General features: G+C 43.8%; 2 protein-coding genes across 4 annotated transcripts; one reads left to right on the plus strand and one right to left on the minus strand.

Annotated features, from left to right (window-relative positions):
* The first annotated feature begins 10,033 nt into the window (after positions 1-10,033).
* LOC133447408 (F-BAR and double SH3 domains protein 1-like) lies at positions 10,034-52,639 on the plus strand. The gene is made up of 21 exons (XM_061726080.1): positions 10,034-10,054; positions 15,490-15,587; positions 16,503-16,548; positions 18,212-18,285; positions 21,335-21,479; positions 21,572-21,708; positions 22,828-22,891; positions 25,555-25,683; positions 30,280-30,402; positions 34,642-34,737; positions 39,134-39,250; positions 39,932-40,036; positions 41,329-41,484; positions 43,250-43,378; positions 44,143-44,226; positions 45,223-45,389; positions 49,189-49,279; positions 50,452-50,559; positions 50,637-50,796; positions 50,906-50,973; positions 52,507-52,639. Exons 1-21 carry the CDS (start codon positions 10,034-10,036, stop codon positions 52,555-52,557), a joined length of 2,169 nt encoding a protein of 722 aa, XP_061582064.1. The 3' UTR covers positions 52,558-52,639.
* Positions 52,640-61,353: 8,714 nt separating this feature from the next.
* Positions 61,354-88,661, minus strand: LOC133447302 (uncharacterized). 3 transcript variants are annotated; one of them, XM_061725943.1, is made up of 6 exons: positions 88,531-88,661; positions 69,289-69,498; positions 65,496-65,558; positions 64,095-64,158; positions 63,205-63,378; positions 61,354-63,102 (listed from the first exon to the last, which is right to left on the minus strand). In XM_061725943.1, the coding sequence occupies exons 2-6, from the start codon at positions 69,482-69,484 to the stop codon at positions 61,365-61,367; spliced, it is 2,235 nt and encodes a 744-aa protein (XP_061581927.1). In that variant the 5' UTR covers positions 69,485-69,498; positions 88,531-88,661; the 3' UTR covers positions 61,354-61,364. The 3 variants fall into 3 exon arrangements, with proteins under 3 accessions (XP_061581927.1, XP_061581926.1, XP_061581928.1); XM_061725942.1 differs by lacking the exon at positions 88,531-88,661 and adding an exon at positions 78,395-78,432; XM_061725944.1 differs by lacking the exon at positions 88,531-88,661 and having other exon boundaries at positions 69,285-69,400.
* Between the last annotated feature and the right edge of the window lie 19,766 nt (positions 88,662-108,427).

Raw genomic sequence — 108,427 nt, forward strand, 5'->3', positions numbered from 1 at the left:
AAATGCAAAAAGTCATCAGGCCTGAACTTGTGGAGAGTACTGGGAGGGCAACAAAACAAGCTGATTCCACTTCCAACATACAGCATGGATGGATATGGATAAGAGATGGGGGAGACTGAAAGAAAGAGAAAGCAAAAAGAAGCAGACACATTACCTACAATGTGAGGAAATTTAAAAAAATCAGACACTAATAAGTGCCACATTACTTTGAATAATTAAAAAACATCTACAGTGTTTGCACATACAGGATAATGTTTAATATCTTGAATATTAATCATTACTCTTAAAACAGTAGTAATAATTTACAAAATAAGACATTACTGATAACCTTCAGTAAAATTAAGACAGCAGCTTACTTAAAAAAGGCTCCAGCAGGTCTTGGGTTCATCTTTGCTTGACTGGTTTGGTGCTTGACAAGCTTTCTCTTCAGCAGATCTTCTTCCCTTTGCCAGCCAGGACCTTACATAACTGTGCGGCTCAAACTGCTCTAATGGTGGCCCATTGCATTTCATGAAAATCAGATTTGAAAGCCTCCTTATAGCAAGGGAGTTTCTTTTGGCAGAAAGGATGTCGTTCATGCTGCTGAAGGCTCGCTCACATTCACTTGTAGACACAGCAATGGAGTTGACAGCTTTAAGTAGGGGCTTCAGGTCTGCTGGTATCATAGATCCCCGTTGCTCCTTGTATTCCCGAAATCCTTGGATGCTTCCTCTTCTCTCTACTTTAAGCCTGTGACACAAGCGGATGACCTCTGCATCACCATACTGTATGTCCAGCTTTCCCTCAGGCCATTTGTCTGGCTGAAGAACCATCATATCCTTCATCATCTGGTCTTCACTTGTTGGCAAGGAGCTTTGTGTGCTGACATGTGAGGAGGTAGATGGAGTCATCCTGCATTTTATATTTTCTGCCATGCTGCGAAAGAACTGCCCAGCATTGATCTTCACAATTCTCGCATTTTCATGAAGGGCCACATTCATGAAAGACTTTTCTCTCTGAGCTTGAAGAACAGCCTCTGTGTGTGGACCTGATAATGATACCATGGATTCGAACACTCGGATCTGTCTAGCAAGCAGCTTCTCTGCTTCAGGAAGTGTCATGTCTCTCTTTTGGAGCATCCTTGAGAGATCACTGAGCTCTGTGAGGGCATCGTACATGACTCCAAGATTGAAAACAAAGGACACAGAGGTGAGAACATCATGGAGTCCCTTGTATTTTGCCCTTTCTGTTGAATCCCTGCTCACATCATTAGCTGCAGTAGAAAAGTGCACCTGGAGCACTTTGTAGCTCTCCCAAACTGCTCTTACAGTTCTTTCACTTGAAGCTACCCAGCGGACAGTCAGGACACGCCCTATGACAAGAAGACGCTGGCCAATGCTGTGTGCACACTGAGATAACTCCCTCTGGTTTTTAGGGGAAGCGTGATATAGACTGTATAGCTTGTCAAAAAAAATCTTGAAATGGTTAAGTCCACTGACCTCCTTCACGACATCTCCAACAGCCAACTCCAGACGATGGTTTGAGCAATGCCACACAAACAGGTCTGGAAATCTTGAAGAAAGCTGTGTAGCAACTCCAGCTCTTCTGCCCAGCATCACAGAAGCTCCATCGCATGCAAAGGCTACTAAACACTCGCCCAAAAACTGGTCATCGAATCCATGTTTGTGAAGACATTCCAGTAATGTCTTTGTGATGTTATCTGCTGTGGTCCCATCCAACTCAAGCAGCTCAAAAAAAATTGTGTCTGGTTCTTTGTTTGCAATAGCAGCTCTCAGGCAAACTACCAACACGGACTTACCACTAATTGTGGTGGACTCATCAATCAGCAAACAGAGTTTTCTTCTATTTTTGATGATGTCATCAACTATTTTCTTCTTCATGTCTGTTGAAACATGGTCAATAATTTCAGCACAGGTGTTGTTGGAGTGTAAAACTCTGCCCATGCTGACTCCATTTAACTCTTGCAGCCTTATGTCAGTTGGCATATCAGTAAAAGGACGCCTGTGCCTACCAATTTTGTAAGCTGTCCTAAAAACTCTGCAGGTTGTGTCATATTCAGCTTTGTGCATATCTTGAATATGTTTAACCATTTCATTGTCTGATGCCATCTTTTCAATTTCCACTGCTTTTAAATGGGATCTTGAATCTCTGTGCTCTTTGATTTTCTTCCGCAATGAAGATAGTTTTTTCCCCTTGTCATCCCCAAATGCATTGATTAAACACCCAATCCACTCGCTTGACAACCTTAGACCTTGCTCTCTTTTAATACCCAGTGTGCCGGCTTTGTGACATACCTTGCAGCCAAGTTTTCTGTCTTTGGCAAAAAGCCAGTTATTCTGTGAGCAAAAATACTGCACTTGATCCTTTGACCAACAGTCTGGCCACTCATCATCTTGTCTGATGTTATTGACGTCTCTTTCAGAAGCGGTATCAGTGGTTGTTTGCACAGCATCAGGCTCCACGTTTGATGCGCTTTTGCTAGATTGCAACGTCTGAGCCCTTTTTTTTGATGTAGTGAGGGGCTGTTCGAGAGCGCTGTCGTCATTCAATTCTGATCCGGTCCGTGTCCTCTTTGATCCTTTCTGGAGCCAGGCCAACATCCCAGCCATGATCGTTTTCCCTTCACGTTTCCTTACTTGCCCTAAAACACTGTAAACAAGTCTACTATAGACCGCTTTCCGTGTTTGTATACAAGTATGACGTAGCCATGCTGCGCGCGCATTGTTTTTTTTTTTTTTTTTTTTAAACATTTGTTTATTGAATTTTCACAGAAGTATACAAAGCAGAGGTAGTTTTGTAGTTACATGCAAACTTCCAGTACAACCCAGTAAATAGAAACCTTATAAAAGAAAAGACTGCGCGCGCATTGTTGAGGCAGAATAGCGGCGTTCATGTCAGTTTACACCAGCCGATTGCGCGCCTTTACGTCTGTACGGCAAGCTTTGAGCATCAAAACACCTTAATCAACAAATCCAACCTGTAGAGTCTACAGGTTGGATTTGTTGTATGGGTTGGCAACCTCAGGCACCCGTGCAGGGGTGGACTGGCCATCGGGCCCGACCCGGTGGGCCGATGGTGATTTTGGGCCCCAAAAACTTTTTTTTTTTTTTTTTTTTTTTTTTTTTTTTTGGCCCGGGCCGGCCCAAAATCACCATCGGCCGGCCCGATTTTGGGCTGGCCGATTTTTTTATTTTTTTTGGCCCGGGCAGGCCCATCGGCCCATTTGATTTTGTTTTTTACCTGACAACAACTGGTACCACTGGCCGATTGGTTATGATGAGTTAGATTGGTTATGGGCTGAAGTCTCGCGCCCCAAGGGGCCTCGCGCCCCAAGGGGCCTCGCGCCCTGGGCCGTTTTTTTTTTTTTTTTTTCAAATTCTTTTTTTTTTCAAACTTTTTTTCGTTTTTTCCCTTATAAATATCAACAGTCACGTTCCATTACAGACCTAAATGTGTACTAGTCTGTGCATATCAATAAATATATGTGCAATGATGCGCGTGTCTGTTGTTCAGTACAACTGCGTCAAACCAAGCGCAGACACAAGGTGCTCTGATCCAGACGGGTGGAGTTGGAACAAACTGTCACACAATGTCGAGAGAACGAGACAGAATCACGAAATTTCCATCAGGGGATGAAAAAAGAAAAAAAACTAAAGAAAATGGAAGAGTTTAATGCCTCTCTGAAAGGCTCGTTTGATAAATTTGTTACAAAAATCACCGATCCAACCGGGTCTCAAGCAGCCGTGGGGCCCCGCGTCGAGGCAAGCCAAATGATGATGAGGCAGGGGAAGTTATCCAGTATTTTGCTAATGTGAGAGTTAAAATTGCGCATATAGACACCCGATCCGACCCGAAAAACCCCAAAAATTTCGTGCGCGCTCGCTACGCTCACGCGCGAGGGCCCCCCCCAGCCTGAAAATCACAGGACTTATCTGTGATGGTGAAAGAAGTCAGCAGTATGAATTTGAAAGATGTGTGAGCCTCCCTTCATGATAAACAGAGGGGGAACGCATTCTGACAGCAGTATTTCACGCTGTCAGAATGCGTTCCCCCTGTTTAAAATGTGTTAATATATCATTGTAGATATCTGAAATGTTCTTTTTGACTAGGAAGAATTGAATTACAGATATCTGCAACACATATCCAGTCTAGCTATTAAATGTTAAAACGGCTTGCCATACAAGTTTGCTGGTCTACTCAGAAACAGTACTAAGTACATCTATAACGGGACTGGGGGGGATGGTGTAGGTTTAGGTTTATTAGACAAGAACATACACACCAACAAGACAGTGTACAAGCGGTGTCACAAGAACGTTTGTTTTCATTCATAGGCTTCATTTTCTTTCCATCAATACCTGGTGGGCCGGTCTAGGCTCAAAATGCCCGGGCCGATTTTTTGTCCCAGTCCAGCCCTGCACCCGTGCCATGATTGGCACGCGGCAATGAACGTAAAGGCGCCGTCTACACACGCGTAACCTACGCCGTAGGCTACGCCGTCGATTTTACGCGTAACCATAAATCAGCCTTTATTCACCGCACCACCCGCCCGGCGCTCCTGAAAGAAACTCCTAAAATAAAGAGTAAAAAAGGCAAGTAAAAGATGGGTGATTACTTGTAATCTTCCTACGTTTGTACTAAACAGAAAACAAGCTTGATATTGTGATATTTAAATGTTCTTCTATTTTCTTCCTTTCGCTTGCCGCAGGTTGAAAGCGCTGTAGGAAACAGTCATGATGAGGAATGGATCCAGTAGTTGAAATGAGAAGTTATCTCTATGATTCCTCCTCATTTCACCACAAAAACCATAATAAAGTGGCAGAAAGAAATACTATCCTATTATTATATAGGTCCCGGAACATCGGACGGGAGGGAGAGAAAAGGTCCTGTAAGTGGGGAAAAAAAACAACAATTAATAACTGCGTGTGACTCAAACAGGGAACAGCGTGGAGTGAGTGGCGTGTGGTGTTAAATGCAGCAAACATGTCAGCATGTCAGATCATTACTGGGATGTGGGGAAAAAGCAGAGTTTAGGCAAGTTAAGGCAGCAGACACTCTATTATTGTTATTCTAGCTTTCCAAAGTGCACCAGATTGATGCATTTAAATGCATTATGCTCAAAAGATTTCCCGGGGGGGAACGCACTCCCCCGAACCCCCCCCAGCGGGAGAACTGCCGGTGGCCCCTCTGCTGCTAAACAGGTGAAACTAGATGTAAGACCAACGGGACTTAGTGCAGCTGAATTGAAGAAGCTTGTTGCAGGTTATATTGTAGTTCAAGTCAGAGAGAGCTGTATTTTGCCTGACGCAATGTGCATAAATTTAAGACTGAAAATAATAAAAACAAGTTAAAAAATAGACCGTTTCATTTACTTATTGTCATTTAATTTTATATGGTGGAATATGCACAAAGAATAGAATTAAACTGAAAGTTCTATTGTTTTATTGTTCTATTGTTCCAGTAAAGTGTATTCAGGTACTCAAACACTCAGTTATCTATCTGTTCAGAATTTCCTCAGCCTGGCAGGATGGCAGCCTCTGGTGGACAACCGCCACAACCACAACTTCATCACAATCCCCAATCACTCCAACCATCTGCAGGTGCTTGCCATCACCCCCGCCCTAATCAGCCCAGGTGTGCTCACATACAAACATGGACTCAATCCCCACACACACACACACACACCCTGAGCTTGTGAGAGCAGTTAATAAAGCAAAACCTTCAGCTCCAGGTGGAGATCAGGTCAGCTATGTAATGTTGAAAAACCTTGGACCAAAAGGGATGGCTAAAATGTTACATTTGTATAACAGAGTGTGGAAGTAAGGGAAGCTGCCAAGCGTGTGGAAGGAAGCAGTGGTAATTCCAATTAGGAAGCCTGGGAAAGATCCTTGTAAACCATCAAGCTACAGGCCGATTGCATTAACTTCCAATATGTGCAAGATTATGGAAAGAATGGTTACAGAAAGATTAACTTACTACCTTGAGAAGAGAGGTTTGCTGACGAGCTGTCAAAGTGGTTTTAGAAAAGGTAGGAGTACTATGGATGCAGTAGTAAGACTTGAAAATGAGATTAGAAGGGCACAAGCAAATAAAGAATCAGTAGTGGTAGTCTTTTTTGATATTGAAAAAGCCTACGATATGATGTGGAGAGAAGGTTTGATGATCAAATTACATGGGATGGGAGTTGGAGGGAGAACCTTTAACTGGATAAAGAATTTTTTATTTGACAGGAAATTACAGGTCCGAATAGGATGTGAGATGTCGAACAAATATATGGTTGGGAATGGGACTCCGCAAGGAAGTGTTATTAGTCCTCTACTGTTCATAATCATGATAAATTATGTTTTTTCAAATTTTCCATCAGATATTGGCACTTCACTTTTTGCTGATGATGGGGCACTCTGGAAAAGAGGAAGACACATTTGAGGGATGTTGGCCAAGACTTTTAATAGTGTTAAAAGCATGTTAAAAATGATGTCACAATACCTTTAAGAAGGTCCAGCCCCTGGTCTTGATCGGCTCCGACAACTCTCACTTGATCTCACTTATAGAGCCAGTGAGAAGAGGTCTTCTGGGTGGCCCCATGGCAGTGCGCACCCAGCTGGGATGGACACTCCAGGGCCATGAGGGTCTCCCCGAAAGTTGCCCCTCGGCTCATCAATGCCTGTTCACTGCTCCTCTCAATCCATCTGATTCCTTACTTGGCCATGTTGAGAGGCTATGGAAGCTAGATGTCCTCCCCTTTCGCAATGAGAAGCAAGTCACAAGGTCCCAACAGGACAAACAGGCTATTGAGATCCTGGAGGCCCGCACAGTGAGGGTGAATGTTGATGGCATTGAACGCTATGCCACCCCCCCCCCCCTTCGAATGCCCAATGCTCCTCAGCTGAAGGTCACCATGGAGACCGTTAAGCACAACCTGCTGAGTACGGAACGGAGGCTCCTAAAGGACACGGATAAGGCAGCCATCTACAGTACGGAGATATCCAAGTTGGAGGAAGCAGGATATGTCAAGAAAATACCCCTGGATGCTGTCCACAGCTCAGCAGAATCATGGTACTTACCACATCACCTTGTCCATCACAACAACAAAAACCGACTGGTCTTCAATTGCTCATTCCGATCCCAGGGCATGTGCTTGAACGACCAACTGCTGCCCGGTCCAACGCTGAGCCCTTCCCTCATTGGGGTCCTTCTCCGCTTCCGCCAATATCCTGTGGCTGTTAGTGGGGATATCAAGGGCATGTTCCACCAGGTCCGGCTACTGCCAGAGGACTGGCCCCTGCTCAGATTCCTGTGGCGGAACATGGACCGGGAGGTGGCGCCTGCCGTCTATGAGTGGCAAGTACTGCCCTTCGGCACCACAAGCAGCCCCTGTTGCGCAACCTTTGCCCTCCAGAAGCATGTACGAGATAACTGTGAAGGACAGGAGGACATCAGGTTGACTGTGGAGAACAATTTCTATGTAGACAACTGTCTGGCCAGCTGCCTCAGTATCCCAGAAGCGAAAGGCCTGGTGGATCGGACCTGTGGACTTCTAGCCTCTGGTGGCTTTCAGTTGCGACAGTGGGCCAGCAACCACCAAGGTGTTGTGGAACACTTGCCTCCCGAAGCCCAGTCACAGAACCTGGAGCTCTGGCTCGCACAGAACCGGGTTGAGCCCGTTGAATCCACTCTGGGCCTGAAGTGGACATGCATCCCAGACTTCGATGAGCGGCTGCTCCACTCGGGATCGGAGCGAGTCTTTGCCGAACTCCGCAGGCATTACTGGATTCTACGTGGTAGGCAAGCCGTGAAACGCCACCAATCATCATGCCCTGACTGCCATCGTTGGCGCTCTAAGCCTAAAGTCCCCCTGATGGCTGACCTACCGCCTGCACGTCTCAGGCTACTGAGCCCCCCTTTCCGTTCCACCGGGGTCGACTGTTTTGGCCCCTTCATGGTCAACATCGGACGTCGTACAGAGAAACGATGGGGTGTGATATTCAAGTGCATGACGACCAGGGCGGTGCATCTCGAACTCCTCAATTCCCTGAATATGCATGCCTTCCTCCTCGCTCTCAGGAGGTTCATCTCTCGCAGAGGGAAACCGATGGAACTGCATTCTGATCGGGGTACTAACTTCCGTGGTGCTGACCGAGAGCTACAGGAGGCATTCCAGGCCATGGAACCAGAACTCCAGAAAAAACTATGTACCTACCAACTCACCTTCAAGTTTAACCCTCCAAACTCTCCTCATTTTGGAGGTCTCTGGGAGAGGGAGATTCGCTCCGTCAAAACAGCACTCCAGGTCGCAATCGGCCACCAATCTGTATCGGAGGATGTCCTTAATACGGTACTGACTGAGGTTGAAGGAATCCTTAATTCCAAACCACTGGGATATACCTCATCCGATGTGGCCAACCTGGACCCTGTGACTCCAAACATGCTCCTTATGGGGCGGCGTGACTCCACTCTACCTCAAGTGACGTATGCTCCTGAGTCCATGGGGCGGCGCCGTTGGCGCCAGAGCCAAATCCTGGCGGACCAGTTTTGGTCACAGTTCATCCGTGATTACCTTCCAACTCTACAGTGTCGGAACAAATGGCTCACAGCAACTGATAACCTCAAAGAGGACACAATAGTCCTTGTCATGGATCCCCAAGCGTCTCGAGCACAATGGCCAATCGGAAAAATCACAAAGGTCCATCTCAGCCTGGAAGGAAGTGTCAGATCGGCAGATGTCATTATCCAGGAACGGACCTACACTCGCCCAGTAGCACGCCTCATTCCGCTACCACCACTGCTACCCTGACCTCCTTCAAATTCTCTGGATAATCACAGCAGCCGGGCTGTCGTGGGGGCGGCTGTTCAGAATTTCCTCAGCCTGGCAGGATGGCAGCCTCTGGTGGACAACCGCCACAACCACAACCTCACCACAATCCCCAATCACTCCGACCATCTGCAGGTGCTTGCCATCACCCCCGCCCTAATCAGCCCAGGTGTGCTCACATACAAACATGGACTCAATCCCCCCACACACACACCATCAGCCCTTCAACATCTCAGGACAAACCATGCGTCTCTGACCTAAATGTAAGCCTTTAATTATGATTGTGTTCTGTTATGCTCTAAGATATATATTTGATTTCCCTGCTTTATTTTATCCTTTGACTTAATGCTTATTGTTTGCTTATTGTTTTATTCAATACTAATATGTATTATTCCTTTCTGTTTTCCACTCCTCAGACCATGGTTCTGGGAAAATAAATGAAGTAAAATGGATTCCCTTTCAATGTCCTCTCCTTTATGAACTATAAACTTTTGGGTGGTCAGCATATTATTCATATCCAGCAATAGACTTTTCTACACTATCATTCAATAATGTACATATCTCATATCTCGCTCAGAAAACAAATTAACTGCTGCCCCCTGCTTCTCTCTGCTGCCCCCTGCTTCTCTCTGCTGCTCTCTGCTGCCCCCTGCTGCTCTCTGCTGCCCCCTGCTGCTCTCTGCTGCCCCCTGCTGCTCTCTGCTGCCCCCTGCTGCTCTCTGCTGCCCCCTGCTGATCTCTGCTGCTCTCTGCTGCCCCCTGCTGCCCCCTGCTGCTCTCTGCTGCCCTCTGCTGCCCCCTGCTGCGCTCTGCTGCTCTCTGCTGCCCCCTGCTGCTCTCTGCTGCCCCCTGTTGCTCTCTGCTGCCCCCTGCTGCTCTCTGCTGCTCTCTGCTGCCCCCTGCTGCTCTCTGCTGCCCCCTGCTGCTCTCTGCTGCTCTCTGCTGCCCTCTGCTGCCCCCTGCTGCCCTCTGCTGCCCCCTGCTTCCCCCTGCTGCCCTCTGCTGCTCTCTGCTGCCCCCTGCTGCCCCCTGCTGCCCCCTGCTGCTCTCTGCAGGCGCTCCTGCAGGAAACCGCGGTGAGAGTCAGGCTGAGACGGCAGGAGAGATAAGGACAGGCAGAGGGCTGCACATGTGCGTGTGGGGAGGTGCTCAGGAAGCCCTGCTGAAAACTACTCAGATAGTGACGGACAGCCGAGGGCAGACACTGATTTCAAGCTTCCCAGCATGCAGCCACCACCCAGAAAGGTAAGTCAGAGAGTGTGACATGGAAAAAGAGGGAGGATGATAGAACTGTTAGAACATGTTCATACCTGCTGCTGTGTCACTGTGTGGTGGCGACTGTCAAAGGACATGGTCAGAAATGTCTCAGACAAAGAAAAGATGCAGTTTGAAACATAACTGTTTGTATGTGCGACCCTCTAGAGATTCCTGTCAGATGTGCAGCTCGAACTTCTTTCTTTTTGTCATCTGGACTTCTTTTTGTTTTAATATTAAGTAAGGCCCAGTCCCAATCCCCCCACTACCCTTACTTTTCAGCATAACCGCTAAATTGTGCGCGTTCCCGTGAGGGTAGTGGTGTCCCAATTCCTCTTTCATCTAGGGGGAGTGCACATATCGAGGGCTAGTGGGCATCAATCTAGCCCTACAGAGCGAGTGTGACAGACTCACAAGAGGGAACCCAAGAGCGAGACAGTGGTGGAGTGAAGAATGAATTTATTTAAGGGAAGGGGAAAAAGGGGGTCCGGTTAGGGCAGAGGTGGTTGCTGGCACGGGGAATGGCTGGCGTGGGGAGGAGAGGACGATGGAGGGCTGAGTGGAAGCCAGGGGTAGCTTGGAGCTGGAGGGTGGCTGGGAGAACAGGCTGGTTGGAGCTGGCAGATGATAATGGTCCTGGGGAACAGCAGAAAAAAGCAGTCAGTAAACAAGCTCAAAGAACAGCAAGAATTTCAACTAAGGTTTTCACTGGGATCGGCCTGAAGTGCGCACCACGGAGGTTTGACAACAATCTGGCGAGGAGTGGTGGAAAAGCCAGTGTAGATATACTGCAGTGGTGATGAGTTGATGGCAGGCAGGTGTGGAGACTGAGGGAGCAGATGAGCTGATGGCAGACAGGTGTGGAGGAATCCAGGAGCTGAGTGTGAGTGGCAGATGACCACACAAAACAAAACACAGGGAGTGACACAAGGAAACACAAGGGAGGGGAGAACACAGGGAAACACAGGGGAAGAGGGAGGTACAGCCATGGCTGTAACAGCGAGGGTTTTCAGATGCTGACTAGCTGACCGAGGGCTAGAAAAATTCCCCAGAATGCTTTTCGTCGTCATTTGCAGACTGAATCAAACGAAAAAACATGGCTTACATTTCTTATTTTTTTGTGAATAAAATCAATATTTTGAGTTAGTTTCTGCATAAAAATGCGTTTTGATTATATTTCTAGCGAGAAATATATGTTTTACTTTCATAATATTCACTCAGTGAATGTATATAATCACTCACTTGCTCGTTTTTCAGACCTCGCCAGAATAAAGGCTGATTTATGGTTCTGTGTTACACCAAAGCAGACCTACAGCGTAGGTTATGCGGCGACGCGCTGCGTACGGTACGCGTCGCCGCAAACCCTGCGCCATAGGCTCTCCGTCGATTTAACGCGGAAACATAAATCAGCTCCCGAGCCGGCGGCTCTAGATAGCCCCCGAAAACATTGGATCAAATTTCTTGGATAAACCGAGCCCAGGTTGGGGACGCCTGAAAAAATATTAAAACTTAATAAAGTGGCATATTAACAGCGCTACAGCAGAAATTAAGACTTGCTTTTAGCTCTGGGCTTCCTGATATGGTGTGACGTATGTGCAAACGTAACTACGCAGTCGCTTACGTACCCGAACGTAAACCACGCAGTGACGGAGCAAGCAAAATTTAGGGGTGGTGCTGAAAAGTAGGGGTAGTGGGAGTATTGGGACTGGGCCCTGGGAAGATTTCAAGTGCCCTAAAATCTGTGGCTTCAATTTTAGGGGTAATGGTAGTGTGTAAGGGCTAGTGTTAGAAACTAGGTGGTGTATTGGGATTGGCCCTAAATGTGCAAAAAAAGGTTCCCAGATAAGCAGTCAGTATACAGATTCCTCCGCTGCAGTCATGTTTGTTTCTGACCTGCTAGTGGAACGTCTCGGTCCCCGATCCAGAACCTGTGGGTCAGGGACCGCACGGGTCATTAGGAACCTTGTCTGCCCAGAGAACATCTAATGGTGCTTTTATACTAGTACCTACTCAGCGTGACTCCACTCGCCTCCACTCGCCTTGCCCTCGTTTCTTTTCAATACCCAGAGCAGAAGTAGGAGGTTGGAGTGAAGCTGCTGTGACGTATTTGATTGTGCATCTAAAGGAAGAAGACAACAACACTAAAGATGTAGAACCTGGAGGAGATGATAGATGTGCTGCTGGATCTGTGGCTTGTGTTTGATACCAAGTTCAAAAATGAGAGTGAGAGAAGCTTCAAGCGGCAACGCTTTTTTTTTTGTATGTTTGTCCTGGCACTGCTGAAAAGTCAGCTGGAGCCGTGAGCAGCTATGAAGAGACAGAGCTCCTGGTAGATCTGGTCGTTCCTTATCTCCGTCTAGATCCCTTTTTAATTCTCTCCTCAGCACCAGGTTTATGAACATCTGCACCTCAGAGTTGGATCATGAAACAGACTTTTACTGCCATTGCTGGTTGAATAAAATGAACCAGAATCCGTCAGAGTCTCTTTCTCTGATTTCCTCCTCCTGACTCAGACGTCTGACTCCAACCCCCCGACCAATCGGTGGTCTGTAGTGTGATGATGTCAGATACAGCCGACTCAGCAGCTTAGAACCTCGGCAGAATAGTTACAGAAAAGTATCTACTAGGCACGTTAGACCACGAGTGGGAAAGAACCAAACCGAGGCGAGTCGAGTCGGGCTGAGTAGGTACTAGTGGAAAAGCTCCATTAGGTGCGTAGAGGAGTGTTTCAGATCAGGCTCCTTGCCCTGTATGTTTAGATGTTTTCCTGATACAGCACATCTGATTCAAATAAATACGCCACCTCATCTCTGCTCTCCACTCACAAAGTACTGTACATATGCAGATCCAACACGTTCACGTAGAGCTCGGAAAGGAAGACTCTAAAGAAGCTGCTCCATCCTCCTGCAGCGGGTTTCACCATGGGTGAATTCAAGTCAGAGAAAACAGCTCCCTGGATGGGATGATTGTAGGATTTGGATGGTTGTCATGGTGGGGATTGTTTGTGGTATTGTTTTGTCCGATGTCTTTTAACTTACTGCTGGCTTCCTGTTCTCTCAACGAGACTCACACCTGGTAAAATAAACAATATCAAAAATCCTCTTCAAGGTCTGCAAAAGTCTGTTTATGACCAATTATCAATTTAAGTCTACGCACGGAAACCTTTAAACCAGGGATTCCCAAAGTGGGGTGCGCGCACCCCCAGGGGTGCGCAAGCTGCCTCTAGGGGGTGCGCGAGATGAAAAATGTAATGGCGGTCTGATCATTTTTTTTTTTTCCACACAATAAAGATGTGTAAATAAACATTTCCTTTGTAAAATTTTAAATCAAAAACTGCAATTTTAATGAATAAATAAATGCAGGCTATTCAAAATGCACGTCTGTAACGCCCGAAATGTAATAATGCCCACCATTTTTTCTGTAATTATTCTGTAGTAACTGGACTCTATCTACCAAATGAATTACGTTTGCTTAGTTTGTTTTGGTTTCATCAATTTGTGCAAATGGAGGAGGAGGAGAGACCTCATCTCATCATGTGCGCACTTCGGGTTTGCGCGATTCGGGTTTAGGAGCGCACCTCGGTGGCAAAGCTCTATTCTGGGGTGCCAATGACGTGATCTGTAGTTTGCATTATTCGTTTTGCAGAAAATGCAGAAAACGGCCTGATGGTTTTATTATAAAACCATCAGGCCAACCTTAAGCCAAATAGTCGCCTCAGTGGCAAGTTTCTTTCTGCAGTCAATCACTCGATTCTTTCTCTCTCTTCCTCTCTTCTTTTTTTCTACCTCTCCATAAAGTTACCGTCAATCCAAAACACTCGCGCTGTAGCGCGCGCTCGAGAGGGCGCGCATTGGAGCTGCAGCCTCATACTAGTGTGTGTGTCGGGGAGGAGAGAGGGGGGCGGGTGAAGGAGCAGAGGGGCGCCTATAATGACGTGCTGCTGTTATTAATAATATACATTACACACAAACGCTGTTAAATACAGAAAATGCACATTTCAAATCTTTTTCAAACATGAGCAACGAGAGGCTCCTCAGTCTCTCTGTGAGCGTCGTCGCTCTGACGGCTCTGGTCCTGTTGACGACTAAAAAAAGGCTCCACGGAGCAACTTGTAACAGGCAATGCTATCAGAATACGATGCAAACAGTTAATCTTGGATAACACATCTTTGTCGCAGGAGTCTAAGACTTCAATAATGGTCAATAATTGATGAGTTGTCTGAAGGCTGATTTATGGTTCCGCGTTACACCGACGCAGAGCCTACAGCGTAGGGTACGCGGCGACGCACACCGTACGTTGTGCGTCGCCGCATACCCCACGCCGTAGGCTACGCCATCGATTTAACGCGGAACCATAATTTAGGTTTAACAGTCCAGCTGCCGCGACACATCGCCTGACGGGGGGTTTTACATGCAAAAATAAGATTTTTTATTTTGAATTATTTTGAACATCATGATTACATACTAATAGCCTAGATTTTAAAATACAACATGTTAGTAAGACTATACCAAAAAACAAAAAAAAAGCATCAAATTTTTGGGTGGGGGATCGGGGGTGCGTCAACCGGGTTGAGACATAGAAGGGGGTGCGCGGCTAAAAAAGTTTGGGAACCGCTGCATTAAACCATAGACAGCAAAGGGTATCAAGGGCCAGGAATGGCATTTAGGCCTGTGTGGAAAAAATTGATTTTCCGATTCTAAATCGATTCTTATATTAATTTCTGAAAATTGATTCATGTGTCTAAAGATCGTTTTTTTTTTTCATCATTACATTACAACTTTTGGTATTTTTTTGTTTATACCCAAAAAAGAATGTTTTGTTGGACACGAGAATAACTAGTGCCATGTTTTTGCCTTTAAATATGTTTAAAAGGTATGAAAACATTCAAGTTTTCAGGTATAATTGCATAAATTGTCTATATTTCATTACTTTACTTTACTGTCTTGGGGTTACATTTGCATAAAATGCTAAAATTCTAATTCTCAAAAATTAAAAACTGAAATAGACCGAAAAAATGGAAAAAATTAAAACGGAATGTGGGAAAAAATAAAAGCGATTTCATCCGTCTCTGTTTCCTCCCTGGATCTGTTTGGTAATTCTGACCCACATGATGTTTCTGAAAGCAGTTCTATCAGCATTCTGGGAGCTGATTGGTCCTTACAGCATCATTAGCTGCAATACTTTGTTGCAGAACTACAGTCATATCATTCATGCAACAGCTGAAAAAACAGTTTTAATAACAATAACCGAAATCAATATCGGAATCGAATCGAATCAAATCTTGATAATCGATTCTGAATCTTAAGAATTGGAATCGAATCGATTCTTGACATTTGAATTGATCCCCAGCCCTAGTCACATTCATGTGTTCATACCGTGCTCACCTGTACCTCCGGGGTTTGTTGGGGTTTGTGACCTGTCTGCAGGTAAAGGAGAGCCAGCAGGTGAAGCTGGTGTTCTCAGAGCAGCTCAGCAAACTGCAGACCAAGCAACACCAGGACTCTGAACTGCTGGAAGAAATCAGGTGGCCGTTCTTATCTCAGCGGACCTCGGGGGTTGGAATCAGAGTCCTGCACGGGTCCAATTTTCAAGATCCGCCCCGCCCCGACCTGCAAACCCGCACATCAGCCCAACTAGTACCGCAACCCGATCCGACCCGAAACACGACCCGCAGCCTGACCCGTAACCAGGATTTAAAGTCATCATTTTGGGTTATATTAATATTAAACAGCAATACAACACAGTTCAGCTGCCAGTGAGTGAACAACAGCCTGACTTCACCTCCATCATCAACCCTCTTGTGTTCTTCTCCCAAACGAGTGTAAAAGACCTCGTTTGTTACGTTTAAAGCTTTTAAACTTTGAATCTCTGACTGTGTAATAGAGTTACTTCCTGTCCAACCTTGAGCGACGTTCAGCAGTTACGAGCCGCTACGTCTCGTGAGGAGAAAAGTAATCCATCAGGGAAACTAGATGGTACTCTCCACTCCGCAGCTTTACTCTCACGTTTTCCGCCATTTTTGTTTTGCTAACCCGGAAATGGTTGCACGCCTGCGCGGCAAATGACCCATAAATGGCACGGTACAAGCTGCAGTCACAGCCTTACAACCAGATTACAATTTATGTTTTTATTTTATTGTATTTATTATTTTATATTAATTCTGATGTGTCAATCCGACCCGCATGCTATTTTTTACACTCAGATCCGAAACAGGAATTTTTTATTTTTTAAAAAACCACCCGCAAATCAGCTGTTTTTTGCACAGTACCCGACCCAGTGCAGGACTCTGGTTGGAATGACACCCTGCCGCAGCACCCATCAAGACAGTCAGCGATAGCCAGATAAAACAATAAACCCAATAAAAGCCGTGTTGGATTACAAGTTGATTCTGTGCCAAGTGTTTTTTGATTCAGTTTTGTTGTGTTCTGTGTTCCCCAAGGTCCTTCAGTAAGCAAAGAGCAGCTATAGAGAAGGAGTATGCTCAGGTGAGTACACAGAAATCTATTTTAGTCCACCGTTGGTTTCTGGCACCTTTTATTGTTTACTGGAAAAGCTGCATTCTATTGATTTGAGGTCCTATATTGGTATCTGAGTGCTTGTTGCTCTGCCCTGCATCTGAGCCCCCCCCCCCTCTGTTAAACCATCAGTGCAAAAACAAACATTGGAGGCAAAAATAAATGGACAGGGAAACAGAAAAAAGGTGAAGACATGGAACTGACGTCAAGACTAGAAAATACCTCATGGTGCTCGGATCGTTGAAATGCTAAGTGGATGTCTTAGGCAACAGAAATCCAGGTGGAAGAAAGAAGAGATGGAAGAGGAATCATCATGGACAGAGAAGCCACACATGGCTTGTTTCAGATTAGATTAGATTAGATTAGATTAGTCCTTTATTCATCCCTCAGTGGGGAAATTGGCTTTGTGCAGCAGCAGTACACACATGCAGTGAAAGAAGGATGAAAAATGCTGACACTGAGTAATACAAGCCAGATTCCACCATACCGGACAAGACCTCAGCTGCAGACTGTGCAAAGATACCCCAGAGGAAATGCAGGACATAACGGAGGGATGTCAAATTCTGGCAGGTCATGCATTCATTCAAAGTATCTGGAATAATGTACAGGAACATCTGCAGTGAGAATGGATTGAAAATCCCAAAACCAAGATGGGCAACACCTCCAAAAGCAGAGCAAAACTTAGTTTGATTGCACTTTATTTCAGTTTTTACATTAATCAAACCCATCGAAGTCCTCATCCTCTGTTTCTGCATTAAAGAGCTCCGCTAAATAGAAAGAAGAGTTTCCTCGCTGTCAGAGTCACTTTCCGTGCCGTGCGGCGCCTCGGAAATGCCGGCTTTTGCGAAAGCTCACAAAATAGTCCCAGCAGACACGTTAGCCCACGCATCAACAATCCATCTGCAAACTGTGGGATAACTTGCCCGGCACTGCCTTCCACTCTTGGTGAAACTGTTCCCCCTCAGTCATCCATCGCTCCCACGCTGCTGCAGCCTACGCCGAAGGGTACGGGACGACGCGCACGTACGGTGCGCGTCGCCCCGTAACCTACGGCGTAGGCTACGCTGTAACCTACGGCATAGCCTACGCTGAAGGGTACGGCGTCCGCCGTACCCTTCAGCGGACGCCTTACAATAATACAATGGGCGCATTGCGTCATCGGCCACGCGAAACATTTAAAAAGAAAAATAAGAAGTTTACATGCGCCTAATGGTCGTCAAAATACGGTATAATTACCATGTGTACAGGGATAACCCTGTATGCTCACGCATGGAAACAGATTATTCCGAATGTTTCAGTAACCGGAATATTTGGACTGCATGTAAACGTAGTCATTGTTCTGGCTGACAAACTTAAAAAGAAGTAGCAAGAGCCAATGCCATCGCATGTAACAGCAACGTCAAGAAGGTGGAACACAAGAAACTGGAGGAAATAGACAAGATGTGGACGGTGAAGACGACATTGGTGCCAGTGGTGGTTGGAGCCCTCTGACCTGTGACCTCCAACCTGGGAGAGTTTCCTTCTGATCTGATCGCCATCAGAGTACAAGGAGAAAAAAATAGATCCGGAAAAAACACACACATGCTTGAAATGTCTTTGTGTTGGTTTGTGAAGTTTCAAACTGCTCTTCAAGGCTCTACAGAGATTGGCCGTCCAGCACCAGAAGCGAGACTGGCAGAGAGGAAACACAGACGCCGTCACATCCGGGTAAAGAACACTCACCAACATGTTCACAAGCGCTTTGGTCAATGTGCCGTTGTTTTGCAATGATAAGCTTAAAATCGTATCCGACCAAATCAAAGTAATAATATATATCATTAAATGATTATAGTCAGAATGAAATCAAATTTGCATTATGAGTTTCCTATATATAAGTTTTAACCCACCCAGCTAAACATAAATGACAGAGACAAGCGCATGACCTCAAAATAAGGAGAAAAGTGACATTGTGTTCTGCTTTGAGAAGACAATGTTTATGTTAATGTCTAGAGCAGACCAGTTTAATTAGATGCTCTAATGAAGTGAACAAATCATAATGGTTTACAGCAAACCACAAATACAGGATAACCATTTACACCAAATCACAAATACAGGATAACTGTTTACACCAAAACACAAACGCAGGATGACTGCTTACACCAAAACAAAAACACAAATTCAATTCGGTCGCTGCCGCCGTTTCCTTTGCCGAGATCGCAACCAAAGCAATGTTATGATCTCCTCTTCTTCCAATGTTAGGAGGTCAGCATATAGCAGACATCCCAGGGCTCCAGACTAACTTTTTTCACTAGGAGCACAGTAGCCCCTAACTGAAAATTTTTAGGGGCACAATCAGAAATTTTAGGAGCGCACATCGTTTATCGACACGCTAACCAAATGTTTACATTTCAAACTACATTTCAGTGTATTAGTAATGCGTATTTCATAATAGATTAATGAATCACCACAATGTGCTGTTTCAAATGCAGTGTTACATTTTATTGTGCATTTTTAAAGATGCCGCAACATAAAGTAAACTGACAGCACCATTGCTGTCATTATATATAAAAAAACATACATTCACATGATAAAAAAGTGCTTGGTAACAAAGTGCTTAGTAACCTTTCAGCCATGAATTTAACTGTTAAACACAGTACTTAACAAATGTACAAATATTGGGGGTACTGGCCAATAACATTTCCCTACTTGTGTCTTTACTAAAACCCTGAACTTACACCAGTCGACCAAATTCACTGCTTTCACTCAAATAACTAAGGATCTTACCAAGAAATATTCTTATTTCTAACCTAAAAATGCCATTACACCTGATAACACACATCACTTAAAAGGTTAGGTGTTTTTCCCACATGTTAAAATTTAACTTTCATTTGTGTCAAGCAAATTTTAAGTTCTAGTTAAGTTTTAAGTTAGAGTTTTGGCAGTGTTCAAAATAAAATGATGAGACCTGCTGTATTGGAGAACATTTTCTTTTTTTTTTTTTTCTTTACCGGGTGAAGGCTGATTTATGGTTCCGCGTTACAACAACGCAGAGCCACGCCGTAAGCTACGGCGTGGCTCTGCGTCGATTTAAGGCGGAACCATAATTCAGGCGGGGAACATATCGGAGAACAACCAGAAGAATATAGAGTGGATTAAAAATAAAAGCACTGAGCTACATGTGTCTCCCGTCTGGGCCACTGCAGACTCATTGCCTGAGCAAGATGTTACTAAAACCAAACATACCCGCTGTCTCTTTCTTATGTGCGCGCCGCGGCGGCAGCGTGTTGTGTCGCATTAAATGTGGTCCGGGCGTAATACCTGCTTTGAGCTGGTGAAATTAAACGAAAAAAAAAAAAAAAAAAAAAAAATAAAGAAATAGATCCCCCAACTCATTCCCTTTCACACTCATTGGCCTGCAATATGCGGGTTCATTGACGCACCCCTTCCATATTTAACGTGTAAAAAAAAAAAAAAAAAAAAAAAAAAAAAAAAACACTGGCAGATATACTGGTCGCACGTGTGCGAGTGGACATGAAATTCAGTCGCACATACTCAAATTTTGGTCGCAAAATGCGAGCATTTGGTCGCAGTCTGGAGCCCTGCATCCACACAGGCAGGTGGAAGCAGCAGTGGGATGATCATGGGGGGGACTACAGGTCAGCATGCAGCTCCTGAAGCTCCGGCCTGCAAACATGCACAGAAGAGAAAAGAGGGGGCAGACCAGCACAAATACAGGATAACTGGATACCTGTTTACAAATAGAGGATAACTGTTTACACCAAAACACAAACACATAGAGGATAACTGGCACTGCCCCTTGTCAACCTTTCCCCGACCCTGCACCTAACCTGGGACTTGCTGATTGGGCCGGAGCTTCGGGAGCTGCATGCTGGCCTGCGGTCCCCACCTCTGGTCATCCCGTTGCTGTTTCCACCTGCCTGCTGTGTGCTGTTGACCTCCGGCAGGAGGGTCCCCCCTTACGATCCAGGTCCTGGTCCAGGTTTCTTCCCTCCTAAAGGGGAGTTTTTCTTGCCACTGTTTGGCTTAAGGTTTTTCTCCCACTAGGGGAGTTTTTACCTGCCATTGTTTATGTAATAATTGCTCGGGGTTTATGTTCTGGTCTCTGGAAAGCGTCTACAGACAACTTTTGTTGTATTAGACGCCATATAAATAAAATTGAATTGAATTGAATAACTGTTTACACCAAAACACAAATACAGGATAACTGTTTATACCAAAACACAAATATAGAATAACTGTTTACACCAAAACAAAAACACAAATAGACGATAACTGTTTACACCAAAACAAAAATACAGGATAAAATATAGTTTATTGGACTTCCAACCATTGACATTGTATTTTTTCATCCTCCCTTCTCTCCCTGCTACAGATCTTGGCAGATGTTGCACATGGTGAGGGAGGGAAATGTTTAATCTGGCTGTGACAAAGAGACAGTTGTGCATCCAATACATTCAGCTGTTTTTTAAGATGCCTGGTGGAATATGATGCCATTATCACAGGTTAAATTTAATGATTATTGTGTCTATGAGAAGTCCATCCACTTCGTATCCACTGGGCAGAGAGTCCTTATGTTCCCCGAGTGGTTGTGTGGTCTTCTCAAAGAGATTCTTAAGCAAGTTAATTATGCCGGATAACTGTGCATCTAAGAAGCATTCCTGTGATAAAGCAGAACTGTTTCGTTGTTTGATACTCCGCAAGAATGGATGGTTGAGTCATCTGAGGCAAATCCAGTGACAGTGTGTATGATTTTCAGGAGTGTGTTTGGTGTGTGGCGGTCTCTGGTAGATGCCACAGCTCACACCGCTGCATCACGACTTGCTGCTGCAGAAGAATACCGCAAACTGATCGGACTAGCCTCCAGAAGTCTCCACAATGCCAAGGACATTCGGGCTAAGAGAGTGAGTCAGAGAGGTTCAGACACACCCGAGTCCCTCAGAAGCTCAGCAGATGTATCCTCCAGAGGAATGACCTGAGAGTGCATGTGTGTTAGGGCCTGGAAAGACTGCAGAGGGTGCAGGGGGAAGTGGTGGAGGCGCTGCGGGAGCTGCACAGGGTCAAGAAGAGCTACCACCAACTCAGTCACATCACCAACATAGCCAGAGAAAAAGCTGCAGATGCACAGACCAGGTTGGTGTTTATGTTGTCCTATTTATCCTCCACACACACACCACACACCACACACAAGGAACTGGATGTACATGCAGGTTCAAGAGGCCATCGGTATGGCAAGCCGTTTTAATATTTAACAGCTAGACTGGATATGTGTTGCAGATATCCGCAATTCAAATCTTCCTAGTCAAAAAGAGCATTTCAGATATCTACAATTACATTCTTCCTGTCCACAATTGTCATTTCAGATTTCCACAACGTCATTCTGTCCAGGATAAATGACGTCTCTTTTGTCATTCATGTGTTTGGGGTTTCTAATTACAGATATCTACAATTCAGTTGCAGATATCCGCAATGTGAATTAGGGATATCTGCAACTGAATTAAGACTAGCTGTAATTCCAGTTTCAGATATCTACAATTTAATTCTGACTTCTCATAATTCCAGTTCAAGATATCTTTAATTCCCCTCAATTCAAGATATCTACATCATCCTTTTTAGATATCTTAAATTAAGTTTTGACTAGTCAGAATAAAGTTGTAGATATCTTGAACTGGAATTATGACTAGTCAAAATGACGTTGTACATATCTCAAACTGGAATTACAGATTGTCATAATTTAATTGTAGATATCTATTATCAAGTTATGGATATCTTGAAATGAATTTTAATTAGAGATATCTCAAATTGGAGATATCTTTAACTTCCATTCTGCCAAGTCAAATTGAATTGAAGTTTTGACTAGTCAAAATGACATTATAGATATCTTTAATGACAATTCTGATTAGTCATAATGTAATTACGACTAGTCAAAATACAGTTGTAGATATCTGCAATGTTAATTCTGGATAGTCAATCTTAGCCATTACATGTTAAAAAGGCTTGCCATACACCGGTCCATCGTGGGGCTGAATAAGAGGAAAACCTCAAATCGTGTCACTGAAAACCAAAAAAAACATGCACTAAGCTTTGCTTGACCAACAAACCAGTAATAATGTTATGTACCCCGCATTTCACGCAACACGTGAAATGTCACAAGATGGACCAATTACAATATTTTGGTATCGTGTTTCATGTAATATGTTATATCTATTACTTGTGTCTTATTTGAAGCGTATGTGTTTCTCTGCGTTCCAGAGCTAGAAAGAGTGAGCATGGGATTTTCCACTTCAAAATTGGACTACAGAAAATGACGGCTAAGGTGAACGAGTAGAAGCATTCCTAATGTTCCGGAGTGCCGTCTCTTTTTTGTGCTGTATATTACATTTCTTTTCTTTTCCTTCAGACTGTGACATCTGTGTTACTTTAGTCGCTGTGATTTCTTTATCACGTTTGAGTACCAGTGGAAAGTTGACGGTATTTAAACATGAACTGAAGTTCAGATGTGTTCACATTAAAGGATACTCCTGCTTTTATGGGTTCACTTACTCTTTGTGCCAGCAGCCTGCAGGTTTAACGGATGTGTTCAGTAGAGAAATTATGATTGATCGTGCGTTATCAGCTGGAGAACTTGTTATTGTTACTATTACCATAAAATAATTCAAATTGTCAGTAAAGAAACTAACAACAATAGATACATATAAAACTTATTTAATTATTATTAAATAAATAAATAAATAATGTAGATAGTATATGTATATATATATACAGTATATATATATATATATATATATATATATATATATATATATATATATATATATATATATATATATATATATATATATATATATACAGTGGGGAGAACAAGTATTTGATACACTGCCGATTTTGCAGGTTTTCCCACTTGCAAAGCATGTAGAAGTCTGTAATTTTTATCATAGGTACTCTTCAACTGTGAGTGATGGAATCTAAAAAAAAATCCAGAAAATCACATTGTATGATTTTTAAGTAATTAATTTGCATTTTATTGCATGACATAAGTATTTGATACATCAGAAAAACAGAACTTAATATTTGGTACAGAAACCTTTGTTTGCAATTACAGAGATCAGACGTTACCTGTAGTTCTTGACCAGGTTTGCACACACTGCAGCAGGGATTTTGGCCCACTCCTCCATACAGATCTTCTCCAGATCCTTCAGGTTTCGGGGCTGTCGCTGGGCAATACGGACTTTCAGCTCCCTCCAAAGATTTTCTCTTGGGTTCAGGTCTGGAGACTGGCTAGGCCACTCCAGGACCTTGAAATGCTTCTTACGGAGCCACTCCTTAGTTGCCCTGGCTGTGTGTTTGGGGTCGTTGTCATGCTGGAAGACCCAGCCACGACCCATCTTCAATGCTCTTACTGAGGGAAGGAGGTTGTTTGCCAAGATCTCGCGATACATGGCCCCATCCGTCCTCCCCTCAATACGGTGCAGTCGTCCTGTCCCCTTTGCAGAAAAGCATCCCCAAAGAATGATGTTTCCACCTCCATGCTTCACGGTTGGGATGGTGTTCTTGGGGTTGTACTCATCCTTCTTCTTCCTCCAAACACGGTGAATGGAGTTTAGACCAAAAAGCTCTATTTTAGTCTCATCAGACCACATGACCTTCTCCCATTCCTCCTCTGGATCATCCAGATGGTCATTGGCAAACTTCAGACGGGCCTTGACATGCACTGGCTTGAGCAGGGGGACCTTGCGTGCGCTGCAGGATTTTAATCCATGACGGCGTAGTGTGTTACTAATGGTTTTCTTTGAGACTGTGGTCCCAGCTCTCTTCAGGTCATTGACCAGGTCCTGCCGTGTAGTTCTGGGCTGATCCCTCACCTTCCTCATGATCATTGATGCCCCACCAGGTGAGATTTTGCATGGAGCCCCAGACCGAGGGAGATTGACCGTCATCTTGAACTTCTTCCATTTTCTAATAATTGCACCAACAGTTGTTGCCTTCTCACCAAGCTGCTTGCCTATTGTCCTGTAGCCCATCCCAGCCTTGTGCAGGTCTACAATTTGATCCCTGATGTCCTTACACAGCTCTCTGGTCTTGGCCATTGGGGAGAGGTTGGAGTTTGTTTGATTGAGTGTGTGGACAGGTGTCTTTTATACAGGTAACGAGTTCAAACAGGTGCAGTTAATACAGGTAATGAGTGGAGAACAGGAGGGCTTCTTAAAGAAGAACTAACAGGTCTGTGAGAGCCGGAAGTCTTACTGGTTGACAGGTGATCAAATACTTATGTCATGCAATAAAATGCAAATTAATTACTTAAAAATCATACAATGTGATTTTCAGGATTTTTTTTTTAGTTTCTGTCACTCACAGTTGAAGAGTACCTATGATAAAAATTACAGACTTCTACATGCTTTTCAAGTGGGAAAACCTGCAAAATCGGCAGTGTATCAAATACTTGTTCTCCCCACTGTATATATATATATATATATATATATATATATATATATATATATATATATATCATAGAAATAAATGAATATGAATTAAAAATGGTTATTGTTGCAAACTATGATAACTATACATTGTTTGAATTTGTTGATGTTATAAAATGTATGAATATGTATTGTTTTTATTCATATCTAAATCTTAAATGGAATTACTTTTTATTTTTTCTTTATTTTCTGTTTTCCCTTTCTTTTTTCTATATGCTACCTCTTTAGGTTTGCTTTTAATTTTTTATTGTAATGTACTGTGTATTATGGGAAGAATAGCTGCAGTTTTGCTGTAGCTCTAAAAACTCTAAAACTATAAAAAAAACTCAAACAAAGATCAGATCTGATTTGATCATAAATTAATACAAGAAACCAGTTAATTGAAAACAAACCATCTACATTCTGTCTTACCATTGCAGTATGAATGTACATGATTTTATATGACATAATTGTATCAGTTGTTAATAAATATTCACGATAAGACATGCCTGTGTGTCTGCAGCTCGGTGCCCGGCTGAAAGAGTGTGACGACCGTTTGACTGAAGTCCGTAACGAGTATCTCCTGACGTTAGCGGCGGTCAACACCCACCGGCAGCACTACCACACTCATGACCTGCCACTCATTATGGAGGTAACGTACACTCAGACACCTGCCCGGGCCCGGACGCCCAGCCCTCCACCACAACGGCTCACAGTTATTAACAGGTGTTTGTAGTAATGTGATCCCATCAGGTTTCTCCAAAATGATGTTAAATAATTTCAAGTTAGGGCCAGTCCCAATTAGGGATGGGTATCGTATGCATTTTCATCGAATCCGATTCCTATTTCGAATCCTCATTTCGATTCCGATTCTTTTCGAATACCGATTCCGATACCAGGGATTAAAGCAAAAAAAATATTTTTGACTGAAAAAAAATTTTCAGGCCAGTTCATATTCCCCCGTCATCTATGCACTGCACTTACTGTGAAAACCAGGTTTTTTCTTGCTTTAACATATATAAAGTGGTCTCCCCTCAGCCTGCCTGTGCTGATTATAAATAATATAATATATTACAAATAATAGCAGTGACCAAAACAGCTGCAGAAATACTGCAGGAATGACATAGCAGCAGTTAAATGCAGCCTTCTGTAAGCTTTAAATATCCACTGGGCTTACATCAAATACATCAAAACACAACAATAAAAACACTTTTCTGAACTTATCAATATGACTCTGTCCTTCACAGGATAAGTAAAATGGATCACTGCAAAAACTCACAATCTTAACAAGAATATTTGTCTTATTTCTAGTTAAAATGTCTCATTTTAGTAAAAAAATCTCATTACACTTAAAACAAGACTCATCACTGGAAAAAACAACAATTTTCACCTGTTTCAAGTAGATTTTCACTTGAAATAAGTAGAAAAAACAAGATTTTTTTTGCTTGTAATGAGAAGATTTTCCTACTTATTTCAAGTGAAAATTGGAAAAATGGATTTGGACCGTTTTTATTTCAGGGGGGATGCCACCCCCCCTCATCCCCCCTCTACTCGAGTACTGCCTGTAGCTATATTCTACATCTGGGCTGATGTGGACGTACAGATAGCAGCAGAGGATATTTCAGTTGCTATATGGCTGTCTGTCTGTACAGTCGGGCAAGTTCAATGCTATTAAAGCACTTTAAATCAAAGCATTTAGTTTTTTTTATATAAAATAAATACATTTCTATGCAGTTTAGAAGTTTTGGGGATGTCCCTTTTTGGCGCCTGCACTGCTGAAATCAGGCGTTCATTATTTATATTTCTGAAAGGTGGTAACCCTAGAGGCGACCTGCCGGGGGCCCGCGTTAACGGGTCCCCGACGGGCGTCGCAGCTGGGGAGATCCGCGAGAAGGGCCCGGCGCGCGTCCAGAGTTGCCGCCGCCATCCGCCGTACCCGATCCCCCCCACCGGTCCGCCTTCCGCGCGGTGCCGGACACCGCCCGACACCGCCCCGCGAAAACCCCGCCCGACGACGCGGGGACGCCGCAGGACGAAGGCCCCGCCACTTACAGCGCAGCCGCGGATGTGACGGAATACTCAGAGCGCGCGCGGGGGGCGGGGGGAGAGAGAGAGAGAGAAAAAAAAAAAAAAAAACTCCCAGGATTCGAAATGAAGATTCGAAATGCGCATTTTTAAACGAATATCGAATTTTTGGATTTCGGTTCCGGTTCCAAAATTGGAACCGGGTTTCGGTACCCATCCCTAGTCCCAATTCCCCCCCTACCCCTACTTTTCATCCCTTCCCCTAAATTCTGTGCGTTCCTGTGAGGGTGGTGGTGTCCCAATTCCTCTTTTCACCTAGGGGTAGTGGGGATAACGAGGTTTAGTTTGTATCAATCTAGCCCTTCACAGCGAGGGATTTCAGATACTGACTCGCCGACCGAGGGCTAGAAAAATTTCCCAGAATGCTTTACGTCATCATTTGCAGACTGAATCAAACAAAAAAACATGGCGGACATTTTCTCATTTTTAGTGAATAAAATCAATATTTTTAGTTAGTTTCTGCATAAAAATGCGTTTTGATTACATTTCTAGCGAGAAATATATATCTTACTTTCATAATATTCACTCAGTGAATGTACATAATCACTCGCTTGCTCGTTGTTGCGTTGTATCTTCGGATCTCGCCAGAATAAAGGCTGATTTATGGTTCCGCGTTACACCAACGCAGAGCCTACGGCGTAGGTCACGCGGCGACACGTGCCATACGGTGCGCGTCGCCGCGTAACCTACGCCGTAGGCTCTGCGTTGGTGTAACGGGGAACCATAAATCGCCGGTGGCTCTTCTCATCTCCGAAAACATCGGAGCAAATTTCTTAACAGGTGTTATTTGGATAAACTGAGCCCAGGTTGGGGATCTTAACGGTTAAAGATAAAAAATAAAGTGGCATATTAACAGCGCTACAGCTGAAATTAAAACAGCTTTTATCTCTGGGCTTCCTGATATGGTGTGACGTATGTGCAAACGTAACTACGCAGTCTCTACGTACCCGAACATAAACCACGCAGTGACGTAGCAAGTGGTGTCCCAATCCCTAGGGAAGATTACAAGGCCCTACCCTAGTGGCTTCATTTTTAGGGGTAGTGGTAGTGAGTGAGGGCTAGTGGTAGTGAGTGAGGGCTAGTGGTAGTGAGTGAGGGCTAGTGGTAGTGGGTGAGGGCTAGTGGTAGTGAGTGAGGGCTAGTGGTAGAAAGTAGGGGGTGTATTGGGATTGGCCCAAACTCTTTATTGTTGTCTTGTTGTGTCACTGTGCACCAACAACTTCATGAAGAATCTCGTTGATGCAGTATGACGATGCTATGGCACTCACAGAGCTGCTGTCCTCTTCTGGCTGACTTTCTCTTGGCCTCACATATATGAGTGGGACAATTTGATTTTAGAAAATCAGGTTTTCTAAACCTTTACTGGATTAAGGAGATCCAAATCCATTTTCACAGCCATTGACATTCTACTGAAATAGTGACTTAAAGAAACTTTGTGCAAAGCAGGACACTTCATAAAATGAAGAACATCATCGACGACCCTGAACTTCCTCTTCACCACACAGTGACTCAGCAATGGAGTGTCAAGTCAGAGGCTTCTTCAATTTCGCTGCAACACAGACCGCTACAGGAGATCCTTCACACCTCTACAGGAGATCTTTTAGACCTCTACAGGAGATACTTTAGACCTCTACAGGAGATCCTTCAGACCTCTACAGGAGATCCTTCACACCTCTACAGGAGATCTTTTAGACCTCTACAGGAGATCCTTCAGACCTCTACAGGAGATCCTTCAGACCTCTACAGGAGATCCTTCAGACCTCTACAGGAGATCCTTCAGACCTCTACAGGAGATCCTTCAGACCTCTACAGGAGATCCCTCAGACCTCTACAGGAGATCCTTCAGACCTCTACAGGAGATCCCTCAGACCTCTACAGGAGATCCCTCAGACCTCTACAGGAGATCCTTCAGACCGCTACAGGAGATCCCTCAGACCGCTACAGTAGATACTTCAACCTCTACAGGAGATCTTTCAGACCTCTACAGGAGATCCCTCAGACCTCTACAGGAGATCCTTCAGACCTCTACAGGAGATACTTCAGACCTCTACAGGAGATACTTCAACCTCTACAGGAGATCCTTTAGACCGCTATAAGGGAACCTTCACACCACTACAGGGGAACCTTTAGACCGCTACAGAATATCCTTCACACAGCTACAGGGATCTTTCAGACCACTACAGCAGATCCTTTAGACTGGTAGAAGGGATCCTTAAGACCAGGGCTCGGCAACCCTAGAGACCCTCTAGAGCCGCATGCGGCTCTTTAGCGCCGCCCTAGTGGCTCCCTGGAGATTTGTCAAAAACGTTTGACCCTTTTTTTTTCCTTTTTTTCTTCTTTTTTTCCTTTTTTTCTTCTTTTTTTCCTTTTTTTCTTATTTTTTTCCTTTTTTCTTCCCTTTTCCTTTCCTTGTTAATCTCGACATTTAGATTTTTTTCTCAATATTTCGACATTTTTTATCACGATTGTACTTCAACATTAAGCTCAAAATTTCGACTTTTTTCTCGAAATTTGGACTTTTTTCTCGACATTTCGACTTTTTTATCACGATTGTACTTCAACATTAATCTTGACATTTCGACTTTTTTCTCAAAATGTTGACTTTTTTTCTCGACGTTTCCATTTTTCCCCCAAGTGCATAATTAAAAAAAAAATCTTCCCCCAGTTATAACTAATATAGATACATGCAGCATGTGTTGCCTTCATTCTAAGGCTTATACAAGACTTTTCATTTTTTGCGGCTCCAGACATATTTGTTTTTTGTGTTTTTGGTCCAATATGGCTCTTTCAACATTTTGGGTTGCTGCCCCCTGATTTAGACCGATACAGGAGATCTTTCACACTGGTACAGCGGATGCTTCCTGCCCACTGCTATAAACCTCTAAAAGGATTCTCTGAAGAGTCTTAAACCATGAAAGCTACTGCTACAATTAATTTCCATACGGGAAATAATTAAGTATTTTTGAATTGATCTGAACTGAATTTAACAGATAAACAATGCTCCTAGAGGATGTGAGCATTTGTTAGTACAGTATACTGTGCTGTGTGTACATTTGAACTACAACGATATCGTTCTATCAGTACAAATTTAGTTTGAGTAAAATATTTGTGAAACCAATTTCACACGTGAAAAATGACTTCAGTCCTCTACTTTCCTCGCCAGCAAATGGACGGTGATGTTTATGATAATTTAAGAGACCACTTCACCCTTCTGTGTGGGACAGAGATGGACAGCAGTCTGGCTACGCACAAGCAGTTCAGCAGGATATGGGACAGTGTTGCCAAGGTACGTATGTGTGATCGTAGCCGTACAAACGAGAGATTTCTCTTCCTGTACTTGCACGCTGGACCAGCTGAGTGTACAACAGCAACACATTTGTGATAGGGGCACAGAACATTTAGCAGTGAAGCACTGCAATACAATAAAACTTTATTGTCACTCATTATTATCATTAGACCCACATCCACAGAGATGGCTGGAGCTAGTTCCACTGTATAAATCAGGTAACATGAAGAGAACCAGATTCATGTGGTTAAGAAGGGAGCTGTGTTCTATATCCATGTGGTATTTTTCACCAAGACCTCAGCAAGTTGTGTCAACTTTTGATAAAAGAGCATACTGTCACAGTTGTGGAGGATAGAGCCCAGATGCAGCAGACCAGGAGGCAGGAGTTACAAAAAATGTGTGTTTCTTTTAACTTGAAAGAAACAAAAGCACTGCTTAGCAGGATTGCAAAAAACAGGGGCCTCATTTATAAAAGAGTGCGTAGGATTCATACTAAAAGTGCATGTAAAGCCAAAAGCCAAAAATGGCGGGCGCAAAAAAAAATCCGGATCTATAAAACACTTGTGTTTATAAAACACTTGCACACGATGTTCGCTTTATAAATCACAGTCCAGCTGGAAGGTTTCGCAGCTGAATTCGCCTCATACCCCGCCCTCTACACGCCCACTTTATACCATAAATGGGCAATGCAAAGTAGTATTTGCATATGAATGAGCCTGCTGAGCATGCACAGCGCCACCTGCAGTCTGTTTCTGCTGCGTCAGGATGAATGAGACGTGTCGAGCCACCGTGCCACTAAATTTCACGGAGACTGAGATCTAGATGTTGTGGATGAGGTGGAGGACAGGAAAACCACATTATTTGGTGGTCACAGTAAAAGTGGAAAAAGTATATAGATAGTATAAAATAAAGCGAGTGAGTGGCAGCACGCCGTTGCTGCGCTAAACGCCGTGAGTGCCCCGGCGCAACAGGGGGGACATGTCCCCCCGTCTTTTCAAAATCATGTTTTTGTCCCCCCCACTTTTTACAGTTTAAAAACTAGCGGTAGGATCAGCCTGTAATTGCAAATCATCAAGACACTGTGCGAAGGTGATGTGAGAACGGCCCGGCAGCCCCGCTCCCGCTCCCGCTCCCCCTCCTCCCCTCTCCCCTCAGTGCTGCTCAAGGCTGATTTATGGTTCCGCGTTACACCAACACAGAGCCTCCGGCGTAGGTGTGCGTCGCCGCGTAACCTACGGTGTAGGCTCTGCGTCGTTTTAACGCGGAACCATAATTTAGGCTTACGCCCGCGCGTAAAGGTTTCACGCGTGCGTAAAACTCATTATATATATATAAAAAAATCTGTGTCCCTTTAGGGGCTCCGTAGAGCCCCTAAACGCTCTACGGAGCCCCTCATTTGTTCTGTCCTCAGTCACTCTACGGTTGTCGCGGTGGGTGAAGAGGAGGTTCCCGGCGTGTCCTGCACCGCGGCTGCAGCAGCAGCACCAGAGTCCTGACTGACGCTGAGCTTCAAACACAGAGGACACGATCAGCGCTATTATATTATAAGTCTTATATGTGATGACATTATTAAGAATATGACATGAATCATTTCACCACCTCACCACCTGCGTCGCCAGTTCCCCATATCTTAAGCATGTTCCTACCGTACCGTTGCCGTAGGGATACGCAGATTTTTCAGTTAGTTTTTTCTTTTTAAATCCCAACCTTTGGGTAGAAGGTGGCTTGCGCATCTTTCAAGCCCTGTTTTGTGCGCAAGCAAGCTTTATAAATGAGGCCCCAGAACATGATAAAATCCAAACTAACCTGACCTGACATATGAAGGAAGGAAACAGTATGGACCGGCAGGGAGCAAGGTAAATAGATATAGCGTATTTTCGCAACCATACAGCGCGCCGTGTGGAAAGGCGCAGTCTCAGTTATGTGTGCCATTTCTGTATTTAACACACACACACAGCGCACCGAACGAAAAGGCGCCGCCTACACACACAAATGGCATGATCGGGCTGATAGCAGGAAAACTGCTCAGCGAGCCGCACGAGCCGGGCGCGCAGTTCTCTGGCCACTCTGGCCCGATCAGCGCGATCGGGCTGCAGATGAAGCCCGACGGACTGAGTCCTGACAACTGTTCCACTTTCTTCGCAGTCAGAGTCACTTTCCGTGCCATGCGGCCCCTCGGAAATGATGCCGGCTTTTGCAGCCAAGCACAACAGTAAACGATGGAGCCCGCCGCCGGGCAGGCCGACCTCCCCTCCCCGGGGACTCGTCGGCTGCCGCTCGGCCAGCGGTTTCTCCGGAACGCACAGTATTTCTCAAAGCGCTCCAGAGGGAGCCGCGGTGAGAGCCCCCGACAACACACATTCAGCGCACTGCGTCATTGGGCGCGCGGCACATTTTGCATTTCCCGCCTAATGGTCACGAAAAAATACGGTACACCGGTATAACCTGACCTCACCAGACAGTCACCAATCTAGCCTTGACTCATGGTCGTCAACTGTGGGTGGAAACTTAAGTGTATAAAGAGATGGTTGACAAACTATCGTAACTTCACGTTTACTTTTTCTCCACATTTCTGGTGCACTGCTTCCCAACTTAAACACATCTGATGAAATGGAAGTTCATAAAAAACTCTCTCTTTGTGACCCTTCACACATCTCATTCCATCGTTGCTCTGACGCTTCTAACGGCGGGAAAACTGACTCCTGCAACTAGACATGAGACATTTCTCACCTCCTTTGAGACGCCTTTGGGAGAGAGGTGGAGGGGGAGGGGATACCGCCAGTGTAAACAACACACCTGGATATGGAATGATAGAGGACATTTCTACTCTTTCTGTGGGAGGAAGAGGAGTAAAATGTCCCTGAACTTTACAAACAGAAATGTAACATGAACACATTCATGAGGCAGCAGGCGAGGTAACGGCTAACCCTGGATTCACACTCAAAGAGCCACCGGCGTCATAGGCGTCCGGCTGCAATTCATTGTCTATGAAAGCGCTGCGAGAGGCGTCGGAGGCCACGGAGGCCAACAAACTTATTTTATCAGGAATTAATATATTTAATCCAGCAAACTGCCATTTTTGCTGATTTGAATGCAGTTTTTACCTGAACTGATCATGTTAAACAGTAACTGATGGTTGAGGAGCTGGAGGGTCTGAACTATTTTATTTGCTACATCGATCCAACGCAAAATAATTAAAACCCGTGCTTATTAATCACAAAACACAGTTTAAACATCATGACCAAATCCTCTCCGACCCGTGGTGTCAGTGATCACCGCAGACAGACTGCAGCTTCATGATGGTTGGTGTTGATCCAGGACCAACCTGGTTAAGGATCAAACTCACTCTTATTTACACGGAAATAACGCTGAAATATAAAGAAGGCTTCCAAAAGTGTGATCCATGGTGAAAGAGGAAACTGAAGATGTGCAGCTATGTATATATATATATATATATATATATATATATATATATATATATATATATATATATATATATATATATATATATATATACATATATATATATATATATACATATATGTAGAGCAGGGGTCGGCAACCCGCGGCTCTAGAGCCGCATGCAGCTCTTTAGCGCCGCTCTAGTGAGCTCTAGAGCTTTTTCAAAAATGTTTGACCTTTTTTTTCTTCTTTTTTTCTTCTTTTTTTTCTTTTTTCTTCTTTTTTTCCTTTTTTCTCTTTTTCCTTCCTTTTTCCTTTCCTTTTTAATCCCGACATTTCGACTTTTTTCTCGACATTTCGACTTTTTTCTCGATATTTCGACTTTTTTCTCGACATTTCGACTTTTTTCTCGAAATTTCGCCTTTCGCCATTTGCCTTCATTCTAAGGCTGATACAAGACTTTTCATTTTTTGCGGCTCCAGACATATTTGTTTTTTGTTTTTTGGTCCAATATGGCTCTTTCAACATTTTGGGTTGCTGACCCCTGATGTAGACTATATGCACTTTGTTCCTCCAGTTCTGCAGCTTGAAGGCCTGCTACTGCAGGCGTCGGCAGACGTTGGTGTGAATCTACCATAACACTTTCACAGATGTTTGCTGGAGCTCACGGGTATCTGAGCTTGTTTCCAACGCCCGTGTTGAAAACGTCCCCATGCTTTTGTCCGCTTGGAGAAGGTGTTTCAGTGGTTCATGACAGCTGTCAAAGAGGCTGGCAAAGGTTGCAATGATGTTTTTCTCTGTGAAGTTCATGTTTTCCTTTTTCTTTATCTCTGTCAGGTGACCAGAGAGAGGAACGTTCAGCAGTTCCTGCAGGAATCTGCTTCTTTCACCGAAGCGTGTGACTTCAGCTTCCTTCCTGCTGCACTGGATCAGGTGACACTAGGCCTGTGTTGAAAAAATCGATTTTCCGATTCTAAATCGATTCTCATAATAATTCCTAAAAATCGATTTGTATGTCCAAAGATCGATTTTTTTTCATCATTACATTACAGCTTTTGGTATTTTTTTGTTTATGCCCAAAAAAGGAATGTTTTGTTGGACACAAGAATAACTGGTGCCATGTTTTTGCATTTAAATATGTTTAAACATATGAAAACATTAAAGTTTTCAGTTCTAATTGCATAAATTGTCCATATTTAATTACTTTATATACTGTCTTGGGGTTACATTTGCATAAAATGCTAAAAAACCAAATTCTCAAAAATTAAAAACCAAAATAGACCGAAAATGGAAAAAATTTAAACGGAATGTGTTAAAAAATAAAAGCGATTTCTGTTTCCTCCCTGGATCTGTTTGGTAATTCTGCCCCACGATGTTTCTGAAAGCAGTTCTATCAGCATTCTGGGAGCTGATTGGTCCTTACAGCATCATTAGCTGCAATACTTGCTGTTTAATCTCAATATAATACTAGTAGTAATATGTTGCAGAACTACAGTCATATCATTCATGCAGCAGCTAAAAAACTGTTTTAATAACATTAACCCAAATCAATATCGGAATCGAATCGATTGGATCGAATCAAATCTTGATAATCGATTCTGAATCTTAAGAATCGGAATCGATTCTTGACATTTGACTGGATCCCCAGCCCTGGCAGGTTCTATGGAGGCCAGCGGTTTTGAAGGTTTTGTGAATTTGAAATAGTTTGGGGGGTGAAACGTGGCTTCGTGGTTGGGATTGTGATTAGATTACGGTAAAACACAGACTAGACTACGGACTAGAGTTCAACATTCAACCCCTCAGCTGCGTTGGTTGGCGCTCGCTTTGGCATGAGGTCAACGCCTTGAAGACGCCATTATTCAGATATGTGAGCGGCTCCGCCTGGATTCAGGGTCCCCGCTCTGAAGCTGAGGGAAGGGGAGGAAACACATGTTTAGCTTTACATGGGCATAGAAAGACATAGGGGTAAATCCACAAAGAACAGATTGCGCCCGCAAATAGCGCTGTGAATTGCGCTGCATTAGCGCCCGCAATTTGCCCCGCTTTAAGGTCCTATTCACAAAAGATTTTGCTCTAATGATATACCGGAGCAAACACGCCCATAAAGTTTTGCGGCTGAGTGCAATTTGCACTTGTCTGAGTGAGCGGAGCTGTTTCCAGTGTTCTCCATATTTCAGCACACAGATTGGTCCCTAATGAAAACTGCAGAGAGCACAATAGCCTCAACTTTCACGTATTTGTACTAGTATTTCGCATGCAGATAGATAGATAGATAGATAGATAGATAGATAGATAGATAGATAGATAGATAGATAGATAGATAGATAGATAGATAGATAGATAGATAGATAGATAGATAGATAGATAGATAGATAGATAGATAGATAGATAGATAGATAGATAGAACTTTATTCATCCCCAAAGGGAAATTCAACCGTCCAGCAGCTCATCAAAACATAAACATAAAAATCAACCACACTTCCATTCAGACAATACAAGCACATTCATAATATTAAAATAAACATATAAGGTTTTTAAACAAATATCATGTAAAGTGCAAACTAAAATATAGTCCAGTTGTGGCAGAGGTGAGTGTGTGAAACTGATTTCAGGACGAGTTAAACAGTCTTATTGCTGCGGGGACGCAAGGATCTCCTGAACCGCTCAGTGCGCAGTGAGCGGAGGCTGCGGACCCGACCGCTGCAGGCAAAGCAGCAAAAAAAAAAAAAAAAAAGCAGCAAAAAAGAGTGCACTGGCCACCATCGTGTGGTAGAACATAGCCATCATCTCCACACACACATCAAAAGACCACAGTGTCTGTATGACATAAGCTAATGAAATGTCAAATGTTAAGAGGCTGTGCGCATTTATGCACAAGGCACAGCACCAGTAACTTCATTAACACTGGATCGGGATCAGATCAGGATCTAATGGTAATTCATGTTCTTTGTTTTGCTACACACACCTACAGGTCAGCTGTTAAACACACACATTCTAGATTTATATGTTTATATGGTGGAATTGTTTGTAATAAAGCAGCCCCTTATGTATGGATGAATCCTGAACTCCGTCCTGTTACTTTTATTTTTAAATCCGATAAGTCCACAACCCCACTTGATCTGACTGTCTACAGTCATGTCTGACTGTAGACAGTCAGACATGACTGTCTACAGTCATGTCTGACTGTAGATTTCACCCTTAATATCATTCAGTATCACACAGGCTTGAATGACATTGAAGAGAGAGAGAAACAGAGAGATGAGGAGTGACGAGTGAGTTTGCGCGCAGTTTAATACACGCTTCTGAAACACGGTATTTGCTCCACTATTTTTGCGTGTGGCAAATAGCGTTGGCCTTTCTGAATTAGGCGCTTTTTGCAATGAGACTTATTTGCATAGAAAGGGGGCAATTTTGCGCCGAATGTACGAATATTACCTAATTTGCATGCATGCAAATGGCACCGGCGCAGACTGCCACTATTTGCTTGGCAGCGCAGTTTGTGGAGCAATTCACCCTTTGCGGGTGCTTTGTGAATTAGACGCTCTCTTTTTGTCTCATTTGCACCGGTTTAGCGGCCGCAAAAGCCGCGCAATCCTTATGTGGATTTGGCCCATAGTCTATTGCTGATTTGTTGAGTTTTAGCAGCGTTAGGCTGGTTTCCTACTCTACCTGAACTTGTTTTCAGATTAGATAAAGATCCTCTTGTTCAACAAGTGCAGGATTTAAGGGAAATAACTGACTAAAACATGAACATTTGACAGTATAAAGTTGTCCATGACTGAACTGATAAGGTAACATGGAGCCTGTTTCTGTCCAAACGTCTCCAGCGATGAACCACCAAGATTAGACGAGGTTTAATTTCATTTCATTTAATTTATTCTTTATTTAATTCATTAAAAGAAAAACTAAACGGTTCAATATAATTACAACAAATCTTTCCTTGAATGAAACAGAAAGAAGACTACCGTATTTTCGCGACCATAAGGCGCAACTTTTTTTTTTTTTTTTTTTTTTTAAATGTGCCGGGCGCCGGGTTCCGGGACCGGGACCGGGACCCGGGACCCGGTCCAGCGCGAGGGAGCAGACGGGGAGCGGGACCCGGGACCGCCGCGGTCGGGATTTTTAAAAGAAAAGCGTTCCCTAAAGAGACTTTTCCAGCCAGAGTGAAATGAAAAGGGCTGGATGGATGAGGAGATGATCAGTGGCTGAGACAGGTTTATGTGCAGCAACCCAGGGGTTTTTTTAAATTCTTTAATGCAGAAACAGAATATGAACCTTTGAAGGGTTTGATTGATGTGAAAAGTGAAATAAAATATCAAACTAAGTTTTGCTTCCGCTGTATTTTTAGCGCGTGTGTGTTCTGCAGCGTGCGTGTGTGCAGCTCGTCTCCGTAGACGGCGCCTTTTGGGTCGGTGCGCCATATGTGTGTTTTAAAACCAAAAATGACACACAAAACTGAGGGTGCGCCTTTCCACACAGTGCGCCATATGGTCGCGAAAATACGGTAAGCTTATTTTATCTGTCCCTTTTTCCTAAGAAATCAAATTTCAATTAATGTAATAATAAAGAAAAAGAAAAAGAAAAACAAATTACCCAATTTAAAGACAAAAACAATTTCCAATAAACGTAATTTAAAACACAAACAAACAAACAAAAAAATAAAACCAAAACTAAAACAAAGTTATAAAATAACACAAAATAGTTGCCGTCAAACACAGTCGTATTATTTTTTGATTAAAAGAAAAAAAATATGACAATGAAAAACAAATAATAAAAAAAGAGAATAAAAAGAGAGAGAGAGAAAAAAAAAAGAAAACCCACCTAACTTAACAATTATCATGATATTTCTTCATCAAACTGGCTTTTATTATTATTTTAAATGTAATGTTTGATTTGCTGTCTTTGGCTTCTGTATCCAGATTGTTCCATAAACTGATACCTTTTACAGAAACACAACGTTCCATTAATTTTGTCCTGAATTTTGGTTTTTTAAAGACCTCTGTTCCTTTTAAGTTATACTTATTTTCTCTTTTTTCAAATTGTTTCTGTATATTGATTTTCAAAATTTTCTTATGAGCTTTTCACATAATTTGCAGAATTGTGTGGTTCCACTAATTCAAGACATGTGAACAGTTTTAACTGAAGGAATAATGGATTTGAAGGATGACTATATTGTTTTCTACTAATTATTCTTAATTAGTAGAAAGAATTATTCTTATGGCTTCTTACGGTTCCAGCAGGCGTGTGGGCAGTTTACTTCACCTACACAACCTGGACGTGCACGTTTGTGTAGGGATTAAGTGTGTCTATCTGTCTTCTGTACACACAGGCGTCTGTTCTGCAGGACATCTCCACGTCAGGAGAGGAGGGCTGTCTGATGAAGGAGGCCAAAAAATGGGCTGCCAGGGCTGCCAAAGACTACAAGATTGTTGCTCATGGGGAGAGGGTGAGACTCCTGGACTTCTACTCAGTCTCAGGCCCCGTTTACACGTAGCAAAAACTGTGGTGTTTTCATGCGTTTTGGCCGTTCGTTTACACGAAAACGAAGCTCAAAGTCTCCAAAAACTATCAGTTCTGAAAACTCCGGCCAAAGTGGAGATTTTCAAAAACTCCTACTTCACGTTTGCTTGTAAACGGAGAGAAACAGACATTTAGGCTTCAGAACGTCACATTATGCAACAGAAACGTTTCCAGCGTCATGTGTGCGACCTGTGTTTAATAACAATAATAATTAAAGCTGCAAACAGCGATGAACGGGCCCTCGCACCCTTGTGTACGTTCAGGCGTGTTGCAGTGGAAGCTTGTATGACTTGCATGTACTGTAGATTCTTCAGGCCTGGACAAGTTCCACAGCCCAAGCCTAGGTCCCAAGGACGGCCTCCCGAACTGTCTCGCCGGTCAGCCCGACCGGAACTTTGACCATGTGTTGGCCTGAATTGTAAAAGACATAATCCACTCGCTCCTTTCTCTTTTGCCCATTTATAAATACTTAAGACTAGAAATTAAAATCTGGATGAAGCAAATGAAAATACCCAGTTGTTCCACCCAGACAGGTGTAGTCTATTCAGGTGTGGGAAGGATGAACAAGGTCTTGATTTCTCACGCCGTTGTTGCTGACCTCTGTCAGGTTCTGCAGATGTTGGCGAGCCGCCTGAAGCTCTTGTCCGGGGAGACGGGACTCAGTGTGGAGCAGAAGATAGCAGAAGTTCAGGAGAGCACCAGGAAAGCCAAGGTAGGTGCTTCTTAGGGGGATGTTTCTTTACGGGTCGAGAAGAATCCAGCATCCGGCAGGAAGTGATCCAGAAGCTGTGTACTTCAACATTATTCTCGACATTTCAACTTTTTTTCAACATTTCGACTTTTTTCTCAAAGTACATAATGAAAAAAAAAATCTTCCTCCTCTAAAATATTATTTTTATTTTTCTCCTGCCTGGCCCTAATACTCTTCCGTAATCCTCCCGTGTTTCCCGTGCAACAGTGGTTTCACTTGACACTTTATCAGGAGTTTAGTGTGGCATCAGCATCAGCATCAGCATCAGCGTCAGCAGGACTCCTTCCTCTCTGCACTCTGGTGCTGCATCGTCTCAACTGGTCTTTAAAGAAGCAGCCTTTGTAATCAACAGAGCAGAACCTGTAAAAGGGGACTTTGGTTGAAATGATCTGAAAATACTTCATCCTTCATTCATGTTTTCTGCTCAGTTCTAACAGAATGATTACGCTCTCTGGTTATTTAAAGGAGCTGTATGTAAGAGCAATAATAAAACGAATCATAAAATGACCCTGATATGTCAACAGACATTTAAAAATCATGTTCATTTCAAATACTTATGTCACTGACAACAGCACTCAAGCCAGGATATTCCAGTTTAAAAAGAGGAGTTGCAGCCCTCAACTGATGTTTATGTTGTCATTTTTTGTTTTGGCCTGAAGCTCCACCCTCCACCTATCTCCCAATCACCAAGTCAGTATTGTTTCTGAAGCTCCACCCTCCACCTATCTCCCAATCACCAAGTCAGTATTGTTTCTGAAGCTCCACCCTCCACCTATCTCCCAATCACCAAGTCAGTATTGTTTCTGAAGCTCCACCCTCCACCTATCTCCCAATCACCAAGTCAGTATTGTTTCTGAAGCTCCACCCTCCACCTATCTCCCAATCACCAAGTCAGTATTGTTTCTGAAGCTCCACCCTCCACCTATCTCCCAATCACCAAGTCAGTATTGTTTCGGCATCCGGGTTGCCAGCTCGGCTCTAATTATGGCAGCCATGGCAGCCTACGTTCCTGCTGCATTCTGCAGCCTACCTGGCAACCTCTGGTCGGGGGGAGGAGGGGAAGGGTACACGCCGCTCAACAATATTTTGAAAGTGACTGCAGTACCAGTTTTGGACATTTCTTACAGACGGCTCCTTTAAATGCAGAGCTTATGTTTGGAACATTCAAGCAGTTCTGCCTCCAGATGATGTTGGAGGACTGACTGCTACGTTGTGAGTGTGTGTTTCCCTGACGGAGAGGCCTGGTGTTTCAGCTCAGCGGGGTGAAGGCCGAGGCTCGCCTGGCGCTGCTGGCAGAGAGCGTGGCAGGAGTGGAACGCTGGCGCCGCAGCGCCATGGACCAGGCAGAGGAGGAGCTGGAGAGGGAGAGGAGGCTCAGCGAGCAGCGGAGGTCTACAGGGGACTTTTCAGTATGCACACACACACACACACACACACACACACACACACACACACACACACACACACACACTCGGATTTCTGATCGTATAAGACATCATTCAGACTTTTAAACTGAATGTAAACACCTTAAAGCAGCACTATGTAACTTTTACACCTTAATCTAATATTTCATCATCATCATTGTGATGGAACATCAACTTCCAACAGGTTTGATGAACCTCTGTCATGGTCTGAGGGGTCTGTATCTCCTTCACTGGCACTATGTAACTTTGAGGAGCATGGTAGGAACCCTTCCACACTAAAAAACTACACATTTTTACGGCTTTGACTGCTTTACGGCATACGTCACTTCCCCCTCCTTCCCCATTCGTAGTCCAGACGAAAGCTGGGCGGGGCGTGGAGCGCAGAGCTCAGCAGAAGCTGGTGTCATGGCCGAAGCAGCGGAAAAACCCAAGAAAATAAAAGTTTTATCGGAGAAGGCGAAAAAAAGAAAGCGGGAGAGTAACAAGCTAAATACCCAGACAAGAATAAACATTGTCCCGGCGTTCACTCGCTGGCGTGAGCTGAAAGATGAGGAGGGATGTCCGACAAGAGAGACACAATTGTTATGATACAAATGTAAATGTAGAGTTCTATGTTCAATAAGAATCAACATTAGAATGTTTTCTAATTGTTTTCAATATTTTCACATTCATCTTGGGTTCTAGTATTTTTCCTGAGAACTGTAAAATTGTGCAGGGCTGATCTGCAAAATATAAGGAATGGGCATTCAGTTATTCACAGAACATTATCTGTCTGAAACAGCACAGGGGGCGGGGGTGACTTCACTAATAAAACCAAGTTGAACTTAGTGATTTTCAACTTTGTCATATTATATTGTTTAGCCAAAAATAGATACATTACCTCTTCACTATCCATCCTGCAAACGACCGCTGAAAACAGAAAAGTAGTTTTGAAAGTCCGTCCCGTCTTCTCTCATCAAAACAAATGCAGAGACGGGGACAGGAGTTTTCCGGCAGTACGCGCTGGTGCTCATGGGAAATGTAGTTCTTTCTGGTAAAGCATTACCGCTTTTGTCCAAAGGAGCCGCCAAACTCAACAAAAGCTGAAAGTTACGTTGTGCTGCTTTAATCCAATCTACTTCGGACCTATTTCAGACCTATATCGGACATTTAATAATAGGATAACAACACCGAGATAATCCATTCATAGTCGGAATTTTAATGCCATGTATACGGAGATATCGGATATTGCAGTCTGCGCATGCTGGAGAATTTCCTCTGGGGCTTCACCCGGAAGTGAAAGGAGACGCGTCGTTCTTCTATCATCACTGCAGCCAAAAGATCTGTTGTTCTTTTCATAAACATAACTAAGAGGTACATAATGCACGAAATGTACGTTGCTGTAGCCTCGCCCAGGTCCTCGTACGACATCTTTTCTTGTTGTTGTTAAGTGGAGGTCAACCGGAGGTGGCTCTTTGTTGAAATGGTTACCATGGTTACAGCGCCACCTAGCATCACGGAGTCAGCCATGCTCTGGACATTTATCCCATTCTCTGAACAGAATGTAAACTCAGACAAGTGATTGGGTCTTCTGGGTGTCTTCATTACGATCAGAAATCCCATTTATTTGCTGCATTTAAACATACTGACACACGCACAGGCACGCAGCTTTTCCTGAATCAGACCTGAATCAGACCTGATCCAGGTCTGATTCAGGTTCCACATGTCCCTGGTGTCTAAATTCATGACCAGGATCTTCTTGTGCTTCCAGGAGGACGAGTTGGAGCTGACGGACTTTGAAGACTACGACGACGATGGCGGAGACATTTTTGTGGAGCCTGTTTCAGCCTCGGGAGTGTGTGTCTACCCTGCAGCCTGCAGAGTCACGCTCACCTATCAGGTCAAGAACTACAGCAGGATCTGACACAAGCAATGCAGCAAAAACGTTCCCAGCAGTAGTCAGTGTTGAAAGTGTCAGGCTCTTGAAAAGATACTTGCTGACTCATCCTTAGCCGCTATTATACGGAAGAGTATTAGGCCAGGCAGCAGAAAAATAAAAGTTATATTTTAGAGGAGGAAGATTTTTTTTCATTATGCACTTCGAGAAAAAGGTTGAAATGTCGAGATTAATGTTGAAGTACAATTTCCAGAAAAAAGTCGAAACGTCGAGAAAAAAGTCGAAATGTCGAGATTAATGTTGAAGTACAATTTCCAGAAAAAAGTCGAAACGTCAAGAAAAAAGTGAATAAAGTTTAAAATGTTGAGAAAGAAGGCGAAATTGCGACTTTATTCACGAAATTTCGACTTTATTCTTGAAATTGTATTTCAACAGTAATCTCGACATTTCGACTTTTTTCTCGAAGTGCACAATAAAAAAAAATCTTCCCCTCTCAAATATTTTTTCTCCTGCATGGCCCTGATACTCTTCTGTACTAGTTTATCCCCCATGTGGGGAAATAACAGAACATCAACCATGAGGAAGAGGAGGATAACAATTCAAACTCAACGAGAGGTTAACAACACAAACGTGAAGTTTTTACAGAGTACAGCTTGGGAAGTAATCAAACCTGGGTTAAAGATTTCTATGTTTCCTTTCTTTTGGTGCGATATGATTTGTATTTCATTGAACCAATCTGAAGTAAGACAGATTTGCTCCGTGGGTAGGCTGGCCAATCAGACGAGCTGTCAGTCACAGAGGGGGAGGAGCTTCAAGTGTTGGAAGATGGAGATGTGGAGGACTGGCTCAAGGTAACGCTGTCCATCCTTTTACCTTCAGCGGGGTTTATCTGCTGCAATGCAACTCTCAGACACAAAGGGCCAGTCCCAACCCCCCCTAGTCCTACTTTTCAGCACTACCCCTAAATTTTGCGCGTTCCCGTCTTTGCATGTAGGGGTAGTGGACATAACGAGGGCTAGGGGGTATGAATCTAGCCCTTCAGAGTGAGGGATTTCAGATGCTGACTTGCCGACCGAGGGCTAGAGAGATTTCCCAGAATGCTTTATGTCATCATTTGCAGACTGAATCAAACAAAAAAACATGGTGGACATTTCTTATTTTTTAGTAAATAAAATCAATATTTTGAGTTAGTTTCTGCATAAAAATGCGTTTTGATTACATTTCTAGCGAGAAATATATATTTTACTTTCATAATATTCACTCAGTGAATGTACATAATCACTCGCTTGCTCGTTGTTGCAAAGTCTTTTCAGACCTCGCCAGAATAAAGGCTGATTTATGGTTCCGCGTTACACCAACGCAGAGCCTACGGCGTAGGTTGCGCGTCGCCGCATGACCTACGCCGTAGGCTCTGCGTCGATTTAACGCGGAACCATAAACCAGCTCCCGAGCCGGCGGCTCTTATCATCCCCGAAAACATCGGGTCAAATTTCTTAACAGGCGTTATTTGGATAAACTGAGCCCAGGTTGGGGATCTTAACGGTTACTTTTACACCTGAAAAAATATTAAAACTTAATAAAGTGGCATATTAACAGCGCTACAGCTGAAATTAAAACAGCTTTTATCTCTGGGCTTCCTGATATGGTGTGACGTATGTGCAAACGTAACTACGCAGTCGCTTACGTACCCGAACGTAAACCACGCAGTGACGTAGCAAGTGGTGTCCCAATCCATAGGGAACATTACAAGGACCCTACGCCTGTGGCTTCATTTTTAGGGCTAGTGGTAGAAAGTAGGGGGTGTATTGGGATTGGCCCAAACTCTTCATTGTTGTGTCACTGTGCAGGTTAGCAACTCCCAGGGCCAGGTGGGCTACGTCCCTGAGCGCTACGTGCACTTCCTGTGTTTCCCGGCAGACGACCCGGCTCAGCTGGACCGGTTCAGCCCCGCCTCCCCGCCCGGGGGCCGAGAGGAAGCAGGGAGTAGAGGTGAGCTCTGGAATCCCAGAATATCGTCCCGGTCTGTCTGTCTGTGCAGAGGACGGTGCAGACGTTACGGTCGCTCTCCATCATTAGTCCGGGACGTAGACGTTTGGCAAATGTGACTAATACAGTCCTGGCAAAGTCAACCAGGGCCGGTCCAAGCCTGCATGGGGCCCTAAGCAAAATGTGATTTTGGGGCTCTCTATTACTGCCAATAATACTGATTATTGATCATTCACACACCCACTATAAACTTATGTCATGTTCTTCCCTGTCATTACAAATACACTTGTAAAACTAGATGTAAGAACTTTTAGTTGTAGTTAGAATGTAATCCACAGTGATTAAGACCATGGAAGCTACAACAGATTAACAAACTTGCAGAAAAATCTTTCAATTAATATTGATCAAAGTCAGCAACGTCCCCTACTGGCCACACAGAGAAGCAACAGGTCAAAGGTCAGAGAGCTGCACAGTTGCAGCAGTGTTGTTTCCATCATCCTACTGTCAGCCTGGCAGGTTTTTACCATCTATGGTTTTTAATCTGAAATGGAGCAAATTCAGCTACAAGAGCGGCCTGGGGTTGATTTACACTTAATATTTAAAGTGATATAGTACTAAGTGATACTGAGTGTCATCTACAGTGTAGGCTACTAAAAGAAACAAAATAATCAAACAGATCATTCATAAACCATTTACTGTAAACACGTTATCTACTTTATTTCTGGTTTTAAATAAACTGCAACAAGTACAACAACAAAGTACTACAAAAAGTAGAACTATAATTAAAATCACTCAACTTAGTCTGTTAACATACTGTAATATTGTTTATGTAACAATATTAATTATTATGTTTTTGTACAATAACATACATTTTGATAATGTATGAATCATCACTCACACATAAAAAAATAATGTTATTTTTTATTTTTATTTTTTTTAACTCTTGGGGGCCCCCTAGTGGTCACGGGGCCCTAAGCAGCTTATGAAACATAATAATACTTCCAGCAGAACACTAGATGGCCCTCATCAGAGCTGGTAGAGTAGCCAAAAATTGTACTCAAGTAAAAGTACTGTTACTTCAGAATAATATGACTCAAGTAGAAGTAAAAAGTAGTCATCCAAATAATGACTTGAGTAAAAGTAAAAAAGTACTTGGTGCCAAAACTACTCAAGTACTGAGTAACTGTTGAGTAACGTGTGATTTATTTTTTTAACACAACCATTCAAACAGACAAAAGTACAAAATAATCATCTTCAGGAAAATTAAATCAATAAAATAATAAAATACATGAAAATTGATAAAAAAATTAAAATAGCTTAAAAGAATGACCTTAAAGTAAATTCAAGTACTTAAAATAAATAAAATAATAACAGAATAAAAAAATAAATTAAGCACAAGTAGCGCAAAATTTCCAGCCTTTGTACTTTTCTTTTTTAACCAGAACTAGAACAAACATGAACTCATAGAAACTCTGTGTGTGTTTGAGTCTGTGTAAATGTGACAAAACATGCAAAAACAAACATTTTTCCCAAAGAATCACCCAGTGATGTCATGAGATTGACGCGTATGTGGATAAAAGGGATAAAAGAAAAGTAACAGCTCAACGTAGCCTAATGTAGCGGAGTAAGAGGAACAGTTTCTTCTTCACAAATCTACTCAAGTAAAAGTACAAAGTATAGTGATTCAAAACTACTCCTAAAAGTACAACATTTCCCAAAACTTACTCAAGTAAATGTAACAAAAAATGTTACTACCCAGCTCTGGTCCTCTGTTCTCTTCTGGACCATGAGACACCAAACCTGCCTGTTTCTGTTGCTAATGGTTACACATCTGCACATCCCCACCCAGTGAAAGCTCAGAGCAGCCTATTACCCATAAAGCTTTAAATATTGTACATGTCAGGTTTGGAAAAAGATCCTTTTTTCTACTTCTACATCAAACGTATGAGACACTGTGAAGGAGGGTTGCTGGGCTGATGGGCTGATGGGAAATCTCACCTCTCTTTTGGCCCGTCGCCCACTGATAAACGTGATTGTCCCACAAGCTCAGATCAGATATCATGTGATGTTCTGTTCTCCCTTTGCGTTGAGTCCTTCCTGTACGTTATCACCGTTTAACAGTCAGCCAAACTCAGGTGACACTACACTTGAGCCAGGATTAGAGCGTCTTGCTCCCTTTATTTCCTTTCTTATATGGTGAAATACCACGAGTGAAACTGCAACAGAAAATAATACATAACTCAGTTTCCTTTTCAGTATGTCCCTAATAAACAGTGTTGAATTATACCTTTAAAATATAACACAAGAATTGCGCACCAAAAATAGCCATTGACAATAGGCTTATACACTATCATCGTTAGCAGCAGAGGTGGTAGTAACCAGTTCCATTTACTCCGTTACATTTACTTGAGTAAGTTTTGGGAAATGTTGTACTTTTAGGAGTAGTTTTGAATCACTATACTTTTTACTTTTACTTGAGTAGATTTGTGAAGAAGAAACTGTTCCTCTTCCTCCGCTACATTAGGCTACGTTGAGCTGTTACTTTTCTTTTATCCCTTTTATCCACGTACGCGTCAATCTCATGACATCACTGAGTGATTCTTTGGGGAAAATGTTAGTTTTTGCATGTTTTGTCACATTTACACAGACTCAAACACACACAGAGTTTCTATGAGTTCATGTTTGTTCTAGTTCTGGTTAAAAAGAAAATTATAAAGGATTGAAATTTTGTGCTACTTGTGCTTAATTTATTTTTTTATTCTGTTATTATTTTATTTATTTTATTATGTATTAAAGTACTTGAATTTACTTTAAGATTATTTTAATTTAAGCTATTTTTTATAAATTTTAATTTATTTTATTGATTTAATTTGCCCGAAGATGATTATTTTGTACTTTTATCTGTTTGAATGGTTGTTAAAAAAATAAATCAGACGTTACTCAACAGTTACTCAGTACTTGAGTAGTTTTTTCACCAAGTACTTTTTTTACTTTTACTCAAGTCATTATTTGGATGACTACTTTTTACTTCTACTTGAGTCATATTATTCTGAAGTAACAGTACTTTTACTAGAGTACAATTTTTGGCTCCTCTACCAGCTCTGGTTGGCATACAATGTGGTATCACACGCTTGCATTAGCCCATTACATTAACTTCTTGCATGACTTATCAGTCAATAAACATATGTTGTCACACTAAACTTAATATTCCTTAATCATTCATATACTTATACACTTTATGAACTTACAGCCATGGCTAATGTAAACACTACGGAGCCTCTGATTACATTTCAAAATAAAGGTCCAGTTATCTTTAGAAATATAACTAAGTATAAGTGTGTGTCTTTTTCTTACCACAATATTAATGCAACACAAACAATTCAAACATGTCAAGTATCTTAAACTATGCACTGCAAAAACTCAAAATCTTAACAACAATATTTGTCTTATTTCTAGTTAAAATGTCTCATTTTTAGTAAAAAAAAATCTCATTACACTTAAAACAAGACTCATTACTGGAAAAAACAACAATTTTCACCTGTTTCAAGTAGATTTTCACTTAAAATAAGTAGAAAAATCTGCCAGTGGAACAAGATTTCTTTGCTTGTAATTATTTCAAGTGAAAATTTACTTGAAACAGGTGAAAATTGTAGTTATTTTTCTGGTAATGACTCTTGTTTTAAGTGTAATGAGATTTCTTGAGTAAAAATGAGACATTTTAACTAGAAATAAGACAAATATTCCTGGTAAGATTTAGATTTTTTGCAGTGTGAAAACAACTGTGATATTTAGCCTGATGTTCCTGTCTTTGGTCTCTGTGCAGCCAGAGCTCTGTACGCCTACCGGGGTCAGAGTGCAGAGGAGCTTTCCTTCCAGGAGGGGGCGCTGATCCGGCTCACACGCCGTCGACAGGGAGCGGTCAGTAAAACTGTTTCTGTACCGTGTTGTGATGTTTGAAGTGTAGGGTCACGGCCGCCGATAGGGGGGGACAAACGGGTCTGTTGTCCCGGGCCCAGGGTAGGGGGGGCCTAGAACTGAAGAAATGTTTTTTTTTTTTTTTTTTAATTCTCATTAAATTATGGAATCATTTTTCAAAATGTTTCAAAATATGCCTATTTGTGGAAGAAAATATGTAGTATTTGAGTTACATAGAAGCTTGTTATTTGTTTTCTTAATTGTCCTTGTGGTCAAGAACCCCCAACACAAAAAAGTTTCGGCCGCTGATCAAAATTTGACGTTATCATTTAATTCAACCATTAGAATGGTCAAAATGTCCGGTCAGCACAAGTCCGGTGCTCAGAAAAGAAGAGAAAAGAGAAGAAGAGAAGAAGAAAATAGAGGCTTCAGAGATTCTCTACACAAATATTTTAAAAAGGTGGTGACGGTGAAGCTGGAATTAATAAAGTCAGCGTAGAGCAAGGTAAGAAACAGTTACAACGTTTACCAACCTTGTAACTTAACCTAACTGGCTAGCTCTAATGTTAACGTCCATTAGCTTGTATAAAAACCTGAAGAGCAGAGGGAGAGGAGAGGAAGAGGAGAAGGAGAGATCCGTGCGCAGGGGGGCCCATCTTAGATTATTTTGTCCCGGGCCCCGGCAGGACTGTCAGCTGGCCTGTGTAGGGTCATAAACTTGGACACTGTGACCATAGACATATATCCGTATCCGCTGCTGTGATACGTCAACGTCGCCGCCATATTGGATGTTCAAGACTGCGCTGTAAACTAATACAAGTAAATGGACTTATTTTCATAAAGCGCCTTTCTACAAAGAAATGTACGTTTTACGTCTCATTTATTCATTCACACACGCACTAATATACTTGGAAACAGTTAGGCACCAAATATAATATATTTAATTTTCTCAGATGGCAAAAATAAGAACTTTATTGATCCCACATAGGAGTAATTCATGTTATATCAGCTATAGAGAACAAGGTAGTGCCGAAAAACAATATACATCCCCCCTCACAAAAATGAGAAAAAATTGTGAAACATATTTTCTCATGTTCGGTTCAAATGCTTCCTCTATCCTCAGAAGGGTTCAAAGGTCAGGAAACGTCCGTGCACTTTGCTGTTCTTCTCCCTAGGTGGACGACGGCTTTTGGGAGGGAGAGTTGGATGGAAAGAGAGGAGTCTTCCCGTCCCTGGTGGTAGAACTGGTCCAGAATGAAGGAGAGGAACAGGACGGAGAAGAGGTGACACTGGTCTCTCCGGACAGCTTCCACAAGGAAAACTGCTTCCACATTTACTTTATTCTCTTTATTCTCCCCAGCCTCACCAGACTCCCAGCAGGCCTCCCTCGTCTCCCCCCAGGACGACCTCCTCAGCTGCCGGGGAGATTCCAACAGGTGGTTGTTCGCCCCCTGGTGGTCTGGAGGACTCACAGCAGGCTGCTCCCTCAGACGTGTCCAGGCGGACAAATAAGAGATTAGGTAGGATTGTGTCAGTGTTTGCTCTCTGAAAAAAGTTTTCATATCTTTATCTTATTGTATTCCCTAAAATATAATATTTTAGATGCTCATGGTTCACACTGTTGCCCAGCTGTCCCGTCAGAAGATAGAGGCAGTGGACAAATTCCTCCGGAGGTCCCCAGTGGGCAGCTGAAACCAGTATGTCTGTATCTAACACATGTGTAGTACGGAAGAGTATTCGGGCCAGGCAGGAGAAAAATAAAATAATATTTTAGAGAAAGATTTTTTTTTCATTATGCACTTCGAGAAAAAAGTTGAAATGTCGAGATCAATGTTGAAGTATTGTTCCTGGATTTGCATGCAATATGGTTGTGAAATGCATCTGCATTTCATGGCAACAATGTGTGTAAATTTAGGTGAGGTGAACTGTAGAATAATTTTTATTATAATTTGATATAGGTATTTTGTTCATTGTTTTGGTTTAAATGTTGAGACAGGAGGAACCCTTAAAAAAAAATGAAAAAAATGAGAAAAAATGTTAATGAGAAACAGGGGTGGGATTAAATAAGTTTTCTTCTTCCCACTCCCTTTCGAGTGTTAACAAATTAATTTGTATTTTGAACCTGCACCTGGTAAACCTGATAAAGGTATTTGTTTAATTTTCTGTTGCATGCAGGTCACTTATGTTAGGTTGTATTGCTCGAAATAAATATGAATTGAATTGAAGTACAATTTTGAGAAAAAAGTCGAAATGTTGAGAAAAAAGTAAAAATTTGATGACAATATTGATTTGAATCACATATCACACATATGCAGTTGTATAACTTCAGAAACGTCCCCTTAACGTTCCACTCAAAGGATGTAAGTTAGTTAGTTAGTTAGTTAGTTACAGTAGTTAGTTAGTTACAGTAGTTAGTTAGTTAGTTAGTTAGTTAGTTAGTTAGAGCTGCTGCTGCAGAGCTGTCAGTCACTCAGCTAACTGGATTTGATGGACCAGAGGAGACATTTACACTTTATTCACCAAATTGTATTTCAACTTTATTCTCGAAATTTTAACTTTATTCACAAAATTTCGACTTTATTCCTGAAATTGCATTTCAACATTATTCTCAACATTTCAACGTTTTTCTCATTATTTATTTTTTTTTTTTATCCCCGATTTTTTTTTTCCCATTTTATCACCCAGTGCTCCTACCTAAGTCAGTCCTGGGCATTTCTCCCTCTACCAACCCCGGGAGTTCCTGCACTGAGCTCAGGTCTCCTCCTTAACCTGAGCTGTCCCCACCCGGACAGGGTGGGGTTTATCCGGCCGGACGTAGCGCGTGGAAGGATCACATTATTCTGGCCGGATCCTCCCCACCCCATCTGTTCCCCGGTTGGCCAGAGGGGGCAGTATAGCCCAGGACTGTTGCATGTTTTTGTGAGGGTAGCTCACATTGCTACCCAAGGGAACATGGGGAGAACATGCAAACTCCACACAGAAAGATCCTTTCACCAACCCCACCCAGGGTGTGGTGCTGAAGTCATGGGGGAACTAACACGCACTTCAGCGCCCACAGCGACCCCTCAAAGTGCACAGTAAAAAAAATCTCTCAAATATTTTTTCTCCTGCATGGCCCTAATACTATTCCCTACATGTAGCATAAAAGCTTCTCTTAAACAAAATGAGTGCCCATCTTGGAGCTAAATGGAGGACTAATCCATCCATCCATCCCCCTCTTGTTTCCCCAGTGTCGGCCGCCCCCTCCTCCTCCCACACAGAAGCTTCCAACTCAGTGGTGAGACGAGTGCACGGCGATTCCGGACAAAGCAAAGATTTTTGTTACCCTTTATGGCCTTGAGAGTTTAAATCATAAACAGCTAAATCCTTACCCAGAGAGAGACGGACCTCTGTAGAGAAACAGCTGTATAAACAACAGTATAAATATGTGCAATGTATAATTCTTATCATTTAAGTGGATTTAAAAGTGTTAAAACACCTAACAAAGATCATTAACTATAAAGCTTCAGTATGACTTTTTTATTGTAAGCAGTATGCTGTTTTTATAAATAAGGACCAAAATTAAATGTGTATTTTCCTGTTTTGTATCCAAACCAGTGTTTTTTGCCATTAAATGACTGTTGATGACGTCTGTGTGGTTCTTTAGGGAGTAGTTAGTGCACTACTCTGACCGGCTGTTTTTATGGTGTTGATATTCAGCTTGGACCAGACAACGACTGGGACGGGTTAGCAGCTCTAGTGTTCATTTGATTCAATTCAATTTTATTTATATAGCGTCTAATACAACAAAAGTTGTCTCTAGATGCTTTCCAGAGACCCAGAACATGAACATGACCCCCGAGCAATTATTACATAAACAATGGCAGGTAAAAACTCCCCTAGTGGGAGAAAAACCTTAAGCCAAACAGTGGCAAGGAAAACTCCCCTTTAGGAGGGAAGAAACCTGGACCAGGACCAGGCTCATAAGGGGGGACCCTCCTGCTGAAGGCCAGACTGGTGGGTCAGGGACGGCAACAGCACAGCAGGCAGGTGGAAGCAGCAACGGGATGACCGGGGGTGGGGACAGCAGGCAGGTGGAAGCAGCAACGGGATGACCAGGGGTGGGGACCGCAGGCCGGCATTCAGCTCCCGAAGCTCCGGCCCAATCAGCAAGCCCTAGGTTAGGTTCAGGGTCGGGGAAAGGTTGAGAAGGGGCAGGGCCAGGGAGAGGAGTCTTGACGGACAAATCTCTCCCTCGCCTGCCCAGGCCGTTACCCTGCCCCTCTCACTCCCACGCTGCAGGATCCGGTGTTGTGCATTCAGAGACCATGTACAAAAGAGAAAAAAAAAAAGAAAAGGGGGGCCAGCACAAGAAACTACAGGAGCGATGGACAAAAATGATAGCTATGAGATACCGTACTTAAATAAATAAAAATGGAAATGGAGAAGAGAGGATCGGATAAATCGTGTTACATCCACCTATCTATCCATCACCATCCATTCATGTATCCATCCATCTTCCCATATATACATCCATCCATCCACCTATCCATTCATCCATCCATATATACATCCATCCACCTATCCATCCATCTTTCCATACATCCATCCACCCATCTATCCATCCGTCCATCTACTGTATCTATCCATTGACGTTTGCAGAGATTTTCTTCTTTTTTCTCTGTTTGTATATTAAAGAAACACAAATCTATACAGACGCACGTCAGAGACGGAGCAAACTTTTAATCATGTACGTTTGAGGAGAAGTCAGCAGCCAGGAACATGAAACGGTCTCCTCGTCCTGCAGGAAGAAACAAGAGCACGCTAATCACGTCAATGACTAATGTTTGTAAAAGGATAAGGAGGACAGGATGTAAGAAGGATTTAGTTGAACATTAAAACACCGGTAACTCATATAAATGTGGACATGTCCCTTTATTTACTGTTTACAGACAATCACTGAAGTTTACACTTTGATTGACAGAAGTAGTGGCTCCATGCGTGGGGGCTGCATGCACTGGTGTCAAAGAAACATTCACACATTCCCAGAGACCTGTGCTACATGACGGCTACTGAGAGCTCTTTACGTTTGCATCATTTTGCACTCTTTATTTTGGGTTGCAGTAGCATATACATGATAAGATTCATTTATTTAGTTTTTCACGGCTCTAAAAGGAGTCCACATAGAATATAAGCAAAGACAAAGAAAAAAACACTCCTTTTATACATACTTTCACTCACAACATGGGTTAAAAAGTAGGTGCCCTTTTATCCTTTAACATGGAAATATATGAGCCCTTCTTTCGTGATATAATGCCATAAATATGATATAGATATAGAAATGGTGAAAGAACTGCAGCTCTGTGTCTGAGAAGTGCGTCCCGCTGGATCAGGGGTCGGCAACCCAAAAAGTCTTGTATAAGCCTTAGAATGAAGGCAACACATGCTGCATGTATCTATATTAGTTATAACTGGGGGAAGATTATTTTTCATTATGCACTTTATTATGCACTAAGTCGAAATGTCGAGAAAAAAGTTGAAATGACGAGAAAAAAGTTGAAATGACGAGAAAAAAGTCAAAATTTCGAGAAAAAAGTTGAAATGTTGAAAAGAAAAGTCAAAATTTCGAGGAAATAGTTAAAATTTCACTTTTCATGAAAAGTTGAAAATGTTGAGAAAAAAGTCAAACTTTTGAGAAAAAAGTCAAAATGTCGAGATTAAAAAGAAAAGGAAAAAAGAAGAAAAGAAAAAAATGGAAAAAAGAAGGAAAAAAAGAAGAAAAAAAAGGAAAAAAGAAGAAAAAAAGAAAAAAAGGTCAAACGTTTTTGAAAAAGCTCCAGGAGCCATTAGGGCGGCGCTAAAGAGCTGCATGCGGCTCTAGAGCCGCGGGTTGCCGACCCCTGCGCTGAATGAAGTCAGTCTGATCACAGAACAGCTCAAATGAAGATTCATGGGAAAAGGGAGGACAGAGAACGGGGAGAGGAAGAGAGGCAGAGTGAAGACATCCTGCTTGATTTCCCACAAAGGCCCGGAAATATCCTGGACCTCTGACCTGAAACCTCTGCACTGTTGCTGCCAGACTCTGCTCCGACCCCGTCTCCAGTGAGGAGGACAAACCGGGCTCAGCGCCAGAAAGGCAAATCTCAACAAATACAGATTCTTGCAACAAAGTGAAGGAAAAGAAAGATCCGGTTTGCACAAGTGACCTGTTCACGTGTTGTCTGTGTGGCGGCTGGACGTTTACACTCCAGCATGTGATTGTGAGGATGCTTTTGTGGAGGGATTTGAAAGGTTGTAATATCATTTAGAAGTCCTCCTATTTAGAACATACGGAAGAGTATTAGGGCCAAGCAGGAGAAAAATAAAAATAATATTTAAGAGGAAGATTTTTTTTTTCATTATGCACTTCAAGAAAAAAGTGGAAATGTCAAGATTAATGTTGAAGTACAATTTCGAGAAAAAAGTCGAAATGTTGAGAAAAAAGTCAAAATTTCGTGATTTCCTAACTGGATTTGATGGGCCAGAGGAGACATTTCCACTTTATTGTATTTCAATATTTATATTGACATTTTGACTTTGCATAAAAAAAAATCCTCCCCTCTCAAATATTTTTTCTCCTGCATGGCCCTAATACTCGTCCGTAAGAACAAAACATCTGAGATACTTTGAGAATAAATGTATGAAAAACAAGCTTGCATCTTAAATAAATAATTAAATTAAGGTACTGAGTCCCACAAGAACCTCTTCTTCTGGACACGGCTCCCATTGGGCTGTTTGAGAACGTTATATTAACATTATTGCTAATTCACTTTACCCTGGTTATTTTCCAGCCAGTTCTGCAGCTCGTGAATAACTACAAACAAGTCTACAAGCTGTCATTTTTATCTTTGGCTTTCATCTCTCCTGATGCAACTCATGTTCTATAGCAGTTTCATCCTGGACAGGGGAGTGGCATGCCAGGGCTCCCTACTGGCACTTTTCCACTAGTACCTACTTGGCCCTACTCATCTCAACTCGGCCTGGTTTCTTTTCCACTACAATTCAGCACCTGGAGCAGAAGTAGGAGGTTGGAGAAGCTCCTGTGGCGTATTTGATTGTGTATCTAAAGGAAGAAGACAACAACACTAAAGATGAAGAACCTGGAGGAGATGATAGATGTGCTGCTGGGTCTGTGGCTTGTGTTCAATATCAAGTTAAAAAATGAGAGTGAAAGAACTTCAAGCAGCAACGCTTTTTTTTTTTTTAGTTTGTCTCGGCGCTGCTGAAAAGTCAGCTGGAGCCGTGAACAGCTATGAAGTGACAGAGCTCCTGGTAGATCTGGTCGTTCCTTATCGCCCGACTAGATCCTTTTTTAATTCTCTCCTCAGACACCAGGTTTATGAACATCTGCACCTCAGAGTTGGATCAAACAGACTTCTGCTGCCATTGCCTGTCGAATAAAATGAACAAGAATCTGTCAGAGTCTCTTTCTCTGATTTCCTCCTCCTGACTCAGACGTCTGACTCCAACCCTCCGACCAATCAGTGGCCTGTAGTGTGATGATGTCAGATACAGCCGACTCAGCCGCTTAGAACCTCGGCAGAATAGAAAAGTATCTACTCGGCACGTTAGACCCCTGGTGGGAAAGAACCAAACCGAGGCGAGTCGGGTCGAGGCGGAGTAGGTACTCCGCATTGTTTGCAAGACCTGATAGTGCCTTATGTTCCTGGCAGAGCTCTCCGTTCTCAGAGTGCAGGTTTACTCGTAGTTCCTAGAGTATCCAAATGTAGATTTGGAGGGCGGGCGTTCTGCTATCAGGAACCATTACTATGGAACTAACTTCCAATCTGGGTTAAGGAAGCTGACACCACCTCCACCTTTAAAACTAAACTTAAAACCTTTCTGTTTAGTAAAGCCTATAGTTAGTGTTTAGTAAACCTCTAGCTGCTGTTGGTAAATCTCTAGGTAGTGTAAACTCCAGTGTGTTAGAGTCCATAGTCATAGTTGCAGCTATAGAACAAGACTATAATAGTTAGTCTCAAATATAGCTTCGCGGTAGATATGCTGCTATAGGCTTATGCTGCAGGGGGGACATCATCCACTGAGCGGTGCCTCTCACCCTTCTTCTCCTCTTCCCTTCCTCTCTTCTCCATTTCCATTTTTATTTATTATAAGTATCTCATAGCCATCATTTTTGTCCATCGCTCCTGTAGTTTCTTGTGCTGGGCCCCCTTTTTTCTCTTTTGTGCATGTTTGCAGGCCAGAGCTTCGGGAGCTGCGTGCTGGCCTGCGGTTTGCATATGGTTTTAGGATACTTTTTAGCCCAGAAAGAGAACAAAAAGAGAAAGAAAATGCTCAAGTTTTTATTCTTTTGTATTTAAGTGCAACTTCAAATAGTGTCAATCACAACATCCCGCTCCGTTGTTTAGACTATAGGATTGGAATTACGGTCATTTGCTCACTTTCAAAGCCTTAAATGTCTTATTGAGATCCAAATTCCTCAATGTTAGTTATTCCCAGGATGGATAGTGGGCCTTCAGACCATTAGAGCTTATTTATGGAGCTTGCTGTCCGCTAAACTCTCGAGCTGCATAAACGTCTCCTTAAGACTTTACTCGTTGTAAAAATCTTTGGGAGTCTATGGTCTAGTTAATTCGTTGGGATGACAGTGGGGTTAGGCATAAGGCAAGGCATACCCTAGACAAGACTGGGGTGGGCGCAAATAAAACAACATAAACGCTCAAACCCAAATGAACATTGATGTTTTTTGACTCTGGGAGGAAGTCAGAGTGCCTGGAGAAAATGCAAGTATGTAGTAGGCGAGCATATCAAGTCTGCACAGATTTAAACCAGTCACCTTCACCTTCATTGTTAAGAAAGCTTTGCATGGACAAAGGTTTATGGTTTATCATTATCATTGTTGCTATACATGAACTAGTCTCCCGGAATGATGAGATATTAAAGACATGTCTTCTGTACACTGAATGGTTCGTTATGTGAATATTTATCCAGGATGCCGGTTTTGTGTTTATTACCAAACAAGTTCCATGTCTCAATTTCTTAATAAACAAACAAACGTACCCCTTATTTTTCCCCATTTTTCACCCAGTGCTCCTACCTAAGTGACAGTCCTGGGCATTGCTCCCTCTACCAACCCCGGGAGTTCCCGCACTGAGCTCAGGTCTCCTCCTTAACCTGAGGAGTGAGCCTCCCCACCTCATCTGGCGCCCCGGTTGGCCAGAGGGGGCAGTAGAGCCCAGGACTGTGTGCATGTTTTTGTGAGGGTAGCTCACATTAGCTACCCAGGGGAACACAGGGAGAACATGCAAACTCCACACAGAAAGATCCTTTCACCAACCCCACCCAGGGTGTGGGCGCTGAAGTCATGGGGGGGGGGGGGGGGTAAACATGCCCATTTGAGGTGCCTGCACTACCAGCTGCACCACTGCGCCCACTCCTACATGTCTCTAAATATCTGAATATCAATAGGGATCTAAATCACCTGGTAATGTTTAGGGGATCTAAATCATCGGGTTCTGTTTAGGGATCTAAATCACCTGGTTATGTTTAGGGATCTAAATCACCTGGCTATGTTTAGGGATCTAAATCAACTGGTTATGTTCAGGAATCTAAATAATCGGGTTCTGTTTAGGGATCTAAATCATCTGGTTATGTTTAGGGATCTAAACCATCTGGTTATGTTTAGGGATCTAAATCATCTGGTTATGTTTAGGGATCTAAATCATCTGGTTATGTTTAGGGATCTAAATCATCTGGTTATGTTTAGGGATCTAAATCACCTGGTTATTTTTAGGGATCTAAATCACCTGGTTATGTTTAGGAATTTAAACCATCTGGTTCTGTTTAGGGATCTAAATCATGTGGTTCTGTTTAGGGATCTAAATCATCTGGTTGTGTTTAGGGGATCTAGATCTCCTCGTTATGTTTAGGGATCTAAATCATCTGGTTCTGTTTAGAGATCTAAATCACCTGGTTATGTTTAGGGATCTAAACCATCTGGTTATGTTTAGGGATCTAAGCCATCTGGTTACGTTTATGCACTAAAAACTGTTACATTTAGTTGGAAAATGGCTTTCCTTAATACAACCACATTACAAACCATGTTTATCTTTTACTGAATGACTCCCTAAAGCAACAAACTAAGCATGAGAGAAACCTAACCCCAATAAGTTAGGGTGACAGTTGTACCGGACGCTTCCCCCCTGAACCTTTCTTACAACAGTCAACAGTAAAATGAATGGCAGTGAAAGAAATAGTTCACCTGAAGACAGTGACACCTGTTACGGATACTGACTGTTCATTTTTACACCATCCTCAACAGCAGTATATACATAGTTCTGCATTTACTTACAATCCCATAAATGTTTTTTTGTTGAAAAGATGTTCACATACGTTAGGGTTAGAGTTAGGACAATATTAGCAGCATGGCTCAACAGATGAAAATGACAATTTTCAATCTCTATTCAGTCAGCCAGTGATAGTAACCCAACTGTATAAAAACGATTTCAAGATATCTATCCTGATGCACACATTAGGAATATTAATTCATATCAATGGGCTGGCAGAACAATTTTTTAGACGTTGTGGTGTTTCAGCATTTGCCAATTACAGGCTGACATTTTCAACCTGTTGATGCAACAGTAGCACATTTTTAATTTTTTAACGTTTAGTTGCTGTTATTTCTTCACACGTAAGCCCCCACAAGGTTCTGGGGAAAAAACAAATACACATTTTCACTCTACACATGTAATAGTGGATCATTTATCCAGATTAACTAAATACTGATTATATTAATTCATTATATTAGTATGTATATTATATGTGATTGTTCAGACTGGATTTGTTGAACTGGGTTCTCGATGAACGTTTAGGTCTTGTGACCTAAAATATGACCTACAGCATCATGAGATGCAAAAATCCAGATAAGGATTCACAAACTATCAAGCACCACTATAGAAAAGTCTCAAGACGTCAACATTTATTACAACCCATTGTGAAGAGAATATATATATCAGAACAAAGGTTATGCCACTCAAACAAGCATGTAGAGACATTTCAAGGTACCAGTGGGAGATGGGAGATGGAGTCGGTGGTGAAGATGGAGCCGGTTCCTCTCTCAGTGGGAGATGGAGTCAGTGACTACGTTTACATGCAGTCAAAATTCAGGTTATTGCTAATATTCCGGTTACTGAGACATTCTGAATATTCCGTTTACATGGTAATTAATCATTCGGGATATCTCGATCAAACCAGCAACGCGGAGAACATCATGACGCAATTACCGTCATTTCTGCTTCTTCTTCCTGTATCCAAATTCAAAACAAATGCTGCTTCGCGCAACTTTTCGCTCACCTTCTTGTAAATCTCGCTATCCCGAAACTTTCTACCGTCTACAAATGCAGAAATGTTCATATCCTTCATTACATTTATGAAGTGATTAGTCTCCTCCTGGTCTTGCGTTTCTCCGTGTTTAGAAGAACTTCCTGGACTCAAAAGACCAGGATTCCTTGTGAACAGAGCATGTGCAGAAAACAAATTCCTGTTCCGTATGATGGGGATATTCCGTTTGGTGTTTACATGACCCAATATTCAGGTTTTAAAAGGAGTAACCCAGGGGTCATATTGGGGTTTTTAAAAACCTGAATATGAGCAAATTGGGGTTATTCAAAGGGGTTATTGGTGTTTACATGGCCGTACAAAACCAGGTTATTGCTAATATTCGGGTTTTAAAAGGGTTATTGATGCATGTAAACGCAGTCAGTGTCTCTCCCAGTGGGAGATGGAGCCGTTGACTCTCCCTCTCCCCCTTCCATGGCTAAAATCTAAAACTTGATTTATAAAAAAAAGAAAGACAAAAAAAAAACCTTCAAAAATTATTATCTCTAGTCCAAAGAGTACATTGTTTAGTTTGGAAGGTTGCAAAGCTGACCATTGTCTTCATCAGGCTGGTCATTTAACTTGCCAGTCCAGTCTCCTACAAACATGTTCATTATAGTGAAAATATCATCAAAGATCATAACGATCTTTGATCATACTATTATTTGTCCTCTCTTAACCTTCACTGAGTGGTACCACTTTCCCCCCCCATTCCCCCCCACAGCTTCATCTCTCAATCCTGTTTTGATTGCATCTGCATCATATAGTTCTCCTTCCTTTCAGCTCCTTCCACCTGAGTAACCTTGCAGTCTCTAATATCTTCCATCTCCATCAGGTCATCATTGTCTTTCGTCAGCGTTGGCCTAACCTCCATCCCTGACCTTTCTTTGCTCTCACTCTCAGGTTCTTCAACACTTGAAACAGAAAACTTTCCTTGTTGACTGGCTGCTGGACCAACTGTCCTTCTCTCATGTTCAGAAGTCCTTCCTTTCTGATCTGTTATAGACGTAGGAGTTCCTTCGTCCTCCACCATAGTGACAACAGAAAACTCTCTCTTGCTGTCAGGGCTGGCTTTAACAATAGTCACACTACTTATTCTAGTGCTTTCAGGTGAGGACGGGGACGCCGGGCCGAAATGCGGCGAAGGCAAACTGCTCAGTTTATCCTTCACCGGCTGATCGGATGGAGAGGAAAAGCCAGAACCTTTAGGATCTCCTGTTGCAACTGGGGAAAGTTTAGATGTTTTCAGAATCCCAGGTCTCTTTATTTCTATCTTTTCCTCAGTTTTTGGGATTGTGCTTCCTTCTGCTTCCTGCACCTTTATAGCCGATGAGCTGGAAACATTTCCTTTGATTACAGGTGTTTCAGATCTTACACTTAATGACTTCAGGGTAGGACGAAGGTTTTGGTCATCACGAGAAGGTGAGAGGGAGAGGGACTGTGCTGGGCTGCCACTTGGCCCCAAGGATGAAGATGACCTACATTCTTGGCTGGACATTTCTTGAGGCAGCAAGAGTTTTGGGCTTGGTGCGGGGCCAGGGGAGAAGGCAGCTTGTATTCCCTCTGATGGCACGTTGTCTGACGTACTTTGGAGGCTTGGTGACTCGGCCAAGGAAGCAAGGGGAGATGAACCTAAGCTTATCAAATGGAGGCCAGTTCCAAAGCCTGGCTCCAGGTCTGGGCTGGAGCTTGGGTCAGGGGGAGTTTGGTCAACTGAAAAACTTTTGGTAGAATGGAGTTCAGTAGGCATCACAGGTATGAAGCCTGGAATGGACGTTGGAATGGGGGCAATGGGTGTAGAGGTCTGTAGAGGTCCAGGATCGTATGCTTCTTCCATCTTTAACATCTTATTGTCAACATTTACTCTCCTCTCAGATGAAATAGTAAGGTAACTTGGGGCAGAAGCTACTGTGGTCCCAGTAGGAGTTTTGGTCATGGTGTTTGTCGGTTGAGGGCTTGCTCCGAGCTCAGAACATTCCTTGGGACTGGAGCTAGGACTGGAGGCCTTTGTCTTACTTTGAATAGAAGGAGATGTAACGTTACCTGAGCCTTTAGCATCACATTGAGCTGAAACAAGCTCAGGTTCGGACTTCGTACCAGGTTTTATAGAATGCTCAGGATCAGCTTTGATTTTCGCTGTCCGTCGAGGTTCCTCCAAAACTACAGGCTGCTGGAAACTAAATTTTACCTCTCCGAACTCCCTCCCCGTCGCCTCTTTTACTCTTACACCTGCAGGGTCACTTCCCCGCCTCAGTCCAAATATGGTAACACTCTTTTTTCGTCTTCCCGCAATTCCAGATAATCCGTTGGCACCTTCTGAAGGCCGGCGAACCTCTTTGAACATACTTCTCAGATTATACCCGCCCTCCTTTCTGTCCTCGCTGTCCTGGGATCGGTCCAGCTGGTCCCCTGATGTAGCCAATGGAGTAGCACCACCATGGAGCCTCTTATCAGTGTGTATCACTCGAAATCTGAGAGGATAACGATACATTGATAATGTAGTTTTCCCATCATTTGCTCACATGGCTACTCCACCCTGAACTTTACAAAATCAATGGATTGTACACTGTTACCTTCCAACAGAGAACACAGTTTGCTCCCAGGGTCGTTTGGTGCGAGGCGTTCTGCTTTGTCTGCGGCCCTTTTTAGCGCGACCCTGCGCACAAAGGTGGCAGGTGTTGTGGTCGGTGCCTGAGTGGACTGTATGAAGATGGGGAGGAATACCGCCAATGGACTCTTTGCGTAACCTGGACATGAACATCAATAAGATTTTCAAATTAAAAATTAAACCATTACCCATTTTGTGAAAAGGCTTACGTTTAGATTAAATGTAGTAAAATAAAAAAGACAAGAATATCAAGTAATAATAAATAACTAGAATAAGAATTGTACAAACATTGTGACGACCCCTAACAAATACGCTCTGGGTTAGTGGATAGTTTCACCCTGAGACCCTGCTCCATGTGGAACGCCTCACATTTTTTGTGAATTTTTTGTAAATGTGTGCAGGAAGTATATAGGCTACTGGGGGACTGTTTTGCTTTATGTTGCAATTATCAACAGTTTTCTTGAATAAATAGAATAATTGTTTCCCGAATTGTTTAATTATGTTCTATAGACTACTGATATTGAACATAAGAAAGTCATGCCAGTTATACATCAATTCAATTCAGAAATATTTTTTTATTTAAGGAAATCAATCAAGAAAAAAAAGAAAAAAATATAATTAAAATTAGATAAGAAATTGTCTCTGGGTGGATTTTATTTTAAGAAAAAGTGATAAAGTCCATTTTTCATTACATCTGGCTCCATATTATGAAAGTTAGCTGGAGTAGATTTGAAATGATCACATTGATCATGCTGTAGGTGACATGGAGCAGGTCATCCTTTGTTACATACACTTGTAATACCCCATTCACAAGTTAAAAGAATCTGTGAAACAGGCTAATCTGAATGGGCTTACCTGGGGTCGTGGCGCACGCACACGTTCTGGTTCACAAACATCTCATTGAAAGCCTCCATATTGGCTGGAGGGGACAAAAAGAATGTCAGTTATAAATCTGGTGACTATTCATCCATATAAAGACAAGTCTTTGTTAAAAAGAGACTTTATCAGCACTTTAGAGCATAGGACTCCCACCTAAAAACCTCTGAAAACACTTGTTGCTTTACGCGAACCAGCGCTGTCTAAAAACATCTAGAGTACCAAGCAGCGTCCAACTTCACCCAATCCTTCGGTCCATGCTGCAGTCCCCCTACTAGGATGGTAGACTTTGCTTCTCGAAGTGAGCCACAACTGCCTCAACACTACTTTGAAGTTTAAATTTAACCCATAGCTCCATAAAAGCAGCAGAAATGAACGCAGGTGAGACGAAAAGGTGGAAAATGCCCCAGAGCATCATGGGAGGTGACTCAACTGCGCATGCTCTATGGGCCCCTTAACGCGGAAGTAAACCCGGAAGTCAGAAATGTTTTCGGCACATGCGCTGGCTGAGCAAAATGCATTGAAATGAATGGGCGGCCATTTTTGGTCTTCCATCCAGTTCTATAATACATCCATGGTTCATTTACACGAAAACGGAGCTCAAAGTCACCAAAAACGATAATTCCTGAAAACTCCGGCCAAAGTGGAGTAAACAGAGGGAAACGGACATTTAGGCTTCAGAATGTCACATTATGCGACAGAAACGTCACCAGCATCATGTGTGCGACCTGTGTTTACAATTTGTTTGGCAACGTGTCATTTGTTGATGTTTTTTTCCTGGATAGCGATTGGCTAGCATGACTTTATGCTTCTCGTTACACTGCCCCCTGTAGGTTTGGCATACTCATAGCACCCTTTAACAGCGTATTTATGCAGGTTTGTGTAAATGATGGTATTTTTCAAAACGTAGAGGGGGAAATATCCGTTTTTGTAAATACCCGGCTATGTGTAAACGTGGCCTAAAACCTCTAAAGAGCAGAGATTTCTCAGACTCCTGGGCAGCGACAACCCCTGGCTAAAAGGTTGTTTTAAAAAGAAATGTAGTCAACCCTTCATCGAGAGAAAAACTATTAACAAGTGGGAAAACGTTAAAGGTGGAGCCCAACTCTCCCAGGAGTGGACATCCCAGCAACTTCTCACGCTCAGTTATACAACCCAAGGTTACATCCAAGACTTTGATTATAATCCAGTTTTAGTGGCGCTGGATGACCATCAGGTGGACCTCCGGCTGGAAAATATTGTGCATGATATAATAAAAGCTTGTATTAACATTTGATTCTGTTCACTGGTTTTCTTATGGAGCACCAGATAAACGAGGCAGAGGAGCAAATCAATCATCTGCTGATAAATGAAGCGGAGCGTTGTTCTGATGTGTCTTACCTTCATTTTCCAGGATACATTTCAGGATTTGCTCCACTGTGTCCTGGTTTTCTTCGTGCTCACCTGCAGGACATCAAAACAACACACATTAACGAATGAAGCCCGTCGGGCAGACGCTGCCGGCCCTCCCGGTGGACGGCAACCACGCGTTCATCAGCACACGTGCTTTTCATCTGACATGCAAGTCAAACTAAATAAGGTCCTGATTATTAAACTATACAGACCCTAAGTTCAAGGTTGTTTGTTGTATAATGGAAGCAAAGGATTTGCTAAGAAATTTTAACATAGTTGGCGTCGTCGGTCCGGTATGTCCGATCGGTCTGGTCTGTCCAGTATGTTCGGTCTGTCCAATATGTCTGGTCTGTCCACTCTGTTCGGTCTGTCCGGTATATCCGGTTGGTCCAGTATGTCCGGTCTGTCCGGTCGGTTTTGTCCGTCCGATATGTCTGGTCCGTCCAATCGGTCCGGTCTGTCCGGTGAGTCCATTCGACCCGGTCGGTCCAGTATGTCTGGTCTGTGCGCTCGGTCTGGTCTGTCCACTCTATTCAGTCTGTTCAGTATGTCCGGTCGGTCCGGTCTGTCCACTTGGCCCGGTCGGTCCGGTATATCCGGTCGGTTTTGTCTGTCCGGTATGTCTGGTCCGTCCAATCGGTCCGGTCAGTTTTGTCTGTCCGGTATGTCTGGTCTGTCCGGTCAGTCCACTCAGCCCGGTCAGTCTGGTCTGTCCGGTCGGTCCAATATGTCCGGTCTGTCCGTTCTGTCCGGTATGTGCGCTCGGTCTGGTCTGTCCGGTCTGTCAAGTACCGTAGATGACCATTTAGTAGCCCGGGCGTTTAATATGCTAAATCCACTTGGACCCCAGGCGTTTATAAGAACCAGGCGGGTATTTGCACCAGGCTACAATTTATTTTTGCAATGAGCAGCACCAGAGTAGACCATTACTTACAAAGAACATATGAGATCACCATAGTACCACTGGAACTAAAATTGTACACACTGTACACAACACAACACCTCACGACGAGCTCCCGATCACGAATCGTGTGCTCGCAAGAAAATCAAGCGTGTTTGAAATCCTGGTCTCTCCTCGTGAAGGAATCACAGTTGAAGCAGCTACGACCAGATTTGACTCATCCTTTCACAGAGAGCATGCACAATCTCTGATGTTACGTCAAAAACTATTATTTGTAGTTTAAGTTTTGCAAATTCACATTACAAATCATGTTTTAATGGCAGAAAAAAGAGCGCATTTCCACGTATGGCGCGGGTCGCCGCGTCTGCGTTGGTGTAACGCGGAACCATAAATCAGCCTTCAGTGTGTGTGCTGTCTGCTCTTCAGAAAACCTCTTTTTTCTCTTCTCATTTTGCTGGGACGCCGGGTTCCTCCGCCGAGACACAACTTTTGCGGTACGCGTTCTTTGTTGTGTCTAAAAATGATTCACAGTGCACACACCCAATCAGAAACGGTACAGATATTTTGGGATTTTAATATAAAAAAAAATAAAATTATAAATAATAAAGAATCCCCATAACTGATGAACTGGAGCTGATCAGAGCTGATCAGAGCAGTATGAACGATACTGTACACAATACAATGCAAATACAGTGTTATTACCAGGTTATTACCGGTAGTCGCCCGGGCGTTTAATTGAACCAGCGTTTATTATGCCAAATGGGCTCGGACCCCGGCGGCTATTAGAGCACAGGCGCGTATTTGCGCGCGGGCGACTATTTGGTCATCTACGGTATGTCCGGTCTCGTCCACTCTGTTCAGTCTGTTCAGTATGTCCGGTCGGTCCGGTACGTGCGCTCGGTCCGGTATGTCCGGTCGGTCTGGTCGGCCCGTGTTTACAGGCGTGCTCACATCTGAGTGCGTTTACGTATCCGAGTGCTTAAATACACACGCTCGTGTCGGCGAGTGTGAGCTTATTCTTATTTAGGTGCAGTGGATCAAAGCTGGAAACAGCGAGCCGGCTCTGATGCCCGCTGCTGTTCTGTGCTTCACCACGTCTGTGATCAATTTCTGTGAACAGTCTTAATCATCACATGCTGCAGGGAGTTTTTGCTAAGGCCTCTTTCAGTTAATTACGTGGGTTTCTTATCACGTCTGCTTCAGCAGTAAGGTCTTGCTGTCTCTGCAAAGCCCTGCTGATGCTGCTGAACGGCAATTAACCGCCATCAGACAACAACAACCCTGAGGATCTTCACACTTGTGGTTTGTATCTCTGAATCTGGAGGACGACTGAAGGCAGGCCATTCATCATGGAGATGGTACTCCCAGAGAACACTGTTGCTGTCACACCGCCAACTGAGGAATCACAAGCTTCTCACAGTGTATTGGCGTTATGACGTGATACGACTCCCACACGTCCACGAGTCCACTAATTCCATGGTGCTGAATCAGCATCCGCAGAACAAATACAAAGACACTTTGGGGGGGGGGGCAATAAATCTTTCACACGAAAAATCGAAACCATGTAGGTTATAAATAAAAACCTCCATTTAAAAACTGCATTTTGTGTTTACTTGTGTTATCTTTGTCTAATATTTAAATTTGTTTGATGATCTGAAACAATTAAGTGCGACAAACATGCAAAAAAATAAGAAATCAGAAAGGGGGCAAAAACTTTTTCACACAACAACTGTATGTGTCAGGATTTAATGAAATTGTTAAAGGTATGAGGGGTTTTACTATAAGATTCTACACTGGTGGTTGCTGGAACACATCCTGGTTTGTATGACTGGACTGTTTAGCTGATTTCTTCTTTAGGGGAAGACAATGAAGAGAAAACTGAAGGGTTCCATCCTGTTTTTCTCAAAGTTTTAGTGATCTTAGGTATTTGCTGAGTTAACATCTTAAGTAAGAAACAATCAGCAGGATATATATGGCTGAAAGTGTTACATGTTTAGGTTTCTTTCCCCACATATGTTTTCACAGATAAGGTTCAACATTCCACACCTATAACGTACAAAACACCTCCGTTTTCAGTATAAATAGGGCTGGATCGATGACCACTGTGTGCATTTCTCTGCTACCTCTGTGGATTGAGAAAAGTGTAACTCCGGAAAATATTGTGCATGATATAATAAAGCTTGTATTAACATTTGATTCTGTTCACTGGTTTTCTTATGGAGTGTAGCACCCTATAATGTAATAATTTCCTGAAAATGTAAATTTAATAAAATTTGCACTTAACTCAATCGAAAATGTAAAAACCCAATAATGTAGTAACTTCACCAATAATGTAATAAAATATCCAGACGGATATTTTAATAGTTTTTACTGATAATGTAATACCTTATTACATTATTGGGAATTTATTACATGGAACTCAAAGTCTGCAATTTAACCCAATAGTCATTCAGTTGTTTCAAATCCAGCGTATATAACATGCTTAGATACTTAAAATTCAAAATGTAGAACTCTGGACTGAAAATGAACATATATATTACATTATCTTTCAAGTTTTACATTATCAGTTTTGGAAAAAAAAAAAAAAAAGACCCACCTGAAAATGTAATAAATTCCCAATAATGTAATAAGGTATTACATTATCGGTAAAAATTTTATTACAATAGCAGTCAGGATATTTTATTACATTATTGGGGAAGTTATTACATTATTGGATTTTATTACATTTTTGATTGAGTTAAGTGCAAATTGTATTACATTTTCAGGCGTTATTACATTTTCAGGAAATTATTACATTACAGGGTGCTGCATGGAGCACCAGACAAACGAACACGCGGATCTTTCATGTGTTCATGTTGACTGTCATCCGTTCTCACCTACCATCCTCATCCTCTCCAAGCTTCCCCTCCTCCTCTTCTTCCTCCATGTCTCCGGTCCGGCAGCGGTAGCCCTTCTTCTTGAGCAGGTGGCAGATTAGGAAGCCCAGCAGTCCAGTCATGAAGAAGAGGAAGACGACCAGGAAGATCATGTAGGGCGGAGGCGGCTCCCCCACCCCGGAGGCCTTTAGATCAGTCATAATGCTGCTTTAATCTGAGAGGAAGACAGAACAGATCGTTTGTCCGCTGTTTCAAGTTTCAATCTTTCATGTGAGACCGCGTTGGGGAGCCGAGGCTGCGGGGCCTTCTGGGGGGGGCGCCGACACCTTTAGGGCTTACCGTAAAACAAGACCGAGCTACGGCAGTTCGTGACTTATCTTGAGAACCACGAGGAAGAGTACGGAAGGTATTAGGGCCAGGCAGGAGAAAAATAAAAATTATATTTTAGAGGAGGAAGATTTTTTTTTCATTATTCACTTCAAGAAAAAAGTCGAAATGTTGAGGAAAAAGTCAAAATGTCGAGATTAATGTTGAAATACAATTTCGAGAAAAGTCGAAATGTCGAGAAAAAAGTCGAAATGTCGAGAAAAAAGTAAAAATTTTGAAAAAAAAGTAGAAATGTCGAGAAAAAAGTCGAAATGTTGAGATTAAAAAGGAAAGGAAAAAATAACACTTTTGAAAAAGCACCAGGGAGCCACTAGGGCAGCGCTAAAGAGCCACATGCGGCTCTAGAGCTGCCGAGTCTAGAGTTGCCGACCCCTGATTTAGAGGGACCTCACTGATGACGTGTTGTGAAGTTGAGCGGCTTGTGTAAAGAGGTGAGCTCGTAGCCTCCAGCTCTTCGCTCACCTCTTTTCCCCTCCATTGTTTTGCCTCCCTCTTTTCCCTTAGCTTGGATACTTCACAAACGTGCCATACATCAGCGTGAGTGGCGGAAGATTATACGAGTCATGGGAAAAGAGTATCAGAACAAAGCTGACAACGAGAAGCCGTTGGTGGCTAGCTCTAGCTGGCTAAATCGAAGACACACAATAAGATTTGGGTTGAATGGAGACACACAATTAATAAACGCTAGGCCCAAATAAACACCTGTTGATTTGGGCCTTTATTTGTTTTTTTTTTATGGTATATCAAAACTTTCTTTTATGTCTAAAATACTAGAAAGGGTACAACCTGATCTCACAAAAATCCGTGAAATGCCCACGACCTCTCACCACTATTTTCCGTGGCACCAGCACGGAAAGTGGTAAAATTCTGTGTGAGCACCACGGATATAGTACTATGCGAAGTCAATGGGATCCGTTGTCGTGATATATACACAGATTATTACATTATTATTATGTATATATTATCCTTTATTATAGTGGCTAAGTTATGAGTTTTTGATGCGCAAGTTACTGTTTGTTACTGTCAGTTTGTAAAAGCATATTTTTAACGCTGTTTTAACAGTGTTTTGATGATTTTTAACAGTATTTTGATGGCGAGTATTTAACCGTGTTTTCTAGTATTTAACATAAATTCGATTGTTGTTTGCTGTCGCAATGGCGACGGAGTGATGTGAAATTATTATTTTTAGCAAAAACCCCAAGCATTTCCTACTTCTAACCAATCATAAGTGGTGCATTAACCTAACCAGACCTTAACCAGAGCCTCGTCCAGCCACGAAATATCATTTTTAATTGCTTTTGAACCAGGAAGTGGAGACAGTCGATATTTAAATTCATTGTTTTAACCATTCTGCCAGTCCGTCAAACACAGGGAATTCCCTGGGCGTCCCCTCTACATCATAGAGTGATGAGCGTAGATCCTGATCACGTGACGAGGCCCCGACGTGGACGTGGAAGTAAACGGTTAAATGTGTTGTGCTTTTGAACGGTAAATATTAAAATAAACCGTACACAGGTACATTTACAATTTATATTGAATCACATACATCAATGTCATTTACATGACGTTAAATAGACTATCCTAAATAAACAAATATTTACAATTCCTTAACATACATCATCTCTATAAAATGTAATTACTAATTCAGATGCACTACATAATAGATATACTCAATTGATATATGTTTTTTAAAACGTTTTTATACGTTAGGGTTAACCCAAACTAATGTGACTACAAATATGGCGCTGATTAGCATAAAGCTGTATAGCATGACTCTAGGGAAATGTAGTTCTTAGCAAATATTATTTTTTTCACAGAAATGGAGGTTGTTAATACTAAAATAAGAGTGTACATAGTAGTTTAAGGGCATGATACACAGATTTGTGTAAATATATTTTAAATATACAATTGTTAAATGTGTGAAAATTAATTTTGGAAGGCTTATAACCCTTTTTGGAAATGTATCTTACCACTTTTATGCTGATATATCTGGCTATACTGTTCTTTTCATGAGTCGGAGATTGGGGTGCTAGCTGATTTATCAAATTGTGTAGATTCCATCGACAAATGGTTAAACAATTATCTTCGGCTAAATCCTTCCAAAACGGAATCCCTGATCTTTGCCCCTGATAAAAAGATTCCATTAATCAAGCAACACCTTGGGGCCCCGGGCTCTTCTGTCCAGTGGAGCATCAGGAACCTGGAGCTGTTGTTTGATTCATCTCTTTCTTTGTATAAACACTCAAGGGCTGTGTCAAAAAATGGGTTTTATCATCTAAGAACATTTCTAAACTTAAGAGTATTCTTTCGTGTGTCGACTTGTAGATGGTCTTACATGCTTTTGTTTCTTCTAGACTGGACTCATACTCTCTTTTTACCTGTTTTAACGATCGTTCTTTAAAGAGACTGCTGATTGTCCAGAATGCTGCAGCCAGGCTTTTAACTGGAGCTCTTAGATGGAACCACATCACCCCGACTTTATCTTCTTTACATTGGCTGCCAGTAAAGCAACATAATGATTTTAAGATTGTACTGACTTTGACAGCTTTTCATGGCCAAGCCCCAAAATATATTTGTGATCTTTGAACTGTTTATGCCCCAGCTCGCTCACTCAGGTCATCAGAACAACACTTCTTATCCGTCCCAAGATCACGATAAGACAAGATCTTTTCAGTCCATCGCCCTCGACTGTGGATCGCTCTTCCTCTCTCTATGCACCTGACCAACAGTGCTGACTCTTTTAAAAGACAACTGAAGACGCTTTTATTTGGACAAAAATTTTGGTTGACGGATAAAACCTTGACTTTGCCATTTTTTTAACTGTTTTATTTTGCTCTTTTATTTCTTTTTTATGTTATTAATCTCTGTTTGTTTTATACTTCTATTATCCTTATATATCTATACCGCTTTTTATCGTACGACACTTTGTGATTTTTATCTGTGATAAGTGCTCTAGAAATAAAGCTGATCCTAACCAGATAAAACCTAGACTGATGAAATGTTTCACATCTTAGTTTCACCTTTCGTCTGGTGGCGTCCTATTGGCAGAAAATATTTTTCTTAACATTAGACAATTTGGCTAGATTTAGGAATATCTGCTTATAGCTATAGGCGCTAATTTTGCAGTACATGGGAAGAAGTTTTCTCTGTGTAACTGCCAAGGTTTCCAGCGCTGGGACCCCAGAGGCCACGTCCCTAGGGACAGTCCATGTCTCCCACGTTCCCATCGCTGTCACTGCTCCGTGTAAACGGGAAGCTCAGAGCTTCTGACGTCAAACGGGAGGTCTGCTGGAACTCTTCATGAACTCCTCATGATCGTAAATCTTCTTAGAAGCGTATGTTTTTACACGTTTAAGGCGAGAGAGCATGACTACTGTAGGAGACCAGTCTCTGTATTATCTTTGTCTTTACTGTCTTGTTGTTTGCGGTTTTAATCTGTGACTCATCTGCACAGATCTTTGGTTGCCTGGTGGTACGTAAAGACCTTTATAAATAAAAGCTTGATGGATTGAAATGCATAACACAACAGAAGCTTTTGTGTGTGCGTGCATATGTGTGTGTGTGTGTGTGTGTGTGTGTGTGCGTGCGTGCATGTGTGTGTGTGTGTGTGTGTGTGTGCGTCAAGTCTCTTAAGAGAGACAAATGGATCGCTGCAATTCACAGAAACAACTGGATTCCAGGCACCGAAACGTGGATTTGTGGTTCCCATTTTGTATCAGGTAATGTTGGATTTTTGGGTAGCTAACGTTAAACGGTCAAATCATAAAGTTCGGTGTCCTCATCACTTTAATTTCTACAACAAATCCTGCCTTGAAGTCGGACCAAGTGTCAAAACCTTTGTACGCCTTCAAGCTTTGCTTCGTGTATTTCCCCGGCGTAGAAATTAAGTAAATATAAATATCAGGAAACTGGATTCGTGGCCAAATATTAATGTCCATGGACCACTGGTTCCTTGTAACTGTACCAAATATTAATGTCCATGGACCACTGGTTCTTGGTAACTGTACCAAATATTAATGTCCATGGACCACTGGTTCTTGGTAACTGTACCAAATATTAATGTCCATGGACCACTGGTTCTTGGTAACTGTACCAAATATTAAAGTCCATGGACCACTGGTTCTTGGGGTAACTGTACCAAATATTAATGTCCATGGACCACTGGTTCTTGGTAACTGTACCAAATATTAATGTCCATGGACCACTGGTTCTTGGTAACTGTACCAAATATTAATGTCCATGGACCACTGGTTCTTGGTAACTGTACCAAATATTAATGTCCATGGACCACTGGTTCTTGGGGTAACTGTACCAAATATTAATGTCCATGGACCACTGGTTCTTGGTAACTGTACCAAATATTAATGTCCATGGACCACTGGTTCTTGGGGTAACTGTACCAAATATTAATGTCCATGGACCACTGGTTCTTGGTAACTGTACCAAATATTAATGTCCATGGACCACTGGTTCTTGGGGTAACTGTACCAAATATTAATGTCCATGGACCACTGGTTCTTGGTAACTGTACAAAATATTAATGTCCATGGACCACTGGTTCTTGGGGTAACTGTACGGGTCCCTGTCAAGTCCAACTGTCTTTAATTTAAGCCGATAATCGGCTGTTATTCCATCTTCTCCACTAGTTGTAGCTGTTTTTGCCACTCAGTGCGAGTAAGGGGGCTGGTCCAGTGGGGAAGTGACGTCAATGCATACCCTCTATAAAGTCAAAATTTTGTGAATAAAATCGAAATTTCAGGAATAAAGTCGAAATTGAAACTTTATTCACGAAATTTTGACTTTTTTCTCGAAATTGTACTTCAACATTAATCTCGACATTTCGACTTTTTTCTCGAAGTGCATAATGAAAAAAAAAATCTTCCTCCTCAAAAATATTATTTTTATTTTTCTCCTGCCTGGCCCTAAAACAGAAATGAAGTCCAGTGCTCATTTTAAAGATCACGGTACAGACTATTCAGGCGTTAGTTAGTGGTTAGTAAGGCATGTGGCATGTGTTGGAAATGATCCGTGTCTGGTTGTGAATGAATCTTTGTAGAGGCAGCTGTGTTCTTCTCTTGTCTGAATGCTTAAAGGAACATTGAGTTGCTTCACCCTGGGTGTCAGCACGAGACAAATGTATCGACAAATAGCAACATGTGCTGGAACCTTTTTCCCCATTTTTGAATGGTAGTCATCAGGCCTGGTGATAATCAGCCAGTGCGAAGAAGAACACAACAGCCTTCCAAGGTACAGAAGTCCCAGCAAAGACAGTCCCTGACAACACAATAATAAGAAGGCTGGGAATGATTCATGAGGAAGGGTCATCAAGAGAAAACCTCTGCTGCCACAGAGGGAAAGGGAAATATGACTGAAGTAGGGCTGAAACAATTCCTCCAATAATTCGAGTAATTCCATTACAAGTAATGATCAAGGAATTTTCTCTGCCTTGAGGAATCGTTTAATTTTGCAGCTCAAAGCAGGTATTTCGCCCGGACTACGTTTAATGCGGCACAACGCGCTGACGCCACGAACGTAAAGGAAGAAGAAAGAGGCGGCGGATATGTTTGGTTTTAACTAAAAGAAAAGGCAGAAAATGTCAAAAGTGTGGGAGCATTTCAAGCTAGACACCAAGGCGGACAATGTTGCATGTCTTCACTGTAAAGGCTGAATTATGGTTCTGCGTCAAATTGACGCCGTGCCTACGCCGCAGGTTGCGCCGTGTCGTACACCCCACGCCGTCGCTGACGCTGTTACTGACGTGCACCTCCCAAAAATTGTAACTACGCGTCGAGGCGACGCAGACCACACGCAGACGAGAGGGCTGTGATTGGTTCACTTGGTAGCAACGCATTTCCGGTTTCCGGTTTGAAGCAGTCGTGAACTTTCAGCGCTCTTTTCTTCGTGTGTGTGATTTTTTTTTTGTTTTGTTTTTTTGCACAATAGTTGTCCTTATCTCTTTGATTCACTGTGACCCTCTGGTGGTCGCGGGGGGTACTGCACCACGGCAAAATGAAGTGACAGAGAAGTCCGAAGGATTCACGACGGCGTCACGGTGACGGCGTGTGCTCTGTGTCGATTTAATGAAGAACCATAATTTAGGCTTAAGACCACAACAGTACGTTCTCAATGCTGCAGCATCTCCACCAACACCCTGTTACTCCTAGAGCGGAGGACCGTCACCCCAGACAAGGTCAAATTAAGTTAACGTGGCGCTAATTAATTAGATTAACGTTACGGTACCTTGCTAACATAACGTTAGCCCTGTGGAGGGCTAGGTTTTTAATAATTATGAAGTTTGTAAAACTCTATCTGATCAAGCAACAAGGCTTTCTGTCCTATGGTTGGATGAAACCAAGAGGAGCTGCTTGGCCCTCATGCCTCATGGCACCTTTGTTTAGAACCAAACACATCTTTTCAGCGTCTTAGCCATCGTCAGGGATGATGATGGTGATTTTTACGGTATGCAGTGAATGAGTGGACTGTGAACTCTTCTGTACACCAGACTAGAGGGCTGCATCGGGATTGGGTCCCGTGGGACCCAACCCGCGGGGGTGGGCGGTTTGAACTTTGCTGCAGGCGGCTAAAAAAAACACTGCAGGATTGGGATGTAGTCTAGCGAACAAGATGGAAATCAATGACGTGGAAAAGAACCTAAAACAAGGTCTTTACAAAACAAAGACTAAGCAGGGCAAGTCACCGAGTCTGTGGAGCATCTTGGAAGAGACGCAGGGATTGGAACCTCAGTCAGTTACCAACATTCTCTTCCTCCACAGCAATGTAATGGCCAAGAGATTCATTTGTTAAATTAATTTGTTTCATTCGTTAACTTTGTTTATTTTATGTTATTTATTAGTGTTATTTGAGCCACTCACAGCTACTCTCGTTGCTATAACCACAATCACATAATTGATGCAGCGCGAAAGGTGAAATATCTTGTGTGATGATGACAATGATGGATTTGCATCTAACTTTCGGTCAGGTGACCTATGAACTGTCAATTATCCATCAAGCTCCACAATGATCATGTTAATATTAAATCAGATAGATTTGTCTGGACATTTCTCTTGCGGGACGGGAGAAGACACAAAACCAATGCATCTCTATTATTGTACCGCATGGTTTCAAGAGTTTTGCGGATGCGGGCGGGAGTGGAACACAGGTTGCGGGCGGTAATGGTCAGAAATTCAGCAGGAAAACAGTCAGGGATTTACACCAGACTATCCAAGGCCATCTGTCTTACAGCTGAAACTCGGTCGCGACCGCGTCATGCAACAGGACAATCATCTGAGCCACACCAGCAAGCCTACGTCAGAACCACCGGGAAAACCCAGTCAGAATGCAAACCGTAATCTAGGAGCAGCATTGTGTCAGGACCTGACGCCCGCTATTCATGAGTAAAAACACCACAACCAACAGGAATGTGGGGGACAGATGAGGTCACAGAGGAAATGACTGCTTCAGCTTACTGCTGCTGAAGGTACAAGCTATTGAATCATGGGGGAACTTAGTACGGCCCACATTACAAATGTTGTTAAGGTGGTGGAAAACACTTTAGCGTGTACTGTATGTTATGTGAACACTTCAGATTGCTCACTTCAGAGTTATATATGTATGTATGTATATAAAGGTAATATCTTAAAACTATAAAGGAACTGACAACAAGGAACACGTTTTGATGAGTTAGGACATGCTAAGACAGTTCATGATCCAGAGGCACTTTGGTGACACCTGGTGAAGTTCTGAGAAAATATAAATACTTTTTTGAGGTAATAGAGAAAATAAATCAATTTAATTCATTTCCAGTTGAATTCAGAAAAGATGCAAATGTCTTTTGAAGGTTCAGCTTCAGACATCTGAGCAGCTCAGGGGCTTCTCCTCAACTCTATCATTTCATCTGTTAGCAGTGACGAGCATGCTATTGGATATAACTGTTTATACTTTATTATTTATGAGCACACACACACCATTGCTGCTATACTGCGAAGTCGTCTAGTAGGGACGTATCACTCCGCCCAATCTAAAACAGACTAATCACTACAGATAATCTGACTAGTGTCATTATAGTCCCTGATTTACATCAGAATATAAAGAATATATTTATAAAATAATCAACCCTGAATTACCAAAATAACCTTAACAAAAATAAATCTCCTCTTACACTTATAAGGTGAGCATGAATCAATCTGTTTTATGATGTAAAATTGTATGTATTTATTTACTTTTATTTATTTGATTTTAGTTGTTAAATTTCTGGAAAAGAAAAAAGTCAAATCATACATGAGAGAAACTATTCAGTTTGTGGCAAAATATTTGTACTTGTATGAAACTGAAGATCATAATGCAAACCTGACATTTACTTTTAGTTCAGTTTGTGGAAAATGGTTGTCCTGGCTTTCTCTTTAATACTTAAACAGTTATAAAGCATTACAAACTGTAACAATAGGGCAAATGCACAGCATTGTTTTGTATTTTGTGTCTTTCAAATAAAAGACAATTTTTTCCAGTCACATGTTCCTCATGCAAGGTTGTTAAAAAAATACTGCTATAATATCGTATCGTTATCGTGACCTCAATATCGTGTATCGTACCGTATCGTGAGATTAGTGTATCGTTACACCCCTATCGTCTAGCATACTGCTTCCTTTAACAAATAAACAGCTTCATCCACAAGAGTGCAACATGAAAACGGTTGTCTCTGAAAACAATAAATAAAGGTTTCTCACCACGTTCCAGCTGATCAACAGCATGGTTGCCAAGAACACACGGACTCCAGAGAGATTAGGTCCATGCAGAATGTGGATACGTGTGTGTGGCAGAGGCTCAAACTGCACGGTGAGTGGCCCCGCCTTCTCTGGCACTAACTCCACAGGCCGTGGGGCACAAGGACAGCGTACAAGAGGGAAGGCAGAGACGAGTCAACAAGGGGACATCGTCCTCCTTTAACGGTTACAAAAATCTTCCAAGGAACGTTTTCTATCATTTAAACAGATTTACTAAATAGCACTGCGTGTGTGCACGGTAGAATACTAACGTGTGTATCCGTACAGAAGCTCCTCAGCGCTGGCCTCCAGCGGCCTTATCAGCTCGGCGCACACATGCACGCGTATATCAGCACTCTCGGGGTGGTCAAGCAACGATAGCCCATATCATGAGCAACCACCGCTCCTACGTCTTCAAAGCGCTCAGTCATGGTGACACGTAACCCCACGATGAGTTCAGTTATGTAACGAGTCATCTGCGTCATAGTATTGGTGGATGTGCTAACATGGACAGGAGCTAGCTGCTAGCCTCTACCTCGGTCACACAAGTCTTATGGCACTTTTCCACTCGTAACTACTCGGCTCTACTCATCTCAACTCGGCCTGGTTTCTTTTCTATAACAATTCAGCACCTGGAGCAGAAGTAGGAGGTTGGAGAAGCTGCTGTGACGTATTTGATTGTGTATCTAAATGAAGAAGACAACAACACTAAAGATGTAGAACCTGGAGGAGATGATACCCCGTTTTACATCTCTGGGGCTGAACTCGTACCTACCCTGGGGGATCTCTGGGACTACTTCCCCCATCTTGGGAGTGAGGGAGAGTGGGACTGTCCTGAGACTGGGTGACCCTAACCCTAACCCTAACCCTCTCCCTGTCCAGGACCCTTACCCTAACCATCACTCGGACATGGGCCCTAACCCTAACCCTCAGGGGGAACAGCGAAGAAGAAGAACAACGATGATAGAGGCCAAGGTACATGAACTAAGGGAGGAGAGTGTGGTGGAGAGGTCCGTGGAGGGGTGTGATCTTGAGTTGGAGTGCGAGGAGGAAGGGACATATACCAGCAACGTAGCTGTAGTGATGTCAGGGAGAATCCTGGACTCCCCTGAGGAAGAGGCGAACCAGGGTGGGAATGATGGGCCGAGGGGTGATCCTGGTGAGAATTTGGGGTCCCCCAGTAGCCCCCTTTCTTCCACTTCTGGAGAGAATTTGGTTGAAGAGGAGTGGAATCCACAATATGTGGTCCAACTTGTCATTCTAATACCTCCCAAAAGATCAAAAACTGGGCATTGAGGGTGGAAAAGCCAGTTCTAATACTGGGGGACTCCAACCTCGCCAGGATCCCCAAATACAGCTACCCATCGGTCCAGGTGGATGCCTTCCCTGGAGCCCAAGTACACCACCTTAGGGCAGTCTTGGGAAAACTTAAACACCAACCTCAGACAAAGATGGTTGTGCTGTCAGTGGGTTTGAACAATGGTTTAAGAGGGAATTTGTTGGAGACAGTTCAAAAGCAATTCCAACAGCTGGTAGCCATGACGAAAAAGATCTTTCCCAGGGCTGCAATTGTCATTCCACAAATCCATTATTCCAAAAGACTTGACCAGGCAGCACAACTATCTATCCAAGAGATAAACACACATATTAGGAAAACCTACAGGACACTTGAACCCATTGAGGAAAACTCCTTTAAGGTAGCCCCAAATGATCCAGTGCACTGGACAGGAGAAACGGCAAGACGGATCTTGGAACATTGGATGGAAAAACTAAAATAGCTAAGGGGGGACCGACCAAACTCACCCCCGAGGCCTCAGAAACACATAAAAAAATACATTCAAACATTTTAAACTTGTCACAGATTTTTACACTGATCGAGGCAGAGGAAGATTTGTTGGAGAAGGGATTGCTCTTTATCCCGACTCCTATTAAAATAGATAAAGAGGCGTTCAGACAGGATTTGTACCATTATCATAGGAAATTCAAACTATTGGATTATTATGATTATGACTCAGACTCCTGTCCGGAACTGTCACAGCATCCTCTGGATGGGAACCACCTGTGGAGGCCATTTCATGTCCCATTTTGGAATTGATCCAGAGAGATGACCAAGATTTGGAGAAACTGAGAGTGATGGCGGAGAGAAAGGACAACTTGTCGGGGGAACAGAGAAGAGCACTGAATAAGCTAAAGAGGAACCAAGACATTGTAATAAAACCTGCAGACAAGGGTTCAAAGATAGTGATTCTGGATAAAGCACAGTACATATTGGAAGCTGAAAGACAGCTCAACAATAACATACATTACCGACCGCTCTCGTAGTCGATGCAGTCGGAAACCCAGGGAATGGTGAGGGAACTGGTAAAGAAACTACACGAGGAAAAATACATATCCACCAAGCAGAAGAAATATCTGTTTGGCCCGGATGTGCCTCGACCACGAAAATTCTATCTACTTCCAAAAATTCATAAGAATTCGGAGACGTGGACAGTTCCCCACCAGATTCCCGTGGGAAGACCGATTGTATCAGACTGCGGGAGCGAGTCATATGCTATTTCAGAATACATAGATCATTTTTTGAACCCTTTGTCACAGAAACATCAGAGCTATGTCAAAGATACTTATGAATTTATTGGTAAGATTAAAAATCTGCGGATCCCAGTAAATTCGGTGCTCTTCTCTGTGGATATCGACTCTCTCTATACCAACATAGACACCCAATTGGGACTAAGGGCGGTTAGGCAAGTCCTGTCTGACTACCCGGATAGCTATCGACCGGATGAGGTCTTGTTGGAGTTACTGGAATTAAGTCTAACCAGAAATGACTTTGAGTTCGATGAACGACTATACCTCCAGGTACATGGAACGGCAATGGGGAAGAAGTTCGCTCCCGCCTATGCCAACATTTATATGGTGGATTGGGAGTGAACTCTCTTCCCCAAATGCCCAAAATTACCTCTAATATATATGAGATACTTGGACGACATTTTTGGCATTTGGTCACATTCTGATGAAGAGTTTGTTGAATTCATTGAAATTTTAAATCATCATCATAAACTAATTACAGTGAAATTCGACTTACAAAAAGAACAGTTAAACTTTTTAGACACTCAAGTTTTCTTTATTAAAAATCAGGCGGAGGACTGGACACTGGGCACAAGAGTTTATTTTAAGCCAACGGATACACATGCTCTACTGCATAAATTGAGCTATCACCCGAAACATACGGGTATAGTTAAATTCCAACTCATTAGATTTAACAGAATATGTACTAATGTTGAGGATGCAGAGAAGGCAACAAGAACTCTCTTTAAAGTGCTCAGGTCCAGGGGCTACAGCCGTTCTTTCCTCCGCCTAATAAAGAATGAAATGCAGGGATATCGGGAAGACCAGAGAAGGGTGAATGACAACTCAGAAGAAAAGGAAATTATTCCTTTAATTACAACCTTCTCCACAACCTCCCTGAAGTTCAATACAAAAATGAAAGGAAACTTTGAGAAAAATACAACAGAAAGTGATCCCATTACAAAGGTTTAGAATTATTTCAGCGTACAGGAGAAATAAAAATCTCCAAGACCTATTAGTACATGCCTCGCTCAGTGTAAAAGTCATAAAACAAGAACATTTTCGATCGTCAAGCTTCATTTTCAATAAACATACTGGCTTGGGCTTACTAATTAAACAAAAACTGGATTTGAAGTCCAAAAACCTGGTTTATGTGATACAATGTGCAAAATGTCATCGACTTTATGTCGGACAAACAGCCAATGAGCTTGAAAAACGATTAAAACAACACATATATTTAATAACTCGACAAAAAGAGAAAATGGAGTTATATCTCCATTTCAAGGACCATGGCCTAGCCAACTTATTTATTATAGGTTTGGAAGCAAAGCCGAGCTGGACATATGGACAAAGATTAAAAGCAGAAAATAGGTGGATTCGATTACTAAAAACAATCATACCATATGGACTAAATGAACATCAAACACACAAATTTTATAAATAAATTGTGTGGTTTAAAATGTATAAAATCTGGAAGATCTCCTTTAAATTGGAGTCCAATGGGTTATTGGTAAAAGGAATCAGAGTGGATCACTTTTTGTTTTTTGTATAGCACTTTTGATTTGAGCACTTATATTTATTTCAGTGATCCACTTCTGATTATCTTTGGTGATTTATAACCCCCAGTTGGATGTACATAATATTTAAAATAGAGGAAGAAGCAGAAAAGTAAAAACATAAAGAGGGAAGGGAAGACCTGAAATACCAACAATGGTAATTCAGGTCCCCAAAATATACACTTTCAGTGTATTTAATTTAAAACCCCTTGAGGGAGGGGGGAACCCAGGATACCAACTATGGTAACCTGGACTCCCAAAATACACATTTTTCGTGTATTTGATTAACCCTCTAAAATCAAAAAAGGAGTGGGATTAAACTCTGAGCTTGCGTGCCCGTGCCTGGCCACGTTTTGCTGGGCCATCTTATAATTCTAAATTTCCTAAAACCTAACCCCAGCCCTAACCGAACCACAACAAAACCCTAACTCTAACCCCAGCCCTAACCCAACCACAACCAAACCCTAACCCCAGCCCTCACCCAACCACAACCAAACCCTAACCCTAGCCCCAGCCCTCACCCAACCACAACCAAACCCTAACCCTAACCCCAGCCCTCACCCAACCACAACCAAACCCTAACCCCCTAACCCCAGCCCTCACCCAACCACAACCAAACCCTAACCCTAGCCCCAGCCCTCACCCAACCACAACCAAACCCTAACCCTAACCCCAGCCCTCACCCAACCACAACCAAACCCTAACCCTAGCCCCAGCCCTCACCCAACCACAACCAAACCCTAACCCTAACCCCAGCCCTCACCCAACCACAACCAAACCCTAACCCCCTAACCCCAGCCCTCACCCAACCACAACCAAACCCTAACCCTAGCCCCAGCCCTCACCCAACCACAACCAAACCCTAACCCCCTAACCCCAGCCCTCACCCAACCACAACCAAACCCTAACCCTAACCCCAGCCCTAACCCTAACCCAACCACAACCAAACCCTAACCCCCTAACCCTAAACCAACCCATGACAGCTTTGTTTCAGGCAGTTAGACCTCATTTACCCTTCAGTGTATTCATGTAACCTTGTTGCTCTGCAGCGTTGGCCCATCTTCAACGTCCCTAACCCCCTTTCGATCCTATAGACCTCCTTGAGCTGACCTCAGTCGTCAATAGAGCTAAATCAATCAAGCAATCAAATCAGTCTTCTGAAGAAGGAACTGGTTTCAGTCCTCTGAAGAAGGAACTGGTTTCTTTCTTCTGTAATAGCAGTAAGCTGCAGATTTTCAACGTACGAGTCCCCTCCCCAAATACATCAAACACTGTTGAGTCTATATAACCTAAATAAATCTGTGGTATTTGTTTTAGATCAGCTTTTGATTTGCAGTTGTGGAGTTACAATGCGGATAAACTCTCGCGTTTGTGTAGCCAACGTGTGAAACATGTAGTGTGCGTCTGATGCAGAGGAAGGCAGCCGACGTGCCAACACTAAACTCCTCTCTGTCTCCTTGCGGCTTTAAGAGACAGAGATGCTGGAGGGAATGAGATGAGTCAGCATTATCATGCCTTCAACACATCCCCTCTGCAAGGTGCATCAGCTCCAGCAGCAGTGGAACTGACAGCAGCTCAGCAGGCAGCTGTGGGAAGAATAAAAATAGCTACAGTGAACCAGCAAAATGGTTGTTTTTACGAAGGAGTGTGGGGGTGAATGGAATGTCAAAGAGCTCTGACATCACAGGGATCTACAAACGGAGAGACACAAGGACACAGACTGTGTGTGTGCGTGTTATTTTTATGTGATGGCAACTGCAATCTGATTCTCATCAGCTTTTTTTTAAACCATTACAATGTGGGCAGATGTTTTTATGTCCACACTAATAACTACCTCTATCCACAGACTGAATATCTTTGGTATATCCTCGTCTTGTCCAACGATTAAAACCATTTTGATACAACCGTGACCACATTAGTTGACAAAGGAGCTGAGCATTGGAGCTGTCAACTGCTTTTGTGAAGTCTTTCAAAATCTTTTGAATGTTTTTTGAACTTCAAGGAGGAATGAAGAGAGGAAGTGAGTTGTCCTCTTCACTTGATCACTCATCATCCAGCAGATTATCCCCGTCTTTGGTTTTGGTTAAAAGCATTTGGCTGACTTCATGGATGTACTTGACCCAGAAGATACGTAAAAGCGAGGATGTGAGTGAGCCCCAGAGGCCGTTCTCTACTCTCTCTACTCTATATCTGGCCAATGTGATTGTGATTGGCTGTGCCTTGTCATGTGGGACACTGCAGCTATGCTTGGTTGTTAGCAGTGCCAAAACTGCAAGGACATCTTTCCAGTCTGCCAGAGGACTCAGATGCAACGTGGATGACACCTGAGTGTCAAAAGCGAGTAAGGATGGTAGCAAAAAAGAAAAACATTGGACATAAGTGTCTTGCCCAAAGTGTCCTATAGCAAGAGACTGAATCCCCAGTGGCTCCTGGTTGTCAGGCCAGCACTGTTGTACGGCAGCTCCACAGACAACCAGTGTGTGAATGTGTGTGTGTGTGTGTGTGTGTGTGAATGTCTACAGTGTAAAGACTTTGCGGCTGTAGGAGTACAAGAAAGCGCTTTACAAGTGTAAGACATTTATCATAAACAACTATTTTTCAGGGCAGCACGGTGGCTTGGTGGTTAGCACTGTTGCCTCACAGCAAGAACATTCCCGGGCCTGGCGGGGTCTTTCTGTGTGGAGTTTGCATGTTCTCCCCATTATTGCGTGGGTTTCCTCCCACAGTCCAAAAACATGCAGGCTAGGTGGATTGGTGATTCTAAATGGCCCGTAGGTGTGAGTGTGTCTGATTGTCTGTATATCTATTGAAGCTTTTCCACCAGCACCTGCTCATCTCAACTCGGCCAAGTTTCTTTTCCATAACAATCCATCACCTGGAGCAGAAGTAGGAGGTTGGAGTGAAGCTGCTGTGACGTATTTGATTGTGTATCTAAATGAAGAAGACAACAACACTAAAGATGTAGAACCTGGAGGAGATGATAGATGTGCTGCTGGGTCTGTGACTTGTGTTCCATATCAAGTTAAAAAATGAGAGGGAGAGAAGCTTCAAGTGGAAACGCTTGAAGCTGTGGCTTGTTATCGCAAAATTTGGATATCGCAATATCGTCTCGTGACTCAAGTATTGTGATGTGTATTGTATGGCGAGGCCTTTGGCAACACCCGCCCCCTATTGACCACAGACCACATGTTTCTGCTGGATCCAGGTCTGGTGTGAGACATGGTGCATATTTAAGGTCCCAGAGTGTCAGAGACACACCATCGTGTCTCCGGCAGCAGGACAGAGCTCACCTCTAGAGGCGGACGCTTCTCATGCTGCCATTGAAGTCTGAACATTAATGGTCCAAAGCGGTCCATTTTTTGGTGAACATGTCCCCTCTGCACCCTCGGATGTCTATTTCTGGCAGACAGGAAGTGAAAGGCACAACCACTTTCCCTCAAAACTGGACATCAATAAACAGAAAAAAAATTTGAAAAAAGAGAAAATAAGTATAACTTAACAGGAACAGAGGTCTTTAAAAAAACTAAATTCAGGACAAAATTGATGGAACGTTGTGTTTCTGTAAAAGGTATAAGTTTATGGAACAATCTGGATACAGAAGCCAAAGAATGCAAATCAAACATTACATTTAAAAGAATAATAAAAGCCAGTTTGATGAAGAAATATCATGATAATAATATCATGATATTAACTTAGGTGGGTTTTCTTTTTTTTCCTCTCTCTCTCTTTAGCACCATTGTCACATTTTTTTTCTTTGAATCAAAAAAGAATACGGCTATCTGTGTTTGACGACAGCTATTTTGTGTTATTTAATAACTTTGTTGTAGTTTTGGTTTGTTTTTTTTCAATCACGTTTATTGGAAAGTGTTTTTTTTTAACTGCGTAATTGGTAATTTTTTTTTTTTATTATTACATTAACTGAAATTTGATTTATTGGGAAAAGGGGACAGATAAAATAAGCTTAGTCTTCTTTCTGTTCCCTTTCATTCAAGGAAAGAGATTTTGTTTTAATTATATTGAACTGTTTTGTTTTTCTTTTAATGGATGAAATAAAGAATAAATAAATAAATAAATAAATAAAATAAAATCTTTACATGTGGTCCATTCAGGACTACTTTCTTAGTCCGCACAATTGTAAAGAGGAGGAGTCAGAATGTTGCTGAATTTCTCTCATTCTGATTGGTGGCAGGTGTCCATTAAAAGTGATAACCTACACCTAGAAAACAAGTTTGGTCAAATAAATTGCCTGATATCTTTAATATCATTGCGCTGGATCAACTGCCAGGTGGTAACCACGGCAACGGAGATTCGGAGAAGAAGAGCCTGCTACCGCAGGACGGCAACATGAGCGATTTTGTAATTTCTTTTAATTTATTTGGTGAATTTAACAATTTTGATGACGGGGATGTAGAAGAGGAGAGGTAAGAAAATGAAATGAATGATGATTGATAATATTTGTAGCTTAATTAAAAGTTAATTTTATATTAACGTGTATATACAATATATGTAGCTTTATAAAAGGATTTAGGAAACTATCTGTGGACTTTGATTGTTTAAACAAATGTATTTCCTGTTTGTTACTGTACCATAGCCAAGCGGAGCTGAGCGGACTAGAATATCTCCCGTTGCTAAATCGTATCTCAGGTCCGTCCTAGTTCCTGGAGAATCAACACTGTGTCCATTAAGGACCTTATGGGACGGTAGTGATAGGCTGCGTCCGAAATTGCATACTTCCACCCGAAAGAGTATGCAAAATGAGTATGTGAGATTTTTTAGTGCGTCTGAAACATTAGAACGTACTGAATAGTATGTACTATCCATACTCATTCTGAAGAAATGTATTAGTGTGGATTGATGGACACTAGCTAAGCAGAAACTTCCCACAATGCAATGCAGCGGTGTTTGGTTGCTAAGTGATACGTATATGTCATAAGTATAATATTAAGTATAATAATATTATAATATAAAATTAATATTATAATATTCGTATGCAATAATATTTTAAAATGTAATCTTGTTTCGGCCAGAATAAACAGTAAAGAGCAGAGCTGCTTCTGCTTCTGTGACAGGAGTTGTTACCATGGTAACAACCCCCTCCCTACAGCAGGAAGTGACGCGTGGCTCTTAATAGTACGTCCAAATTAATACATACTACTGATATTTACTCAAACGTGTGCCAAACTTAAGTATACTTTTTAGTATGGCATTTCGGACGCATCGATTGTTCCAGGTATTAGTCAGACCCTCAGGTGTTACCAAGGAAACTGAGTTATGGCTTGTTAAAAACTTTGTAACTTACCAGGTTCCAACGGCTGCAGACGAGAGATTAAATAGTCGCTCAGCTGTGGCTGGTTATAAAACTAATGATTTACCCTGAAAACACATTAAAGCATGAATAACTGATTTAATATTGATGTTTTTTGGTAAGTGACCTTGGTATAAAACGGTTCACGCCCCTGCGTCGTCCATATATTTATGATAATGGACACCTCGTCGGGCATTATCCCTTACTTATCCACTGAAAGAGGCTCAGGTCCATCTGATGAATATGAGACTTCCTGTGGGACGGCTGGGAACTGCTTGTGGAGAGATCTGGAGAGATCTCCCCACCTGTCTCCACCTGTCCCCAGCTGTCTCCATCTGTCCCTAGCTGTCCCCAGCAGGTGTGGGACATGACAGGAGGCTGTTAAGCCAGACTGCTCAGTCAAACAGTTAATGAGCAGCAGACGACGCCGGATTTAAGGTCAAGCCTCGTCTAAAACGCCTCGGTGGTGAAAGTCAAACATGCAACCTTGCAGGTTGAAAAGCAGAGAGAGAAAAATGAGCTGGGATATTTGTGAATGGGGCTGGGGGAAGCGGCCGGTCCTCGCACCGTCCCCTGTCCTGCGCTGATTCCCTGCATGGCGAGGAAACACCCAGACCCCCCCACGAACCCCCCCACCGGTCCTCATGCACCGGTCTGCATGCATCATCACCCACCTCCAGCCCCGCAGGGTCCCGGTCCGGTCCGTCCATGGCTGCGCGTGTCCGCGCTGCGGCTGCGGGCATGAGTGTGCGCGCTCCGGGCGAGTCCTGCCGCAACTTGGGCTCTAACCCCTGCAACGGTAATGGTGCTGCTGCAGCTCTTGCTGCTGCTGTTACTGATGCATCTGCTGCTGCTGCTGCTGAAGCTGCAGCTCCTGCAGACATGCCGGCTCTGCCGGGGTAAAAATAGGCTGCACCGGATCACACAAGTCTGCACTCAGCATTGCGATGCATCCACACACTCCACACAATTTACGAGCATCACAGTTCCCACTCCGACTGGATCTTATGCAGGAAGTGTTGCCCAGGTCCAGGTCCAGGTCCCCACAAGCAAGAAACAAGTTACTGTGCGCGCCCACATCTCTGTGGTCACATCAGTATCAGAAAATGCTTTGGAGAAACAATCAAAACAATAAAAATGCTTTGGAGAAACTCTAGAAACATTAAAAAATGCTTTGGAGAAACACTAAAAACGTTAAAGATGATTTGGAGAAACCCTAAAAACATTAAAAATGCTTTGGAGAAACACTAAAAACGTTAAAGATGATTTGGAGAAACACTAAAAACATTGTAAATGCTTTGGAGAAACGCTAAAAACAATAAAAATGCTTTGGAGAAACGCTAAAAACAACAAAAATGCTTTGGAGAATGCTAAAAACATTAAAAATAATTTGGAGAAACACTAAAAACATTATAAATGCTTTGGAGAAACACTAAAAACATTATAAATGCTTTGGTGAAACGCTAAAAACAATAAAAATGCTTTGGAGAAATGCTAAAAACATTAAAAATGCTTTGGAGAAACGCTAAAAACATTAAAAATGCTTTGGAGAAACACTAAAAACATTAAAAATGCTTTGGAGAAACACTAAAAACATTGAAAATGCTTTGGAGAAACACTAAAAACATTATAAATGCTTTGGAGAAACACTAAAAACATTAAAAATGCTTTGGAGAAACATTAAAAACATTAAAAATGCTTTGGAGAAACACTAAAAACATTAAAAATGCTTTGGAGAAACACTAAAAACATTATAAATGCTTTGGAGAAACGCTAAAAACATTAAAAATGTTTTGGAGAAACATTAAAAATGCTTTGGAGAAACGCTAAAAACATTAAAAATGCTTTGGAGAAACGCTAAAAACAATAAAATTGCTATGGAGAAATGCTAAAAACATTAAAAATGCTTTGGAGAAATGCTAAAAACATGAAAAATGCTTTAGAGAAACGCTAAAAGCATTAAAAATGCTTTGGAGAAACCCTGAAAAACATTAAAAATGCTTTAGAGAAAAGCTAAAAACATTAAAAATGCTTTGGAGGAATGGGGCGCTGTTGAGCAGTCAATGGAGTGAGACGTACTTTTTGTGGCTCCTGCCAACTTCTGATAAAATTGTTATTCAGTAGTGCAGTTTTTTTTTTTTTTTAAACTATTGTTTTTGGTTGCTCCTTTTCATCGACCTCCACAAGATTTTTTTTGTTTGTTTTTTGGATCGTTTTATGATGTGGGGGAGAGGAAAAAGCCGCACGATCCAGACGCAGCTGACGGCTCACGCACAGGCCTCGACGTCCGACCCGCCAGCTCAAGATGCCGAACCAGCCCCCGTTTTGGACGCTGCGACCCTGAAATTAGAGCTCCTGTCCTCCCTAAAAGAAGATATCGCTGGTATCATTAAGAAGGAGCTTCAAGAGGTTATCGGAGACGCTTTGGCCCCTCTTAGACTTGAGATGCAGTCCGTGAAATTGCAGATGGCAAGCGACAGCGCTGCTATCAATGCTAAGTTGGCTAAGCTAACAGCCACGTTGGGTGATATGGAGGGGGCCCTTACTGGATGTACAGATGATGTGGCTGCCATGAAACCAAGCATTGACCGCCTTACTGCCAGGGTTGCTATGCTTGAAGACAAGTGTGAAGACCTTGAATCAAGATCGCGATGCAATAATATAAGGATTATTCGTGTGGAGGAGGGCCCTGGCTCGTGCTCTCCCACCGCGGTGGCTGCGCTGCTGAAGGATGCATTCTCCCTGGATAAAGAACCGCTGGTGGACCGGTCTCATCGGACTCTTCAGCCTAAACCTAAGCCCGGGGACCGACCACGGGGCATTGTGTGCAGGCTTCACTACCACGGTGACTGTGTTGACATTTTACGACGGGCGCGTGAGCTTCAGCGGATCACGGTTGGAAATGTGACGCTGTCGGTGTTTCCAGACTACACCGCAAAGATAGCAAGGCTCGGGCGGCGTTCAACGAGGTCAGGCGGCAACTTCGAGGGGGTTAAATATGGACTGTTTCATCCGGCACGCGTTACCTACTAGGGGGCCTTCCAGCTGAGCGGCAGACTACTGAATAATTCATATGTCCGCAGGGTCTTTTGAAGTGCTATTACAGTTTTTCACAATTGTTTAAACACATTTATTGGAACATCAGACACAATGTGCACAACCTGAAACCCATTTTTCAGGTGGCTGAACCAATCCTGCTGAACTCCAAGCACATTCACTGCTCTAAACTCAAATTCCCATTCCATACCACACATTTCTCACAACACTACACACAATTCCCAATATCCTGCACACACTTCCTGAATTCCCTCTCTTGCTGTTCACACAGAACACACAGCCAATCACATTTCTAAACTCCAAAGGCGGTTGTGCAATATGCAATCAGCAATTTGCCATTGAATTCATATTCATTGATGAAGCGGGGTTCAACCTTGTAAAAAGAAGGCACCGAGGGAGGAATATCATCGGTCAGCGTGCCATCACAGAGGTCCCTGGCCAACGTGGAGGGAACATAACAATGTGTGCTGCCATCAATCACCACGGCGTCCTCCATCACCATGCCACCCTTGGCCCCTACAACACTGCACTTCTTCTAGCATTCCTGGACCAGCTCTACAATATCATTGTCCAGCCAGACCAGATGGAGGACACAGAGGTGGTCAGGTTCGTTGTTATCTGGGACAATGTCAGTTTCCACCGGGCTGCGCTGGTCTGTGAGTGGTTCAGGGTCCATCCAGAAGTTGATGTCCTATATCTCCCTCCATACTCTCCCTTCCTCAACCCAATTGAGGAGTTTTTCCCTGCCTGGAGATGGAAGGTAGAGAAATCCTCAGACACGGATCCCACTGCTGCAGGCCACGGAGGACGCATGTGGCGATGTCACTGCTGAGGCCTGTCAAGGCTTCATGCGGCATTGTAGGAGATTGTTCCCCCGCTGCTCGGCCAGGGAGAACATCGCCTGCGACGTGGACGAGGTCCTGTGGCCAGCCAGGGATGAATGGCAGGATGCAGCCTAATACTTTTGTTCTGTTTCTATTTTCTGTCAAGTTTTCATCCACAGCTTGCTGTGATGTCCAGTGGACTGCACATTTTGAGTCCAAATACTGTACTGTAAAAATATTATTTGTTGTTACAGTAAAGAATCGTGTGTTGTTTTCTATTTGAGTAGCCTATACATAAGAATACTATATGGTGATATATTCCATCCAACAGCTGAAGGTGAAACACTGAACATACAAATGCAGGATTCTACTGAGACATTCATATAGTGTTTTCCATTCATACTATAGTGTCTTCCATTCTGCACATCAGTGTTCACTTGGTGCTTAGAAATGTCTACTCAAATGATGTATGTGTTTGGCATTTGAGAAGGAAATACCATTTAGTGAAGAGTTAACACTGTTTTGAGGGTAGAGTGTGCTTTTGCAAGAGAAGTGTAGGATTTTGCATTTTGTGTGTGAGTTTTGTAATTTGTGTTTAGAGTTTTGAGAAAGTGAGGTAGTCTATCAGAAAATGTGTTTAAACAATTGTGAAAAACTGTATTACCATCTGGACAATTGTGGTTATTTGTGATATGCTGGAGGTGATTTAAGAAGTTGTGAGTTTAACTTTAACATTACCAGCAACTTTTCCCATTTTTGTTCAGATTGTTATACTGGTGCAATACAGTATGTAACTCTATTTTTGCACACACTTTTTTTTTTGGAAGTTGGCAGAGTCGATTTGTTTTTTCGTTGACTCTTTCCTCTTTGGGTGCTTGGCACTGCCTCCGAGTTGTTCCTAGTTTATTGTGAACAACCTTTAATGGGTATGTTTATCACTGCTGTCTCCGTCGTTTTTTGTTTGTGGGTAAATTGAGACTCTGGGTGTAATTTTGTTTGGATTTCTTTTGGGTGGGTGGTGTTTGTTTTTATTACCTCAGCTCACAACAGCGGTTCTGATTTTATTTTTATTTTGTAAATGACTAGTACCAATAAAGGCCCTGGTTCAACTCCATTAGGCGCATCTTTGAGATTCATCAGAGATTCATCAAGGGCATGGGTCACCCTGTCAAAAGATCAAAAGTTGTTTCTCACTTAAAGGGGACCTATTATGAAAAACACGTTTTTTCTTGTTTTAACATATTTAAAGTGGTCTCCCCTCACCCTGCCAGCAGAGGGGAGACGAAATCCCATGAATTTCTGCAAGGTCTGTTCCCCCCCACCCGACAGAATCCCCCAGTGTCACGTGATTTTTTTTGAGCCGATTAGAATCTGCGCCTATGGTGACGTCACCATAGGCGCAGAGGTTCGGCCTCCGCTGCTGAAACCACGCCCACAACCAGCTCTCTCCGCCGGCTCGAGCTCCGCCATTGTTCAGCAGCGGTGACTGTTTTCCACCGGTTTCAACAGCGAGGGAGAGTTAAAATGAGGTTTTGCATCGACATTTACCCTCATAAAAGGATCAGTTCCAACAGCACGGACCTGGCAACTGCACACGAGTCAGCGGGAAGTTCCTTTTTTTTTAATGTTATTTATATTTGTATGATCTTTGCATGGTCTAAGTATTTAGCTTAGCTCCGGAGCACCGGCGCCGCATACGGAGCTGCCGGAGCTGCTCACGGACCGGCCCGGCTCCAGTGTTCCCTAACGGAGCCACTCACTCGTTAGGTAAATTAGTAATACATTTTTTCTGTCTGGTTTCAGATCTTCCAAGCACCTGAAGCTGTTCAACGACACCTTCAGAAACGCACGGTCCTTCCTTGAGCCAGCAATAGTGCATACATGTTATTTATATACAACTCATATTTTATTTTTTTAACAATAAAGTTGCCATTTGTGAAAATTCACTGTTGTGATTTATTTACAGTTAACATGATTCATCTGTCTTGTAACATAAGAAATGATGAGAAATCTTCCTGTGTGAAGACGAGGTGACTAAAGGCTGATTTATGGTTCTGCGTTACACCAACGCAGAGCCTACGGCGTAGGGTACGCGTCGATTTAACGCAGAACCGTAAATCAGGCTTTAAGATCCGTTTACAGCGTGTAACTGAATGAGAGCGTCCGACTATCACGTCGAGCTGCGTGACATCGGACGCTCTCTGTCCACACTGAAACTGTTAAACTCGCGGCCAGTTAGGACAGTCTAATACAAACAAAACAAAGCCATGGAATAGATTTTTTCGCAGAAGCTTCTCGGATGGGACATGTTTTGTGTACGACGCAGCCGGCTGCTCTGGCCGGAGCGAGGCTTATTCTCCTCCCCTCCTACACGTCATTCAAGCAGCCAATCAGCGCAGAGCCTCACTATCATAGCCCCCGCCCTTAAAATGAAGCACAGAAAAAGGCTTTAGAAGCGGTAAAATTAGAGACAGGGCCCACAGGCTGGATTTCTGATTTATGTAGAAAAAACAAGCTTTAGATTGTTTTTAAGACATTCAAGGCCTGTTTAAAATATCCATTAAATGCCATAATATGTCCCCTTTAAAACAAGTAAAATCTTCCATAGTGTTCCTACAGGAGACCCATCTTCGGATAAAAGATCATTATCGGTTGCGCTGCTCATGGGTAAGCCAAGTTTTCCATTCTGAGTTTAACTCTGCAAGGGGTTGCTATTCTCATATATAAAAATGTACAATTCTCAGCTAGTAACATCATAGCACATAAAAACGGCAGGTATGTGATAGTTTCCGGGACTTTGATGCAGAAAAAGGTTCTCTTGTAGGAGTGCGGTGGATGTAGGCAGAGAAACGACGGAGATTAATTCCTCTTTGGAGAGCACTCCATTTAATTCAATTCACCAAGTTAGAAAACCAAAAAACAACCAAGCTAGACTGTCGCGCAGGAACAAACGTCAGCACCTCTGAGGTGTGTCTCTACTCTTAAAGTAGCACGTATAATTAAAGGAAATAAATATCCCTTGTAAAAGGAACAACAAGGCATGTAACCTGGGCGAGGTCGCCGTGAATTATAACTCTGCAAATTAACAATTGTCCTGTGTGTGTATATCCACCACACACGTCCCCCCAGAATTCACAAGAACAGGCCCAGCGAAACGACCAGGGACCCGTATGACCCTCCCAAAACTATTCCGAAGCTCCTGAGCAGGCGGAGGGGGTCGAGGCGGGGGGGTGGCAGCAGGCTGCTGACGGCGAGCAGGTGCCGGTTGGCAGTGTGGGGAGGCCAAAGGGGGCGGGACCAGCTCCCTGGGAGGCCTACCCGGGGGGCGGCCGCGCCGTGGTGCCTGAGCCACTTCCACTGGGCGGCCCAAATCTAGGTGGGCCGGTTTCAGACGGTCCACTGAGACGCGATCCATCCTGCCCCCGACGTCGATGACAAAAGTCTTATCACCAGTCTCCACAACCCGATAAGGTCCATCGTAAGGCAGTTGCAGGGGCCCCCGATGGGCATCGTGGCGGACGAAAACATACTCCGCAGCACGCAGGTCGGGGGGAATGTGCACCCGAGGCAGGCAGTGGTGTGAGGTCGGAACGGGCCGGAACACCTGAGCAGAGTCCAGCAAGGTACGGCGTTGGTCAGATGCAGACCAGGGGACCGTGGTGTGGGGAACAAAATCACCTGGGACCCTGAGGGTTTGGCCATAAACCAACTCCGCCGAGGAAGAGAGGAGGTCCTCTTTAGGCGCAGTTCTAATCCCCAGCATCACCCATGGCAGTCTATCCACCCAGCCGTCCTCCGTGAGAGAAGCCTTGAGGGCGGCCTTCATGTCCCTGTGAAAGCGTTCACACATGCCGTTGGCCTGCGGGTGGTATGCCGTAGTGCGGTGGAGAGCGACACCCAACTGACGAGCAACAGAAGTCCAGAGGTCGGAGGTGAACTGAGGGCCACGGTCTGAAGAGAGGTCAGAGGGGACCCCGAACCGGGCGACCCAGGAACCAATAAAGGCCCTGGCCACATCAGCTGAAGTCGTCGCAGACAGCGGGACAACTTCAGGCCAACGGGTGGTCCTGTCCACCATAGTCAGCAGGTGAGTAAATCCCCTGGAGGGTGGAAGGGGTCCCACCAAGTCAACATTGACATGATCGAACCGTCTTTCAGGAACCGCAAAATGCTCTACTGGGGCCTTAACATGGCGATGGACCTTAGCGCGCTGGCATGCCACACAGGTCCTGACCCAGTCGCGAATGTCCTTTTTCAGGCCGTGCCAGACAAACTTCGCAGCTACAAGCCGTTGAGACGGCTTACTGCCTGGGTGCGAGAGGCCATGTATGGCGTCGAAAACTCGCCGTCTCCAAATATGTGGCACCACAGGACGAGGGAGGGCCAGAGAGACGTCACAGAGCAGCGTTGCATCCTCACCGAACGGGACGTCCGCCAGCCGGAGGCCAGTGACTGCTGTCCTATACGACTGAACGTCGGGGTCGGAAGCCTGGTCCACAGCCATGCGGGTATAGTCTATTCCCAGGTGGACAGCGCCAATGAGCACCCGGGAGAGGCAGTCGGCCACAACATTGTCCTTGCCTGACACGTGTTGGATGTCTGTGGTGAATTCAGAGATGAAAGCCAGGTGGCGCTGCTGCCTGGCAGACCATGGTTCCGACACCTTGGCCATGGCAAAAATCAAAGGCTTGTGGTCCACAAAGGCAGTGAACGGGCGAGCCTCTAGCAGGAAACGGAAATGCCTGATGGCCAGATAAAGCGCGAGGAGCTCTCTATCAAAAGTACTGTAATTCTGCTCGCTGGAACGCAGTTGGCGGCTGAAAAAAGCAAGTGGTTGCCAAACACCATGAACAAACTGCTGGAGAACCGCACCGACAGCATAATCCGAGGCGTCCGTGGTCAGGGAAACGGGAGCGCCAGGCACGGGGTGAGCCAGCATGGTTGCACCAGCGAGGGCATCCTTTGTGGCAGAGAAAGCCTCCAACATTTCCGTCGACCAAGAAATGTCATGCTTTGGCGATTTTTTCCCTTTGAGAGCGCTGTACAGGGGGCGCATGAGGTTGGCAGCCCGAGGCACGAAACGGTGGTAAAAATTGACCATGCCACAGAACTCTTGCAGAGCCTGGACAGTGGGAGGCCGCGGAAGCTTCAGGACTGCTTCTACCTTCGACGGCAGCGGAATCGCCCCAGCGACGGTGATGTGGTGACCCAGGAAATCCAGTAATGGCAGTCCAAACTGGCATTTCGCTGGGTTGATAATCAAGCCGTGCTGCTGAAGGCGATTGAAGAGCAGACGCAGGTGTGACAAATGTTCGGCCTTGGACCTGCTGGCCACGAGGATATCGTCCAGGTAGACAAAAACGAACGACAAGTCACGCAACACAGTGTCCATCAAACGCTGAAAGGTCTGAGCAGCATTTTTCAGGCCAAACGGCATCCTCAGAAACTCAAAAAGCCCGAATGGGGTGATCACGGCCGTCTTAGGAATGTCCTGAGGCTGGACGGGGACCTGGTGATAACCTCGGACAAGGTCCACCTTGGAAAAAATGGACGCACCTGCCAGGTGGGCTGAGAAGTCGTGGATGTGAGGAATAGGGTAGCGGTCCGGCGTGGTGACTGCGTTAAGGCGCCGGTAGTCGCCACACGGGCGCCAACCACCATTGGACTTAGCCACCAAGTGCAGAGGAGAGGCCCAGGGGCTGTCGGACCGGCGGATGATGCCAAGCTGCTCCATGGAGTCAAACTCCGCCTTAGCTATAGCGAGCTTGTGTTCGTCTAGACGGCGGGACTTGGCGTGCACAGGCGGGCCATCAGTGGAGATGTAATGCAGCACGCCGTGTTTCGTGGAGGCGGACGAGAACGTAGGTGCGGTGATCTCCGGGAACTCCTCGAGGAGGTGCGAGAAGACATCAGCCGGTGAGAGGGCACTAGACAGCCTTGTAGGGGCGGCATCACTGTGTTCGCAGGGCAGGGAGCTGAAAGTCTCAGCGTGGACGAGGCGGCGGTTGCTCACATCTACCAAAAGTTTATTGGCCAAAAAGAAATCAGCACCCAAGAGGGGGGTGGACACCTTTGCTGACACAAAATCCCAGGTGAAACGCTGACCTGCCAAACACACCGTCACAGTGCGTGTGCCAAAGGTATGAATCGTGCTGCCGTTGGCGGCCACCAGGGGGGTACCGTGTGGCCCTGTGCTGATGTCCGTGGCAGATGCTGGCAGTGCACTAATGTGGGCGCCCGTGTCACAGAGAAAACGATGACCAGAGAGAGTGTCAGTGATAAACAGCAAGCCGCAGGTCTGGCCGACACCCATGGCTGCTAACAGGTGGCGGCCGGGGCGTTTCCCGATGCAGTGAAAGCACAGGGGGCTATGCACTTTCTGGCTCTGTTGCCAAACTTGGCATGATAAAAACATAATCCACCTGACTGCTTTGCACGTCGGGGCACAGCTGTAGTTGCAGAGATGGAGAAAGGCTGCTGCAAAATTGCATCACCGGCGGCACCTGAGGTAGAAGGGGGCGTGGCCGCAAAACATTTTTTCCCAGCGGAGAAAAACTTATCAGCCTCCCTGGCCAACTGGCGAAAATCAGTAATAGAAGAGTTAGCCAGAGCCAAACGAACCTGGTCAGGCAGCTGTTGCAGGAATATCTCCTGGAAAATGAAACAGGGCTGGTGGTCTCCCAGCAGAGCCAGCATGTGATCCATCCGCTCAGAAGGCTTGCTGTCGCCGAGAGCGGGGAGAGAGAGGAGCTGGCGCGCACGCTCGGATTCGGAGAGTCCAAAAGTGTCCAGCAAATGTGCCTTTAGAGTGGTGTATTTGTGCCGCGTCGGAGGACGTTCTAGCAGACTCACCACTCTCCCTGCAGTCGCGCTGGTGAGTGATGCCACGACATGATAAAACTTTATGTCATCCGCTGTAATTTCCTTAATGGCGAATTGAGCCTCAGCCTGTGCGAACCATGCGCTCGCGTTTTGTTCCCAAAAGTCGGGCAACTTCAGTGAAGCAGACATGTTCAGTAGTAATCTCTGGAAACGTCCGAGAGAAAAACGGGGTCACCAATGTAGGAGTGCGGTGGATGTAGGCAGAGAAACGACGGAGATTAATTCCTCTTTGGAGAGCACTCCATTTAATTCAATTCACCAAGTTAGAAAACCAAAAAACAACCAAGCTAGACTGTCGCGCAGGAACAAACGTCAGCACCTCTGAGGTGTGTCTCTACTCTTAAAGTAGCACGTATAATTAAAGGAAATAAATATCCCTTGTAAAAGGAACAACAAGGCATGTAACCTGGGCGAGGTCGCCGTGAATTATAACTCTGCAAATTAACAATTGTCCTGTGTGTGTATATCCACCACACTCTTAGTAAATGTATATGCCCCAAATATAGATGACGCAGATTTTGCGAACAAATTGCTAGGTAACCTACCGTGTTTGAATTCATGTTTACTAATTCTTGGGGGAGACCTAAACTGTGTTTTTGATCCATCACTAGATATATCTAATCCCCGTAATCTAAATAAATCTTTAATGTCTCAAACATTTTCTGATTTCATGACACAGAATGGCCTTGTTGATCCTTGCAGATTCCGCAACCCAACTAGTAAAAAATTCTCCTTTTTTTCTAAGGTTCATCACTCTTACTCCAGGATTGATTACTTTTTTATTGACTGTTCTCTGAATTCCTGTGTAGCTTCCTGTGATTATCAAAGTATTATAATATCTGATCATGCACCACTACTTTTAGATATTCAGTTGAGCACCCATAAACGTAATCTTCCTTCATGGAGGTTCAACTCTCTTCTTTTGGCAGATAAAGAGTTTTGTGATTTTATTTCTAACTCAATTGACGAGTTTTTATTGTTTAATAAAGATGATTCTACCTCATATTCATTACTTTGGGAGACACTTAAATCCTACCTCAGAGGGCAAATCATTTATAACACCGCACTTTCTAATAAGAGACGGTACTGAACTCACTTTAGCTATAAGCAACATAGATCAAAGATATGCCTCAAATCCTACACCAGAATTATTTAAACAGCGCATAGAGGTACAATCAGAAGTTGATCTAATTTCGACCTTTAAGAAGCTGAACAACTATTACTACAAAGTCGGGGTACTCATTATGAATTTGGAGATAAAGCGGGCCATCTTTTAGCTCATCAGCTGCGGCGTCAGGCGAACTCTCGCATTATTAGTAGTGTTCAGAATGCCCAGCGTATAATTACGACGGATCCTGGTGAAATTAATGCTGCATTCAGATCATTTTATTCTTCTCTATACACGTCGGAATTTCCAAAATATTCAGATAACATGTACAAATTTCTTAGGGACCTTTCAAATCCGGTAATCGACTCAGAGACAGCAATGGACCTACCGTAGATTCTCCACTCGGCCTGGCTGAAATAAATAATTCAATTAAAGCAATGCAATCAAACAAAGCACCTGGCCCAGATGGGTTCCCTATCGAATTCTATAAGAGGTTTATAGAGAAATTGTCGCCCTTGCTTTTAGCTACATTTAATGAATCATTAGAACGTGGTACCCTCCCTCCGACTTTAACGCAAGCCTCTATTGTTTTACTTCACAAAAAAGACAAAGATCCAACTCTATGTGGCTCCTATAGACCATTATCATTGCTTAATGCTGATGAGAAAGTGTTAGCTAAAGTAATTTCTTCCCATTTAGAGAAGGTTCTTCCCCTAATCATATCAGAAGAGCAGAATGGTTTTTGTCAAAGGTCGACAATTATTCTCTAATGTTCGTACCCTTTTAGATTTATACAAAAAAGCTGTCTGATTCACCAGAAATAGTCATATCGCTTGACGCCGAAAAAGCATTCGACAGGGTAGGGTGGGAGTATTTGTTTGCTGTTCTGAGGAAATTTGGATTCAATGAGAAATTTGTTACCTGGATTCGTCTCCTTTATACTTCTCCAAAAGCTAGAGTTCAAACAAATGATATTTTTTCTGATTATTTTCCTCTCGGACGTGGCACACGACAAGGCTGTCCACTATCGCCCCTGCTTTTTACTATTGCCATTGAGCCTTTTTCCATTGCGTTGCGCTCTCCTAATTTATTCAGTGGGATTGTCCGGAATGGAACCGAACACAAGCTATCGTTATATGCGGATGATTTGTTATTATATGTGTCAAGTCCAGTTAGTTCTATCCCCAACGTTTTGAACATTTTAAATATTTTCAGCTCCTTTTCCGGTTATAAATTAAATTTGGAGAAAAGCGAATGCGACTGCCTGTGGTCTTCAACAATCTGATATACCTTTTAAAGTTTGTCACTCGGGTTTCAAGTATCTTGGCGTAAATGTAACGCGCTCTTTCTCTGGCCTAGCTTCAGCAAACTTTTCCCCTCTCATTTCAAAAATAACTTCTGACGTTCAGCACTGGCGAAATCTGCCTCTTTCACTTCTGGGCAGGATTAATGTTATTAAAATGAATATCTTACCTAAATTTCTTTTCTCATTTCAGACAATCCCCCTTTTTCTGCCAAAATTTTTTTTTGATTCTATAGATAAGATTATAACTGGCTTCATTTGGAATGGGAAACCGCCTAGAGTTCGTAAAAAATTATTGCAAAGATGCAGACTCAGTGGGGGACTAGCACCGCCTGATTTTCATTTCCATTCCCAGAACCGGGACCAAAACCCACGGTGAGGCTGCATTCAGCCCTTATGGCCCTTATTTATGGAACAGCCTGCCAGAGAACCTCAGGGCAGCAGAGAACGTTGATATTTTTAAAAAGAGGCTCAAGACACACCTTTTTAGGTTGGCTTTTATCTGATCTCATTTACCTAGTCTTTTCATCTATTTATTGTGTTTATTTATTTAGCTCTTTTATTATCTTTAAACCGTACCCATTTTTAATGACTTTCATTTTATTCTATGTTTTGTATAGATTTCTCTAAACATTTTATACTTTTAGGCATTTTTTATTTTATTTTCATCTTTTAGTTTTTAGCTCCAGTGTTTCCTCAGGGGGGTCGTCCACACTGGGAGGTGTGCCTGCTCTGCCCATGGGGGTGTCGTCATGGGGGTACCTCAGGCCTGGGTGGCTGGGGGTGGGACCCCACCTTCTGTGTGAGGTCTGCCCTGGTCTGTCCGGGTTGGGGGGGTCTCTGTGGCGATGCTCTTTGTGGTCATGGTCGGTGATGCCTCTCGGTGTGGACGGCCACCCATAGGTAGTGTTTTCCTCACCTGGATCGTTAGTGCTAAGCCATGTCACCAGTCCACTTTCTGTGTGTCTGTGTGTGTGTGTGTCTGTGTGTGTGTGTGTGTGTGTGTGTGTGTGTGTGTGTGTGTGTGTGTGTGTGTGTGTGTGTGTGTGTGTGTGTGTGTGTGTGTGTGTGTGTGTGTGTGTGAGTGAGTGTGTGTGTACGCGTGGGGGGTGGGGGGTGGGGGGTGGGGTCGTATGGGATGTTTTAAATTGTGTTTTCTGATTGTCATTTTATCCTGCATGTAAAGCACCATGTGTTGCAATTTTTAAATGTATGATATGGTGCTATATAAATAAATAAAGTTTAAAGGTATTGTGACATGAAAAACACATTTTTCTTGATTTTTTTGTGTTTTGTTGGGTGTCTTGACATCAATTACACCCAAAAAACAACGAACTTTTAACATTCAGTGTATTGTGTGCTTTCTGGGATTTTCCGCATAACTGTGCAAAAACGGCGCACCTGGTTTGGTGGCGGGCCGTGACGTCAGGGCCCGCTAAATCACCGCCCCCTCCACCCAGCTCCTGCCTCCTCTCCTCTCCAGCGCACCATAAAGGCTGATTTATGGTTCCGCGTTACACCGACGCAGAGCTTACGGCGTAGGGTTACGCGGCGACGCGCAACGTACGCTGAACCCTACGGCGTAGGCTCTGCGTCGATTTAACGCGGAACCATAAATCAGGCTTCACACGGAGCTGTTTGTTATGTTCTATAACATGGTCACACTGTGATACATGGGTTTGCTGTATGTTGTTAAATAGTGGTTACGGTCCTTTAAGAGACTGTGTGATTATTCTGGGATGCGACGTGACGTTTATGCGCGTATTGTAAACAAGGAAGTGTTTTATCTACACGTGAGACTGAAGTAAAATAAGCAGTGTATGTTCTGAAGCAACACGTGTGCGTGTCAGTTTTTCACACACAACATTTGGCGACAAGGATGGCTGGATTTAGCCTTCCCCCACCCGAAGTGTTTCTCGCGGTGCCCGGGGAACCCGCAGTGCCATGGACACGGTGGCTGACAGGTTTTAATGCCTATGTTGACGCACTCGGATTCTCCGACAGAGAGCTTCCCGACAAGCGGAAGACCGCTCTCCTCGTCCACTGCCTCGGTACCGAGGGCCAGCGTGTTCTTGGAGCGCTCGGCTCAGCAACAACTTTCGAGAATACAGTCAAGCTGCTGACGGACCATTTCTCTGGGAAACAACGTGTCCTGATACGGCGGTACAGACTCAGGAAGCGCCACCAACGGCCTGGTGAGTCCATACAGACTTTTGTAGCTGATCTGCGTGAGCTGGCACGAGCCTGTGAGTACGGAGCATTGCATGACCAGCTGATCAGGGACCAGCTGATAGAAGGCACGTCATGTGACAAGACACGGGAAAAACTGCTTATGGAAGCTGATGATTTGACACTGACTGATGCAATCAAAATAGCGTTGCAAGTGGAATGTGCTCTAGAATGCTCTACTCTGCTGACCAGCCCTGCTCACCACACAGCGTTAGCGCAACAGCTGCAGCGTGCAGAAACGTCACAGTTTTCCCCGCCCACTGATGGTGACGACAGCCTGCCTGTGCAACAAATGAATAGACAGCGCCCCACTGTGGGCTCCAGACGCAATTGCGGCAACTGTGGATCCAGTTCTCATGCTACAAGAGCATCACAGTGCCCTGCCCGTGGACAGGTTTGCAGAAACTGTTCTAAATTAAACCACTTTGCTAAAGTCTGTCGTTCAGCTCCAACCAATGAAGCACAGCAGCACAGGCTTCCCCAGTCCACTTCAGGATACACAGAAATTAGTAATATCCGTTCTGCACGAGTGTCATTCAAAACTTGCACAGTGCAGCTGGGGGAGGTGAGCGTGCCACTCATCCTGGACACTGCGGCTGCAGCGTCGCTCCTCAATTTGGCCACATACAGGAAATTCTTTTCCCGCATGCCACTGGGACCCCCATCCACAAGCTTGCGGGGATATGCAAATTCTGCCATTGAGATTGTGGGCACAATTGACCTGCCTGTCCGTTATGGTACGACGCACCTTCCCTCCTTCCCTTTTCATGTGGCACAGCGGGGAACCAACCTTCTTGGCCTCGACCTCTTCATTGCACTGGGCTTCTCTCTGATGGACAATAGTGGAAGAGCTATAATGCAGGTCTCCTCAACGATGCACCAGCAGTGGCCAGCGCTGTTCGACGGCCTGGGCTGCTTGACAGCATTCACTCATCGGCCCCTGGTTGACCCTGCCGTGACACCAGTTATGCAGCCCCTCAGGCGCCTGCCACTCACCTTCCGGGAGGGCGTCACTGCAGAGCTCACCTCCCTGCTAGAAGAGGGCATCATCGAGCCAATAAATGCAGCACCTTGGATCTCAAACCTGGTGGTCGCACAGAAAAAGTCAGGGGGCCTCCGGGTCTGTGTGGATTTGCGACAGGTCAACAAAGCTATCATTCCGGATAAATATCCTTTACCTACAGCTGAGGAGCTCACCTCTCTTTTCCATGGGTCAACGGTCTTCACGAAGTTGGATCTACGCCAGGGCTACCTGCAAGTTCCCCTTCACCCGGCCAGCCGGGACCTGACAGCATTTGTGACACACGCTGGGGTGTTCAGGTACACACGCATGCCATTTGGTCTTAGCTCTGCCCCCAGCTGCTTCCAAAAGGTCATGTCTACAATTCTCGCTGGGGTCCCGGGGACAGCAGTTTACCTGGACGACATTGTGGTGCATGGGCCAGACCGAGCCACCCACGATGCCCGCTTACACAGAGTGTTTGTGGCCCTCACCAAACATCACCTGACGCTGAACGGGGAGAAATGTCTCTTCTCAGTACCGACTGTGGACTTTATTGGATTCCGCCTCTCAGCTGATGGCATTGCACCTCTCTCATCCAACGTTGACGCAATACAACGCATCCCTGAACCAACCTCCACCACACAGGTTGCATCGTTCCTAGGAATGACGGCTTATTATTTGCGTTTCCTGCCCAACTACTCACAAACGACAGCACCCCTCCGCCAGCTCCTGAAGAAGGAGGAGCCGTGGGCTTGGTCACCACAATGCTCTGAGTCATTTTCCATGCTGAAAAAACAATTAACCTCGCCTCCTGTCCTCGCCCATTTCAGCCTCTCAAGCCCAACTTTCATCACCTGCGACGCCTCCACTGCTGCAGTTGGAGCTGTCCTGTCGCAGCTTCATGATGGCACAGAGAGGCCAATCGCCTTCGCGTCTCGGGCCCTGACACCCACGGAGCAGCGGTACTCCGTGGGTGAACGTGAAGCATTGGCCTGTGTGTGGGCGTGCGAGAGGTGGCACATGTATGTCTATGGCCGTCATTTCACCATCAGGACGGACCACCAGGCCCTCACAACAGTGCTCTCCACGTCAGGTTCGGGACACAAGCCTCTCCGACTCCATCGCTGGGCGGAACGCCTCCGCCAGTACCACTATGACCTCATCTTCACGCCGGGCAGGGAAAACGTGGTGGCAGATCTCCTTTCTCGCTCCATCGCAGCCCCAAACCCTTCTGTACCATCACACGATGAAGAACCGGCTCTCATCCAAGCGCTCTATGCACCATTGCAGCCAGTAGTCACACTGGAGGAACTGAACACTGAATCAGGCAGAGACCCGATACTATCCAAGCTGTGCACCTACATCAGAAACGGCTGGCCGTCCCACATCCCGGAAGAGTTGAAACCGTTTGCTCGGGTGAAAGACGAGCTCTCCTGCTGGGCAGACACGTGTGTCTCGAGGGGGCTCTGCACCGTCGTCCCAAACACTTTGCGTGCACGTGTCCTGTCAATGGCACATGAGGGTCACCTGGGAATCGTGAAACTCAAGCAGCGGTGCCGTGAGCTGGTGTGGTGGCCAGCCATCGACCGCGATATTGAACATCTGGTCCAGGACTGCTCAGCGTGCCTCCTCAGTGGGAAAACCGGACCTCCTTCAACCCCTCCCCTGCAACCGCTCCCCTGGCCTTCACGCCCCTGGGAACATGTACAGCTGGACATCTGTGGGGAAATCCATGGCCGTGGTGTTCCCCACCACCAGCGCTTCCTGGTGGTCGTTTATGACCTCCACTCTAAGTGGCCGGAGGTTGTGCCAGTGGGGACGGTGACGTCGCACGTCATGGTTCGGGTACTGGATGGCCTCTTTGCCCGCTGGGGCGTGCCTCGGGCCATAACAACTGATAATGGCCCGCAGATGACATCTGCGGAGTTCTCCGATTTTCTTGCCGGCAGGGGTGTCAAGCACATCCGAACCGCTTTTTACCACCCACAGGCCAACGGTGGAGTAGAGCGTTTTAATGCAACACTGAAGAACGGGATTCGTGCACACCTGGCCCAAGGATGTGCATTCGAGGAGGCACTCAACCAGACCTTGCTGCACTACAGAGCGAGCCATCACTCCACCACGCTTGTGTCACCAGCGTTTCTGATGCTCGGACGAGAATTGGGACTGCCATTACACAGGCTCCGAGCACCAAATAGAGACTTTCCCATGCCCTCCCTGGCCCGAATCCGAGAGACTGTTGCTGCACGGCAGCAGGAGACGAAGGAAAGGGTAGACAGGAAGTGCAGGGCGAGGCCATCGTCCCTTCAGGTCTCAGACTGGGTCAGGGCTCGACGGCCGCAGCGACGCAACAAGTTGGCCTCGTTCTGGTCCCAACCCAGACAGATCAGTCGCCTTCTTGGCCCCGCCACATTTCTGCTCGACGACGGATCACGGTGGCATGCTAGTAGGCTGGAGAAAGTCCCAGCACCCCTCTCTGAGCACTTGGCCACGGCGCGAGCCCAGTCACCATTCCCCTACAACATGGCCACTGATCCGGGCCAACCCCCGGCCCCGGTTGCACCCCCCGCCCCTGTCCCGCGCCCCGCCGCACCACGCCGGGAGGTTGTGGTGCCGGACCCGAGGCCGGTGCGGGCCAGGGCTCGGCCTGTTGCCTTGCAGGACTATGTCACGACTTACCATGCTTAGTCTAGCGGTTGTCTTCACAGATTTTGCCTAGTGCATTTTGGTATTTTGATTAGATGTTCTCGACGAATGTTTGGGCTGGTTGTTAGTTGGGGTGGTGTGCTGTTTGCTCTTTCGGGGGGGGAGGAAAATGTTATGTTCTATAACATGGTCACACTGTGATACATGGGTTTGCTGTATGTTGTTAAATAGTGGTTACGGTCCTTTAAGAGACTGTGTGATTATTCTGGGATGCGACGTGACGTTTATGCGCGTATTGTAAACAAGGAAGTGTTTTATCTACACGTGAGACTGAAGTAAAATAAGCAGTGTATGTTCTGAAGCAACACGTGTGCGTGTCAGTTTTTCACACACAACACTGTTTAGACTAGAGCCTCTTCTGTTCTAATCACCGGAGGAAAACTGCTAAGAAGACCTGCGGCCACTGACTGGACTTAAGATAAGGAGACACTGCTGCTTGCATGCCTTTATTTTTATGATTGTTTGCTGTGGACTGTCTGCTTCGCCCTGCTGCTTTTCCGTGCATGCTTCGCCTGTCGCTCCCGGCTTAAATCTCCGCCGCCGCTGTGAGTGTATTGATCGCGGGGAGCTGCGGTCCCGGTCCTCTGGGCCCGGGTTGGACTTCATCACCGGGCTGTAGTCGCCCTGTCTGGGCTGTGTGTCGGTGTTTGTGGTCGGTGTGCGCGCGTGTGTGTGGAGACGCCGGCAGAAGTGTGTAGCGGTTGGTTGGAGGAGGTTTGGAGGAGGAGCGGCGCAATGATTGACAGGAAAGGGGAAAAAGGAAGCATTTTTCACGGCGCAAAAAAACACTGTCATAAAAAGCCAGGAAAAGAGGACTAGAGTGAAGTTTTTATTGTTACACTCTTTTAGACACATTTGAGGGATGTTGGCCAAGACTTTTAATAGTGTTAAAAGCATGTTAAAAATGATGTCACAATACCTTTAAGTTTAAGTTTTCAATCTTACTATTGGGCGGCACAAATACAAAAAATTTGCTATTGGTTAAAGCTTACTCGCTCCCCATGGTGTAGAATGGAACTGTCATCCTGTCATGGTTCATCATTACCTGCATTAATTTACTCCTCACTGCCTATAAAACCATCTTTGTATACGGACAGTCACGTGGTTCTCAACACTTTAAAAATTTGGTTTCAATTTAGGCGGCGTTTCGGCTTTGTATGCCTCCTCTCTGTGTCCTTTAACTAAAAATCATTTGTTTCCCCCTTCTCTCTCAGATTCATCATTCACCATTTGGCATGACAAGGGTATTAAACAAATAAGACAACTATATAGGTCTGGGCTCTTTGATAGCTTCTCCAATTTATCTTCCAACTATAACTTACCTGGCACCCATCTTTTTCGTTATTTTCAAATCCATAACTTTGTCTCCAAGGGGTAAATCCACAAAGAACAGATTGCGCCCGCAAATAGCGCTGTGAATTGCGCTGCATTTGCGCCCGCAATTTGCCCCGCTTTAAGG

The sequence above is a fragment of the Cololabis saira genome, chromosome 7, assembly GCF_033807715.1.
Source record: "Cololabis saira isolate AMF1-May2022 chromosome 7, fColSai1.1, whole genome shotgun sequence".
NCBI lineage: Eukaryota > Metazoa > Chordata > Actinopteri > Beloniformes > Belonidae > Cololabis > Cololabis saira.

What these genes read in the sequence shown, in the direction of transcription:
- LOC133447408 (XM_061726080.1), top strand. Translation starts at nt 10,034, where the DNA reads ATGCAGCCACCACCCAGAAAG. An exon ending in GAGTCACGCTCACCTATCAG is followed by an intron (nt 43,379 to 44,142) that starts GTCAAGAACTAC and finishes CTCCGTGGGTAG; the next exon opens with GCTGGCCAATCAGACGAGCT. An exon ending in GCGGACAAATAAGAGATTAG is followed by an intron (nt 50,797 to 50,905) that starts GTAGGATTGTGT and finishes ACTGTTGCCCAG; the next exon opens with CTGTCCCGTCAGAAGATAGA.
- LOC133447302 (XM_061725943.1), bottom strand. Translation starts at nt 69,484, where the DNA reads ATGACTGATCTAAAGGCCTCCGGGGTGGGGGAGCCGCCTCCGCCCTAC. An exon ending in ATGTATCCTGGAAAATGAAG is followed by an intron (nt 64,159 to 65,495) that starts GTAAGACACATC and finishes TGTCCCCTCCAG; the next exon opens with CCAATATGGAGGCTTTCAAT. An exon ending in ACTGTGTTCTCTGTTGGAAG is followed by an intron (nt 63,103 to 63,204) that starts GTAACAGTGTAC and finishes TTATCCTCTCAG; the next exon opens with ATTTCGAGTGATACACACTG.